The sequence below is a fragment of the Bos javanicus genome, chromosome 1 (assembly GCF_032452875.1).
Source record: "Bos javanicus breed banteng chromosome 1, ARS-OSU_banteng_1.0, whole genome shotgun sequence".
Classification (NCBI taxonomy): domain Eukaryota; kingdom Metazoa; phylum Chordata; class Mammalia; order Artiodactyla; family Bovidae; genus Bos; species Bos javanicus.
The window spans coordinates 120,754,683-120,898,861 of NC_083868.1; the positions used below are offsets into that span (position 1 = coordinate 120,754,683).

General features: G+C 42.7%; 2 protein-coding genes and 1 pseudogene across 5 annotated transcripts; 2 read left to right on the forward strand and 1 right to left on the reverse strand.

Moving 5' to 3' along the window:
- Positions 1-12,161: 12,161 nt before the first annotated feature.
- Positions 12,162-30,194, forward strand: LOC133252873 (large ribosomal subunit protein uL23-like; annotated as a pseudogene).
- An 876-nt stretch (positions 30,195-31,070) lies between these two features.
- On the forward strand, positions 31,071-66,372 carry ZIC4 (Zic family member 4). Of its 4 annotated transcripts, XM_061419197.1 has the most exons (6): positions 31,071-31,155; positions 33,845-33,958; positions 49,930-50,014; positions 55,987-56,604; positions 61,140-61,458; positions 63,575-66,372. In XM_061419197.1, coding segments are annotated over exons 3-6 (1,008 nt in total). In that variant the 5' UTR covers positions 31,071-31,155; positions 33,845-33,958; positions 49,930-49,944; the 3' UTR covers positions 63,576-66,372. The 4 variants fall into 4 exon arrangements, 3 of the variants coding, with proteins under 3 accessions (XP_061275181.1, XP_061275184.1, XP_061275190.1); XM_061419200.1 differs by lacking the exons at positions 31,071-31,155; positions 33,845-33,958 and adding an exon at positions 45,945-46,252; XM_061419206.1 differs by lacking the exons at positions 31,071-31,155; positions 33,845-33,958 and adding an exon at positions 48,397-48,748.
- Positions 38,771-43,323, reverse strand: ZIC1 (Zic family member 1). Its single transcript, XM_061419190.1, has 3 exons — positions 41,515-43,323; positions 39,891-40,054; positions 38,771-39,201 (listed from the first exon to the last, which is right to left on the reverse strand). The coding sequence occupies exons 1-3, from the start codon at positions 42,494-42,496 to the stop codon at positions 39,004-39,006; spliced, it is 1,344 nt and encodes a 447-aa protein (XP_061275174.1). The 5' UTR covers positions 42,497-43,323; the 3' UTR covers positions 38,771-39,003.
- Positions 66,373-144,179: the final 77,807 nt, after the last annotated feature.

A 144,179-nucleotide genomic window follows, 5' to 3' on the forward strand; every position in this document is an offset into this window, starting at 1 on the left:
CAAGATACTTAAAATACTAGCATAATAGAGCATATTGGAATAAAATCCAAAGCTCAATTTGTGAAAATTCTTTATATCTTAGGCAGGTGTTACGAATCCAAATTTGTGAGTAGGTAGCAAGTGATGCCACATTACCTTATATGGGATAAAGCTCATCCATAACAAATTGTTTTAATGAAATTTTCCTTTACTAAAATTGTATTACAAGTGTGGGACATATTGACCTAAATGTCTGATCTAAATCAATATCCTTAAGTATTATTTTTCTAACTATGTCCAAGAAGCCTTTTCAAATAAGAATCTACTCAGGTTCAAGACTGATAAAGAAAGTAGGAATAAACACTATTTTGGTACCAAGAAACTGAGAGGCATAACCCAAGTGGTTCCACATTTCCCAAAGGAGTTAACTATTACTACTAATGAATTTAAAGTCTCCTTGAGCTACCCCTAACCTTTCATTCCTATGTGACATGTATACATCCAGATCTTTCCTTGCAATTATTTTCATGTATTTCATATGAAGAAACAAATAACTGTGTCTGAGGCCTTTATACCATGCCAATCACATTATTCTGCAACTTATTTTCATCTGTCTGTGGTTAAAAATAGACAGCCTAGGGTCAAACCACAACTCGGCCAATTTATCACCTGTGTGACCTCAAACAAGCTACTTACTCTCCTTCCTGCTTCAGTGTTTCTATTTGAGAGTTGGGGATAATAAATATTACCTCCCTCCTAGGATTTTGTAAGGTTTAAATGTAAATCCTTTAGAGTAATGCTTGATACACAGCATAAACTCTATATGTGTTAGCTTATTGGTATTATCAGATGCTAGTCTCTCCCTTAAACTTCTTAATTTTTTAACATTATTCCAAATTCTGGAGATTGCCAGGAGAAATATCAATAACCTGAGATATGCAGATGACACCACCCTTATGGCAGAAAGTGAAGAGGAACTACAAAGCCTCTTGATGAAGGTGAAAGAGGAGAGTGAAAAAGTTGGATTAAAGCTCAACATTCAGAAAACGAAGATCATGGCATCTGGTCCCATCACTTCATGGGAAATAGATGGGGAAACAGTGGAAACAATGTCAGCCTTTATTTTTTGTGGCTCCAAAATCACTGCAGATGGTGACTGCAGCCATGAAATTAAAAGATGCTTACTCCTTGGAAGGAAAGTTATGACCAACCTAGATAGCATATTGAAAAGTAGAGATATTACTTTGCCAACAAAGGTCCATCTAGTCAAGGCTATGGTTTTTCCAGTGGTCATGTATGGATATGAGAGTTGGACTGTGAAGAAAGCTGAGTGCCGAAGAATTGATGGTTTTGAACTGTGGTGTTGGAGAAGACTCTTGAGAGTCCCTTGGACTGCAAGGAGATCCAACCAGTCCATCCTAAAGGAGATCAGTCCTGGGTATTCTTTGGAAAGACTGATGCTAAAGCTGAAACTCCAATACTTTGGCCACCTGATTCGAAGAGTTGACTCATTGGAAAAGACTCTGATGCTGGGAGGGATTGGGGACAGGAGGAGAAGGGGATTACAGAGGATAAGATGGCTGGATGGCATCACCTACTCGATGGACATGAGTTTGGATGAACTCCGGGAGTTGGTGATGGACAGGGAGGCCTGGTGTGCTGCAATTCATGGGGTCACAAAGACTCAGACACGACTGAGCGACTGAACTGAACTGAAGATACTAAAAGAAATCATGGTTTATGATAAATTCGTATTTGTTTTCATATAAAAAGATTTTTATGAAATACTCATGTAGAATCAAAGCTTATGCTATTTAAGGAAATACAAAGATAGGTGTACATTGCAATAATTTTAATAAATATAGGAAAAATTATAGTGCCATATGTTAAACAAGTCTAAACATCTTGATAATACGTGCTATTCAGTTCAGTTCAGTTCAGTCGTTCAGTCGTGTCCGACTCTTTGGGACCCCATGCATCCCAGCACGCCAGGCCTCCCTGTCCATCACCAACTCCCAGAGTTCACTCAGACTCACGTCCATCGAGTCAGTGATGCCATCCAGCCATCTCATCCTCTGTCGTCCCCTTCTCCTCCTTCCCCCAATCCCTCCCAGCATCAGAGACTTTTCCAATGAGTCAACTCTTCGAATCAGGTGGCCAAAGTATTAGAGTTTCAGCTTTAGCATCAGTCCTTCCAATGAACACCCAGGACTGATCTCCTTTAGGATGGACTGGTTGGATCTCCTTGCAGTCCAAGGGACTCTCAAGAGTCTTCTCCAACACCACAGTTCAAAACCATCAATTCTTCGGCACTCAGCTTTCTTCACAGTCCAACTCTCATATCCATACATGACCACTGGAAAAACCATAGCCTTGACTAGATGGACCTTTGTTGGCAAAGTAATATCTCTACTTTTCAATATGCTATCTAGGTTGGTCATAACTTTCCTTCCAAGGAGTAAGCATCTTTTAATTTCATGGCTGCAGTCACCATCTGCAGTGATTTTGGAGCCACAAAAAATAAAGGCTGACACTGTTTCCACTGTTTCCCCATCTATTTCCCATGAAGTGATGGGACCAGATGCCATGATCTTCGTTTTCTGAATGTTGAGCTTTAAGCCAACTTTTTCACTCTCCTCTTTCACCTTCATCAAGAGGCTTTGTAGTTCCTCTTCACTTTCTGCCATAAGGATGATGTCATCTGCATATCTCAGGTTATTGATATTTCTCCCGGCAATCTTGATTCTAGCTTGTGCTTCTTCCAGCCCAGCGTTTACATACTGCATGAGAATTGTTTAATGCCCACATTATATACTGTTTGTAAAGTATGTGTTTAATCTGCACACAGAACTAGAGTTTAATTTGTATTTTAAAATCAAAATCAATTATGTAAAAATTTTCTCTGGTAAAATCTATTATTTACCAGAAACCGTAACTATGTAATTCAATTAAAATATTCCTCATCTAGTGAATTTTAATGTGTATGTGCTGCATATACATTACCTTGTGGAGTAAAGTTTTCATTTAATCAGGGTTTAAGAAAGCATGTAAATATATTCATTCCCACACAAAATGTTTGAAAGAAGAGACATATGTATATCTCATTAAGAAGCAATGGCTATGGTGTCTGTGAGTTTCTGAAAGCTGAAGTATTTTGAGATACATTTTTCTGAAAGATAATAAAAAATTTTGAATGAAGTCAAGAAAATAATATTCATTGTTATGAAGTTACCAATCTTGTTGGGATACCAATAATGTGAATCAATTGCCTGAAATTTACAAACCTCAAAAGTATCAGCACCAATTTTCAGGAGCAAGCCATTTTAGCACAAAACACATGTAAGTGTGATCAAGTAATTCATCTTTAGGATTTCCAGGGTTTTTTTTTAATATTTGAAAAGAAGTAAAGTTTGCATATGATTTCAGTTCAGTCGCTCAGTCATGTCCAATTCTTTGCAGCCCCATGGACTGCAGCACTCCAGGCTTCCCTCTCCATCCCCAACTCCCAGAGCTTACCCAGACTCATGTCCATTCAGTTGGTGATACCATCCAACAATCTCACCCTCTGTTGTCCCCTTCTCCTCCCAACTTCAATCTTTCCCAGCATCAGGGTCTTTTCAAATGAGTCAGCTCTTCGCATCAGGTGGCTAAAGTATTGGAGTTTCAGCCTCAACATCAGTCCTTCCAATGAACACTCAGGACTGATCTCCTTTAGGATGGACTGGTTGGCTCTCCATGTTGTCCAAGGGACTCTCAAGAGCCTTCTCCAATACCACAGTTCAAAAGCATCAATTTTTCCATACTCAGCTTTCTTTATAGTCCAGTTCTAACATCCATACATGACTACTGGAAAAACCATAGCTTTGACTATTCATATGATTAGCTACTATTAATTACAGATTATTTTTATTTACCATCTCAAAATATTTTAGAAAATGGATGATAGCTATTCAGAACCTCCTTTATTTATCTAATTCCACTTTTTATGCTATCAATGTTCTCCTTATAAAATGCTATAATGAAATAAGTTCATATTAGAATATTAGGTGGCTTTATAAATAGCTACTTTCTCAGTTGTCAGTTTGGAGGACAAGCCAGGTACCAAATTAAATTTTTTATTATGCTTATTTTCTTATAAGACCCAAACTTACATTTCAGTGACTTTTCTTCAAACTTACTACTACTGAATCACAAAATGTTATCTTTGTCCTTAAGACCATGACAGAGAACTTTATCTGCATTCAGATTGCCTACTGGTTTGCGGTATTTCAATAATAAAACAGCAGGATTGAAGGCTCATGATGAGAAATCTGACTAATTACCTGTTAGATGATAGATGGTTGTAACTCGGCAGTGCCAGTCACTGAAAACAAAACACTTCAAGATATCAATCAGATTCCTGACAAATCCAATTTCCCTCACATTCAGTGGACAATAAATGAGAATTTTACCTCTACATCTACATAGCAAGGTCTTAACTTTAAAATATGCCAAAGATATTTTAATAAAGTACAGATTTTTAAAAGTAAATTAGTATTTATTTACCTGACATATTCATATTTCAATCTCACAGCTTTTAAATAGATAGATGGTGGAAATAATTAACATTGTAAATCTGTATTGTATTCCATTGAGAAGGGCAAAATGTACTTAATAGTAGTTTTCCTATTTTCTTTCTGCATTTACATTTAACTCAAATTATTCACAACAACTCTAATGACTGCGTTCACGCCCTTCATTTTTTTTTAATTTTGTGGTAAATGAGTTGGATGTACATTCTACCTGAGATTCAAAAAGCAGAATGTCCCAATTAACACTGCCACATACCAGCATGTGGGCAGAGTTAAAGCAAAGAGGGACTGAAGCACTGAAATTGAATCTAGGCCCAGAGAAACACCCCTTTCCTCCTTATGAGGAGTGACTGCACAGTCAACATCTGGAATTGATGCTTAATTCTAATAAGTTATAACCGTCAACATCTTCAGTTCAGTTCAGTCGCTCAGTCGTGTCCAACTCTTTGAGACCCCATGAATCACAGCACGCCAGGCCTCCCTGTCCATCACCAACTCCCGGAGTTCACTCAAACTCACGTCCATCGAGTTGATGATGCCATCCAGCCACCTCATCCTCTGTTGTCCCCTTCTCCTCCTGCCCCCCGTCCCTCCCAGCATCAGAGTCTTTTCCAATGAGTCAACTCTTCGAATCAGGTGGCCAAAGTACTGGAGTTTCAGCTTTAGCATCATTCCTTCCAAAGAACACCCAGGGCTGATCTCCTTTAGAATGGACTGGTTGGATCTCCTTGCAGTCCAAGGGACTCTCAGGAGTCTTCTCCAACACCACAGTTCAAAAGCATCAATTCTTTGGCACTCAGCTTTCTTCACAGTCCAACTCTCATATCCATACATGACCTTATTCCATGATTAAAAATAAGAAAATTAAAGGTGGCAGGAGAATGGAAAAAAGAAGAGAGAGTACTTCTGATTTATTGAAGAAAAATGAACCTGTAGGCAAAGTTGGAAAAGTTTGATAGTGAATAGTCTGAAATCAAGCATTTTCAAAGGTTGTTAGTGGGAAGATATGTTGACGCAACTTCACTGAAGGACAATTTGGCAATTACTATTAAAACTTAAATGTTAGACGTAGCTATCTACTTCAGGGATGTCTCCAGTAATTATCCCCATAAATCTCTATGAATACTCACTGCAGTATTTGGCTATTATCCTTAATAACCAAAAATAATTTTTTAACTGGAAATAAGTTCCCTCCATAGGGGATAGGTAATTGAACCAATAATCAATGTATGTACAAAACAATAGAACACTAGATAGCCAAACATGGTCTCTAGAAAGATGAGGCTGATCTATAGGTACTGTTTTCAAACAATATTCAAGACACATTTCAAGTGAAAATAAGCCAGATACATCTGAGCTTTCTAACAGAATCTAAATTAAAGGGCTAAATACAAATATGTGCTTGATTATAAACAGAAATTTTATGGAGGGACACATTAGAAAATGCCAAGTGTGACTGCCTTCAGGAAAGGAGTTTAGAGACTTTGAGACAGAGAGACTGCTTACTTTCCATCAGATACTCTTAAATTTGTTTGAAATTGTATCATACTCTTTTATCCTCTTTTTCAATAATAAATAAACAAATGAGAAAATAAACAAAAAGAAAAGAAGGGAGAGAAGGAGTATATACACATGAGTCATTTTGACTCCAAAGCCCATCCCTCTCTAGCTGTTGTTCCACAGTCAAAAACTTGGAGAAACAGGATTAAATTTTTCAAAGCAGTCTAAATCCTGCACTTTCCTAACAGAATTATGAGAACAAAAACAAGACATTAGCCCGGATTGGTACTAATGAGCTGAACTTGAACATGACCATCCCCTGAGGCTGATTGCTTGGCTGTGACCTAGTCTGTGACTAAGAATTGTGATTGAGTATTTGTGGATTGCAGTATCTGATTCAAGCCACCTGGGAGAATGAAAGCTCATTCTGGCAGCGTAGCTCTTCAATCTTACACTTTATCCACCCAGCTAGGCAAGTAACAGGATATGTAAGGACTAGAGTATTGATAAAAGTTTGAAAAGTATAATACTCCTCCCCAACTCATCCTACACAAGAATATTATGAAGATATTGAAGAAGGATACATTTTTCCAGGGCAATAAAACACAAGTTGGTTTATACACATGCACACACTCATGATGCCTCATGCACTCTTTGCAGGATAAGACTTAGATACCTGCAACAATCAGAAAAAAATCTAGAAATGACCAAATGTACTGTCAGAACTAACTTTATAGAAGAAGAGGTAAGTCTTCAAACAATACATGATTAAGGAGCATTTATATATTTGACTAGGCTTCTCTCATAGGTCAGCAATAAAGAATCCTCGTGCGAGGCAGGAGACTCAGGTTCAATTCCTGGGTCTGGAGGATACCCTGGAGAAGGAAATGACAGCCCACTCCAGTATCCTTGCCTGAAAAATCCCATGGATGGAGGAGCCTGATGGGCTACAGACAACAGGGTCACAAGTATTGGACATGACTTAGTGACTAAACCACCACATATTTGACTGAAAATCTCTACCACTAAAGATATTAGCACATTAAATACAAACTCAGGAGTCTAAAGTATAAAAGCTTTTGTCCCAATGTGATGAAAACCAGAGAGAGAGGTGTGACTTGTAGTGAAAACTCAGCTTGGAATGAAGAGGTGCAGGAAGCAGAGATGGACTCCAAGAGAAGAAAAAGCAAAACCTTTGCTTGTTTCCAAATCTTACCCAGGGCCAGTCTTGGCCAGAAAACTTGTAGGTACAGTAAGACAGTGGATACTTGTATCAGTAACTAGAAAATGCATAGCATTTTTACCTTTTAACAATTTTTTCAATTTAATATATGTACATATAATCAAAATATAAAGATTAACTATGAAGACCAAAAAGCATTGCAAAATTACATTAAATGAGAAAATAAAAATAACTATGTGTCACATTGGGACTTCCCCAGTGGCACTAGTGGTAAAGAACCCACTCGCCAGTACAAGTAGAGGTAAGAGAGGAGGTTCCAATCCCTGGATCGGGAAGATCCCCTGGAGAAGGGCATGGCAATCCACTGCAGTATTCTTGTCCAGAGAATCCCGTGAACAGAGGAGCCTGGGGGGGCTACAGTACACGGGGTCACAAAGAGTCAGACACGACTGAAGCAACTCAGCATGCATGCACGTGCCACGCGAGGATGTAGAGCAGCTCCATTTCTCACCAGGAATGGTATTCTATTTTTGCTGAGAAACTAAAATGGTATATTCTGTAAGTTATACAAATAAAACCTATATTTACCGTACCAACCAACAATTCCACTCTTTAATTATTTATTTAAAGAAAATAAAATCATATATCTGACAAAGATGTGTACCTTAATGTTCATAGCAGCTTTATTCATATTCCCAAACTGGAAACAACCCAAATGTCCATCAACAAGTATATGTAGAAATAAGTTGTTGTATATTCATACAATTGAATACTGAACAGCACTAAAAAGGAATTACTGATACAAGCAACAACATTATGCTGAGTAAATGAAGCCATATATAAAAAAATATATATCATATGTTTGCAATAGTATGAAACTCTAGAAAAAGCAAAGCTAATCTCCAGTGACACAAAGTATGTCAGGGTTTGCCTGGATCCAGGACCATAAAGAGATTGATTGGGATGGAGTGATGAAATGCTTTTTTGTATGCTGATTGTAGATAAGGCTACATAGGTATATAATTTTGTCAAAACTTTTTGAAACTTTTCCAAAATGTACACCAAAAATAGGTACATTTTATTATATGTGACTTATACTTTAATAAAGTTGATTTTTAAAACAAAGTATATGGCAACCCACTCCAGTATTCTTGCCTGGAGAATCCTATGGAGAGAAGAGCCTGGATGGCTACTGTCCATTGGGTCACACCGAGTCAGACACAACTGAAGCGACTTAGCATGCATGCATGCATTGGAGAAGGAAATGGCAACCCGCTCCAGTATTCTTGCCTGGAGAATCCCAGGGACAGAGGAGCCTGGTGGGCTGCCATCTATGGGGTTGCACAGAATCGGACACAACTAAAGCGACTTAGCAGCAGCAGCAGCATCCATGCTAATAATTATAGCTGTGTAACAATAATTTGTCCTCACATATATCTGGAGAAAACTTAAATTCAAAAAGATAAGTGCACTCCAATGTTCACAGCAGCACTATTTACAACAGCCAAGACATGGAAGCAACTTAAGTATCCATCTGTACATGAGGGAATAAAATTGTGCCATATATATATATACAATGGACCAGTACTCAGTTATCAAAAAGAATGAAATGAGCCATTTGCAACAACATGGATGGACCTAGAGATTATCATACTAAGTGAAGTAAATCAGACAGAGAAAGAGAAATATCATATGACATCACTCATGTGGAATCTAAAAAGTGATACAAATGAACTTATTTACAAAACAGAAACAGACTCACCTACATAGAAGATAAACTTGCAGTTATCAAAAGGGAAAGGAGGGGGAAGAGTAAATTAAGAGTTTGGGATTAGCAGATACAAACTACTTTGTATAAAAAAAGATAAACAACAAGGTCCTACTGTATAGCGCAGGAACTATATTCAATATCTTGTAATAAACTCTAATGGAAAAGAATCTGAAAAAAAAAATATATATCACTTTGTTATATACTAAAAACTAATGCAACATTGTAAATCAATTATCTTCAACTTTAAAAAATATTTCTTTTAAAAAAGCTATTTGCCCTTATAAATAAGTAGCAATTTGGAAAGAAAATAGATTAATGAAAGAAGTTTGATTTATTGAATAGTGGAGCTCTGGCTAAACCTTTTTTACGCTTTATTAAAATTCCATTAATTTTGCTAATATTCTAAATATTTATAGTGCATAAGACCATAACACTTACATATGTCTTTATTTATATTATGATCAGCTAGTATATGAAACAAAATATGATTTTTCCTATCTACATTTTAAGTCAACAGAGTCTACCATATTCCAACTTTATGTTGATTTACTGATACACATATAAAAGATTGAGATTCTGGTCTTCAGGCACTTTCAATGTAGTATGAAAGGTATATGGGCTTCCCAGGTGGCTCAGTAGTAAAGAATCCTCCTGCCAACGCAGGAAACACGAGAGACACGGGTTCAATCCTGGGTCAGCTTCCTGCAGAAGAGAATGGCTACCCACTCCAGTATTCTTGCCTAGAAAATTCCAGGGACAGAGGAGCCTGGTGGGCTATAGTCCATGGATTCACAAAGAGTCGGACATGACTGAGCAACTGAGCACACACATGAAGGTATATGCTCCTTAAAAATACATTTATGGAATTTTCTGGTGATCCAGTGGTTAGGATGCCATGCTTCCACTGCAGGGGCGCAGGTTTGATCCCTGGTTAGAAACTAAGATCCCCGTGCTGCATGGTGCAGCCAAAAAATTAAAAATAAAAATACATTTAATCATTTGGTTGAGTTTGAAATAAATAAAGTCTGAGTGACTCAGACAGTAAAGAATCTGCCTGCAATGTGGAAGACCTGGGTTCAATCCCTGGGTCAGGAAGATCCCCTGGAGGAGAGCATGACAACCCACTCCAGTATTCTTCCCAGGAGAATCCCATGGACAGAGGACCCTGGCAGGCTACAGTCCATGAGAGTCAGACACAACTGAGCAACTAAGCACAGCACAGCTCTCATTTTTAAATCATGCATAATATGTGCACTTTGAAAATATTGAAGTTGGATCTATGTGAAGATTAAAAAATGGGAAAGAATGCAGACAGGGATTACCAACATATGAAGAAAAGAATAAAACAATGTAACACTCAAAAAGAAAATCTGAATGTAAGTTATTGAAAAAAAAATCAAAGAAATGAAAAAAATTTAAAAAAGAAAAGCATAAAAATGTAATACTTTGTATTCTATTCAAGTTTCCCAGATAGAATGCAAACTAATAAAACTAACTTATTTGAGGAATCAATTACTTCTATAATCAAATTGTATATGCCTACCTGCTAAGTTGCTTCAGTCATGCCCAACTCTTTGCGACCCTATGGACTGTAGCCTACCTGGCTCCTCTGTCCATGAGATTCTCCAGGCAAGAATACTGGAGTGGGTTACCATGCCCTACTCCAGGGGATCCTCCTGACCCAGGTATTGAACCCATATCTCTTACATCTCCTGTGTGGGCAAGTGGGTTTTTTACCACTAGTGCCACCTGGGAAGCCCCCAAATTGTGTGTGTGTGTGTGTGTGTGTGTGTGTGTATACACATATATATATATATTATATGCTGTGCATTCATATGTATTAATCTAACAAATTTAAACTATGAAGAACATTCTAACACATAAAGTATCTTGAGTCCTTAATAAATTTATCAAAGTTTAACAGTCATGCCTCTTCTCTCTGATCATTGCTGCTGCTGCTAAGTTACTTCAGTCATGTCCGACTCTGTGCGACCCCATAGATGGCAGCCCATCAGGCTCCCCCGTCCCTGGGATTCTCCAGGCAAGAACACTGGAGTGGGTTGCCATTTCCTTCTCCAATGCATGAAAGTGAAAAGTGAAAGTGAAGTCGCTCAGTCATGTCCAACTCTTAGCGACCCCATGGACTGCAGCCTACCAGGCTCCTCTGTCCATGGGATTTTCCTGGAGTGGGTTGCCATTGCCTTCTCCGATCATTAGCAACTCACAAAGTTTTTCAAAGGACATAGTCACACATTTCCCACCAAAACATCAAATGAACCTTGAAATTAGACCCTAGGATTAGTCCACAATAGACAACAGAGGTCTTCAGAGAACTGCAATCTGGCAGGGCAAGGCAATGACATAAATCCACCAAAAATCATTCAAGGGGCAAACTAATGGGCAAATCAACATTTGAAAAGATGGATGCAATTAATGGACTAATTGCATTAAAAAAACAAAATTTAAAATATTATCTTTTACATTTAATAACAAATTTAATGATACTTTGTTTTTAGACACAAATAATGGATATCTCCCTCAGCAGTAAGAAGTATTCAACTCTTAACACTAGGATTCAGGAACAGAATGACAGACTTTGGCAGACAGAGGGGAAAGACAGAGGCTACAAAGAACTCAAGGTACTAGGGAAAATAAAAACAATTGAAACATAATGGGTTAAAATGTAAGTGTTCAGTGGTGAGTTGGTACTTATTTAATATTGACTCAAAAGACATAAAATTGTGGATAAAATAATATGGAATCTGAGATTTCCTTTGAAAGACTACATGGGGTAAGGAGTGGCTGCTGCTGCTGCTAAGTCACTTCAGTTGTGTCCGACTCTGTGTGACCCTATAGACGTCAGCCCACAAGGCTCCCCCGTCCCTGGGGTTCTCCAGGCAAGAGCACTGGAGTGGATTGCCATTTCCTTCTCCAGTGCAGGCAAGTGAAAAGTGAGAATGAAGTCGCTCAGTCATGTCCGACTCTTATCGACCCCATGGACTGAAGCCCACCAGGCTCCTCCATCCATGGGATTTTCCAGGCAAGAGTACTGGAGTGGGTTGCCATTGCCTTCTTCAGGGAGTGGCTAAGGATATAGAAAAAACATGTATGGATGTTAGCTGATAATTGCTGAAACTGGATGATGGCTACATAAAGGTTTAAGATGTTTATCAGTTTCTTAAATATTTCAAATGACCCATGATAGCTTTTTAAAAAAGAAATTTAAAAAATAAGTGACCTGTTTTCATGAAGATGGTACCAAATGCAAAGAAGTAAGCCCCAGGCCCTCCCTATATCATAGCCAAAGCAAAGACTTTGATGGCCAATAAAGCAGTGTTGAAAGGCATTTACAGCCACAAAAAAAAAAAAAAGGAAAGAAAGAAAAAAGGAAAGGAAAAAAAATCCAAAGGTCATCCACTTTCTGAAGGTCCAAAACACTGCAGCTTAGGAGGCAGCCCAAATATCCTTGGAAGAGCGCCCCCTAGGAGAAGCAAACTTGACCACTACGCCTTCATAAAGTTCCCCCTCACCATGAAGTCAGCCAGGAAGAAAATTGAAGACAGCAGCACACTGCTGCTCATTGTGAATGCCAAGGCCAACAAGCACCAAATTAAACAGGCTTTGAGGAAGTTCTCTGACATGGACAGGCTAGAGTCAACACTCTGCTCAGGCCTGATGGAGAGAAGAAGGCATATGTTCAACTGGCTCCTGACTATGATGCTTTAGATGTTGCCAGCAAAATTGGGATCATTAAAACTGAGTCCAGCTGGCTAATTCTAAACATAAGTCTTCACTATTATAAATAAATAAATAATAAAAGTAAGTTAAAAAGGGGTGGAGAGTAGGCATAAAAGAGACTCTTAATTAAAGTGTCTATATAATTTACTGTCCAAACTGGAACATGTCAGGAATGAAAGGAGACAATATTAATACATAATAACTGGTACATGCCTAAGCCAGTGCTAAGCTAGGAAGTCCTGGATGTATGGTCATTCTGCTTTTAACCAGCAGGTTTCAAATATCAGGCTACTGAGATTTAAGATTTGTTGCAAAAACAGGAAATATAGAGAACAACCTGTAGTTGAGAACATTTAGATCATTAGCAACCAGTTGTTTTTAAGTCTGAAAGAACCAGTCTCAAATCATTGCCATCACCACTGATCCATCTGGACCAGAAGTCACAAACTGATGGCCTGGCATCGGATCCAGCTTGCAGATGTGTTTGCATTGGCCTGCAATGTATTGGGTTACAGAGCACTTTTCTTAAAGTACTGAGTTTGTTGCCAACATTTCCAAGCTGAACGATGTCATGTTAAAATCCAGATTCCTAGCTTCTCTTCAAACACTTGAGTATTGAGAGCAGGCAGACATTCTCACATGGCAACTGACGAGCAGAGCTTTCTCTCCCTGCTCCACCCCAGTCCTCATCTCCTTCCAGTGATTTCTAATACCAGGCTGCTTTGCTTGGTTTCTTCTTGGGCTCCTACAGATACCTGACTTTTCAACCTTCATACTAGACCAAGCTCTCATCCTCAGAACAATGAAAAGTGAGGTTGGCTGCAGAAGTTGTCATTTTATAAACCATCAAAAATAGACATCAACCAACCCAGATACTAAATGGGAAATTATCTGAAGATTTGTAGGGGATGTACTATTACTACTCTTTAAATAGACCTAACAATAACAACAACCAACTAATTATATTCAGAAAATTCCTCTTTAATTTTTCTACAGTTCAGATCATTTCATATTTCCCAAGTCACATAGCCTGAATGGTGTAAGTAAAGCTTCCAGAAATTCCCTTACTAAAAAATACAATAGCCAATCTACAGCCCACTGGCAAAATGAACAACTGAAGGTCCACCCCAATGACTGTTATCCACCCTGCTTCTTTCCACAAGCCTGAAACATCATTGAGTGTGTGATTGTTAGCAGATCTTCATTAATTACAAGTTTCATAAACAGGTGTGCAGTGTGGGAGGTTGGGGAGAGACAGCTTCTGTCTTCATAAGAGTTTGGAACTAAAAGAGGTTTCTAGCTAGAAAGCATTCCAAAATAGGATGAATTATTTTGACAGTAGAGAGAATAGCATCAGAAGGCAAGGATGTTCGTCCTGGAGATTGGTACCCAAACAACACTGGTACTTAGAAGAAAGGAAATGGAGAACTATATAGTTGGTTTCGTAACCAAATTATGAGAACTTACATGTTCTGAAAACATTATATTATGGCAGAAGACTCTGTGGCCTGAAAGGGGTCTCTCAGGATTCAGAGAACTGTGTTTGCTTGTGTAGTGTTGGTCCTAGTCCAAGGAGAGTTGTCAAAGATGAGTTTAGGACTCTTTCTTTTCTACTGGTTTCCTTATGAAATTTCCACTGTAGCCAGGCTGCGGTCCACTGGTGTCTCCATATAGACTATTCAAAATGCTTTGGCCTTTCCTATGATTTTTGGATTTCCACTTAACATTTCATTTCATTTGTATTAGTGTTTGAGGGTAGGGATAACTGACATTCTTACTACTAAAACGGAAAACCATCTGTTTAGAGAACCATCTTAAACACTTTGTGGTCATTTATCTAACTGAAAACTATGGAATGATTAAGAGAAGTAAGATAAGCTATAAAGAATAGCATGGGGATTTCCCTCATGGTCCAGCAATTAAGAATCCACCTTGTAATGCAGGGGATGCAGGTTCAGTCTCTGGTTGGTGAACTAAAAGCCCACATGCGGTGAAGAAACTAAGCCCCGGTCCCGAAACTAGGGTCTATGCACCAAAACAGCAATACAGCAAAGACCCCACGTGCTACTACTAGGACCCAAGGCAACCAAATAAATAAATACATAAATAAATATATATCTAAAAAGAATAGTATGACTCCCTAGCACATATTGCTCTGAGAAAAATCTGCAGAAAACAATACCATTTTATTCATCTTATATACTCATCGTCTCCAGTTCTTTTCTTCCTTTGTCTCCTTCAAACCCACTGCAAAGATATGTTTATCTCTACCACCACAATCGCAACAGTTTACATCAAATAGCCTCTACTTCACTGAATCAGACAAACAATCACTTCATTTATCTGATGGCCTATAATCAATATTTTACACAGCCCATCATTCCTTCCTTCTTGAAAGACTTTCTTCCCTTCACCTGGCTTCCTGGACACCACCCTCTCTTGGGTGTCCTTTCTCATTGTTTCTTAGCCTCCTTTGCTAACTCTTGCATATCTCTAAGACTCCTAAATATTGGGGTGCCAAAGATGGGATTTGCATGTGTGCTAAGTCGCTTCAGTCATGTCCGACTCTGCAACACTATGGACTGTAGCCTGCTACACTCCTCTGTCCATGAGATTCTCCAGGCAAGAATACTGGAGTGGGTTGCCATGCCCTCCTCCAGGGAATATTCCCAACCCAGGGATCGAACCCGCATCTCTTTTGTCTCCTGCATTGGCAGGCAGGTTCTCTACCGCTAGCACCACCTGGAAAGCCCACAGGAAGACTTCTAAATATTGGGGTGCCAAAGATGGGCTTTAAAACTCTTCTTTTGTACCTTTATATTCATTTCTCTGTGGTCTCACTCAGTCTCAAGGCTGTAAATACTGTCACTATGCTGATCACTCAAATTCAACTGCCTGCTCAACCACTCCACCCAAATGTCTAAAGTGAAAGTGTTAGGTTCTCAGTCATGTCTGACTCTGCGACTCCATGGACTGCAGCCTGCCAGGCTCCTCTGTGAATCTTCAAGGCAAGAATACTGGCATGGGTAGCCATTCCCTTCTCCAGGGGATCTTCCTGACCCATGGATTGAACCCCAATTTCCCGCATTCTTTACCATGGCATCTTTAACATTCCCAAAACCACATTCCTGACTTCCCCCCCCCACACACACACACACACATACATACTAAAAACCTTCTCCTTCCACAGTCTTCTGTATCTCAGCTAATGAAAACTCCATTCCTGTTATTCAAGTTCAAGAACTTGTTGTCAACTCTGACTTCTCTCTCTCTCACGTGGACATCTAATCTATAAGAAACCTCTGTTGGCTCTATCTTCAGAACCAATCCACAATCTTGACTACTCACCACTTACCTGCTACATACTTCTTTGTCAAAGTCACTGTGAGCTCTTGCCTGGATCATAGCAACAGCTTCCTAACATCCAACCACTGCCAGTCTCCTTCAGTCTGGTCTCAACACAGAAATCATAATGATCCACATAAAATGTTTCAGATCAGGGATTCCCCTGGTGGTCCAGTGGCTAAGACTCTGTGCTCCCAATGCAGGGTGCCCGGCCTGGTCAGGGAACTAGATCCCACCTGCTGCAACTAAGAGCTCATGCTGCAGCAAAAATGTCCAGCATGCCACACTAAGACCTGGCACAGCCAAATAATTTTTTTTTATGTCAGATCAGGTTACTCTGCCCAAAACCTTATAGTGTCTTCTACTTCACAGAGAATAAAAGCCAAAGGCCTCTAACTTGTTGGTGATAACCTGAATGATCAGTCACCCACCTCCTTCCCCCAGCTCCCAGTATTTCTCAGTCACCCTGACCGCTCCCACTCTCTCCTCATTCAGTCTGCTTCAGACTCACAGAACCTCTTCGTGTTTTTTGAACATGCATGTCACTTGATGTTCCCTCTGCTTAGAATGTCCTTTCTCTAGATGACCTCTTACTAGTCTTGGCTCAAAGCTCACCTCAGTTGGAGTTCTTCTCTGACCACTGTAATTGTTCCCTACTTATCCTCAGGATTTATTTTTTGGGGACAGCAATTATGATCTTATCAAATATAACACTTATTTAGTTTTATCTCTGCATATCCTAGAAGGTAAACTCCATGCAGGCAAGAATTTTTTTATTCATTTTATTTTTTTATCCATTTCATTAAATGCTAAATCCCCAGTGCACAACTTGTGTGTATGTGTGTGCTCAATCACATCTGACTCCTTGCGACCCCATGGGCTGTGGTCCACCAGGCTCCTCTGTCCATGGAATTTTCCAGGCAGGAATAATGGAGTGAAGGGATTTGATCCCTTCCTAACCCAGGGATCAAATCCGCATCTCTTGAGTCCTCTGCATTGGCAGGTGGATTCTTCATCACTGTACCCCATAAGAAGCCCATGAGTATATGTGCATATCTCCAAACCTAGTTTAGCTCTAGGGAGAGCAGTGGTGGGGTAGGAGGGTTGGTAAATGGGCTCAGGATTGGTGTGGCTGGAAAGTCTATAAATATGGTACTTTATAAGGACTGTTTTAAGCTTTTAAGTCTGATACAGTCATTAATTCTTCTTATGTAATGGGAGATTGATTATTTCTTAATAATTACCTAATGTATCACAGGTACTACTATGTAGCCCCTATCTGCTGTTCCCATACTCCAGCTACATCTGACTGGATCAGTTGTTATTATTTAGTCGATAAGTCATATCTGACTCTTTTACAACCCCATGTACTGTAGCCTGCCAGGCTCCTCTGTCCATAGGGTTCTCCAGGCAAGAACACTGGAGTGGGTTGCCATGCCCTCCTCCAGGGGATCTTCAGGATAGAACCTGCATCTCCTGCATCGGCAGGCAGATTCTTTACCACTAAACCATTAGGGAAGCCGACTGGACTAGAGTATATATCTAATTAAAGGTGGGGAAAAAAATCAGATCATCTCTCCCAGGAATTTGGAATAGAGATGTGGAGAGATTAAGTCAGTCAGAGAACTGTGAAGACTGAAACTATAGACCATGTAGAGTCTGAGACTATTATCAACCAACACCATATGTAAAGTGAATTTTTAGACACACAAAAAAACCATAATTAAGGAAAGAAAGCTTATGAGAAGGAAGAACAGAATAGATGGTGCAGATATATAGAGACAGTGAGACATCTGGTCTTCCACTTTTCAGTGCCATCCACATATCTAAGCTCTGTTTCATTTACTCATGCTCTTTTCTAACAATAAAACCGTTTATCATGAGCTGCTTTAAACAGAATTGGATTCCTTACAATGTTAGACTCTTAACTTAAATATCCACTATATTTTCCATGGTACAAACTAAGACAATATTCCAACACTTGAAAAAATATATAAAATACACAAAAAGGTTCTCAATGCTGAATCCACTGCTTTTAATTTTAAAAAGTATAAGAAGGCGAAAACCAAGTCTGATTCTTGCCTTTGCAGGATTGCTCATATTCACATTAATTTGCATGCCCTCATTATTTAATTTTAAGTTTGATCACTATTAAAGCTATTATTTAACATTTATTCAGCAAAAGCTCCTTAATTCTGCCATACATTCCCATCCATTAAAACAGCTGTTTTGAGCCTAAATATCCCAAGCCCTTGGTGAGAAGAGTTGTATGTAATTTGCTACTACTAATAAAGTACATAAATTTACAAACTATTTCCCTTTTTTATAAACTCACACAGCTGGAGTTCCTTGCATTCCCACACGCATTCAACAGTGGAAGAAAAAGTGTTGGGTTGACTGGTAAATCACACATTATCTTCAGCCTGTATTACTAGGGCCCAGTCCGTCATTTGAAATATCCAAAGGGAGTAGGTGACACAAATGTGTACTTCACATTGCACCTTCTTAATATACAGGTCACCTACTCAGAAAGGCATTCTCTGGCTCCACCAAAGAAGTTTCTATCATGTTATTCTTTCTGAGTATTAATTCACTATCATCCGATACTTTTCTCGTTAGCTTTTGCTTTGTCTTTCCCACTGGAACATAGTTCTGTGAGAACTGGAACCCAACTTGTCTGTTTTGCTCGTCACCATTTCCCTAGTACTTCAGAGTATGTTGTACCTGGCACAAAATAGGCACTGAGCAAATACTTGTGGAGAGGATAAATGGATGGTATAATGAACACACCAAGACGTTCCTGCCCCGGGGCCTTTATACTTTCTTTCCTGAGCCAGAATCTCCCACCCCTTATTCTTCTCATGGCTAATTCCTGTACAGCATTTGGGTCTCAGTCACTGGCTCCTCAGAAAGGCCACTGATGACACTAGACTTTCTATCTCTCAGTGTCTTCTCTAACCTGTCACCTTATTTTGGTTTAACACAGCCCTTAAGTCTATCCAAAGTTCCTATTTATATGTGTTCTTTCCATGTTTATTATCATCACCTGTCTACTCACTGAAGTGTGTAATTTCCACAAGGAACTTTGACTGGTTCATCACCTGTCTCTAGAAACTAGAAGAGGGCCTGACTCTTAAGAGGCAGTCAATAAATATTTGTTAAGTGAGTGAATGAAAGGTTGAAAACTGCAGTTTTAAAATATATGCCCACACACACACTATTACTGTTCTTCAGTATTGGGATTCAAACAACAAACTAAATTGCTATAAGCACAAGTAATTTTTTAACAATTAAAATATCACATATGATATACATCAAAAGATTGCCAAATTATATTTCAGATGGATTTAAAATCCCAGTTGGGTACAAGTAGTACATGGTCAGTAGTTAGTTCAACTTTGACTAGCTGCACTTATAGTTTCCAAGAGAAAATCTTCCTTTCTTTCCTCATATGGACTGGAAACTAAAATTGCAAAGAAGGTGTTGCTACAATAAAACCACAACCAGTCAGACTTGCTACACGTATTTCACCATTCAATATATTTCTATAGGCAGACAGACAGAATTCCTAAAGAAAGAAAATTTTCTAATTCCAAAAAGCACCTTCCCATGCCTACTTCCCCAAACAAAATTAAGTTCCACTTCGTAACAGTCTCAGGTCTAAAAGGGGGGGTACAGTTTCCTCCCCAGAGCCAGAAAATCACAATTATAACCACCTCAAGTCATCAGTAACTGGGTTAGCCCATAGGAGGCAGACTAAAGCTGTCAATCGTGAAGACATTTACCCCTCTAAGACAATTTACCTTACAATCCCATAGCCTCCACCTATAACCATTTCCTACCAATCTATGGGCACCTGTGAGATCTCCCTTACACGCATCACCTTTTGGAAATCTTTTCTGATTAACTTCATTTAGTCAACCATAATGATAATCAGACAACAAATATTTATTGAACAAACATTATGGAGCTGACATAATCTGTGTAGTGAGAACACATCAGTAAAGAAAACAGAGAAAAATGTTCACCCCCATGGAGCTTATATTCTAACTACCTCACATCCACTTCAAAAGCAGAAAAATATAGATATGATAAATACCAGGCATTTGAGAAAGATGACCACTTAAATTCACGGATACATCAACAGATACAATGTTGGTACATAAACACAAGGTTACCCAGTATCATCCAGGGAACTCAGATTTGCATCACTAAAGAGAATATTTGGGGTATGAATCAGCTATGTTGCTTTCCAATCGTTTTCATGTAACATTATGTGTGCCTGTTATCCTCATTATAGACTTCCCTTGGGCAGAAAATATGTCCTTCATTTTCTTTGTACTATGTTCAGGGGGCAAGTTATACGGTGCCCCCAAATGACTATGAGTTCATTAACTGTTTGTTAAATAATACATTGCACTTATATAGTGTTTTAAACTTCATAAAAGGCACTTTCATGTGCATTATTATTACTAACATAGTGTACTTATTCTTACTCTAATACTAGATCAAGAAGAAGACAGTGAATTGCAGTAAGGGGACTGGTGGGAACACAAGTAGTATGTTTGAGACAACCACTTTTGCATGCCAAGAACCAGTTTTGTTTATGTTTTTCTACATTTCTACTAAAGTCAAGATACTAGCAAGTGCAGGAATCTGGCAAATTTAAAATCATAGCAATGGAAATCAGAGAAAGAAAAGAAAACCTGGGCTCAGAAAAAAACTCAAATCCAAGGGCAAAGTCTATGGCTTTAGTTAGTGATTTTTAAGCTTCATTTAATTAAAATGCGCTTTCCTGGGAATTCCCTGGCAGTCCAGTGGTTAAGACTTCATGATTTCACTGCCAAGGGTGTGGTTCAATCTCTAGTGGAGGAACTAAGATCTCACAAGCCGCATGGCACAGCCAAAGAAATAAAAAATTAAAAAAATTCACAGTCCTGATGAGCATCCTAACCCAGACATCCTGATTCATTAGACCTGGAGTAAAGGCAAGGAATGAGAATTTTTACAAACATCCTCCAAATGATTTTGATGCTAACCCTCTGGGAAATGGTGGCCCAGAGAGAGTTTAACTTGACTATAAAGGTTGGACCAGGGAAGGTTAGTCAGTTCAATGCATGGCATCCAAAGCTTAGCATGTTCAAATATGGTTTGGTACCAGAAGTCTGTCATAGCAGGCATAGCACAGTGATGAGAAAAGTCACCATTTTTGAGTGTGGTCAGAATAACCACTGCTACTGGAGATGACTGGAACAGGATCTAGCCCCGGAAAGGAAAGGGCTAGACTGCTTCCAATGTTGGTCTAGGGCTCAATCTCAGGTCTAGGGCTGTTTTGTACCCTAGGGGAGATTTGAGTTCAAGGCAGGAAAACCTGGCACAGCCAACACATGTAGAATCCCAATCTATGGGAAGATCAGTCAGGAGGGTAAACTTGCCCTTTGAAGGGCTTATTTGTCCTCGTCCCTAATATTCCAAACAAGGCTAGAAAATTAGGAAGGGCAACATAATCTAAAAATAGAGATATGTTATGAAAACCCAAGTCTGAAAATCATGATTCAGCTCCAAGTTCCACAATGAATTACAGTTGAGGATGCTATATTCTCTCTCCAGCAGGAATGGCCCAGAAAGTCTGAAGGGCAGATGTGGTATAAAGGAAGAAACAATGAGGCAGGGGTTAACCCTGAACTTCAAGAGTCTCCATCCCCCACCAGGGAAGTGGATGCCCCAGCATTATGCTCTACCAATAATCTCATTTTAAAATCTACAGCTATCATTGTTTTCCTCACATACTGAGAACGGTTCTATTGTAATCAGTGCACAAAACAAGCACAAACGGAAAGTAACAACTAGGTCTTTCCAGAGATCTCAGAACAACCAGACAGCAAACATTCAAGTAACTGCAAGTTTAAATTATTAAGCAACATTTTCACTAGCAAGGTGTTAGCAAAACAGAGCAGGACTCTATGGTCTTGCCACCCATGTACTCAGCCTGCCTTTTGTCTGTGGAAAAACTTTAGCCAAAGAGTAAGTTTAATCAGAGAAGTGAGAAGATGCAGAAACAAAGGAAAACAGTCAAAGGAGACCAAATAATACTTTAGTCATTAAGCATAGTCAAAGACCTTCAGTTCATTCTCAAGGGTCATAGATAATATTCTGATTCATACCCTGCAAGCTGTCTTACAGATAGTAAAACTCCAGGTGGGGAAGTTAACTACATGATGACCAGACTGTAGCCATGTCATAAGCTGTCACAGTTCTGAGAACTGACCTCAAAGAAATGGAAACAAACCAACCCTAGAACTGAAGATTAACTGTACCTAAAAACAATCAAGATGATGCAGGTCAGACTACAGCATGACCAATTTCAAGATGACTGTCAGAGGTGACTATACTATTTCGCCATGTAGCCCCCTTACTCTGTCTATAAAAGCTCTTGCCCCCTGATAGTCACCAGGGAGATTTGGCCTTTGGATAGGCATCCCCGCCCACCCCACCCCCCACCGCCCCGTCCAAGGTTGCCAACTTCCAAAATAAAGCAAAATTTCCTTTCCATCAACCTGGCTTCTTTATAGACTTTTGAGTGGCGAGCAGCCGGATCCTATTTCAGTCACATTAGGAATTTATATCTAACATATAGGGGTATATGGAAAAATACTGGGATTTATTTAAACCAGAGGGAGTATTTTATAGGTGTGAAAATGCAAATTGAAAGAGGTTCATTGGCTTTTTCAAGTATACACATAGGTAGTCCAAGATGAAGGAAATAAACCTCGACCTTTTTAATTTTAAATTCCAAACATTTTCATCCTAACTTTTGACTTCTCTGCTGACACTTTTAAAGTGATAGTTTAGTGGGATATTTTTTCCTGGCTTTTTTTTTTTTTACTATTAAGAAAAAAAATATTTATAGAAGTAGTGAGAATATCATCAAGTTCCGATCACCCAGCAATAAAAATCTTGATTCTTTTTTCACTCACTCACCACCCCTCCCCCAAGGTTATTGAAGCAAATTCTAGACATTGTATTACCTCATCCATAAACAGTTTGGCATAGAACTCTAAAGGATCAGTACTCTCTTTTTAAAAATTAACCATAACATATGGCTTCATACAATTTAATAAGATAAGAAAACGTTATACATAAATCACAGTGCATGAATTCATATTTATTATTGTATGAATAATTGGTGGGGGGTTGCCTTGGGTAGTATGAAGTTGAAATTCAAGACATATAGGTGATAGTTTTTTAAGCACAATGGTTTTTCCATATCACTATGTGTTCATCTTATTTTTTATAAAGGGAATTTATAGTCATCATATTTTTCCAAACTCAGAAACTTCTGAGTAAATTATTCTGATTCCACTGTGACTATTAGACTCTGGGAATTGTGAGATTTCCCACTTGAAGCTTCCATCTTCATTGATTATGAAGATAATCAACTGAATTATTCTTTTCCTCTTGAGAACTACAGAGCTCCTTGATTCCAGTGGCTAATAAAGGCTCTGTTATTAGAAGTAAAACTGTTAAAAGAATCAAGTACAGCAACCTAAAAGCTCAAACCAGGCAGTGTTTCAGAAAAACACACTAGTTGCTTTGAAAAAGCTACTCTGCTTTATAGCAAACATTAACTATATATAGTTAAATAATAAATATTTACATATTGAATAATGTAATGCCTAGAATGTGCTTCAAAATAATCCTGGGAGAGAATGGTGGATGGAAATATAGACAAAATTAAATTGGCTATGAGTTGATAAATGTTGATGTAGGGTAATGGAGATTTATTACTTGTATATGTTAGAAATCGTTCAGAATGAAAACTTTATTTTATAAAGAGGATAGGAATTACACAAAAATGATAAAGTTCTCAAACACACTTTGCAACCCCTCCTGCCTGAATCTACTCACCCAAACAGCCAGTAAGTACTAATCAGACTGGTCTGGGCTGTGCCACTTTCCAATCAACCCATAGAACAGCAACAAAGAAGAAGAAAAGAAGAATCTGAATAATATATAACCTGACCAGTTATTTCTACTTCTTTGGTTAGTTACAAGTTAGTCCTCCTTAGAGCTTCTAAAACACTTGAATGCAATCTATTTTGGAGAAAATTAATTATTCCTTGGTTTCATGGGATGACTATCAAATATTATAAGCAAGACACAAAATTTCCCAGGAAAATACTGCCAGAAAATCAAGTCAGCCTCGGGGAAAGGAAAAACATAGCTCAACAGCTTAACATCACAGAACAGATCAAAAATTTATGAAACAATTAGTATGCTAAACTTTTACAGCAAATAAATTTTAAATTGAATAGAAATGAACAAATGAACCATCATAAAAATAAGAAAAGGCTTATTTATTAGTGACAAGGAACCTGTATTTAGATCAAATAAATAACAGAGGAGAGAGAAATCCTGCACAGTTCTGCAAAGTGTAACGTCCTTGCAAGCAATCACTGTTCTCTTTTCAAGTATTTGCCTGGAGTTGTCAGAATTTGGTCTCTGTTTGGCCTGACCCACTTCAACCAGAAAAACGGACACTCTGGTACCTGAAAAGCTCTGACCCAGCTCTAAGGCCCCACATTCACAGAGCTTAAGCTCATCCATGGGAGCCCAGGCTAGCTGGCTATAGATGGGCACTCAGACAAAACTGCCCCCCAAAGACAAAGGCCTGGTGAGGACTCAAGCAACAAGCCCACAAACCCACTACCACCACCCTGAGAAAGGTCTTTTGCAAATGTCATATTGCCTTAGGTTCCAGAGTCAGGGAAAGGGGAAGAGAAAAGGGAGGAGAGCAAGGGAGGGAATGGAGAAAAGGAGAGTATGAAGGAGAGAGAAAGAAAAGTTTGTGATGCAGTATTTTGTTCTGATTTTGTAAATCAGCAAGTGATCAGAAAGTCAAACATTGCCCAACCATATTTTGTTCATGCCTCCCTTCTGACAAATATCATATTTTACCTTAAATTTTGTTTAATTCTATGTGTCTCTCCCGTTGTATTCCTAGAGGAAAGAAAGCATTTGGAATTTTTTTTTGAAATGCCACACTCTCAATAACAACTACCATACTTGACTTTAATGTTTGTTGGTTTAATTAATCAATCAATTAATTAATTGGCCTAGTCAAGTGTAGTCAGCTTATAGGTAAGTAACAAGCAACAGCTGCAAAACCTGTAGATTGAATAATATACTCAATATATTTAGCCCTTCACACTGATCCAGAAATGAGTGTGCAGAATTGTGTTTTATTATTTTTGTTATTTTACATAGTGGGATTTGTAAATTCAGTGAATTAATATGTACAGCAAACATATTTTACATACATTTGCATACAACCAGAACTTGAAGTTCACAATTCCCAAATGCATGCCCTTAAACTACTGAATTTAATAATGCTTCCATCTCCTAAGTACTCTCTGCCCCAGGTCCTTGTAATTCACATAAACAAAACATTAGGAATGTATGTTATTTCTTTTTCAAACTAAGAAAAAGAGAAAGATAGATTTCCTGTATCCCCCACCCCTTGTTTAATAGAATGCATATTTCTAAAACAGGACTCTCTCTCAAGTACACATACACAAAAGAAAAACCTTAACGATGAATTTTACAATAGGAATTGCTGATTACATTTATATCCAATCAGTTAAGTAAATTTTCCTGATTTAATTTTTTCACAAATAAAATTCTATCTTTAAAAGTTTTTAAAATGTCAATCTATAAGAGTAAGCAAGACCATTGCTTTAAGAACTATCTAAAAATTCAGTGAGCATCTTATCTAGGGCACTAATTTTACACTGAAAAAACTAAGAGTCAAGGATATCAACTGACTTTGCCCGGTCAGCAAGTGAAATCAGGACTGAGGCAACACCAAAAATCACATAAGGCCCATAGGATACTGTCCAAATTGCACAGATTACTTATGTGGAGATACACATACATACATAATGACCTTGAAATTTGGCACTTCAATTATTGCCTTAAATCTATAAATAATTGATTCAGGAACTATAGCAATATTAGCTGACTTTTTTAATCTAATGAATATCTTAAGGTTTTTCTCAGCCAGAGTGTAACACATATAGTCTGGAAAATATCTTAGACCCATAAATTTCAACCTGTTGCACCAAAAAAGAGCAGAACTCTCTGGGAATATTTATAGTATATAAAAGTAGTAGTAAGTAAAGTAGCATTGAAGTTGCTGGATGCCGAATAACTGTTGTCCTCAACTTCAAATATTTATTACAGTTAACACACATTTTTGGAATTTTAAATAAAAATCTAGGTACAAGCCATGAAAACAGATAATAATAATCAAAGAAAAAAAGGTTGGAACTTGGACCTTTGTTTTTATTTACCCTGAGGTTCTTTTTTTCCCTCTTTGTATGCAGATATCTCTTTTCAAATACTTCTAATACAATTCCTGGAAATTTTTATTGGTGTGTATTTCTGGAATTTTGTATTCAATACAGGTATTAATATGACCTTTTAAGCTTTTTAAAATTCTCCATAGAATTTCTATACTACAAATATATTTACTTGGTATTAAGCATGGGCTCCATTTTCCCTCATATTTTATGAACTAGGTCTCTTCTGAGAAATCAGTATATACTTGTTAAATGTTTATCATATAATTATTGGTTCAAAATAAATTACTGATTTCAGAATAAAATGGTCATCATCATAGATCTGAATCAAAAGCTGCCTACAGGGTTCTAAAGGTTTCAAAAGAAAAATTAAAGTTTAGTTCATTCTTTTTCAGTCAGTGAAACTAACAAATTACCTGCTATTTAAAGTACTTTTCAGGATATTTCTGCCTTCTATAGATATAACTAGAGAGGCCTTGTGTTCTGACTCTGGGTAGTATCAGATGCATTCTGTATTCACATGTATGAAGATAATTTTATATTTCTGAGAGCTGCTATTTACTGACGATATGCAGTGATATATGTGAGTTTTATTTTTATATTCAGGATCTTCCAAATGGCTAATTCAACTAGCCAGTTTCGAGGAAATTGTTTATGGCAAATAATATAATATTTAAGACATTTGAATTTGTGGATTATTGTTTCCATTTACATAAAAAATTTAATTTAGGTGGGGTTTTAGTTTAACTCTAAGTTCACTTTGTTCTTTTTTTTTTTTTTTTCCAGAAAATCACTTCACTATCACCTGTGGAATTTATCATATTGCACGATTTTTGTTCCCTCTGCAGAGAAGGGCCCAAGAGAGAATATGCCTCACAGTGACCCTGCTTATGTTTACTAGGCAGTGATCCTCGGAGAAAGGATTTTTGAAAATGTATTAGAGCTAGAACCAAGAATTGGTGTGATTTTGAAGAAGTTATTACCGCTTAAAATTCTATTTTGAGCTAGATATTGCATGCCTAATTCCTTTTAAAACAAAGGAAAAAAGGAAAGCTGCTTTTGACATTACCAGTGAAAGGTTTCGTTGCTAATACAGAATTTCATTTTTCATTTATCTTGACCCTGTCGATGTACGTGGGGTTTTCCCTCTTTTTACTCAACAACAGCCATAATAATATCAGATCTCTGGCCAAAGATCTAACCAAATAGAAAGGGTGATAACGAACATCCTAGATCCATCTTTAGGACGCAATGTCCACCCTATCTCACCTCCTTGGGTTCTGGAGATAATTAAACTCCTCAAACTTGAATCTACAGGGAAGTTGTCAATGAGAGTCCCGTAGGAACAAATACTAGCACTTCCACCGAAAATCTGCCAAACCAGCTACAAAGTGAGGAGCCCACACCTACGGAAGGGTGCACACAGGGGGCGGACCTGGACACTGGAGGGTGAGAAGTTACTATCTATGCTTTGAGAAACCGAATCACTGTTTCTCATTCCATTCCCCCCCTTCTTTTCTCGCTCCCCACACCATTATATATATATACATACACACATATATACATATATATATAATATACACACACACATATATACACACACATATATAACTCTCAAAATCAGCTGCCTCCTGAAAAACCTTGAGCTTCCCGTGTAACATTTACTGTCTGGTAATTAATGATGCCCGCGCCGCGCGCCTCCTGGCCGGGGCTGGAGTTCAGGTCACTGGGAGCCCCTGACGTCAGCGACCGCTCTGCCTTGTCAGGTCCAGGGCAGCCCCTGGGGTGGCCAGGCCTAGGGCTGTGGGGGGCTGCGGGGAGGGAGCCCGGGTGAGGGCCGGAGGAAACCCCCAAGCGGCGAAAGGGGCAGCCCTGGCGCCCGCCAGAAAGTCCTGCGGCAGTCAGAACCACAGCGTCCGTGGCTTCCGAGCACAAGCGGGCACCCAGACTCCGGACCGCGTGCAGAGGCTCCAGCGCTCCTGGAGACTCCCGGGGCTGGACGTGGGTGGGCGGTCTAGACAAGAGGGCCAAAGAAACTCCAGACTAGTCTGCAAGCTGCGGGGGCTTCCTTCCTTCCACTCTTTATAAAAGTCAACGTTAGATGGTTTCCACTGACTCCAGAAGTGGACCTTAAAATGAAACAGACCCACCGTTTTTCAACCTCAAACTTGACACAACTTGGCAGTTGGTGATCCGGAGAGTTTCTCCCCCAAGCACCGGTTGCTGATGCTCCAAACCTGGGACCCGCCACCAGGGAAAAATGAACTCGATCTTGAAGAGGACTGGCAGCAAACTCTGCTCTCTCCACTCCCAACCTTTCCTTCTTCCCCTACTCTCCTGTTCACCATTAGGCCAGCTTTTGTAACCCTCCCAAACCTTAGGGGTTCTCAAGATTGTGCAGAGGTGTGATTTTTCAAAAGGGGGTCAGAGCCTGAATCCAGAAAAGTGATCCGCCCGCTCAGTTGCCCTGATCCTAAAGGTGGGGGACACGCGAGCCTGTCAGCCTGTGCGTGGGACTGGGTCTACAGAGCTCTGTCTGGAATGAATCCCGTACCTCTCCTGGGTCCTGTCTGAATTTCTTCATCATAGGTCTGGGAGAATCACTTCTCTCCCCTAGCATCCTTGTTTTTAAACTGTCTCTTTCTTTTCATGATAGTTAATTTTCCATCTTTTTATCCACACTCAGAGGACAAGAGGGGATTGGAGGCAGACTTCCAGAACAAAGATTTGAGGCCAAAAATTGCTTTGCCTAATAAACTCTGGTCCCAGAAACCGCCCCTGTGCAGCCCCAGCAAAACCTGAGGCAGAATCCAACACTCAGGTGTAGAAAACTGCCACGGCTGCTGCGACCCTCCCCCAGGATAGTAGTTGAGGGAAATCGGCCTTTGCAGGGCTGCAGGACACAGATTCCTCCTCCCCTTTCCACCCTAAGAATGGCTGGGAACTTACGCAGGAGAGAATTTCTCCCCCCTCTCTCCAATTCAGACCATTTCGCAGGCTCTGCTTTTGGGAGGAGGAGAAAAACATTTTCTAGGGGTGCTTCTTTTTTTTTTTTTTTTTTTTTGAAGTTGGAGCTCTGTTGTCAACTTAAATAAAATCACACCTTTCCAAAGTCAGTAAATACCGCGGGAGCCGCTGCAGCCTCCAACTGGCTTCCTATTCCACTGTCACAGCCAAGTCCCCAACTTCAGTCTCATCCGTGAGGCTGGCGAGCTGCAGGTTCCGCCGCCGCGCCAGGCCCGGGATCCCCGTGTCCAGCCTGCCTTCCCTTGATGGGCTCCGAAGTCTGGACACGAGTCGAACCAAATTAAATCGAGACGCGTCAACTTTGAAACGGTTTTAAAATCTGTGACTTTCCCCTCCATATGTGCCCCACTGCCTGGCAGAAATGAACTGTCACATTCTAACATCTCCAGCGATTAATGAGAAAAAAAATTATATAAATGTATTACATATATATCATATACGTGTATATATTTCCATGCACACACACATTATATATCCATAACTGTGACACTGTCTTCACAGCTTGGCCTCGTGTTAGGAATTAATACAACAGAATTCACTAGAACGAGATGATTAGCCTTATTTATAAGCATCACTTAAAAGGAGTGACTTGGAGGATTTCGGAAATCTTTCAAAGATGATTTGGGGGGTTGATTTTGTTTGTTTTTTAAGGAGCAGTGAATGTGCCTTTTACATAGTGTCTTTCGCTGCCCTTTTCAGGAAGCAATCGGCCCTCCTGACACTTGGTTAAGCCTCAGGACTTAAAAAGATCATTTCCTCGTACACTAATTTGAGCGAAATCTGGATTCAGAGTGTGGGTTTACACGCCCAGCTCGAATGTCTAATGTATCAAATCCTCGTTAACTAACAGCCCGCTCCGTGGCCGTGTCAGCCAAAGGTCAGCCCCGTGCAACAGGGCTGCTCGGTTCAAAAGCACTCTTCCAGCGCCCTGCCTTCCCCTCCCCCCCCCAAAATCCATCCTTCACATTTCAGTAACAGAGCACGCGGAGTCCCAACGAGAAATGGCAAGGTTGTTTTTCTTTCTTCCCTTCTTCCCTCACATTAGGAACTTGTAAACGACGTGTCCTAAGGCAACTACTGAAAAATTAAGTTTATTTTTTTTCCAGTGGGAAGGGAGAGGAGTTAGTGGACAAGGTAATTGTCGAAATGCCCTCCAGAGGCACGTATATCTGAGAAGCTGTGACTCTCAGAAATCTTCACTTGAAATAGTAATGATAACAACTTCACAGCATTCGAATGGAGATCATGAGTAAACTTTGTTGGGGACCTCAGGAATTAGAAACTGCTTAGGGGAAGGAGCAATTCTCCTCCCCTGCTTCCCTCCCCCAACACACACACACACTTTAGAGACCAGCAGAAAGCTTATTCTTAAAAGATAGCTTTAGGGGGTGTCCACAGGGACAAAGAGGATCCAGAGGAGCGAGGCTGGACCACCCCCCTCCGCTCCCTCCTCACAGGGGAGCCCGCGACACCTCTGACTACTTCGGGTAGTGTGTTCACACACACCAGCCGCAGGGGCCCAAGTTCTCGGCGCGCGCCTCCAGCGGCTCGCGCGCACACGCAGCCGCCCGCGGAGTCCGCTAGAAAGGTGGCAGGGCGGGGTGAGAGGAGAACGCGACTTACCGGATCTGGGGTCTAGATTTCGGGCAAGGTTGGCAGCAGAGTAAGGCCGGGCAGACGGTCAGTCCTACCGGAGACAGGCAACTTGGGCAGGGGCTGGGACTGGGGCGGAGGGAGGGGGAGGGGAAGAAAGCGCCTGTCCGGTTGGGGTCCCCGATTCCTTGGCCCTGACCCGCGTCCCCCGCCGTCGCTTCCTCAGACTAAACTCGGCCTGGCTCGGGGAGGCCCCAGAGCCCGCCTCGCCGCCTCAAGTCAGAGCCTCCGGGCCGCCAGGTCTCTGGCGCCGACCCCGGGGGCGCTGGGGGCGCTAGGGGCGCCGGGGGCGGGGAAGGGGCGTCCCCAACTCTCTGGCCCGGAGAGGGCAACCGCGTCGCCCGCACGGACTCTGGCGGCCAAGCGGGGAAGCCGGGCCTGTCAGCCACGCAGGGCTGCCGGCTCGCGGAACCCGGCCCGCTCCCGTTCCCGCCCCTCCCTCCCCTCGAGCCCCAAGCCAAAAGAAAAAGGTTCTTTGGGCCTTGGCCTTTGGGGCAAGAACGCAGGAACCCACGCTGAGTTTGAGCCTTCTGCTTAGAAGGAGCCGACTCAGGTCTTCGTAATTAGCGTAGAGTTAAGAATTAAAATTGCACCTCCCTCCCAACATATTAAAACACAAAGGGACCCAAATCGGAGCGAGTTTCCTGTGGAGTGGCCCTTGTAACGGAGGTTCGGTGGATCGAGGGCCTCTTCTCCCCTAAACAGACGCGGGGTGCACTGTCCTCCCGGGACCTCGAACAAGAGAACTCTGATGCGCCAACCCCTTTCCACCGAGTCCTTGGGACCGAACCCAGGTTGGTTGACTTCTGCCAGGCCTCGCCAGGCCTCCCCAGGCCCAGGTCCCCCGGCAGCTCTAATCCAGCCACCCTTATGTTATTTAGCTCTGAGACTCGAGACTCGGAGGCCTCCGGGTAGGCCTTTTCCTAGCAGGAACGTTTCCACAACCCCTCTGCTGCACTTCCAGTTTCAAAGCTGAAGACTTGGCTAGTGATGGCTGCCAGGTGAAATGATGCTATGGCGCTGGGATCTCAGAACTGGCAGGAGTGAAGCTGGCTCTTGGTTAGCTGCACTGAGAACCGGGCAGTGACAAAAGGCCTCTCCTGTTGGCAGTGAGGGAAGCAAAAGGGGTGGGCCCCATGGAATGGGTCTGCCTCTACTTGAAAGTAAAATTCAGAGGAGGATTGGGACCTGTCTGGGAGCCATTTTCTGATGTTATGGAACCTAGGACTTTTGACAGAAACACTCAGAAGCCTAACTCCATGGACACTGGTGTGAGGATGGAGGAACCAGGGGCGCTCCACTACCCCTCCCCTGTGCTTACAAGTGTTAGTCACTCCACCAGACAATTTATGCACTCACTCTGGAATGTCAGCACATTGGCCACAAAATATCATGAAAAGGGCAGAACCCAAAGAACGTCACCTGGAAAGCAAAGCAATAGCCCAGCGCCTGAACTCTGGGCTTTTCTCCCCAAACCCTACACTTACCAGGTCTCCTGGACAGAGTAGTTCCTCCACCAGTGGCTACTTTTGAGCTTAATAGAACTACACCAGCTCTTACACGTGCGTGAGCGCACGTTTTATTTGGGAAGGGTCGAGTTAAAACCTTAGAGCAGTTGTTCAAACAAGGGGCTGATAGTCCACCAGATGAGTGGGTAGGGACTGGGGGACACAGTCAGAAACAGGACTGGGAACCCGGAGAGAAAAAGGAAAAGGAGGAGAAAGACAAAGACAGGCCTGAATCAGAGCAAAGAAAGAGGGTGGGTGATAGGAAAACCCTTAGTACCCTGCCCACCATCTCAGGCGTGGGGTCTGTGACTGGAGAGGGGCCAGGTGACTAGAACAGCCATGATGCCAGCTCCCTGGAAGGGGACAGGAGGAGGACCGCTTCTAAGCGGCATGGTTCGTGGTCCACCGGGGCGGTCTTTAAGGAAGGGGAAATTGCAGGGCCCACCCAATTGCTGGAGCCTACGCTGTCTGCCTGGCTTGCTGATCTCACTTAAACCCGCGAGGTTTCAAAACAAACACGTGCAGCTTCCTCGCCACACTATTTTGGCAGCCAGACCACAGGCTTTCGCAGGCCGAAGCCTCAGAGCTGTTTCCTCCGCGGCCCGCGTGGGCGGGGGACGCCTCATGCATATTCATCAGCACGTGGAATCGCGGGCCACGGGCCGCGCATGCGCACTACTCTCCCAGCCAGAGCCCCAGCCCGCGGCAGTGACTTGGAAAGCACCTCTCTGGGTTGCAGGGTGGCGTAGGGGGCCCGTCAAACGCTGACCGCTAGACCTTTGATGAAGGTGCTGTGAGGAAACCTTGGTGTTCCATCCCACCACCACAAACTCACCTCCAAAGCCTCTGTCTATATGTTTCCAAGAAATTCTCCAGGACAAAAATCTTCTTTGACTCACAGACTCACCCACCCCGATCCTTTTTCGTGGTTTTACCTTCCTCCACAACTTTCAGTTTTCTTTGCCAGAGGCTAGGATTTTCCCGGATAGACAGAAAAAAAAATTTAAAGGAGTTAGGATATGAGCTTCTCTCACCTTTTTCTCCTTGTTTTCTGTAGCTTGATGGGGATTTTTATACAAAAGTAGATGCAAAATAATCATACTTTTTTAAAGTTTGTTAAAGTCGCTAGCCTTTGAACGTCTTTTTTAAGATAGCATTCCCATCTGTTTATATCCACGCTTAATAATTGATTCTTGTGTATGTTGTAGGTAAAAATATCACTGTGTAAGATTCACAACCCATGAATTCTTACGCATAGACTTACAAAGTACACCCGCTATGTCAGAGACAGCCAAAATTTTGTGGACAACTGACAGACAATGGTGAGTCTCTAGTATTATTGCCAAACAATGTTGTTTTTTTTCCATACTAGATAGCTAAAGTCAGTTTCTTATTCTTGAAAAACCCACCTCCAGTATAGCATCAATTGGAAACTTCATACTGTTTCAGGTCCTTGCTCTAAAGTGGAAATAAACGTTAGGAACTAATGCCAGAATTCAGTTTGCATGGTAAAAATAGCCCCTGGTTTGTTTGGCCTGATCATGTTTCCTCTTGCTTGGTGAGATATTCTGGAGTGAACCAGCCTTGCATAGATAAATAGAGAACACTTCCCTTATTTTTTTAATATTATGCCATTATAGTTGCAAAAAATTTTGAGGGAAAGGCTCAAATGTGACATGCTATAGGAAGTTACTAACATTTTTTTCTTATTTCTAACCCCAAACTAGTGATTACCATTTGAAAAAAGAGATTGCTCTATAGTTACCCCCATAAATTCTTACATTCTGTATATATAACTAGTTTAAATGGATACATATTACTGATGTGAATGAGTTGGTAAAAAGTTGGAAAAAAAAAAAAACCTGAGTAATATGAACCTTTAGTGGTTTGCCTGGCATAGATGACATAAATCTTTCCATTGCCACTCTATTTTCAAGAATTCTAAAATCAGACAGTGATATCAACTGCAGCAAATTTTATGAAAACAACAAAGACTTTGTTTTCCTTATATGAACACATAGTTCTAAGAACTACATTTGATGCTAGAAACAAGGAGAACTCTATACCTAGACAGGAGAAGATAAATTTGTAATTAGTATTTTGAGTTGGAAAAAAGAAATGTGAGTTGGGAATCTGCTGACATCATACCTAGCTCACAAATAATTAAAGGCACAAGCTCAGTGCCTTCATTTTGATTTTGCCAAACCACATATGGTGAGTTCCTCCCCAACCCATCATAAATTGATGCTCTTTAAGGACGATGGCCTTCCCCAAGCTGCTTCCTGAAAAGCAGTAATGCTCAGGTACCAACTCCACCAGCACTTATTCACAAGGGTTCCAGGACACTGATCACAATTTGACCTCGAAAAGGGAACATCGGGAAGGTTTCAAGGCTGGGTAAGGTATTTGGGGAATTTAGTTCTGTTGCCAGCCTTTAAAAGTTCTGAGAAAACTTCCCCATCAACAAATAAAAACATCTAAATGCCAGGCCCATCAGCAAAGAAGGTTAGTGTTATTTTCATTGTCAGCTAAAGCAAAAAAAAGGAAAAAGAAAAAAAAATGATAAGCATATGGGGCAATTGAAAGGTTACATCTTTCTTTTGGAGGTGGTTTGCTTCTTAAAGGTTAACTTGAATGCTTGACTTTAAAAAATCAAAATCATCAGCTGCAAATGCTTAAAGCAGTTGGGGGTAGCTTTTGAAGACGAAAACAAAGGACCTGAAATGTTTGAAAATTAGCCCCCACATAAATGGTGCTTGTATATTTACATGCTTACTCTATAAATGTACACACACACGTACCACAACTCATTTCTCTTCATTTCTCAAATATGATTGCTTGTACTCAGGCATTTTTTGTTGACACAATATAACTTTTTAATAACTTGTTAGCTGTTCTTATCATTTGATAGTAACAGAATACAATGCAGTCAAAATATGAACCAGGACAACTTTCTGCCTAAATCAAAATCCACAACTACACACAGAAACCAGCCATTTGCAGCATCTTCAGCTCCTGCTAAATAGGGTCTAACAATATATTTCGCTGTTCACATTCATGTATTTCAAAACCTAATAGCCCATGAAGAAAAGTATGAAGAATACATCTCAACAAGCAGACATTAAAGGTACCAGCAAAATAATAGACTACATTTACGTATGAAGCATTATTTTAGGCAACCTACATCATTAATGACTTTTTCTTTGTGGTAAGTGTTAGAAAAGAGAATGCATAAGAGGAATTGACATAAATATTGGCTGCTACTAGAAAAATTCCTTTCTGGTGAGTGTGATTATTCACACACACAGTACTCCTCAAATGGCTTTGTGGTTTTTTTAAAAAAATTATTTGACCTTCAATGTCTAAAATTTTTTTTTACACTATGAAGTAGTTGTGAAGTAAATATCCCTAAAATTTATATTTAAAATATCCTATTTAACTCATATATCACAGTATGATATTTCATTATTATACTGTTATTAAAGTTTAAAAGAGTATCAGATATATAACAAATCATGAGACATTTATATTTGAAATTTTGAGGTAAACTGCTTTCAGGAATAGTCAAAAAATGCACTCATTGACTATCTTCCTAAATGTTAACATCCTAACAAAGTTACAAAGGTACTGTTATTATTATGAATATTATATCAGTCTCCCAGAAATTCTGATCTCTAAAGGAAAGTATTATTTTTTGAGGTGCTTACTTTTCCTTCCTAGAAAGTTGAGCTATTTTTATTCTTCTTTCTAGGTTTATTAATTATTGGGCCTAATGTCTGGAGTCACTTCAAATACTATGCTGTTAGTTTTATACCTCCAAAGCCATTGGGAGGCAGCTTCTACTCTCACAAAATTTCAGAACCAGCAGCAATTCCTGCTTAGGTGTTCCAACTTCCTTAAATCTCACCAAACCTTGCAAGGTGGCGCTCTTTTCATGAAAGGTTGATATCTACTCTTATAGATCACAATAACATTTTTTTTAAGTTAAACACCACCAGCTCTAGTTTTTTGATGTGCTGCAGAGAGTGTAGTAAATCCCCTCCTTACCCAATAAAATTTTGTTGACTAAAAGTGACAAATACAAAGAGCAAGCAACAAAAGGACAAGCCCCCCAAAATTTAAGAGAATTTAACATTTTGACTGTAATGGGTTGAAGGTATACTTTGGAACAGATGTATTTTAGGGGTTCTTATACTCTTGAGGGTTTTTCCCTCTTGCTTTCATTCTCAGAGTCAGTGTGGCCTGTGACTTCCTGAATACACACAGTATATTAAACATCCAAGTCTGGGTTCCTCCTGGCCTTCGGTGAGGTCAGTTTCTGCTTCCAGCTCTGACCCATCCACACCCTTGCAGCTACAGCCAAGACCCTGATTTGTGATCTCCGGCTACGCTGTCTGCTTAATGGGGCGATCATGCAAGCTACAACCAGAGACAAAGAAGCTTGCGTTCCTACCAGTGCAGCTAACTTCGAGGGAGCAACATAGCTTGCAAATCTATCAAACTAAACTGCAAGAAAGACAATCTGATTTAGAGAAAAGGCGTTCTGCTACAGTCATTAAGCACAAGTAATTTAGATTTTTTATATTGTCTCCTCATTTACAAATTTACTGTATCAACGCCAGCCAATGGAACGAATTTCTTAAGTAAATGAGAAATAAATAAAAGAGATAGAAAGATAATCAAATTACATAAAATAATTCTCTTCCCTAGATGTATTTTTGAGAGAACTAATAACAGTGGCAAAATTATAGGAATAATAACATATTATAGGAGGTAATTAATTTAAATTAGCATCACGTTTGAAGAAATATAAGTAAAACGCTTTATGGACGTTTACTTTTGTACAAAGAAGGCAGGCCTGGAAAAACATGCATCGACATCCTGAAAATTAGTTATGGCCATAAATGGTTTAATTGAAGATGGCAATTTAAAATATGATATTGTAAATCTGCAACTTGGTTTCAGCTGGGGGAATTTAATTTGGGGGACAGCGGAACCCTAGGCTGCAAGTTCATTTGCAAAGCTGCAGATCCAGCCCCTGAGCTTCTGACAATTCGCCTGCATTAATATTGATGTTGCCTGTGCAATCTATTTCTGTTATTTTTATGGTTGTTATTCTACGTCTGCAAAGGTCATTTAAATTATACTGCGGCCGAAAATTTGTTTCATAAATTTTGATATAAATACTAATTACACCCTCTCGGAGAGCCAGCAGGGTAGCTTTCATTTATCATGTTTATACGACCTGCAATGACAGAAAGGGAAGACTGGTGAGCTTTTCCGAGACCCAGTAAGGCTGGTAGAAGAGGCAGCAGGTTGCTGGGAGTGAAGAAGAAATTCCTACTACAATCACTGAGATTTCAGAATCTTTAATAAGGTACGAAAGGTTACCAAACAGTTCTGGAAACTAAAGTGTACATACGAGTTCTTCTAGCCATAAATATTGAATAGCTGTAACATGAATAAACCGGCCCTTTACATGCGGATAAATATGGAAACTAGGAATTATATACATTATGTGGTTGTATCTTTTGCCAAAAGCAACTGGACAGTTATAGTTTATATCTTTTTTTAATATCACTTTACATAAACAAATGGAACAGTTTGACACGCAGATCCAGGCTCGTACTATACGAATTCTTGACAGGACGTGAAACAACATTTTACTGCACTAAGGTACTTAGACTTTGGGACGAAATGTTTGCACTTTATACAAAAAAAGCACATTAATACCAATAATATTCTGTTAGGTCGACGTGGAGACTGTAATCGTACAAAGTAATTCACATTTTGGTACACATTTACTAGAACATTCTTGCCATTCAGTACAAACAGTTGGCTTTCGGCCTCCCAACCCCCCTTCCCCTCCCCCTCCCGCTCCCGCCCGGCCCCTCCCCCCTCCCCCAATGCAAAGACCACAACGCCACGATCCCACCCGCCCGTTCCAACCGAGATATAACTATATACAGAATCCAACAGTACAGTTTTAAGCTAATAATTCTGTATTTACAAGAATGCAAAGCAAAAAAAAAAAAAAAAAGGCCGAATCCCAGAGAGCTTGTTCCGATTCCCAAGAGAAACCGGCCCTCGGGGTTGGCGGCATTTGGTCAGGCGCCGCCTTCTCCTTGCCCACCCTCCCACCCGTTGGCTACCAAGCCTTTGCCAAAAAAAAGAAAAAAGAAAAAAAGTAAAGGTTTGGTGCTTTCTCTCACTCGGTCCTGGTTCTATCGGCAGGTTTAGAAAAAAACAGGATGGGGGTGGGGTGGGGATGCTGTTTTGATGCTCAGGGTTCTTTCAGTTATGTGTTGTATACGCGTGTGTGCTCAGTCTCTTAAATAGGGTTTTGTTCGGTGTTTTGTTTCTGATTTTAAACGTACCATTCGTTAAAATTGGAAGAGAGCGCGCTGTGGCCGGCTGTGTGGTGGACCGCGGAGGATGAGGGCGACAGGGAGCTGGTGGTCGGGTTGTCTGTGGAGGGAGACACGATGGTGGGCGGCGTGGAGGACTCGTAGCCCGAGCTGGCGGCAGGCGAAGGTTGCGAGCCCTGCGAGGAGGATTCATGGACCTGCGGGAATAAAGTCGCGTTTTTACGGAGATAAAGAGCCGCCACGGCGGCCGCTAAGGGAGCATGAAGGCTGAGCGCTGCCTGCAGTCCCCAACCCCCTACCCCGGAGCCCTGGATCCCCTTGAACTCCAGGGAGGCCCGACCCGTGGGACTTGGGCTTGGTTGACCCGGCTCCAGGAAAGGACAGTGCCCCCAGCTACCCCCGACTCACAAAAGAAAACAGATCTGGGAAGCAGGAGGCTGGATGTGAGGCCAGAGCCCGAGATGGTGTCCCCCCCCACACACACGCTCCCCAGCAGCCGCTGAAATTTGCTGGCTCAGGGGTAGGTGAGCCAGCACTCAGGCCCGCGCGCAAGACCCCAACTCCGTGCAGGCGCTGCCAGCCAAGCCGCCGAGGCCGCAGCTTCGGCAGCATCATCCAGCCGGGACTGTCCTGGCTCCCCCTCAGTCGCAGCCTCTGCTCGCTTCTTTTGACTTTCATTATTAAACAGTAAATTTAGAAGGGCCTTGGGTACCCACATCCCCTTTTCCAGCCCCCGCCCTTTCTGCGCAGTCTGCAAAGAGGAATCGTGGCCTTTCCGCCTCTGCCGGCTCCTGCCACAGCCCAGCTGCCACTCGCCGCCAGACCCCGGCCGAAGAGCTGCGAGGGCTCCTGGCTCCAAGGCGGGCGGCGAGAGCGCGGCGATTACCTTCATGTGTTTGCGCAGCGAGCTGGGGTGCGTGTAGGACTTGTCGCACATCTTGCAAAGATAGGGCTTGTCGCTTGTATGCACGTGCATGTGCTTCTTGCGATCGCTGCTATTGGCAAAGCGTCGGTCGCAGCCCTCGAACTCGCACTTGAAGGGCTTCTCCCCTGGTGCGAAAGGCGAGAAACAGAGAGGTCTGATTAGAACAAACCCCGCGGCTCTTAAAAAAAAAATAAACAAATATTAAAAGTAAAGACAAAAATGAAAAAAAGCAGCGGCTCAGGGTTAGGACTTTTCAAGCTCAAAACCCGGGTCGTTAATGAAATAATATATCTGCGTTGGAATTATAAACATCTGAACTATTTTAACTCAATCCAATTAGATCCAGATTTTACTATATTATTATTATTATTATTATTATTATTATTATTGGTGGTGGTGGTGGTGGTAGTTTTTTAGATCCCAGAGTAGCAGCAGGTCTGGCTGCAGGTTTTTAGGCCCGGGGCTATACAGACAACTCCGGGAAGCTTCTACCTAGCTCTCGGTTTCTAATTTTCATTTTCCGGGCGTATTCTCCTACTGTTTGGCTCTTCTCTCCTCCCCCTACCCCCTCCTCAACGCTCCGCACCCTCCTCGTCGCCGTCGCCGCCCCCACCCCACCCCACCTCCTATACACATTTTATAGGATAATCTGGGCCGAGAGCTCAGCACTGCAAGTTCCTCTCTGACTCAGGCGTTAAACGCCAAGTTCCAAACGCGATTCTCAGAAATCACCCGGGCCCACTAGAACCATGAAGCAGCATTCCCGGCTTTGTTGGCCCAAGAAGCCCAGAAGGGCCTGCCCGACCCAGATTGCAGCCCTAAACTCGCCGCGAACTTTTCTTTTAACGGCTCCCGACTGGTCTCTTTATTTTTAAAGGCCAACTCAAGGTATTCGGTGTTTTGAAAACGTCCTCATAGAATCTAATTGACAAAAAGGAATTCTCCGCCTTCTGCCGATTCTCCCGACTCCTCGAATCTACTTACAAACAAGTCGTTATTAAATTCGGGGCTCTTTAAATATGCATAAACCTCCAAAAGCCTCCACAGGCCCGACTGACTTGCTTTCACCACCGCCACCCCCTCTTTTCTGTCTCTGTTTTTGTTTCTATGCCCTTTCATCCGATCTCCTCCAGTTTCCTCAATTCCTCCCTTTGGCAAAGTCCTCACTAAGGTGCGTAGAGAGGGGATGTTGGCTGGAAGCAAACGTTTAGATTTGCCTGCAGCTGAAGCGGTTGGCGCCTCCGCCTCCGCCTCCACCGCCGCCGGGAGCCAGCCACCTCTCTCGGCTTCTCGCGCACCAAGGGCTCCCCAAAGCCGGTTTGTCTCTTAGCTCTCCCGGCCTTTTTTAGTTCTTATTTAAAAATCTATATGCCCAGATCCTTCTCCTCCAACCTTCTCTATACTTTATTAGACTTTCAAACCTCAAACTAAAACCCAGAGCACACTTTCGCTGTCTGTCTGCTGAAATCTTACTTCCAGACCCAACCGAGGCCGGGTTTGTGCACTCCCGCCGCTGACTTTTGAAATGTGGGTCCCAGGGTCGGGATAGGGAACCGAGGGCTGTCTAGGACAGCCGTTTCCGTACCTGTGTGCGTCCTTTTGTGGATCTTTAAGTTCTCAGAACGGGCGAAGACCTTGCCGCAGCCAGGGAAGGGGCAGGGGAAGGGCTTCTCTCCCGTGTGCACGCGGATGTGGTTGACCAGTTTGTATTTGGCTTTGAAGGGCTTGCCCTCGCGCGGACACTCCTCCCAGAAGCAGATGTGGTTACTCTGCTCCGGTCCGCCGACGTGCTCCACAGTGACGTGCGTGACCAGCTCGTGCATGGTGCTGAAAGTTTTGTTGCACGACTTTTTGGGGTTGGCCAGCTGCTCAGGCTCGATCCACTTGCAGATGAGCTCCTGTTTGATGGGCTGACGCATGTAGCGGAAGAAGGCGCCAGCGCCGTGGTGAGCGGCCATGTTCACGTTCATGGGCCCGTAGCCGTGCAGCTGCGGCGCGGCATAGTGCTCTGAACGCGGACTGGTCACCTGGCCGTACTGCTCGGGCCGCGGGTACATGTCCCCCGAGAAGCCAAGCCTCATCTGCCCGTTGACCACATTGGGCGATGCATGGCCCGCCGCCTGCTCGTGAAGGCCGGGGAAGAGGAGGTGGCCCGCGGCGTCCGTGTGGCCGTGTGGGCCCCCGAAGCTCCCGGCTGAAGCCGCGAACAGACTGTGTTGCGCGCTGGCTGCAGCCGCCGCGTCGCCAAAGCCCCGGTTGCGGAACAGAAAGTCCCGCGTGGAGTTGAAGGCTGCGCTCGAATAGGAGCCGACGTGGCCCGGGTGGTGGTGATGTCCCAGGGCCGCCGCAGCCGCGTAGCCGGGAGCCTGGGATGTGAAGGCTGTCTGGCCCGCGGAGGCCAGCTCGTGCGAGCTGGGGTTGAGCTTGAAGGCACCCATGCCGTCGGCGAACGGGTTGATGCCCAGGCCCACGTCTCTCTCGGCCACGTCGCCCGCCGAGTGGTGGCGGGACGCGCCAAAAGTGGTCACGCCGATCGCGGGGTACTGGGGGCCGGCGTCCAGGAGCATCGTGGCTGCTCGGGGCGAGCCCCGGCCTCCCCCGCCCCCCCCACCCTCGCCCGCCGAGGAGGGAAAATTAGGAGGAGGAGGAGGTGGTGGTGGAGGAGGAGGAACGGGAGGCGGAGGAAGAGGAGGAAGAAGAAGAGGAGGGAGGAGGAGTCGACCCACCTCGCGAAGTCCTAGCCCGCAGGCAGCGGCGCGGCGCGCCGGGGCGCCCGCCTGGCCAAGCGCAGGGAAGCCGGACGGCTGCGGGCCGCGAGCAAAGCGGGCTCCGGCGCCCGCCGAGCGGACCCCGCCGGCCCGGCTCTCACTTTCTCGTCGCTCAGTTTCTGCCGAGAGGACCCCGCGTCAAGGCTGCCCGGGGAAAGGCATGGAGCATCTCAGCCCCCCAAAAAAACTTCCTCCCGGATTTGTAGCATAGAGGAATGTGAGCGCCGGAGCCGCGACTGCTCGCTCTCTCTCCGCCTCGCTCCGTACGCCCCTCCTCACTTCTCCACTAGCCCCTCGCCCTTTCTTTTCTCTCTCTCTCCTTTCTCTCAGGCTCGCCTCCTCGCTCCTTCACTCTCCTTTTTCCCCCTCTGCTTTTTGCAAAAAAAAAGGGGGGGGGAGGGGGAGAAAAAAAGAAAGAAGGAAAAAGCCAAAGAAAAGGCGCAAATCATGCACAATATTGTCTTTTGCGGTTTATCTTCCTGGGGAGAAACTTTCACCTCCTCAGCCGGGCGGTGAGCGCGAGACTGATAGCAGCAATCATTCCTGCAGATAAATGAATTGAAAGGACGACACCGTCCCCCCCTTGATGAATGGGAGCAGGGGGAGGCGTCACGTGCTGCTGACGCGGGCGCCCATTGGTGTGCCGGCACTCCCCCCGCCCGCAGCCGCCGCGCCAACGGAGGGCGCGCCGAGGCGCCGCGCGCCGTTCATTGGCCCGCCCGCCTCATCAATCCCAGGTATTGTAAAGCGCTTGACATCCCCTTTTGACAAACAGGGCTGCCAGGAGTAGCAACTTTTTTTTTTTTTTAAGCCAAAATTTTCCCTCTTCTCATGGAAAAAAATTTTTGCCACAATTTCTTTTCCTTTTCGCAGTCATATACATTCTCTCTCTCTCTTTTTATTCGTACCCCTCTCCCTCTCCACCTCTCTGTCTTTCTCTTATCTTGTCCTTCTGCAAACCTGCTCTTAGCTGAGCGATTAGCGACTTCGGGCGTCTCCGAGAACAGGAGGCGGGGATGGGGCTGGTAAACACAGCTAAGGCACTTCCAGAATGTCCCGATTCAGCAACTTTCTTTTCTTTCTTTTCCCCTGTCCCCGCCTTGAAGGGAAGCAAAGGAGGCTTTTGTTATTTGGTCCTTTTGAAGTTTGCTTCCCTCTTGCTTCGTCCCCCTCCTGCTTATAATTTAAGATCGCGGGAGCACACAGACACTCCACTCTCTCTTCACAAGAAATGTTATTTCTCAGGATGAGCGGTTGCCTCGATTTTTCTCACTGTTATTAAATCAATCAGGCTTTTTGTGCCCTACCCACCCACCCCACCCACCCCCCCGAGAAAAACAAAAAGCACAGGTGGATCAGAGCTCTAACTTTCCTGGTTGAAGTTTGATTTGTTTTTGTTTTTGTTTTTTTAAAGCAAATTAAAAACATTATTGCCGATTTTTCTTTTTTCCTTTCCTGTGTTATTCTTTTCTTTTCTCCCTTTTCCCTAGTCTCCCTTGTCTGCCCCTCCCGCTAACCCCTCCCTATGCACTCGTGTTCCCAACCCGGGCCCCTTTCATTCAGGTAAAACTGTAAATTTCCCAACGCGCCATTGTTCTTCAGGATTGCCCAGAGCTCCCTAGAAATCCCCGAATACTTTTTTGGTATTTAAATCTCCGATAGATAGGACCAATGTAAATTTTGTGACATTCAAACCTTTTCTAGTTCACAAATCAGTCACCCTTGTCACAGTTATTGAAATTCCGCAACTCGCCACACCAGGACGGTGGAAAAAGCGGGCGCGGTCTTTGTTGCCGACCAGGCTTTTGATCGCCAGAGAAAATTTACTTACCTTCAGATGAGTGAGCAGAAAAAGAAATAACACTCCCTTTGATTTAGTTAGGAAAATGCAGACATTTGGATTCAGTGCAAACATACAACACTCGCTTGTTTTCGCGATGCAGCCCTCGATTAACCTGTCTTTGCCCAGCGCAAAGTCTATTCAACAACTGCGCGTAGTTGCTTTTTGTCCCGTCCACAAAGAGCCATTGACTATATATTAAAATGATTGTTGAAAGGTAGAGGAGTATGGCACTTAAAAGCAGGGGAAAAAATCCCTGTGACTCAATCAATTAAGGCGAGCAACATTTATGCATTTCAAAAAATGCATGCAGTTACGGGGGGTTGGGGGATGAAGGTTGCATTTCTCCGCAACTCTGTTTAAAACCCAGCAGCCCGGGCCGAGGGTTTAGCAGAAGCGTCTGCATATTCATTAGGTCTAATTATTTTCTAGTAAGGAAAACACAAAAAGCCAAGAGTCGGAATCCTTCAATTTGCCCTTTGTTTCTAACTTCATTTGGCTTCTTTGCAGCTGAATCAGAGCCCTAAACTCTTTTCTCAGACAAAGAGACCTCAACTCATCCTTTCACAGGCAGCCCGGTTAGGAAACTCACCAGTGCCTGGGCGAGAGGAAAATGAAAATGAATATTTTTGCCCAGCTGCCTGCTCAGGCTGCACTGGCTACAGGAAGGCAGGGTCAGAGTCGGCCTCTCCTCCTTTCTGGTTTTCTGGTCTTTTCACCAACTAGACTCCTGCTTGGGGTTGGTGAGCTCAGCTGCTCTTTTCCTTCGTTCTCCCTCCTCAAAACTGGACTTCTTTTAGTTGGGATGATTTCCTGGTGTCTGAGGGAACCTGGCTGAGCATTTGAGCTTGTTGTGCTGGGAAACAGAAATTTGAGAAAGAAAGAAAAAAAAAATCAAATGTTCAGTCCCCAGCAACAAGTCTGAGTGCAGCAGCCCCTGAATTCCCTGCCAACTTTGAGCAGAACTGGGATGGGGAATGGAGGCAAAGGGATTGAGGGTTTGTTTGTTTTAACTGCCATACACTTTGTTCAAAAAAGATATAGTGGAGCCACTCAGAGTCTTTTCTGTTTCCTGTAAGGGGAATTTGGATCCTGCCTCACGGTAGTCATAAAAATCTTATCTGCAAGGTGAAGTTTTCTCTAGAGGCTGTACTGCTTTCACCAGGGAGAACAAATATTGAACCCACCTCGCCTGCTTTTCAAAAAAAAGAAAAAACAAGGGAGGGGAACTGAGGAGAGAAGGGTAGCGGTTGGGAGGGGGGAAGAGGGAAAATAATTCTTCAAAAAAGAAAAATCAGTCCTCTTCTTTCCAGTCCGTGGAATATCCAAGGGGGACGTTGACAAGAGGGTATTTTTAGGAAACGCGTCCAAATATACAGAGTAAGAGTGAATGTGAGAGGAAAAAAAAAAAAGTTGTGGGTTGTAGAAGTTATCAAGTGGGATTTGCGGCGCTCTCTGCAGGAAACGCAAGCGGCTCCAGTTCAAAGCCACATGCACCAACGTGACATATAAGCCATTAAAATATCATCCTGACGGCTCATTTCTGCTTCATCATACATTCCCTAACTGCTCCCCGAAAGCTGGAAAAGGAGAAATGAAAGATGACTGCCTCGCTGGAACCACAAAAGAGAGGCTTGGAGGGTTCTGTGGTCCCCCCTCAGCCACCCCAAAGTGATGTGCAGAAATGAGGCGATCTCGGCAACAGGTGGAGCAGGGTAAGTGCGTGAGTCCGGGGGGCAAGCTGACCGGACCTGTACCCCCAGCCGCGGGGTAGAACGCACCCTTATCTCGGCCACTGGCACCCAAACCCCTCTGGGGTAAAAGGCCCAGCTAGATGTTTATCCCCATTTCCCCCTCCTTAGCCCCCCAACTGTGGGTATAGGCCCCACCCCACTGACACTGAGGGGAGGAGGGGGCCCTTCCGCGGAGAGAGGCTACGCTGGGGATGAGTCCATCCCTTCTACTCAGAGGGGGGTGGGCAAGGGGGATGAATGGGGCTCCCACTGGCACTCGGACCAAGAGCAGTTCGTTGCCTGTCCGCCTTCCCTCCCCTCTCTGTAAATCGCCTGGGTGCCCCACCGTTGGCACCAGAAGGGGAGTCATGGCCCTGAGCTTCCCTCGCCCCCAGGCCGGCGCAGGAGAGGCGGGGGGCCTGTAGGCAGCTTCTCCGTCCTGCGCCCCCCACCCTCACCCAGGACGGCTCCCCTCTCCGGGGTCAAAGGAGCCGAGTTAGGCCGGCTGGCTGCAAGATGATGAAGCCTCTCCGCCCCAACCTGCCGGGAGATGCCGGCTGGGTCAGCTGCGGGGCCCGCATCCTCGCCCTCGTGCGGTCTGGTCCTGCCTCGGGACGCTGACTGCTGGATCCACTCTCTGCGCGCGGCCTCCCGTGGAATGGGGACTTGGCTTTCTTTCTCCCGGATGCGAACTAGGGCTACGACTAGCTCCCAAGGGAGAAGGCCGCAGCTATCTGGGGTTCTTGGCACTACCCTAGACATCTAGAAGCCTTAGAAATTAGGGACCAGTGGGGCGGGAACAGAGTCAGACTGTGAAAGAAATCTAGCAGTATCCCAAAGGTTTAATAGGAAAGTTTGGAGTTGATGAATAGTCCGTGGGGACAGCTGGGAGCCAGCGAGGTCTTAGGAATGGAGAAGGGGCGTTGGAGGGGCCGTAACTTGGCCTGCACCGTCTGCAGGAAACTCCCTTTGGACTTCAAGGTCATATTTCTACCCCCTTTCCAACAGCAATGGCCTCAGAGCGACCCGCGAAGAGGCACCACGTACCCTTCCACTTTAGCCGCCGGCAGCTTGGAGGCAGGGAGCGATTCAAAGGGACGGTTCAATGTCCAGGCTGGTCCTTTAAGGGACCCACTAACGCAGATTCTATTCTGGACACACGGAGGTCGCCCCGACTTCAGCTCCAAGCTGGAGGAACCCTAGCTTCTCCCTCTAGGGAGCAGAAGAATGAGCCAAGGCCGTCGCACAACTCAGCCTCGAAGCCCAACTTCCTGGCGCCTGAGGGCCCAACGGAGGGGATCCCGGGAGGTGCCGGGTGCAGCTGGCGAGCGCAGACCGCGGGCAGAGGCCGGGAGCCTTTTTGCCTTTAGCAGGGACGCTCCTAAGCATCCTGCAGGCAACACCCCCCCGCCCCGCCCCCCGCTCTGCACCTGCCCCGCTGGCTGAGCTGTGGCCGAGAGGCGGGCATCCCTTTGCCGGCGCGCCCGCGGGGTAATAAGTGTGGAGCAGCGGGTAAGGCTCCGGGACTGAGATCGCTGGCTTGGGAAGCAGGCTGAAGACGACCTCTGACCTTGGGCAGGAAACTCCCTTTGGATTTCACGACCCCACAACGTGCAGCCTTGGTGTTCCCCCGCAAAGAAAAATGATGCCTTTTGCCTGTACCCACTGGCCCCACTTTCGTGGCTCTCCCCTAACACGATGAATTACCGATGCTCATTGGCACCCTTTCCTTGTCTCAAGGGAAGGAAGGCAGATTCTAATAAGTTTCCAGGTTGTGCTCCCGGCTGGAGATTCGGTGCCCAGGGCTGGAGTGAAGAGGAGACAAGTCAGGAGCAACCATTTGGGGGAAACCAAGCCGAGAATTTTCAGGGCTTTTAGATCCCTGGGTTGGCAATAATCTGAGGTCCAGGGACCCAGGGACAGCTCCTAGATTCTCTTACCCCTCCTTCAGTGAGATGACTGGCTTGCTAAGTGGGGTCAGAGTTTGAACCAAAGGAGAAGATATTTACCCAGGTTCCGTGCACAGGCCGGTGATGGAGCTGCTACAGGAGCAGCCTAAGGTCGGTCCCAGTTGCCTGCCTGAAGTCCAGCCTCTGAAACATTTGTTTGCATGCCTTTGGGTTTATAATGCACAAAGGACCGCCAGGACTGGGGGTAGAAGTGACCCAAGCCTCTCCAAGGGAGGGCTCGGGCAGCATTGTGGGTGGACAGAGGTCTCTAGGGAAACTCACACCCATTTCCCTCTGAAGCAAAAAAGTAAATTCTATTAGTTCCAACCAACCAGGACTTTTCCTGTGCCAGACATCCTGCCATGAGGAAATTTTAGAGCAAGGACTCCCAGCATGCCGCCCTTCTGTAGGAATGTGAAGTTGGGCTTCCTTTCTTTCCTGATCTGTGCGGGAAGGAGCTTATTACCTTTGGGGACAGATGCCTTTTGGTTAGAAAGAATTGAAAATAAATAAAACACTCTGGGAAAAGGTGAGTCTAACCCCCTACCCCCACCCCTCAGACTTGAACCTAGAAAAGAAGGGAGAGGGAAGGGTGAAAACACCTAAGCCAGTTCAAGCCTGGGTTGGGGATTGAAGGCTAGAGAAAGAGATCTTTGAGCACAGAGAACTGGAAAGCCTTTGAGATAGCAGAGCCCCACTTGGATTTGGCCTGTGGTTCAACAAGTTAAACAACTGCTTGTTCTGTGGGCTGGAGTGTCAAGACAGGCAGACGTCCTCATTGACAGAGAGCTTGCTGTGTTTGTCCAGCCTGAGAACTTTTCAATGACTGTTTGTCTTTCTAGTCCAAATTGAGGGTTGGGGCTGGGTGAATCGCCTGTTGGCTGCTCCACTGCTTTCAGCCTTGCCTGACAGATGCAGAGATTCCCCAGGATGGGTTTAAGTCTTTAAGATGGCCAAAGACTGGGTAGCTGTATCCACAAAGTAAATCTGATAAGGAATGCGAATATTTTGGGGGTGGAGTGGGTTCTTTCTGAGCTTCTTGAGCAAGAAATGTGGACAGACAGGACCAAATGATAGAAAAGATCTCCCCGCAATCTGATGAATTTTACATTAACTTTGAAAAACCAACAGCTACCGCTTCCAAATGGGTGAGGAGGTGCAAGCCATATGAGGTTTAGGGATTCCACATCACCTTGGGCATAACAGGAGCTACGAATCTGCAAAAAACTCCCTCTCCTATCAGTTTCAACACTTACAACTCAATTTTTAACCTGCTAACCTCCCCAAGGACACCCAGCCCGCCTTCTCGCTATACTTAATTAATTAATAAGTTTAAAGAAAATGATGGGGGCTTCTCAGATTTAAAAAATTTCAATTTCTGGCATGAAACATGTTCGAACATTGGCTGATGGAAAGGGTGCGTACCTCTATTTGCGAAGAGACCCACAAATAAGTTACAGATTAAAGTCTAGTTGGAAAATGATGTTTTTTAAATATTTTTCATCGCCCAGGATATATTATTTTGCTGTAAAGAGGGACAGTTCTCAGCAGAATTCTTTCCCTTCCAAATTTGAAAATAGTCAAAGAAACACTGAAAAGCTCTTCAGACCAGCACTTTCTTTTTCACTCATACATTCAGTCCACACAGTCTTGCCATACAAACATGTTAGGAAATCATTTAACTAGTGACTGTCTTTTCTTCCCAAACAGGCTTAAAGTCAGAAAATGAGATCCAAGACTTCTTTGGTGATGAGGAAACGAATACGGCTTTACCGAAACGCCCTGAAAGAGCCAAGTAAGTTAGTATCCTCATTTGAATACTGGTCTGCTGAAGTTATTTTTTAAGTCGGAAGTAAGTTACTTTTGTATGTTTTGTTGTTGTTGATTTTTGTTTCTGTTGGTTGGGAGTTTGGGGTGTTTCTTGAGTTTCAGTGAAACTTAAAACAACACCTTAGTGTTTGATGCATTTGCATACAAATCAACAACACAACTTCCCACCAGCAACCAGCTAATCCCCCTCAATGTCTACTCATCTGGACGTTCTAGAATTAATATTTGACGACTCTCTCATTGAAACAACAACCCCTGACCTTCTGCAGTTCCACTGTCACATTATTCTATGACATATTCATCTTGAATTCATTTCCGGACGATTTGATTGGAATGAGGTTTGACATGTATTGGCTTCCATGAAAGGAGCAGACTTTGATCTTGGTGATGGGGTTTACATGATATGCATCATCTTTACCAGGGACACCAGCCTTCTGCAATGTGGCAGCCACGATGTTCCCACAATGTGGTGTCTGAACGGGAAGTGACTGACAGCCGCTCTGTCAGGAATACCTTCATTGTGAAGAATTTAATTTAATATTCCATTTAGAATAAGCATATGATTTAGGGTTGAGAGTTTCCCCTTTCAGGCATCTAGTCTGCCTCATTTCAACTACACCACCAGCTGAGGTTGCCTCCAATACCAACAGCTGCCTTGTTGGTAGGAAAAGCAACCTTCTTAACAAAAGCTAAATGGACAACTTACGAAATGACTCTCTTCTATTATTTTGGGAAGATTTGATGGCAGAATTCTCTAGAGAAATGTGGTTATTATGTAAATTCCGTTGTTTTAATTCCTCAGTGCTGTTCTGGAAGATCCTTTAACCATGTTTACTAATCATTTGTCAAAAGACGGTTTGTTTGGAAATTAAATTTTATCCAAGCATGTTTTCTTTCATATGCACTTCCACTAATGATAATTAAACCCCAAACTTCCATAGCAGAGGGGAGGAGTATCTTCCTTTATCTTCAAAATGCTGATAGATCTCACCTCCTCTTATAATGTGGTCATGGACCCATAGAAGGCTTCAGGGGCTTAAGGTATATTTTCCCCCCTTAAGACTAGAGACAGCTTCTCACTCTAGGAATCTTCAATTCTGTCTGTGAATAACCTATGAAAGGATTTGCCCCCCTGCTTTGGGTGTAACCCTAGCTAGAAACAGAGAAGAAAAGATTAAAACAGTGACTCTGCAGACCAAAATGCAGAATATTCAGCCAACAAAGTTAGTGCTTTGGCCAGGCTCTGTGCAGTGGCCCTCAGTTTTTGGGATCCTGGCTCTCGGCATAACCTGCAAGAGATCATCACTTAGCATTGATGAAAAGATCAAAATAGAAAAAATAGCCCAGCTATTGACTGTACATCTCTCTCATTTTTTTTTTTCCTCTCCAAGGAAGAGAAATTAGACCTTTGCCCACTTAAGCCAGTGATGTGAGGAGCTATGGCAGATGGTAGGGTCACCAAATATGTTTCTATCCAGCAGGACTAGAAAATCACTTTAGTTTATGATGTTGCTTTATCATGGCTGGAGTAAACCATGCTTAGGGCATGATTCTGATGTCTGGAGGGATGTTTGGAGTCTGGTGGTGGAACTCGCTCCGAACAGGCTCCTATGAAAATCCCCAGTGCTTCTTGAAACTGCTGAAGATCTCTGAGCTGCAGAATGTATCTTTTTTCCTTCTGTATATTAAGCAGAAATGTGGACTCAACAATGCTATAACTCCCCAGCATGGTTAGTAGACTGCTCCAGTCAAGCATTTGGTATTTGGGGTAAGTGTGGTGAGATAACTTTCTGAAAGAAAAATTCTGAGCATTACTGAGGGACACCACTACTCAGCCTGCCCAATCAATAGTCAATGGAACCTGGAATCCTTGCTTCCTGGGTTCTGAAAGACTCAGAGGAAGAGACTTGAAAACTAAAATATGCCTCCGTGATTTCAGTGCCCCACCTGTCATCTGTGACTAGCTGGATACTGCTTTGGGATTTATTTCAGAGAATCACCTTGAAGACCCTTATATAATCACCCCAAACGTCCCTCTTCATAAATAATAGTGAGTAAATGGATTTTTTCCCTCCCTCTTTCTATCCCTGGGGAAATGTCTCTCTGGGAGAATGCATGGTCCCATTCTGTGTTTAGCCAACCAAAGTGTGAACCACGTGGCTCCAAGGCACTTGCAAAGATTAAGCAACCTTAGTGACCTTAGGTCAACTGACCCCTGACTTCTCAAGAAGCATCTACCCAGGATGCATCCAGATGTTTTCAGTACTTCAAGAGAAGGCTGCATCTGGGAAGGAGCTCCATGGGGCCGGGTTACTGTCCGTGAATTTGGCTGAATCAGATGCATCTGCCCTTTCATTGTTGGCACAAAAAGTCATACACATGTTCAAAGCTTTTCAAGGGTAAAATTATCAAGAGACACTGTGTGGTGTAGTAACAGTCTATGTATGTAAAACCTCTACTTCTTATCCCTGGTTTCTGTGGAAGTGCTTAGAATTCCAGGGGAAGAGGTGTCCACAAACTCAGATGGTCAAAAGGAAAAAAAAAAAAAAAAGCATCTTCGTTTTCACCACCTTCTAATGGAATGTTATATGCTATGAGTGTGGGCAACAAACACAGGATTATTAAAGTTCACTAGCTTCACCAGGTTTCCAAAAGAGTCCACAACCAAAGACCAACTTGAATACTCCTGTTCTGTGCTGTTATTCAAAGCTTTTGACACAGATGGGGTCACAGCGCCTATACTAAGTGGTTCCTCTTTGTGCAAGTCAGTTTTAATGGAAGCCAAAGTAGATGGTTAGTTTGACAAACAACCTGAACATTAGGTTGTAGATCACCTACTTTTGGATGGGAAAGTAAATACTTTAATTTAAATAAAATAATTTAATTGCTGGACTACTGCAGCAGTGCCCCTACACTTAGGCCTGAATGCTACAGGAAGATCTAAGTTCTATGCTGATAAATGGTTAGGAGAAAGAGCCTTTGGGCCAGAGGTCCCAAAAAGGAAAACACTGGGTTTGTTTTTGGACTATGTGTTTTCAGAACCCATCATGGGTTCATGGGTTTGCCTAGACCACTGTACCATTCAAAAGACACCTTCTCGGTGGGACGCCTTGAAACCAGCGCTTTGTGGAAGGGAAAATGGGGGGCAAGCATACGGAAAGGAGGCACCTGTGGGCAGAGGGGATAAAATCCAGCAAGGGCGAGTGTGGGAGAGGGTGAAAGCTCGGGAAAGGAGACAAATCCTCCAAGTCTAGCCTCAGCACTACTGGGTGGAAGCCCTTGGTTTCAGAGCAGAAGGGGTCCGGCTGTCAAACGCTCTCCTTCAGCTTCTTCTTCTTCTTCTTTTTTTTTTTTTTTGTAATGCTAACGCAGCATCTATTGGTAGCTTGCTTAAGCTCTTCCGGCCAGAGGAGCAGAAAGACCAGGACTTGTCAAAGCCGAGGGAAATCGCTGTGGAAGTTAATCCCTCACCAAATTGCGGCCCTGAGCAAGGAACAATGCATTAAATGAAGAAAGTCTCAAAGACTCTGCCAACCATTATTCATAAGTTAATTATTTTTAAAAAATTAAAAGAAATCCTTATTGACTGACCAGGAAATGTTTAAGAATAGTCCTTGGTGTTGGGGGTGGCTGAGGCAACTCAGTCAACTCCATCAGGGTACCCTGTAACATGTTCAAACTCCTCACCCCCTCCTAGGGGAGCCGGGTCTTTTACCCAATCCTTAAAACTTCTCTTAAGTCTTTCACTGCTTTGAGGGCGCTTTCTGTGGCCACCGGGAAGGCCCGAGAGAACTTAGGTTGGCATTTTCGGCTACTGAGTGCAAGGCCAGCTTGAAGGCAAGCAGCCCTTTAAATCGCCGGGTGCTCCAGCCGGCCCCAACCGGTCGGCACAAAGAAAGAACCGCTCTCCACCCCCCTTCCCCGCCCCCGTTGAGGCCACACTCGGCTAAGCCAGGAATGAAGACTGAAGGCTTCTTCCACCCGCCGACCTCCCACCCCAAGACAGAGGAACCCGCAGCCCAGGAGGGCGTCCGGAGAGAGGAGGCCGCGGCTGGCCGTGGCTCTCACAGCCTGGCCGGAAAACGTGCCCTTGGCTCTAGGCAAGCTAGTAGAGGACAGACTCCGGCCGCGGGCAACAAGTGGCCTGAGGGCGCTCAGAGTGGAAGTGATTTTCAAGTTTCCTTTCCCAGGGCTCCGTCTGACGGCTGGGTACCTAGTTCAGGACCGCAGACGGACCGAGGGAAGAGACCTGCGGTCGAGGACCCTCCCTCCTCGCTGCGCTCCCCTCGCCTTTGTCTCTGTGGCCCATCGACCCCCGGCTCGCTGTGATTTGCGGCGGGGAGGAAGGATCCTTAGGCCCTCTCCGGAGGGAGGCGTGGATTCGAAACCAGCCTCTCCTAGGTCATGACCGTCTCTGGGCCATTCCTGGGGCTCGGTTCCGGGCCCGATTCTAGAGTCCGCCCGTCTCTAAGCGTTCCAGGCACCCGGGAAGAGGGGCCGACAAGGCTAAACGGGAAAAATATGGAGTGGAGGGAAGAGAGAGGAGGAGCGGAGAAGAAAGGATCTAAGTAGGAAGGCGAAGTGTGGTCAGAGGCTCGTGGAATTGAGAGCGAGAAAGAGCGAGAGTGAGAAAGCTGAGCGACACGAGCAAATTCGGAGAAAGCGAGAAAACAAAATTAGGGGCAAGGGCTGCTAGCCCGGGAGCTCCCCTGCTCTCGGCCTCCTAATCTGCAGCCGCCTTTCCTCCTGGGATCCCCGGCCCTCGTCTCCTCCCGACACCTGGGACCAGCTGCCGAAGCAGGCCGCCGTCCCTGCGCGCCGGCGGTGGCAGAGTTGGGGGCTCCGGGCCTCCAGGAGGACATGACGCACATCGCAACGCCCCCTCCCCGAAATCTTGGTGGCTAGAGGCAAAACCCAGCCTCGCTCGCTTCCGAGAGCGCGGAGGCCGAGCAGATCTGCCTAGCTTTCGGGAGCGAAGGGGGAGGGGGCTCACGAATAGAGAAAAGAATCCATGCCCGGGTCAAAGCGCATGAGCAGTAAGGGCGCGAGATGGGGGGTGGGGAGGGGAGCGCGAGCAGTTGTGACTCTGTACGTGTGTGTATGTGTGTGTGTCCCCCGTGCGGAGAGACCTGTCATCGCTGACGTCGGACCGGGCCGCGAGCCAATGGGCGACCTAGGCGATTGTTCCTCTCGGCGGGCCCGGGCCACGGCCCCGAATCTCTATTCATTTCCTCACGCGCCCCGCTGCTGCCTCTGTAGTGTAAGGGATTTCAAGTAGACATTAAAGACCGAGAGAGAGAGGAAGAAAAAAAAAGTCACAACCCAAAACTCGGGGGGCGGGGGGAGAACTTTGCAGAAGTTGTTTGTGATTGTTCTCTCCCCTCCGCGCTTTTAGGTGACAGTGGCGTGAGTGCCCCGACCCAAGGAGCTCCAGGGAGCCCCGGCCGGGATGCAGCAAGCCTCCTTCTCTCAGCCGATCTGGGCGCTGAAATTCGTATATACGGCCGGGGCGCTTGGGCACCACCAGCACTTACAACATCGCCACTTCCCCCACCTCCACTCCCCCGGGGAGCTGGCCGCCAAAGCGCACTCGGAGCGGCCGGTCGGACCCCTTTGGAGCAGAGCCCGGGGACCCCCAGCAACCCACAGACTCAGCTTTGCGCACCCCACTACCCCTTCCATCTACCCCGCCGCCACAATCACTCTCCTGCTCATGAAGCGGCAGGGGGCTCTACGAAACAGCCGCCCAGCCGGACCGCGGTGGCGGCGCTTGCCCCGCGTTGTCCACCCGGGTCGCAACGGCTGCCATCTGACTCTCGGTCCCGGCGTTGACCGCGGAGGCCGTGGTGTGGCTGGGCTGGGCCTGCCCCCTGGGGCCCGGTAGAACGCTCAGCCCACGCCACACGTTCTCATTCGCACTATTTGTCTCAACAACAGGTAGCAGCTCCGGACACCATGGCCCCCAGCTCGCTGCCGCCTCCAGCCCCTCGGTGTTCCCGGGCCTTCACGAGCAGCCTCCCCAGGCCTCCCCTAGCGGCACTCTGAATGGACTCCTGCGTCTGGGGCTCCCCGGAGACATGTACGCGCGACCTGAACCCTTCCCGCCGGGACCTGTGTCCCGCAGCGACGCCCTGGCAGCTGCCGCAGCCCTGCATAGCTACGGGGGCATGAACCTGACCATGAACCTCGCCGCGCCCCACGGTCCCGGCGCCTTCTTCCGCTACATGCGCCAGCCCATCAAACAGGAGCTCATCTGCAAGTGGCTGGCGGCCGACGGCCCCGTGCCCCCGCGCCTTTGCTCCAAAACTTTCAGCACCATGCACGAGCTGGTCACGCATGTCACCGTGGAGCACGTCGGAGGCCCTGAGCAGGCCAACCACATCTGCTTCTGGGAGGAGTGTCCGCGCCAGGGCAAGCCCTTTAAAGCCAAATACAAACTTGTAAATCACATCCGCGTGCACACGGGCGAGAAGCCCTTCCCCTGTCCTTTCCCGGGGTGTGGGAAAGTCTTTGCTAGATCAGAAAATCTCAAAATACACAAAAGAACTCACACAGGTCAGTATTCGGCACTGTCTGTTTCGTGCGCACCCTCTGGGGGAAAAGGGGGGCCTCCTTGGGGCCTTCGAGCTGGATTTCCTCAAGTTCCACCTGGGGGGAGGAGGAATATTTTGGTGTTTCCATGAGCCAAGTTCATAAAATATTAATTATGCCCTTCTATTAGAATCTCAGAAGTTTCCTGAGGCTGTGTGTGGGAAGGATAGTGTGAGATTTCTGCTGGGGGGGCGGGGGGGGGGCGGGGAGGGTGCTTGAGTTTCTGTGTGTGCAAATGTGTGGTCCCTGCTTATCGAGTTTGATATTAAGGTATTCTAAAGGGCACTGTTCATCAGAGTTGTAAAGACATAGGAACAATTTGTTTTCCTGGTCCCTTTGGAATTGTGTGGGGAGTACTCTTCCAGTGGTCAGCCTGACAACCTGACTGCCACCTGGACTTAGAGCTCACCAGGGCCTTGGTGCCTTCTTTAGGATTTGGGAGTCTCATGGGCCAACTTTGCCTCTATTTTGAAAGCCTTGGCCACCCATACTCCGGATGTTTCACAGACCCTTTTGCTTTAGCAGAGACCCAAGGAGACTCATCTGCCTTAAATGTCATTTACTGAGCTGTTAAGTGAAATGGGGACATGTGTCAACAACATCTGTTAGTTCTAGTTAACAGAAAGAAAAGGAGCGAGCTCAAGAGCCTGAAAAGTTGAACTCCTCTGGCCAGAAGCATCTCTAATTAATGCAATTGCAAGGAGAAAGTTTTCACACTTCCCAGAACAGCCTGTGAAGTTATATTAATTAGTTTAGCAGCCAGTGTTTTTGCTCTCCTTAGCTAGGGTTTTCTTGCCTTGCTTCCTCAAAGTTTATGAAGTCAACATCTACCCTCCTCCATTTTGGGGGACGGAGAAGGGCACGTATGGGAGAGACAGAAAGGATGCAGTAAGTTTCAGCTTAGTGCCCCTTTCTACTCCCTGGCATTTTGAATTACCTCTATTCTTGGTGGAAACATCAGCAATTATCAAAGTATTCCCCCAGGCTGGCACTACCCAGGAAAAGAAGCTTGCTAAAATCCCACTTTCTCCCCCCAAACCCTGCAGCCTGGGGGAAGGTCTTCGTCAGGACACTGGCACACTCGGAGGCAAGAAAAGTCCACTGTTAGCCTCCTACTTTATTTCCGGAAACGTACGGTTTATCCGAGCCGTTTCCAGGATCCACCCCCCGCCACAATCTCGTGCAAGAGTTTGTTCCCCGCCCCCTCCGATTTTTATCCAAGGGAAGAAGGAGAGAAGTGAGACCCAGATCGCCGCCCTCAGGCTCGCTATTCATGGAGCTGGCGACCCGCACCGCGAAGGTAGACTCGAGTCCTGAGCCAGAGAAGGAACTCATTTTTAATGACAGGGGGTTTAAAACAAACAAACTTTTACTGCTCTTTGCCGGCCTACTGTTTGAAGTCCGTGAAGCAGAAAATGGTTAAATTCTCAGTGCAATCGACCTACAGCAGAGAAGCAAGTTCAGTGCGCCCGAGCTGGCTCAGGTTTGCGCCTATTCAGAACAGAATTCTAAGTGCATCCTTTCCCTTTCTACTGGCAGTCCTGATTCATTATCACGGAGTTAAAAAATTTTTCTTTACAGAGCTTCTGCCTTGGCGTTTCCCTCAAACCCTCCTCCTAAGTAATGAAAAGAGAGAAAAACAACAACAACAACAACAAAATGTTTCTGAAATGGCAATAGACCTCACTACAAATTATTCATGAAGACAGTTCTCGATTCAACAGGAAAATAATTGCCTTTTCAAATATTAATGGCGTTTCATTTCCTTGAGTCGCGGAAGCGGCAATCAGGAGCCGCTTTCTTGGGAGTTGAGATTTTCTCGGATCTGATTGCCGGGCCCGGCTTCCGAAGCAGCGGCTCCGAGCCCACTCTGAAAGCTTTCTCTTCGCGGTGGTCACAGCGATCTCGGAACAATGGTGCTGCCGCGAGGGAGACTCGGGCCGGCTGCCCGGCGCCCTTCCCCGGACCCCTGGGCGGGTGGCTCGCCCCACTTTCCCAGGCTGACGGTAGAGGGAGGCAGGGCTGGGATCCAAGGCAGAGGAGAAGAGACAGCGCCGGGGCTGATGCTCGGACAGCCCGGCCCAGCCACAAGTGCGAGAAAATGGCGCGAGCCGAACCGCCCCGCCGCTGCCCAACTTCGTCCGGCGGGCCTGGGCCGGGCCGGGGAAGGAGGCCTCTCTCGGCGGCTGAGCCTCTGGGAGGAGACTGCCGGCCTTTCAGGACTCAGCCTCAGGCCCAGGCTGCTCGGGGCGGGCTGCAGGACCCCGGCCCAACCCTGCTTCCCCACATCCATCCACCCACCCACCCAGGGCGCAGCGCCCAGATCTGGTGGGAGGGAGAGGGCGGGAGGCTGCGTGTTGGGTGTAGGGGCGGGGTAGGATGGGGTGTGCAGAGTTAGGCGAGGAGTCCGGGGCTCCTCCTGCTGCTGGGGAGAGGCCGGGAGGACGCCCGGGCGCGGCCTCACCTGGCCTCCCCTGGGCCTGCGAACTACCAGCCTGTCCGTATCACCTTCAGTGCCCTGCTTTTTTCGCCTCAGTACCTCGTCTGGGACGAAATCATTGTTTCTGTTTTACGTGAATGTTCAACAAGGCGCTCACAAGATGGGTTGGGGAGGGAAGCAATATTGGGGGTTGCAATCAACCTCAAATTCTATTTCTCCTCTGTTGTCTTAGCAAATCTTGCTTTCTTTTGCAGGCTCTGAATTACATGGTTCTTGTAAGTGATTTTAGAAAGAAAAGACGGAAGGAAGGGAGGAAGAAAAGTTTTAGTTTTGCAGATGCTAACAGGGAGCAGAAGGGAGAAAAAGAGAGGCATATCGGGACACTGGTTTATTCTGCATCGTTCTCCTACTTTTTTTTTTTTTTAATAAAATTATACAAGTGTGCCGAGAAACGGCAGATGCCAGCACTGTCCAGTGTTTGCACTGAACTAACAATACTCCTGCAGTGTGAACTCACAGCGGCCGCGAGGTGAGGGAGCCCTGGGCTTCTAACCCGCTGCCTGGCGGAGGCGAGGGTTGTACGCAAACCTCTGGTTCAGCCTAAGCCTCCACGGGACTCGGGAACAGGGGCTTTGTTTATTCAAACCTGACCCAAAGCACTCATCTCTCCTGGAAGCGGCAGGAGAAGGACCACAAAGGCAAACCGTCCTCCAGCCGTGCATCTCTTCTTCCTTAGCCAGACGCTTGGTAGCCTCTCCCTCAACCCAGGGCTCCCGACAGCCTCTATTTGTTTAAAGCGCCCGGACATTTCTTCCCCTCCTTCCCGCAGCATCTGCAGCTCCAGCAGAAACCTGGGCTTCCGGATTCTTGGGGTCCTTTCCTCCCCCAGACGCTAGCGAATCCAGCGGGCTGTGAGCTCCCAGACTGGGGCTCGGTCCGCGGCCAGTATTTCCACCCTAACGCGCGCTCGCGCCTTCCCGCGGCTCTACAGGGCATCGCACTGCGGAGCCGAGCCCTCCCGGGTCTACCCCGGCTGCCCGCTTGCCCTCCGGTCCACCAAGCCAGGCCTGGCCTGACCGCAGCAGCTGCGCTCATCCTGAAGCCGCCGCGACCAAGGTTGGGATTACTGGAGAGGCCATAGATCTCGCTTGGCCCGGGCAGAACCTGCTGGTTTCTTTGCTCAGACCCGGGAGACCGGACCGTGGGCCGTGGGTGGTCTGTGGAGGCCGCTCGACCTCTCACAGTCAGTTTGGACTGGGAGAGACGGCTGCCCGAGGCACAGTCTCCAGGAGGCCGCTGGAGCAGCGTAATAAAATATTATTGCCTGCGCGCGTATCTGGAGGGATCCGGGACAGTTTAGGCAAGATTTGAAGAATGCTGCTAAATGTTTGCCCTCGGGGGGTAAAGGGGAAGGGGGAGGGGGCTCCATTTCCCGTAAAAATCGCGTCTGAAGTGAATCATTTCTCAGAATACCTTTCCCTGCAACACGAGTCCACATTAGGCACACGCCGTGTGCATCAGCTGCGCATCCTGAAATTATTCCATCGCCTTGGCGTTTGCACAAAACCTACTTTAGGAAACAATGTGGGCCAGGACTGGATGTGTGCGGGGTGGACCACTGGGCGGGGAGCAGGGGGCAAGCAGAGACGCTTGGCTGGAACAGCAACTTTAAATTGAGCAGATGCGAGCTCCTCAGTCAACTCTATTCTCCGGGCAAAGGTGCTTCTGGCTCCGAGTGGAGAAAATTTGGAGGAAAACAACCGGAGTGGATCAGGATGTTCCAAGGAAGGCAACTCGACTAAGATGGAGTCTTTGTCGCTCCTCCTCCTCCCTCCCCTCCTCCCAGGCCCAGGCGGGAGAGGGGGAGGGCTGGAGGCTTGCAGGAGAGAGCTCCCGGGGCGCGCTCTGAGTAGGGGGAAGGGGGTGCCGGGCCTGCTGCGCCGGGGAAAGAGGTTTCTCAATTTTTTGGTGTGGTCCTCTTCCCCAAAATGGAACAGAAACTGGGAAAGGGTAACGATGTTACCCACGCGCACTAATGTCTCTGTGTTGTCTCCACCAGGGGAGAAGCCCTTCAGGTGCGAGTTCGAGGGCTGCGAACGGCGCTTCGCCAACAGCAGCGACCGCAAGAAGCACTCGCACGTGCACACGAGTGACAAGCCCTACACGTGCAAAGTGCGCGGCTGCGACAAGTGCTACACGCACCCCAGCTCGCTGCGCAAGCACATGAAAGTGCACGGGCGCTCGCCGCCTCCGTCCAGCTCTGGCTACGACTCGGCCACGCCGTCTGCCCTCGTGTCGCCCTCGTCGGACTTCGGTCGCGAGCCCCCGGTGGCCTCCTCGGCGGCGGTGGCGGCGCGGGGCGCCGACCTGAGCGAATGGTACGTGTGTCAGGGCGCGGGCCCCGCAGCGGCTGCCCCCGCGGCGCCCCCAAGCCCCGCGCCACCGCCTGGCCCTGCCGCTATCGCCGCCGCCGCCGCCTGTGTTAAGGTTGCTGCTGTGGGTGCTGCTTCCGCGTCCACTGACTGGCAGGTCTAGGCTGGGTTCCTGAGGCTTGAAGAGAGAGTGAGGAAGGAAGCGAGGGAAGAAGGAAGGGAGGAAGGTCACCACTAATAGGGGGTAGAGCTCACCGAATATGCTGATATAATGTACATTGTCTCAAAATATCAATATGGTACCCACATGGATTCTGCAGTCACATCCAGCCCCCTACGCACCCACCCAGATGCCCTCGACTGTGTTGCGTGAAGCCAGGGTTGGGGTAAAGTAAAAGAGGCAGAAGGTAAAAAAAAAAAAAAGAAGAAGAAGAAGAAAGAAAAGAAAACATCTTCGGAGAGTTTCTGCGCAATCTTGGCAACTGCAGGTGGCACAAGTAAGACCACAAAGCCCTGTGTGGTTCACAGAATAGGAAATGTTTTCCTCGAGGCCTGGGCCTCTCTAACTGCGACCCCTACTCCCTTCCCAGCTCCCAGTCGGAGCCTCCTCGGAATTCCTACGCGGGAAGATGGCAGAGGAAACTCATGAGCCATTATCTTCCTTCCTGTTTTCTTCCTCTTTTGCCTCCCTACAATTCCCCTCCCCCTGCTGTTCAAGTCCCAGATCGAAAAATTTCCAGCCACTTCTGTAAAGGACACGATAGGGAAGTGGGGGGTAGGGGTGGGGGAGGGGGAGGTTAAGCACCTTCCCTGCGGATTATATGCCCCTCCTCCATAGACTGGCCCAGGCACTCTGTCTGCGGACTTGTCTGCGGTTGCGGTATGCATTACATACCAGGGGCGAGAAGTCCCAACACAGGAAATACAAAAGAAAGTGTGCTAAAGGGGCTTTGGGATTCAATGCTCTGAGGACTCCACAGACCAGTCACGCTCTTCCCACGTCCCACCTTGGTCCAGGAGCTGCCTGTGGAATCTTGTGGGTGCTTGGGGGTTTGGGATGCAGAGTGGACCAATGACGTCACTAAGCCTAGGCCTCCGTAGCAAAGGGATCCCGCCTAGGCGACAGTGTCTGGGTGAATCGCGGCAATTCTGTGATGGTCTTTGTCAAAAATCACACAATGTTGGTTTTGTTTTAAAAGGGGGGAGGGGCGCATGGGACAAGAGACAAACTGCAAGAATAAATATTTTGAAGGCAAACACCCAATGGGTCTAGATTGAATGTGTATTTGATGTGCTGGGTTCCAAATCCCCTGAAAAAGAACCAAATGTTGGGGCAGGGAAAAGGAAAAGTCTGCAATTGTTGCCAAGGGGGAGGAAAGATCAGGGCCTGGTTCCCAGTCAGTTACCCTCTGAAGGGAAGGATGGTGCTGCCTCAAACTTCTTGCTAAGATTTGGGGGGAGGGGCGGATTAAAAAGACAGGGAAAAGTTTTGGTAGACCCATCCCAGTCCCTTAAGAATTTGGAGCTAAGTAGAAGTGTGATACTCCTACCTATGGGGAGCCCCCAAAGAGCTCAGTTAAAAAGCTGGACACAGCAAACCAGCCCAGATTCTGCCACTCTGTTGGCTTTTCTTACGTTCTTCCTCTTCAGACACTATTGGAAGATTGTCACTCTTGCCCCATCGCCATACACGTCCATCAGATAAATAACGTCCTAACTGGAGAGGGACTGTTTTCATTACCCCTAATAAAAACCAGAATCTTCCTTCCAAATACATCTCTAGTGAATACGCCCTTGTGGAAGGGGCTCTGCAATCCTCTTCCCGCCCTACCCCCACTACAATAGGTCCCAGAGGCCGTTTGGCCGAGGACTGGAGGTCGGCTGCAAACGGTTCTCTCCCATCCAGCAATTCCCGCCCCGCCGCCAAGGTGCAGGGGACATCTGGGGAACTTGCTTCTTCTGAAGATGTTAAAAAATGTCCCAGTCTCCACAGAGGACTCTTTCTTTCTCTTGCTTTTCTAGGCCCCATTTTTCCTTCCACCCCCATGCAAAATAATGAAATAAAATAAAAAATGCGTAGTCGATCACTAATCGCCTTTAATTTTTCATTTGCTTGTTACAGATGTCCACCGCGTTGCTCGCAAGGTAATCTCGCCCGGCGCAGCTGAGCGCCCGCATCTCGCGCCTGCGACATCAAAGGGGCCGCGCACAAAGCAATGTTTCTTCGCCACGGTGCATCTTCATGGTAAGTTAGGATTTCTATGGCAATGGGCAAGTCGCACTGAAATCCTGAAAGGCCGAGCCTGGAGCCCGTCCAGGCTTTTCATTAAGGACATAATATTTACGTCTAACAGGCCTTTTTTCTTGTGTATACAAGTATATATTTTTGTTTGACGCGGACTAAATCATTTTCATTTAATTTCCGGTAAACAAAACCCACGCGAATGGGCACTTGTTCCCGATCATAATAAAAATGGATAATAATGTGAGGGAAGAAAAGGGCCGCTTGAATCGCCGCTCAGCCCCCTTTGTTTCTGCTTTCTGCGGTGATCAGAGGGCGCATTTGGGTTTGATGGCGAGTTTCTAAAGGCGAGGAAATGGTTTGTAAGAGGGGAAAGAAAAGGAGAAAGGTCTAATCAAACTCGGGTTGTTCAAAGAGTCGGGTTTTGGGGTTGAAAGTGTGAGTTTGACGGTGCATCAGCATGCCGCGTTAGGCTCGCCATGGAAATACGCGCGGGGAGCGGCCGCTTCAAAGGCGGCACACTTCACTGCAGACACTCTATTAAGATACATTTGCGCTGACCTTTGCTTTCACGCCATTTAATACTGTCACTGTGCTCTCCAGTATATACTTCCTCCTTAGGACCTGCCTCGCCAGCGTTTAGGGGTTCACCTTGCACTCTGATGCGGGGGAGGGGCGCTTGACACCAGGGACGCTTTCAGGAAAGGGAGGAGCCGGACTCCGTGCACCTTGACTGCGCCCTGAAGAGGCTCCAGGGTCAGGAGTAAATAACTTTAGGGCAAGCTCGGAAGCTCAACAAATGAGCATCCCCAGCTCGGTTTTGTGCCAAGCAGCTCTCCGCCTCTGGGCCAGGTTGGAGGCCTGAATTTAAATGGGACTTGGGGGAAGGAGCAGGAACCGCCCTGGATGAGTCTGGGGAGTTCAGACTGTGCCTTTGGGACATTTCACTCTGGCCCCCAGCACAGCTCATTCGGCCCCTCTGTCCCAGAAGTTTCTCACACACCCCCAAACTTGTTTCTCCCCAGGGTGGAGTGTAGGGAACCCCTCAAGCCTGGCTGGCCTGGGCATAGATTCAAGAGCCCAAGGCCAAGGGGATAGGGAAGATGGAAGGAAAGTTAGAAGTCCATGTTCCCTTAATTGTCTTGTTGTTTATTTTATCCAAGTACCCCAGTGAATAGGGGAAAAATAAACATGGTGGAAAAAAAAAATCAAACAGTGGAGTCTTCTTTAGTGCCAGTCCTTGTGGTTGAATAAAAAGGATGGTCCGCTTTCTATTCAGCTGAGAAATCTTTGAAGTGGGAGTTATTATCTGAGACATTCCTCCTTGTCGTCCTAACAACGCTGATGAAACGTAAAAGGTTCTTTGTCAGCGATTTGTTCTCCTCTCTGTCAAACTCCCTCTGCCCCGTTAGTTTCAAACCGTTTCTAAAGAGATAAAATCTAACTTCTTTAAAAAAAATACATGCACACTACACTAACTGGTAACTTAGGGCTAAGTCCTGCCAAGGGGAAAACAAAAGCATTGCAGAGACATCAGGTCCAGAGCCTGTGGAGGTGTGCAGATGTTGAGGGGGCTCTTTGCCCAGGCTCTGGGACACGAAAGAAAGAATGCAGAGACAGTGCAGGCAGAGGGTAGATACCCTAAGCCCACACTGTGGGTCTGCTTCTCTCTTTGCTGCTCTGCACTCAATCAGTCCAAGTCAGGTCACCTGGGGACCCCTCAAGCTCCCACTATTCTTGTTCCCTATCCTTGGAACCTAAAGCTGCAGCAGAGCAATTGTTCATATTTCCTGCTCCTTCAAAGACAATCTCAGCTAAAAATAGACCCATTGTGTGTTTCTTCCCACTAGCAGCTATCAGCAAGCCCTTTCTGCCATTAATAGAAAGAAGAGGGGCTTGAGGGAGAGAGACATTTTTATAATTTCCTGTTTTCTTCAGCACCTTGGCAATCGGAGTTCAGAAGGTCGTCGACCCCAAAGTGCATGCAAACGTCCCGCTCCCCCATCCACATGTGCAGTCCTTCATTTCATATTGTGCCCAGGAAAAAGAGAGAGAAACTTTCACCCAGTCCAGCTTTCCCCAGACATTTTGATGTGGTTTTAAAGGTGTTTTACAAAAATGAGGATGTTCCAGCCTCGCTACCCCCGTGTGTGCTGACTAAATGATTTGTAAAGAAGTTTCCCCAAGCTGTAACCCATGCTGTTATTATAGTTGCTACAAAATGTCGTCTCTTATATTGATTTTTATTTGTTTACTGAAGGTCCCCACATGTTTGTTTATATTGCTAATTTATGGGAAAATGTAATGATTGTAATGAATGTGAATTATACAGACAGGCAAATGTTTTGTGATCATAATTTACTCACGCAAGAAAGCCTGGCTGAAATCTTAGACTATTTGGTACCCTCTCTACCCACACTGTTAGTGATTTATCATCTGTCCCCTTAGCATCCTTAAATTATGAACTAACTCGAAAGGAAAAAAGTTGTTATGTATTTCACTGAAAGTGATTGTTGAATGAAAATATAGTTGAAACCTGTGGTTTAATCTGCTGTAAATATGTAAAAATGAGTTAAACCCGTGATTCCTTTTCCCTCCAAAGATTTTTGTGTACATGGAGATACATTTCCCTATTTTCTTTGGAAATAAACAATGTGATGTTCCTCTTTCCCTTGAAATTCGAGTGTCCTGTTATTGCTTCGTCCTCTTGGGAGAGATTTGGGGCCCGCCCAGCAGCATCCCCTCCTTTTCCCTGCCATCCCTCACGACTTCCAGATACATCTCCAAAGTCTAGTCATTCAGAGCAGCAAAATACAGAAGGACCTACCAAAGCGGCCCTTTTCTTAAAGAAGACTTCTCTCGTCCCCAGTTTCACCCCAGTAACATTGGCACTCATTAACTGGTTTCCATCGCGGAAGGGGAAAAGATAGGCCGATGCTTTCAGTGTGTTCCTGGCAGGGGCTGTCTTGCAGTTTGTACCGCAACCTCTCACTGCTGCTGCTACTGCTGCTAAGTCACTTCAGTCGTGTCCGACTCTGTGTGACCCCATAGACGGCAGCCCACCAGGCTCTCCTGCCCCTGGGATTCTCCAGGCAAGAACACTGGAGTGGGTTGCCATTTCCTTCTTCAATGCATGAAAGTGAAAAAGTGAAAAAGTGAAAGTGAAGTCGCTCAGTCGTGTCCGACTCTTAGCGACCCCATGGACTGCAGCCTACCAGGCTCCTCCATCCATGGGATTTTCCAGGCAAGAGTACTGGAGTGGGGTGCCATTGCCTTCTCCCAACCTCTCACAAACCACCTCTAACTTTCTAGAGAGATGCCTGGTACCTGGCAGGAATAAAACAAAGAAAAAAAGAGAGGGCAGGCTGCCTCCAAGTCTTCCCTAAGCCCTGATGGGGCTTCCCTGATGGCTCAGACGGTAAAGAATCCTCCTGCAATGCGGGAGAAGTGGGTTCGATCCCTGGGTTGAGAAGATCCCCTGGAGGAGGGCATGGTAACGCAATCGAGTATTCTTGCTTGGGAAATCCCATGAACAAAGGAGCCTGGCGGGGTACAGTCCACGAGGGTCGCAAAGTCGGACACGACCGAGCGGCTAAGCAGCACAGCACAGAACATAAACCCTCGTGAGGGTTCTTCGAGTACAGTTGCCCGCAGGAGTCTTCCCAGAGGACGTCACTCCCCTCTGGGAGTAGCCGGTGCTCAGACCATTCACCTCCCCGAAGATTGTGTGGCTACAGCCCACAGGACTCTTCTCTGATCCCCGATTGGGAGGTTAGGATTCAGTGAGTTTTAGCATCTGATGGAGAAGCTCTTATCCCATCCGGCCACTGGAGAAATTATTTCAGATCTATCAGTACCACCTGAACCACCAGAGCCTTCTTCCTCCCTCCCCTGCGGTCACTGAACCTCTGGTCACCCGCGTGCCTTGCGCCTTCCCTCCTAATTCGCAGGCACAGCAACCGCCGGACCCCTTCCTAACGAAAGAGAAGTTGGGTTTCGAGGGCCTGGCTGGGGCTTGAGATGAACTGAGTGAGTGGGACAACAACGGCTTTTGGCGTCTGGATGCTAGGTTCCCTTCGAGAACACCTTGGGAGAACCAACTCGTTGGGCTAGGGTGGCAGGCCTGCAGAGAAGGTTGCGGAAGGGACCCGGGCGCGCAAAGGTGCCAGGGCGACGCGCGAGTGTGAAAAGACAGTCCCGAGGGGACGGCCCCTGGAACAGCCGCGACACGTCGCAGTCAGTGGGCGACGCGGGGGAAGAGGTTCCTGGACTTTAGTCCTGGGGTGAGCGCCCCCTCCCGTCCTTCTCGCGGAAAGGTCCCCCTCCTCCGGCTCTGGGCCGAGGTAGAGCCTCTCCAGATGTTTGGGTCTCTGCGCCCTGCCTCTGTGGGACAGGGCACTCAGTAAAGCCGGTTCACCGACGGAATCCTTGTTGGGGGAGCAAGTGAGTATGAGAAAGGCCCGGGGCACCCTGGGCCTGGTCCCCTGCCTGGAGTCCTCACGGCCGCCAGAGACCACGGACCCTCCAGCTACGCCTCCCTAATCCCTCCCGGGACCACGCTGTTCCGCGGGATCGCCGGGGGAGTCGTAGCCCAGCCTTCCCTGGGAGCCGAGAGGACATGTGCGGAGGGCAGCTGCCCTTGCCCCCATCTCTCCCACCCCGCCACGCGGGTCTCAGGCGGAAGACCCGAGGTTCGAGAGGGAAGGAGAGGACAAGGGCAAGTGTGCTGGGACACCTGCGTGCCGCTGCCCCTAAGAGTGCTCGGGTTTCCTTGGGAGACAAGTTATTTTTGGCAGAAAAGTTGAATGGTGTGACCTTTGGCAGAGGGGTGGTCACTGGTGCCCGAGTCCCCCTGGCTAGTTCACCCTAGAGAAAATCTTTAGGGAAGTTGCCCACCTCCTTTCCCACACTGGTAGCCTCGAGGGAAGATTGGGGACGCCTTAGCCTCTTCGCTACTTCCAATGCGAGCACCAACTGGAAAGTGTGGGTAAGAGGGGAAGACTGGCTAGGCCTGTCCACCCGTGGCCCTGTGCTTCGGTTTCCTTGTCTGCTGAAAGAGAATTTCCAAGAATTGTCTTCACAAGTTTGCTTGGAGCAGTTAATAGGATAATCCTTGAAACCATTTAGAGCTTAGGTGTCAAGTGCTTGTTGTTAACTTGTTGTTATTAGGACCACTTACAAGACTCCATCTTTCAGACACATCACTTAGCTCCTCCTTGAATCAGGTCTCCAGACCCTCCTAGAAAGCAAGGCACTTGCAAAGGTCTCAAGCTCCAGAGCAGGGTGTGTCTTTCCAGGCAGCACCTAGGCTAGCTGAGGGTCCTGAAACTGCATGAGTGTATGTACTTCTGAGAGTTCTAGATGCTGGTGCAGGGGGCGGAGGGAGGAGAGCCCGGAGGCAGAGATGCCATTTATTTTTAAAAGCTCAAGAAAAATGAGAGGGAATCGAGTTTATTTCTGTGCAAAACTAAGCAGGAGAAACCCGATCGTCTTAATGTCACTCCCATGACTTGTTAAGACACTAACACTGCAGCCGGCCCAGATGTTGATTTATTTTTTTTACCATAATTCTGCGGTTACTTTGAATCCAGATGGTGGCCTTTTCATGGCCCAGGTGTGCAGGGCGGGAATGTGCAAGTGGGGGGTAAAAGTGAGCAACCCAGGACAGAGCAGTTTGGGGCAAAAGTCACACAAAGGCACATTCTTTCCAGGAAGGCATCAGAACCTTTTTAAAAAAATAATCATAGTTGTTTAAAATGCTGAATCCTCATTTAAATGCTGAATCACTTTTCATGCTGAATTCTCATTCTTGTTCTGAGAAAATTAATAACATCTTTGTCATCAAGTGACTGAGAATCCCACAATAACATGTTCTACTTGTCACCAACTTCCTGTCTGGGCATCAGGACAGCATTGCCTTTTTAGCCAAATATCTTCAATGAGGAAAATGCCTGAGAGTTTTCTAGGAACATTACCAAGTCCGGACCCCAAAATCATTTAAGAAAAAGAGAACCTCATTAGACAACAAAGAGAGTTCTTGGCGTTTGCCTCTGAACCTTCCAGTAGTTTTACAAACATCCAAAACAGCTGTGTAAGAAAAGAAACGAGAGAGAGAAAGGAAGAAAAAAATTACTTCAGGATGTAAGTTGATAAAATATAAATAGGACCAGGGAGATGAACTTGAAACCTGTCTTGCATTTTTGGCTTCTTTAGATCCAATTTAGACTCTGTGTGAGCCAACATGCAGGGCAAAAATATTCATCAATTCAAAACAAGTCAAGCAGGCTCTGCATGCTTTTGAACCTCAATAATAAATGGGCAGGCTTGAGAAATGTCTGCAGAGAAAAGAAACCCAAATTGGGTAAATTTCTATAGTTTTGTCTGTGCCACGTGATTGTAGAATAATGGGAAGAAGAAAGGGGGAAACCCCAAACACAATATTATCAGATGACTCATACAGAAAATCAGAAGGATGACCAGTTTTCTCTTGTCTGCAACTGACGACTGGCCCATGAAAGATCAGATTAGCCAGATGAGGATAATGTTCTTTGCCAGAACTGGGGAGAACTGCAGACAGCTCACGGTCCTTGGCTTATGCCACAGCAAGGTCTTGCTCAGGGTTTAATGGAGGCATCTAGCTTTTGTGAACTCAAGGATGTATTCATTAAGCGTTATAAAAAAGTACACCCAGTATCTTAGTGAAAAGTGTTTTGCCTGAAATGTGCATATTCTAAGTCACAAAAACAAGCATATCACCCCAAAAGATTTGCTTATGTCCACTGAGAGAAGGGAGAACAATTGCCTGATGCACATATGCAATTCTCAATCACATTGCAGCCACTTTCACCTGTGAAAATGTGTTTCAAACCTGTGGGTACAAATTTCCTCTACATTTTCTGGCACTGCATTTAGTAAGCAAGAAATCCATAGTCAAATGCTTTGTATCATTCAAAGAACCTGCCAACTTTCTTACACACACACACACAAACTGTTATAGACAAACAGAACTTCCTTTAAATGTGAAATATCATTTCATTGTATAAAGTTAAAAAAAATAAAGGAGCGGTAATCCAACTTCCGGATACTGTTCTGAATTTTTTCACCAGACCCTTTTAAAAGGGGATTAGCAGGGCTTTGGGAGCAAAATCCTTCTGTTTTATTCAATCTCTGATTTTATGTTATAATTACATGTTGTAAAGGCTCTGGAATTAGTATGCAGGCCCCGTCAGGACACGATGCAGGTGCTATTCTAATGGTTCAGCTTTTTAATTAAGAAAAGAGGTAAGAGAATCGAATCATAAAAACACTTTTGTGAGAGCTGAGAACATTGCAGCGACTGCATGAATAAAGCCTTTATACCTTCCTCTGACAGGTCAGCTACCAAGGCGCTGACTTACGACCTTTTCAGGGCCAGACAATAGTTAACAGCTTTCTCACCTTGTCCCCACCAAACCTATTCTTCTAGCACAGATCTTAGAGAAATTGCCTTAAGTCTCTAGCCTTCTAAAAAAGATACTGCAATTAGAATAGATACATATCCATATCTCAGGGCCCAACCACTTATCTCTTGTTCTCCGCATTCCTTTTCATGAGTGGGGCACAAATATAGTAGTATATGAGGGTGGGGAGAGAATCTGCCCTAAAATATCCACACGGGGGAAGCAGGACCAAGGCCAAGGTGGACACCGCCCCCCTCCCCTCCATCTCTGGGAAAATAAAACAAGGAAAGTGCAGGAAAAGCAAGGTAGGGCCTCCAACCAGTTCTGGATGTCTTGGAAGTGGGCTCTCCTTTGAAGAAGCAATTTGGCCTGAACACTGTGGCCTTCCTCAATTCAGTTCAGTTCAGTTCAGTTCAGTCACTTGGCCTGGAGCAGTCCAAATTGGTTGAGTGTCTTAGTCCTTCCTAAGTTCCTTCAGCTCTCTAGTCACTTCCTAAGAATCCTCACCTTGGAGTAAGACTGTTCTTGCCCATGACACCCCTGGCAGTCCCACCAAAGTCACACTGGAGGCCCTTCAGCCTTAAGACACCTCACCATTGGGCCCGAAGCTGTCAATCCCCCCGCGATTCTTCCATCCCAGGTTTTGCCAAAATTGGGGGCCCAGATCTGGACTCCTAGGGACTTCCCCACTCTGTCTTCCACAGGCCCCTGTAAAACTTCTATCCATCGCCTTTTCTTCCAGAACCCAGACAGTATGATTGGGAGACCTGGTCCAAGGCCAGAAACTCAGGCTCTGCCCTTCCTGAGGAGGCCAGGGCGCGCCTGGGCCCAGCTGAGAACAATGCGAGTATTAGGATATCAGCCGCCCTCGCAATGATCACGCGTTCAACGATTTTGTTTTCACGGCTGAGGGGGCTTTTTTCCAATGTAAATCAAGCGCTTTAGTTATTAAGGCCGAACACTAATCTCCAACAACCTTGACATAATGTGGCCGGGCGCGACGGCCCACTTCGCACCTGCAGTCTGAATAGGGCGCCTTGTCAATGGGGGACACGCTTGTTGCCCCGGCTTGCAAAAGAGGGGAGTGAATAAGTCAAGCTTTGTGAATGCCCATGCGCGCTCACCCTCCCGCCTTTGATCACGGAAAATGTCTTCTAATTTGTCCTTTTGCATTGTAACAACGTTTTCAAGGCCCTTTCTATTTTTCCAAACCACATTTTTATAAAGAACATAAATCGCCCCCCGAAAACAAAAGGGGTGCGTCCGGGCCAACTGGCGCCATCACGCTTCAGTGTTTCGCGGTTCTAGAAAGTTTGTTGCGTCTAGAAGCTACCCTCACTGCAAACGATGCGCTGGAAGTTCCCAATCATCTACAGCTCCAGATCCGGGCTTCTGGAAGGACAGTGGTAAGGGGTTACGCGAAGGGAATGTAGAGGGGACTCCCTTTGAGGGAGAGGAGACGCACCGGCCAGCGGCAGGCGATCCCAAGGGCCAAGGAGCTAAGATTCAAACGGTCAGGACCCAGGGGTCAGTTGTGTCCTTTGAGGATGTTATGCCACTTCCTGGCCGCTCCTGAACTCAGCAGGCAATTCCCGGAAGTGGAAATGGGTGATCCACTTTTTCCTACGCAAAACCGATTCGCTCGCTCTCTCCTATCCCTTTTCTCCTATCCCTACTTCCGCAATCGGCAGTGGTCCTGCGTTCCCAACAGACCCTGGGAAGTTGGGGTGTGTCAGGAGAGACTTCCTGCCCGCAGACATTCCCCTAGATCTTCGGTTGTTATCCAGAGCATTTTAGGAAACCTCCTTCCCCATCAAAACCCTACAAGAAAACAGAAAAGTAGTGCTATCTTATCCCGGGCCATGAAGCAATCTCTTTGCTGAATGTGGCTTTTACTCGGGTTTGCAATTCACTAAATCTCTCTCCGGGAATACACAGGCATTAATGACGTTGATGTCTCATTTGATGGGATATTAATTATCAAGTTGCAAATCAATGAGCAATCTCCGCCCCTCCTCCCCCACCTCCACTCCCAACACTGATTTGGATTTCCAAATGTTTTGGGGGACCCTTTGCCAGAAACCCTTTTATCCTAGAGTTTTAACCTCCCCCTCTCCTAGAAGATCAAATAATTTTTCTAAGACAGAGGCAAGCCAAGACTTCTTTTTCCTCTAGTTAGCTATTACTTCAGCGCAGGCTTCGCGGAGTAAGAAAACTAACATCACCCACTAATACAGTTTAAAACACTTTGATGTCTTGCCAAGAAACACACTTCCTTCAAGAGAGAAGTCAACATTTGTTTTTCACATTAAATGGCATTTAGTCGCCAGTGGAAAAAAATAATTCTAAGGACCACTTTTTAATTCGATGGATAACAACCGCAGGGGTCTAAAAGAAAATAACGACGATAGCTATAGACACAAATAACTAAATTACCAAAACGTTAGTATATCTCCCGGCTTCATTAATATGTAACAGACTCCCCAGTTAATCTCCAAAAGCTAGTGTTCCCCCTGTAAAATGGCACTCTGGGACGAATTGTACATGAGATCAATCACTGCTAATGCAGGAAGGTTTACTGCAGGAAAGAAAAAAAGCTATTTACACCTTCAAATAGAAGCTTTTCAGATTTAAGAGTAAGAGCCATACATCACCCAGAATAAATGATTATGAATTGGTAAACGCGCCCTCCAGCGATTAGCTATTCGAAGCTATTTATCATTTCTTGGGTAGAGATGGTGGTGGAGTTCCCTCCCCACCCCGCTTCTTCTCCTTTGCCTTCTTTTTAAAATCATCTGACTGTTTGGAAAGAAAAGCTTGACAAGCCGAGTAGAAGGAAGGGGAAAAAATAACGCCACGGGAAAGTTTGTTTTTGCATATACTTGAAGTCATCAAAACATGGCGGTGCAGATAGAAACGGGGTCAAGGATGGAGCGCTTAACAGGAAACAATGCATCCCTTTCATTGTTTCATTTGTTATTAGAAGAGTGTTTGCCCGTTGCAGTTGACACATCAGCAGGTATTTTTTTCCCTCTGCCCCTTCTCTTTATTGATCCCCTCCCCGATTATATTTCCCTCCTTCATCCAGTCCCTGAATTCAGAGAGTTTATCATCAGTACAATTCATTCTTAGGAACTTTCTGTGTGTATGTGAGCACGCAGGAGCTGCCCGTCTGCTCTGGCTCGGATGTGTGTGGCAATGTGCTTGCTCAAGACCATCACCCGGAGGCCCACCGAGTCACAGTCGTCCAGGGAGACTGTGCTCGCGTCAAGGCATGGGCTTAGGGACTCCTGGGGACCCCGCTTGCTGTTTGCAACACGAAAGCATATGCAGCCCCTAAACATTTCAACAGAGACAAAGGCTGGAACCGAGGACTGACTTAACCCTGGTGAAAACTAACCCACAGCCCACCTCCTTGGCCCTGTCCAGCTCTGGAGCCAAAGAGGGGTACCGAGACCCGACTACGGCCAGGGACTAACAGATTTAGGCCTCAGCCTTGGCTGCACTTGGGATCGCTGGTGGGGGCGACTTCTGGCGTTAAAGTGAGAATTCTCTCCAAAGCCAGGTAGAAGGCGACCCAGGGCGCTGAGAGGGTAGGGTAGGGGGATAATTGCTGGCCTGTCCATCAGTGACGTCAACCTGTGGGATGTTTGGCGGAGGAGCGTCCCGACGTCCTCTTCTTTTCTTGAAGGTGGAAGGAACCTCAGGCACGTGCTCTGTATAGTAGGGGGAGGGGCAGAGCACAAGTTCGTCAGCAGAGAGTTCGCGAGTCCAGGTCACTAGACCGGGGCCTCACTTGCCCACTCCTCTCAAGTACTGTGCCACATTCGGCGACGGTCCACGTGTGGCAACTGGGCAGCACTCTGTGGGCCTCCTTCAAGAACCCTTGTACCTGTGCATCCACCTGAGTGTGTTGAGCCATCCAACAGGGAGGCGTGGTGGAAATTTTGGAGGCCGGTTACATTTCCCAATTGAAAAAGAGGGCTAGGCACAATTCTTATATGCTTTCAGTGCCCCGAATTCGGATTTGAGTTGTGTCAAGGTCTTTTTTTTTTTTTTTTCTTCAAGTTGAAGGTTTAATAGGACTGGGAGGGAAACTGTGGCTGTAAGTCCGTCATGGCAGGTAACACTGCCTAAGGGATCTTCCAAGCAAAACAAGCAAATATGCAACAGGCCTTGCAGAGAGTCTCAAGGTTGCAGAATAAACCCATGGCATTCCCCACACAGGTAGGTAAAGGACCTGTTTCAGGCTTGCTTTTATCATTGACTTTTAAAGCTAAAGCATTTGCAAAACATTTTACCTATAAAGACAAAAGGAAGGCAGATCCCACCTCCCCCGCCAAAGTTGATAAGAATAGTTGGAGGCTGACTCTTAAGTATCTAACTGTGCATTCCAGATTTAAAACATAATATGAAGTTATTATGAAATAAATTGATGTCTTGGAAATGGGAGCAGAAATTAAAATTTCCTGGTTAATTTCAATTTTTATTTCCTGTTCTAGTATGTAAACTTTCCTCCTCCTTTCCCCCATAGAATCTTCTCCCATTCTGATAACTCATGACAGGCTGGTATAGAAAATCTGCTTGAAGGATCAGCTCGGACAGTACTGACCTTCAGGGAATGGATTTGTCTTTAGTTTTCAAAGCTGGCACAGTCCTGTGCTTAGGAAAAGAGAAATGGAGTGAAGGAATGAGCTCAGAAGTTTGAAAGAGGAAACAGACCTTCCTCTTGTTTCTCTCTCCCCCCAAACCTTTAATACTTTGCACTTAACCTTGACTCCAGGAAGGAGAGGGGGGGAAAAAAAAAAAACAACTTGATAATAAACCCTGTGAAATAAGCACATTGTCATCATAAAGGTTTAATTTTTCAACTCCAGCAAAGAATATTATTCATTTACTTTCTATTGTTCTCTAAGCTTTTATTCTTAATTTAAAATTTTAATGCCATTATTTTCTTCTGTACAGCCCATTTTTGAAATAAAGGATATGTTTTCAATAGTGAAAGTCTCTGAAGGTCTATAATATTATTTATCTGAATTTTGTAGCTCTGAGGGCTGTATATGCAATGTAATTGCTTTAACATGTTTTCATAAATTACATTCAGAAATGTGTCATAGTAAATTACCTTTGTAATAAAATGTAAAAAATGCAAATGGCTGTTGTCTTTATTACGTTTTAAACCATTGGTTTATCTGCACTATTTCACTTGTCACTTGCACAATATGTTGGCTAAAGGGGCGGCACAGTTTGATAACAGAGAGCTGGGTCCTGTGTGTAATCTTGCAGGCACGTACAGTTTGGGTCATTTCCTCATCTCCCGCAGAAAAGACATTATCTGGCTCATATTTACATACTTTTCAATATTTGTCAAACAATCATAAATTATAAATTAATGAAATGTTCGACAGTCTTCAGAGATCAGACTAATGAAGACATTTACCTTTTTGGTGATTCTGAGTCTCATCTTTGTAAGTTTAATGACATTTCAATGCTCATGCTTTATTAGGCTTTATTAGATTTGTCTTTCACTCCCGCTGTCATTCAGATGTCTCTGCTGAAACATCACCTGCTTCAGGTAGAACAAATAGACTTCAACCAAGAAACCTCCAAAATGGGGACTCTGTCACCTTAGTTTTAAGTTGGGTCTAAAGACCCAAAATAGGGACTCTGTCACCTTAGTTTTAAGTTGGGTCTAAAGACCACTGGAAATTTTTACCCTTCTTAACTGTTTTAATGAGACTGATGTAACACTTATTCACTAGAAAGCAATAACATGGATACTCAGAAAGATGTAGGGCTGAGATAGACTGTAGTTTCAAAGTGATTTACAGCAGCAATATTAAGAATGAGGGAGATCAACTCTGATCCTGATTTCACAGGAATGGGGGGGGGGGGATGTTTTAAATTTTTCTTTGGATTCAAGATGGATGCATAGTTCCTAAACCATTTCTTGAGTCCAAAGGAAGGGGACTCATTTAGAACTCAGCCTAAATCTTGGCATCATCTCACTCAGCTTTGGTCTTAGGCAAGCAAAGAGCTCCTCTTTTCAAATGTCATCACCCATGGGAGCTGAATTAACCTTGTGTCCTCAGAGGGAACCCTAGGTGTGTGCCTGCTCAGTTCAGGACAGCTTGAAAGGGATGGTGTAAGTGCCATGTGTCTGTGAAGTTGACACATTTCCCTGGAAAACGTTGGCTCTCAATGCTCTCATTATGATTGATGGCCATGAGGCTTTTTAATAAAATTATAGGTGATGAATTTAGTTCAATCCAGAGAGGTCAAACGATCAGCCTTAAGATTCAAATAGTAAATCACAGGAAACAAATGCACATCGTCATCACCATCCCCAACCAGCAGGCCACCAGGATGGAAGTGAGCAGGGGCTTTGGCGCCATCTTACTCCAAACAAAGGGCAAGGAACCGAGGAAGTCAAAATGTCGATGTCTCTGTCATCAGATTGTGTAATTTTATTAGCCCTCTTGCAAATTTTATCAACCCGTGTTATACACACTTCCCCGCTGGGCCACCAGACGCCTTGCTTTTCTTAGGCTTACCCATGAGGACATACATCCTTCAGGACACAGAGGTGTTTGTGGAGCTGAGATGAGGCTCCTGAAAGGAGGGGGAGCTCATAGTCACTCTGAATCATCTTTAAGTAGAAAGAGATTGTGTGTGTGTGTGTGTGTGTGTGTGTGTGTGTGTGTGTGTGTGTGACAGAGAGAGAGAGAGAGAGAGAGAGAGAGCGGGGAATCTGAAAGAGAGTTTAAAGGACGCCGCCGGGCCTTTATAGGGATCCACAGCGTACCCGTCAGCCAACTCGGCTTGGAGCGAAGCGCGAGGCGTTCGCTGGGTGGAGAGCAGGAGGGGGACTCCAATTCTCTCTCGGAGCAGGGACTTAGGAGTTTAGCCTTTGCCCCTTTATAAAATATATATCAGGAATAAAACGGCAGCCCATTAAAGGCCACCATCAGTACCTATAAAAACGTTGGGAGCGGCTTCAAAATATTTCCAAACACTACTTTTTTAATACACAACGGAGAGTTATTAAGCGGCTCTTGGTGAAGCGAGCATGGCTTCCACAATCATCAAAAATTGATATGTACCGCTAGTAAAGTAATTATGCGCCATCCTGAGGATAAGGGAGCAGGCAATTGTTAATCCACTTGCACACCCGTTGACTTGCAGCATCAAGCTGCAAATAGCTTAATTAAGTCATACACGTGGACTATAACCATATTGTTCCGTTGCATTATGCACACTATATCTCAATTTATTGGGACAATTAATGCGAGAGCTCCACTTCGGGTGGGAAAGTCATCCACCCTGCGCCCAAGTTCCTTTCTATGTATACTTGCCCGACCCAGAAAGCCAAGAACAGGGAGAATTGAGAGAGAGGGGGAGAAAGAGAGAGAGAGACAGGAAAAAAGAAAGAGAGGGATATTTCGGGTAGGGAGTGGGGGTGAAATATGTCATGAGTAAACGTTGGCCCAGTGGCGTTGTCTGAATGGAGTGCCCTAAAAGCTGAGGTTAAGCGAGTGCCTTGGACAGATCATACAGTTCATCACGTCAGAGCTGGACAGGTTTATTTAATTGGGCTGAGTCTCTAGTAGTTTAATTATAATTGTAAAGCGCAAAGCAGAGGCTGTTCATCAATCATATGAAATCTTCAGCCCAGAGGTCAGAGGTATGCTAGGACAGTTATGTAAATCGGCTCCACCCCACCCCCACAAATGTCTATTGGCCACAGGCAGTTTGTTTTTCTGAGTGAAAACTACAGAAATCTTTAGAAGTAAGCCAATAGACTCCCCCCATTTCGGAGCAACCTAGGCACAGAAGTCAGTCCTGGAATCCCCCTCACTCACTTCTTGAGGGTGTAAATATTCGAGGTGATATGCGACCAGGAACACTGTCACCCGCCTGAGAAAGAACCTGGGCAGCAGCGAGGAGAGGAGAGGAGGGAGCGGACCCCGCCCTAAAATCAGGGATGCTTGACTCATCTTCCCCTGCAGGAGCGAGAATCCGAGGCCTCAGTTGGACTTTGTTGTACCCCCTTCTCTTGAGGTACCCCCTTCTCTTGAGGTACTTCCTTCTCTTTGGGTACCTCTTTCTCTTGAGGGCCCGTGGGAGTGCTCTAATTTAGGTCTGAAGTGCAAGATGCCCAAAGTAGGGAAAACATTGACGGAACTCTGGTTCTCATTGACTCTTTAGACCAGGTGGGGACCAGGAATCACCTTTCTCAACTTCCAGCACCACAAAGGAGTGGAGGACTCCAAGTGGAGGTAAAGGGGCTTGTCGTCTATGTGTCCCTTAAAGCTGGTTGATGTGAACCAGCCTCAGGTCTTGTGGATTTTTAGTTCGGTTTGTCCCACAAGATGGGGACATTGATTATGATAGTTATTTCAGAGATGAGGTCTGGATTCCGATCTGCTGCTTTCCTCCAGGGTCCTGGAGCAGTTGGGGGCTACAACTTTCATTCCCGAGGGCCCAGCCCCCTCCTCTCCACCCTCTTGCCCTCAGGTCTGCGGGGCCCACTGCAGAGGTTTCCTCCCTCTGCAAAAAAAAAAAAAAGAAAGAAAGAAAGAAAAAAAAAAAAAAAGGCATTCCCTGCAAAAAACATTTCCAAGGGAAGCTCCGAGGTGTTAACCTGGAGTGAGCGGGTGCGTGGCCTGAGCCTCTCAGCTGCCCCCACATCTTTCCACCAGTTCCCCTTTCCCATTTGTTTCCCTTCACTTCCAAAAGAAAAGCGAATGCCTCGTCTTTTTCAATCCATGCTGTAGGCTTTCTCTGGAGTCTGGGCACTGTTGAGAGACCAGGTTGGGGGACACTCCAGGTCTTCCCAGAGGCACGTGGGTTCCCTGGCTTTCCGCAGGGAAAGGAGGGGGAAAGCCAGGCAGCCACTAGGACTAGGTCGACCCGGGAGGGGACAGCCAGTCCAACCCCAGGATTGTCGAGGTTTCCGTCGGTTTCCAGGGACCTGATCCTGAATCTCCAGAGCCGGGAGAGGGAGAATGTGGGTCCGAAGACCCGCTTGTTGGGAGCCTATGCTTCAGGGTACTGTCCCCACAAAGCCTACCTCAGCATTTATAGCAAAAACAGCAGAAGTAACCCTGCAACAGGGCAGTAAATATTTACTGTGCTCCTTCTCTACGTGCTTTGCACTCTCAGTCCTATTTAAAACGAACGAACGAAAACCCGGGTTTGAAACAGAGTCTACTTTTATGCCCATTTTAGAGATGAGGAAACAGAAGTGAAAGTTGCTTAGCCCTGTCCGACTTTTTGCGACCCCATGGACTATACAGTCCATGAAATTCTCCAGGCCAGAATACTGGAGTGGGTAGCCTTTCCCTTCTTCAGGGTGTCTTCCCAAACCAGGGATCGAACCCAGGTCTGCCCCGTTGTAGGCCGATTCTTTACCAGCTGAGCCACAAGGAAACAGAGGACTGAGACTTTATTCAGGGACCCTTACGAAGTGGCACAGCAGGTACTAGGAGCGGGGGCGGCGGGGGTAGGGTGGGGGGCGGTCCCTGAAGGACCCAGGGTTCTACTTTCCTGGGCTGCATCTCCTCTTTGGTTTGGGTAGGTGGGGCACGTCACGGGGTTCCTCCCCTTTCTCTGCCCCCGCAGGATCTCCAGTGCTAGTCCAGTCGAATCTCCAGTTCTAATCCTTGTTCCTCTGGATCGTTGTGTCCACTTTTCCAGCCATGCCCCTAACCGTCTGCTATGTGTATGTGGGCGGGCGGGGGCGGGGGGGTAGTGTCTTCTGGGTTTAGCCTAGAAGAGGAGGCGCCCAATTCGCCAACTCCTTCTGAAGACCCGCCCCCTTCACACCCACCTCAGCCTGGAGAGTCTCAGTGATTCTAGGACAGAGTTCCGGAGGCCTTCCTGGAGGCGGTGGTCAAACCGGCAAACCAAATTAAATCCTGTGAAGGCCGGGTCTGAGGAATGGGATCCTGGGTGCTTTCCGATCCTGCCTTACATCTTGAGAGGAGGGGCACAGGTATTAAGTCCTGTCATCCGTTTTCACTGTCCCCTCCCCAAGTTCTCTGCTTAGCCAACATCAGACTTCAAGAACAAGGTTTAAATAGGATACATGTTAATTTCACAACTCCCCTTCCAAGTCGGAATGAAGACACAGTGGCCACTCCAGTCTGTTCCTCTTTGATATTATAGGAGCCCCTAAGGATATTATAGGAGTTCCTAAGGATATTATAGGAGACCCTTAAGAAATTTACATGGGACTCTAACGCTGTTCAGGCTGGGATTGTATGGGAGGGACCCATGAGGGTAAAAAACTGAGTAAGCCGAGCTCTTCTGATTTTCCGCGGTTGCGGATGGGGGAGGGGGCGCGGTCCGGCAGGGTGGGATGAACACATTTCTCCTTATATTCAAAGGCCTTAGCTGTCAAAGGCCGCAGCATTTGAACTAAGAACCTGACGATGGGTCACAAACAGCGGGCCTACCGCCTTCAGAGTTAGCTTCTCTCCAGGCTGCGTGCGCTGCAAAGTTTAACTCTATTATCAAAGGGGAAATTGCAAAGTGACTTCTGCAAATCCCTAGACGGGGTCTCGCCAGCAGCTCTGGGGTGGATAGTGGGGTGGGGGACCACAAGTGAGGTGAAAAAAAGAGCGGGGGAAATCAATTGAAAAAAAAAAAAATAAAGATACATGCGGGATTAAATAAACTAAGAAGCTCAGCCAGCGGAACTCCAGATCTTGGTTTTGAAACCGAGTCTATCTACCTTTGGCCATCTGGCTGTTTTAAGCTCTGCCCCATGCTGTATGATTTTAGCTGAAAATCTCTTCCGTTGCAGCTTCGCTTTTATTGAATTCATCAAAAGCAAACTTTCCCTGAGGTTTTTTTTTTTTTTTTTAAGAAGGCTAAAATAATACGCCGACCACTGTGACATTCTCCGCGCCCAGGCCATTTTTCATAACGCCGCGGATCGGCTTTTGTGCCTCTGAGGCGACTAAACAGATGAATAACGAGCAAAGTCTCCCGAAAGTAAGCTAGCAGCTTTTCTCAGCTCGAAAAAAGTTAACTGAAATGAGAGGTGCATGTAAAAACCCACACCCAAAGATGGGGGCCACACTTTTATTACTCTGAATGACAACGACGTCTTTTTAAAAGCACCTAACCCCCACACCCGCGCGGGCGCGCGCGCGCACACACACACACACACACTCACACACACACTAGCACATTTGCGCACACAAACCACACAAACTTTAAGCCTTGTGAAGCTGCCCAGGTGGTGTTTAGGAAATTTGGGTAAAGAAAGAATGAAGGAAGAAGTACTTGAGGCAGATCCTAACTGGCAAGATGTGAGAAGGGTAAAACTCGGTTTTATTTATTTATTTATTTATTTATTTATTTTTTACATTGTAGCTAGTTTGAAAGTTGGTTTCTGGCAAGAGGAAAGAAAAGGCTGCAACATTAAAAGAAGAATCAAAGTGTTAAAAGGACGCCCAAAATGTAGTATTGTGGCAGGTCGGGGTAAGTTACTTTTTTTTTTCCCTCTCCTATGTTCTCTTTGGTTTTGGATAGCAGTAAAAATGCACTTCGGGGAGAATTTTTCCTGTTGTTTCTAGGGAAAAGAAACTAACTCCAGGCTCTCTCCTGGGATGGCTGCCTCCTGCTACTTTGCTCTGTTTTTGCGGATGTTTTACAGGGAGGCGTTTTCTTCCCGAGCCCTGTCATCACGGTCCCAGAGGCCCCGGAGCCCAGAGTGTCAAGGGTTTGGAGAGCCGCTAGGGCCGCAGAGGCAACAAGTCCTGGCCTCTAGCCCCGGGCGAGCGCCGCGCCGCTCCGCAGCTGAGCCAGGGGCTCGCTTCGCAGAAATGAATTTTGCACGTGTAAACTATTTGCCTGTGGACGCGCACAGCTGAGACCCTCCGGTTTATCAGGGGAAAAAACTCTCCCCTTAAATGGAGGGTTTCGAAAAAGTCAGCCATTGGTTCTCGCCCAGATGATTATTGATGCAAAGTGAACCCTACGGGTTGGAGCGCGGGCGCGTTTCTTTAACCCTAAAAGTCTCCCACTTCCGAATTGCTTACGCTGACTTCCACTCGAAATCGCTTGTATCTTTTTTTTTTCCAGGGGTGAGAAAAATAACTAGGAGTGATCTGTGGGAGATGGTGTAGACATGTATTAGTGTGAGAGACACATCTCACTGGAAAGCGATACCCCATGTTCGCTGAATTGTAGAAAAGTGGCCCCAAAGAAACTGGAAAGGCGGCTCCCAGCGCGCGCACACACATTTCCACAGATATGTGTTGGAGATGCGTACTTATATGCACTTTACTGTCGCGAACCCGCGGCTCTGGGATTCGATTTTGTGGTTTGAATAATATTGTTGGTCTGCTGTGTATTTCATGACACGAATATTTAGGCATCCATGCTGAGTGGTCGTTCATTGACGCACTAAACAGTAACCCGCAAGCGTATTCCATGAGCCAGATTTTAATCAGTTTTAGTTCTCCCCTACTTAGCAGAGTGGAAGAACGCGAGCTGCCCCAAAGGTTGGGCAGAGCCGATCCAGTTGTTGGCAAACAAATCTTTGCCAGTTATTGCTGAGGAAGCCCAGAGAAACTGACTTAGGAAGCCGGAGAGAAGTTGACAAGAGAGCTGATCGCGGATCGGAGGCGATTTTGTTCATTAGCAGGCGCGACTCCTGCGCTTGGGTCTGGCGGGGCGAGCATATAAAATGCAACTTTTGCCCCATTGGTTCGCTAGGTGAATTAGCGCATACTGGGACTGAACAGTCCTTGACCTTTGCCTTTATGTTTGCGCAAATGTTTGCCTAAAACACAATCGGCCTTGACAAGGGAGCATGCTACCGTGTGACACTGCCTATTCACCAGATAGATGTTCCCTGCCACACACGACCCAGAGCAGCCTTTTAAATAGCTTAGGTATTTGTGCAAACCGTATAAATTAATGTCGGATGATTGCTAGTTGCTAGTTAAATAGAAGACAGTTCGGGTGTGGGATACACATCTCTCTGGTCTTTTTTTCCTACCCCCCCCCCTTCAAGTAGTCAACAAGATAATCAGAAAACAAAACTGGTAGTGTAGGAAAGTTTATATTTGAGGGAGTCAAGAAATTCTTGTTTGATTATACCCATGACACAAGACTGTAGTTCTCCTACAAATGACTTTTCCACAAAGATGGGGAGTGGATGAAGGAAGAGAGAGGAACAGTGGGGAGAATAATGCCTAGGACAATTGGTAATGGGGAGGTTTAGGAAACAAACCGGAAGATCCTGGAGGATTTATTGTTCCTGGAGGAGCCATGAGAGTGAAGATGCTCTCCGGGGCCCCAGGAACCCTGTGGGACTGGGGAAGTTCTCTCTCGACTTTTGAGCTTTATGGTTCTGAATACTTCCTCCAATAAAACTAAATACTTTAGCAGGTGGAGAAAACCATCTTGTGAAAATCTAAAATTGGTTCAAACCCTCTTTTTAACTAGTACTTTGTAGATCCGAAATGATTTAGAGGGCTGGGCTGCCTTTCCCTGAACTTTGACATAGGGGAAAAAAATGAACTTCCCTTGGCTTTGTTTCCTAGCTGGCTTCAGAATTTTCCACATTCCTTTCTTTGCCATCAAGATGGCAACACATCACAAATTTCCAGGGCTTAATTTCTGTGGCAGGTAGAACTGTAGTAACAGAGAGGACAAATTAAAAAGAACTGGGGTATTTGAAGTACTCCCTTTAGGGAGTGTCATTCCTTTGGGTGAGTGGAGTGTTTATTTTGTTCCAAAAGGATGGTGTTGACCAGAGAAGCACAAACTCAAGCCACAATCTGCAGATGCAGATTTAAATGTCCCAAGAGCCTCTATAGTTTCTCCAAACATTGGCCAGGTCTCTTTCAGGTTTCCTTTAACCTTATGCAGGTGGACAGGAGGGTGGGTCAGCAGTTCTCCTTGGAAGCCCTTCTCTAGTTCTATGGGCTGAATTTACTTTTTCACTCGTGGGGGTTATGGGTCAGAGCTGGGGGAAGTTTCTTTAACAAAACCTTTGTCCCCCAGATAATTTTGGTGTAGCACAAAAGCAGTAGAAAGGTAACAACAACAAGCCCAGAATGCAAAAGAAAAAGATAAATTTGAGAACAAGTAACTTGCAGAGAATTGGAATCAGGAGGGGCTCAAAAGAAGAATGAACCTAAGGGATATAGAAAAAAAATTAAGGACACAACCTCTATTTTTCAGTAATTCCTCCTTAAGAATTTCTTCATTTACATGTAAGATTCGTTAGTTTATCCTTGTTATTTAATTAATAATGTGGTAGGTATAAATAATTTCAAAACAGTCTGTAAGTTTCACAGAAAACAATGTGAATGATAGCCTGTGTATTTTGTCTTTAGGTTTAGGAATGTAGGAAATTGGATATACACAGAAATAAGACTTAAGTTCTCAGAGAATATTTTCTTATTTTCCTAAACTTATAATCATTTAAACTATTTTTAAAAATTGTTTCATTTAAAAGTAAAATGACTCTAGGTATTTCCTTTTCCCTCCTTGCCCCTTGTCACCATTCCCCAATCTTTTAGAGAATTTAGAAATTAAAGCGGTAGAATGCACATTTTAGGGCTCAGTCCTTTGAGATATTCTACAATGATACGGAGAAAGCAGGGCAATAATATGTTTCTAGCGTCTAGCAATATGTTTCCAGCTATCCTATAGTTGTGCTTGAGGTAGATGAAGTTTGTTCAGGCTTATGGGTGAATTGGGACCTAGAATTCACAACCCATGATGATGAATATAAAAGAGAGGTTCAGGTCTAGTTCTTGTAAAAATCAGTTTAGGAAACCAAGAAATTTTCAAATTTGCTTAGTTTTAAATAGATACATTTTAATAAACCACATCTAGTTAGAAAATATCTGTTATATAAAACATATTTCACATATATTCTAGGTATCAAAAATTATTTAGTCTCTGTGTTCATTTAGTTATTCTATTATAATAAAGCAAATTGAAGGGAGATGATCATTCAATCTTATTGCTGGAAGACATCTAGAAATTGTGCATATTTTTGGTCAAAGTTAAAATATCATCAAATATTTATATTGTGAAGTCTGTATGTGTTTTTTTCTGGCAGTGGTCAAGATGACATATAGTAATTTTATTGACACAAAATATTGATATATAATTGCCAAAACCATTCTTATTCAAATGAATAACACAACTTTAATGGAAAATAAAGGAGGAAAGATTTTTATCATTTCTGAAAATAATCAAGCTCTTATAGTAATGTTATTTTCCTTAGAGGAAAAAATAGATCTAAAATTAGTTTATAACTACAGTTGAGAAATGAAGGTAACTGATTTATTCTTATGAGTTGAGTAGTTCACAAAATCTTTGCTGAAAATTTATTTGCAAATGAAATTAATGTTCAGTTCATTAAAGGTAAAATGATTGCATTTGGCTGACACTAAAACTTTAATATCTTTTAGATTATTCTATAGTACACATTAACTTCTGTGTTAACAATATTCTTACTGACGACTATAAAATGACATCTGCCAGGATCTGTGATTTTTTTTTTAATCTTACTATGCAGTGAAATTATTAATAAAGTGAAAAAGTAAGGTTTCAGGTGCTGGAGGGAGCATCCTAGACCTTCCTACCATTTTATCCCTTCAAAGATAATTCTTATCCCCTAATTCATGCAGACAATGCTTATATTGTTTTAATAATCCTCAACAATTACTTGCTATTAAATTCCATTCTACCCAGCAAGTGAACACTTACGGATGGCTTGGAGGCATGCGAATTTTACTATTAACAAGGGAACTTGAGTTGAAATAGCCTAAATTTGCCACCCCTAGACATTGTGTTTGTGCAAGTGAATAGCCAGGCTGTGTTAAAGTTGGGGTTCAGAGACCAGCTATTCCCTGGTTGATGACAGATCTAGGTTTTGTTGGTACAGAAAAGGAGAGTCCTTCTCACTTCCTTCTTGATACACAATCTCTGACCAAATTGTGCTCCTATCTCCAACGCCCATTGCATCTGACATCAGGCCCTAATTACCTGTTCCTGGCCAAGAGAAGGGGGAGGCTGGGGTAATACTGAACTGGGCTTGGATGCCAAGGGGCATTTCCAAGGGTCATGCAGATCTTCACCCTGAGAAGTGAGATCTAAGACTTGGATAAGCAGAACTTGTTCCTATGGACAGTTGTGGAAAATCCACCCCCTCCATCTTAATCCTCTCTCTTTTTGGTAAAAGTTGTGAATTCAGAGTTAAGCAAGAGGGAGGGGTGAAAACATTAGGGAGGGGTGAAGGGCCCCAGGCGCCAGCCCGGTAAACAGCCCACACCGGAAAAGTCTGGGAACAGATTCTCAGCTGACATTTCAGGAGTTCCCTTAATTTGTCAATAGGGCTCAGCGCAGCACGTGTTAATCAGTTACTCTCAGAAGCAGATCTCCACACTGAGCAGAGCGAGGCGGGTACCCCGAGAGTGCGTGCGGAGGGGTGGGGGCTTATTCTCAGATTTATCAGAGCCGGCTGGTGGAGGAGTGAGGGGTCGGCGGTGAAGTTTTCCTGGCTTCCTACGCAGTTCCTCAGGCTTTTTGGACTCCTGTTTATTTGCAGGACCCCGTCTCCTGTAGCAGCCCTTGAGACTGACCCCTGTGGTCAGCTCCATCCTCCTTACTCCCTGTCTCCCACTTCTTCTGACACCTCATACTCTCATCCTTTCCCACTCTCAGTCCTTCACAACTCCTCTAGTCCTCACACTCCTTCCCAGTCCCTCCCAGCCCTTGACTTTTTTTCCTTCTCACCCTATCCCCCCGCCCCACACACACTTACTCCTCTCAGCCTCCTCATGTCCTTCACCACCCCACCCACACCTTTTCACACCTATACCCCATTAAACTCCTACACACCCTCTCACAGCCCCACAGCCTCCTCTTGCTCTCTGACACCTCTGCACCTCCCTAATCCTTTTATACCAGTCACTCCCCTCCCCTTCCTTCACGAGTCCTCATCCTTCACACTCCTCAAATGCCTCCTGGCATTGCCTCCACTTCTTACACCCACTTGATTCACATCTCCTCCACCACTCATAGGCGCCCCATATTTAGTCTCCTACTCTCAATCATGTACAGAGGCCAGCCCCTCAAACCGCCTTTGGCCTGGTGGTATTTGAGCTCTTCTCTGTTTTGGAGAAGCTAGCTTCCAGCCTCTTCCCCTCAAACCCTCCTCCCTCCACATTTCCCTCCACACCAGAGGTTAGTATCTCCCTTGCCCATTCGGGAGACAGACTTCTTTTTGGGGAAGGACATGTGGCTGCCTCCCCTCCACCTTCTTCATCCATAAGGAGCAGCTAGAAGCCAGTCCTCTGATTTGGCTTCTCTGCTGTCAGTTTTCAGCTTCAGAGTTGTCAGTCCAGCTTCCTGGACTCTACTCCCAGATTTGTCTTCTGAGTTCAGAGACAAATAAGTATAACATATCCATCAGCAGCGTGAGTGATAGGGTCCTTTAAACTGATGGTTTTTCAACTTGATCAAGCTTCAGAATCACCCAGAGTCTCTTAAACAAAACAACCAGTGATTGCTGGCCCCACCCCAGGACTTCTGATTCAGTAGACCTGAGGTAGAACCAGAGAGTTTGTGTTTCTAATGAGTTCTCAGGTGATTCTGAGGCTGCAGCTCTGGGAGCACCTTTTGAGAAAATGTAAACAACATCTCAGCAGTAGAGACAGAGAGAAGTCTGAAGAACATAGATGTTAAAGAGTAGAATGATGCTGGCTAGATGGGAAGAGTGCCCTCCCCAAATTTCCCAAGCCAGAAGATACTTCGGAAGTATGAATTCACTCTGACAAAGATTTAGTTCCTCCAGAAATGACCAAATCATCTTCATGGTGAGGGCTTCTTCCATGAGAGGATGGGGAAGAAGAAAGAAGACTTGTGTCCAGGACATGTCTTTTTTTAAATTTTTTTTATTTTTAAACTTTACATAATTGTATTAGTTTTGCCAAATATCAAAATGAATCCGCCACAGGTATACATGTGTTCCCCATCCTGAACCCTCTTCCTTCCTCCCTCCCCATACCATCCCTCTGGGTCGTCCCAGTGCACTAGCCCCAAGCATCCAGTATCGTGCATTGAACCTGGACATATCTTTTTATAAGCCCTTAGTGTCCATTTTTCAGGAAGCTATGGTGTTTAGAACTGGAGTGAATTGGGCTTTGGTCACTGAAAGTGCTAGTCACTCTGGGTAAGTGAAGTCTCTCAGTCATGTCCGACTCTTTGTGACCCCATGGACTGTAGGCTACTACCATGCTTCTCAATCCATGGAATTTTCCAGGCAAGAGTACTGGAGTGGGTTGCTATTTTCTTCTCCAGGGGATCTTCCCAACCCAGGGTTTGAACCTGGGTCTCCCACAATGTAGGCAGATGCTTTACCCTCTGAGCCACCAGGGAAGCCCAGTCACTCTGGGTAGGTTTACTCTTTGTGAGACTTGGTGTCTGTGTGTGTATGTATGTGTTAGAGGCTTTGCTGACTACTTTTGTGTTTAGGCTTCATTCTAAATGGACAGGAGAACTCAGGCCCTGCAGAATCACCTTCTTTAGCCTAGGTGGTGGTTGCCATGATTACTTCCTGGTCTCTCTCCATCTGCTTGTAAAGAAGCATCATAGACCCTTTGGTCCTTGAAGGCTGGAAGGTGAGCCAGAAACTTTTAGCAAATTTATGTTCTAGAGAATGGTTTTCTTAATTTATTGGAACTGCAAATGTATGTGTATAAAGGAGGAAAAACATAAAAAAGAGAAGAAAATCCCTCAAATTCAACTTTCTTTGTGTGGGTATATGTGTCTATGCGATATGCTTAACTGGTTAGAGAACACATACCACAAGCCTTCATGATCCTAGGCAATAGTTCGTTTTAGATTTGAGTTTACTTGACAATATAAAGCCCAAATCCTGATCACATGGATCAAGAACAGCCTTATGCATTTGCTCCCAGCTGATTTTGCCAATAGTTTTCAATCTTTTTTTCTCTAGGTTTAGTGACCAAGGAAGATATTTCTAGTCTGCCTTTGGAGACTGTGTCTAAGGAGATCTTGGTTAGAATTTGTACAAACCTTTCTATGTTCACAAATCCTTAGCAATATTTCAACACCCCCAAACTTTCCCTCCACATTACAAATAATTATTCTGTTCTAATATGCATTATGAAACATCTAACTGCACTGACATGTCCCTCTTATAATCCTGTTGTTAAAAATGACTGGAATTTTGTTAATGTATAGCTTCTTTCCTGGTTTGAAAAGAAATTAAATTGTCCCAAATGTCTACTTGTTGGCACATTTTCTTAGTTATATTCTAGCCCCAAACATTATAGAGATTGCTAAAATGTTCCAAGAGATTAGAAGCACACTAGCCCTTGCCTGGAGAATCCCAGGGACAGGGAAGCCTGGTGGGCTGCCATCTATGGGGTCGCACAGAGTCGGACAGGACTGAAGTGACTTAGCAGCAGCAGCAGCAGTTCCTTGAGAAATGCTAGGTTGGACATCACACTACCAAAACAATCATCCTCCAGATTTTCACAGATTTCAAGTTGGTCTTGCTTTCCTTTCTCCACTTTATGATTTTATAAGAGTGGAGCTTTACCTAATTTTATGTCAAATGGGAGCTTTTAAATACAGAAAGCCAGAGGTTGGTTGCCAAAGGAATTGGATACTTAAGTGTAAAAATTTTTAAGTCCTCTTTTCTTATTAACTTTGAATTGAGATGAATGTAATACACATCTATTTGTGTTTTCTTCTAAGTAAAACATTCATTGGACAAAAATCAATCTATAAACACGTCTGCATATAAGACACAGGTGTAACTGGCTCAATTAATATTGCTTATATTCAAGTCGTGAGTGATGAACATATTATTTAAAGAAATGCTTCAAGTGTCTTAAGGTTGAAGTTCTTACAATGGTCTTGGCTTGGGGAAAATGGCCCAAGTATGTTTTGGCTCAAAGGTGTCTCTCCAGAAATCTATTGTGGCAAGTGACATATGACGATTATAATAATATTGTTACTGTCACTTTGGTGGGGGGGCCCCACTGAATTTAGTGTGTGTTTACAGATGGTTTGGCATTTCCCCCAACCCTCTTATCATCCTTTATGGGAAAGGATGGCTGTTGATTGTTTCTTGACTTCTGCGTCTTAACCACTCCCTCCTGGCTGGGTAAACCCCTCTCCTGCCCCCTAGCGGACGGTTTGACAGTCTACCAGCAGCCAAGACAACCTGCGATTATTTATTGATCATCTGCTGTATGCCAAGTACTGTGGAGAAAGCTGAAGCGCGTCCAGGTCCGGGCAGAGCCCACTGCCATGCAGGGGCTTTGTAACATGATTTAGGATTGAGCAGATATTCTAGCTTTGGGTCCCTGTGTGGCTCCTCACCTGGGGGCCTCTTCAGAACCCTGATCTCACCCATGCTGCACTTGGAGCCCTACTGGGTGCATCTCTGGCCACCAGAAGCTCTTAGCTACAGCCAGTTTGAGATGGAGAGGCTGGCTGCCCCTTGCCCGGCCCGGTTATAATTTGCGTCCTCTTGTATAGAGCTGTCCAGTTTGACCTGTGGTTACAACCAATCCTGGATCAGCATTGTCAGTCCGCGGTTCCACCACACTGTTTGAAGAGCCCCATTTTGTGCAGTGGCAGACACAACAAAACCCAACTTTCCTCTGTGACTTTGTTCTTTTGATTTTTAATAGATCAAAGACGTGGAGGGAGGAAGGAAAAGCTGGGGAGGGGGAAAGAGAGGGTGTAGGGATTGTTGTCGTGTCAAGATGCAGCGCCCATTTGAGGCCACTAGCCCCATTAGAAGGGAAAAGTGCACGGAAAAGGGCGAGAAACCTGCACTTGGCGCGGCATTGTTCCGGGGATTCGAGCTGCGGTGGCGGCCGCCGCCGCCATACAGTACAGTCTCCATGGCAACGCAACCTGCTGCTGCCGCCGCTAAAGTTGAAGGCGCTTGAAAGGGCTTGAAGAGACCAGAATCACAACCCTATTTCGGTTCCCCGGGAACAACGGGGTGAAAATGAAGAGAAAGAAAGGAGGAGGAAAGGAAGAAGGAAAGAAAGAGAGGAGGGGAAGAGAGAGGGAAAAAGAGGGGGAGAGAGGATATGAATGAATGAGGGAGGGGAAGAGAAGAGAATATGAGAGAGGGGAAGGGGGGAGGCCAAGAGAAACCCCACCCCAGGCCAATGAATGCTGGCATTGTCTCTTCTTTTTTGGATCTGATTTACCATATCATAACCCCCAGGAAGAAGAAAACATCAATATCCCGAAGGAATGGAGATGTTTCTATGGAAAACCTAGGAATTTTAGTCCATAACAGATCTGGTGTAAAAAAAATCAAAGAGATCAAAGGCAGAGCTCCCAGGAGTATAGATGCGTCTGTGAATTAAAGATGGACGATGCAGACTACAAAGTACTTTTTTCTTCTTTATTCAGTCCTCTGTTTCCATTTCAAGGGAGGCGCTGGCCTCATCATATCTGAACTAGACCATCACTGTGAACAATGTCATGAAGGGGAATAAAAGGGGGACTGGGGCACCAGGAACTTGGCTTCCCCTGCCCAGGCTGGTTTCCAACCCTCTTCTCCAGTGGGTCTCAGGGAGGTGTCAGCCCTGCACTCAAGGAGCTCCTGGCAGAAACCTACCCTCACCCTCAGTCCTACAGGGGGACTTAGGAAAAATGAGATCTGCTGAAATTAAGAGAAGTTGTGTTAGGCTGGCTTCTCACATCACCCAATTAAACTCAGGACAGGCTGTCGTGGTGTGCAGTTCTGGGGGTGCAGAGGACACAGCAGTGTCTTTAGGCCAAGATGTGGACCCGGGGTGGGGCATAGGACATCCTGGGTCTGGGAGTTTTCTGGCACCCCAACAGTTGTCTTTGCAGATGTGGGTTACTGGCAGCTCTTCCAAGAGAGGGGCTGGCCAAAGGGGAAGACTTTGAGGGGGCAGTTCAGTGAGGTACCCCCACCTTGTGTGTGTGCGAAGTCACTTCAGTCCTGTTTGGCTTTGTGCCATCATATGGACCATAGCCCACCAGGCTCTTCTGTTGATGGGATTCTCCAGGCAAGAATACTGAAGTGGGCTGCAATGCTCTCTCCAGGGGCTCTTCCCAACCCAGGGATCGAACCTGGGTTTCTCAAGTCTCCTGCATTGGCAGGCGGGCTCTTTGCCACTAGTGCCACCCTGGGAAGCACCACCTCCCACCTCACATCCCGTCATTGCACATCTAAGAAACAAATTCTAAATGTTTTTGAGATACTGTTGGCAGGATAGACTAGCGGACTTTGCTTTTTAAGTCTAAGGCAAGTTGCAAAGTCAGGGATGGGGATTCCAGGGTGATTCGGTAGATGAGCATGGAAGGAATGGACCAGCCGCAGCCCTAGATGGATGTCTCGTCCGCATGCACAGAGAGAATCCTCTGGCCTAGCCTGCAGAGAGAGTGAGAGTGAGAGAGAGAGAGTGTGTGTATGTGAGTGTGTGTGTGGGCGCGCGCGCTGCACTCTGAGAAGGGCTGCTCCAGGCTTGTGGGCTTGCTGTCAGGTTCCTTCCGGACCTTGTGGCTGAGAAATTAAAACAGTAAATTTTCAAAAGCTGGAGACTCTCCGCCTCCTCCGGAAGGAGGCGAAGATAATCAGCCGGACGGCTTGGACGCGTGTGTGGGGAGCCAACCCTCCGGAGGCGGTGGGCCTTTGCCCTACGAGTCTCCCCTTCGATTTCTCCAAAGCCAACGCCGGTAGACGAATACTGGAGAAGTCAATGAAGCTGTTTGCAAACACGCGCGGGCCGGCGCGGACACGCCAGGGTCGGAGTGGCCGGAGGGGAGAAAGCCGGTTCCCAGGGCGGGATCAGCATCTGTACCCGCCGCTGGCGGCCCGGGGTCAAGCCCGACACTAAGTAAACAGAGCGGCGGCCAAGGGGCCCCTTTGTATCGGCCACCGTTGTCCAGCCGCGCATTGTCTGGCCGGGGCCGGAGACTCCTTTGCTGCTCCGGCGCCAACTCTGTGCACAAAAACACACCGGACCAGGCTGCACATACCACCTCCCACCTCCCCCGATGTCGCCAGGGCTTGTCTTAGGTCTCTTCTTAAGCAGCGCAGCCTCTCTGGACTTTTTTTCTTCTCCTTAAGTAATAGAGCACGGGTGCAAAAAATCCAGAACTTGGGGAGAGAATGGGACGGGGGAAGGGGAGAGAGTCGGGGAAAGACCCCCTCCCTTCCCGAAAATAGGAGTGAGAAGGACTTTATTACAGAACAAAAGAATAGGAGGTTGAAAATCACAATAAACACTAAAGCTAAAATGGTCTTGTTAAATAGGGGATCTTTGGTTTTCCTGGTGGCTTAGACGGTAAAGGACTTTCCTGCAGTGCAGGAGGCCGGGATTGGATCCCTGAGTCAAGAATATCCCCTGGAGAAGGGAACGGCAACCCACTATTCTTGATTGGGAAATCCCATGGACAGAGGAGCCTGGCGGGCTACAGTTGATGGGGTCGCAAAGAGTCGGACTCAGTCGTGTCTGAACGACTTTCTCTTGTTCATCCCGAGTTGTCTGCCTTGGAGAAGCTGGTATAGGGGCTGGAGGAAAGATGCAGGAGGCAGGAGAAGGAACCAGAGAAGCGCCTTTCCTGTGCTGTGGGATAGATGTGTTGATCTTGGACTCACTGAGGGGGCTGACAGAAATGCCCTGAGGGTTCAACCCCCTTGGGTGGCACTTTGTAGGCCTAAATTTCTCCAGAGGATGAAAATGAAAAATTTTACACTTTCTCCCCACAACACCTGCTCTTTCCCCCCTCAACAAGGGTTGGCAGGGCACTGGAAGAGCTCAGGAGGGGTAATAGGGCTTTAGACTGGTTTTGTCTGGTTCAGGTTCTCCCAGAACTACAGGGCAACTTCAGCCTGAGCTGCTGAGCCAAAGTTTACTAAGTAAACTTTACAAAGCTTACTAAGTAGTGTTAAATGACTTTTCCCTCCCCCCAGCCCAGAGCCTGGAGCAAGAGGGGTGCAGGCTGAGGGGAAATTCACAGCACCTGATGAAGTCAAGAGGTGGCTCCTGAGATGAGGCTTCTTACAGCTTCCAGACCCACCTCCACCGAGACAAGCTCTTCAGACTCTGTGCTTCCCCGTTCAGAGGTACCTGTGGGAAGCACTTCTTGAAATTAAGTTCTGATGGGTCAAGTCCAAGGCCTGTCAAATGTTTGGAACCTGCTTTTTGGGCCCTCACTGAATCCAAAGTCAACCAAGTGGTTCAGATTTTCAGAGAGACCAGCTTGAGTTACCTCAAATGAGAGTGGTGCCCAAAGTCCAGAGCTGTGGCTAATGACACTTGCCAAAGGGTCAGTCACTTGCCTTCTTGCTCTGGGGGAAAAAAAGAAAGAATTGGCTGCTCTTTTCTTGGTGCTTGGTGCTAACTCCCTCATGATCCCTTTTCTCTATCTTGAGAAAAAAATATTAAATTCCATTTTGAATAATGACCATCTCCCAGACATTAAAGAATAAGACTTCATCTGGCTTAGGTGGCTTCTCTCTTATTTCTTTTATTCAACCAACTCCTAAATTTAGGAAGCTGGAAGCAAAAATCATACCAAAAAATTTAAGCACTGTCAGGATGTTGCTGCTGAAATAAACTTTAGTGCCTGATGGACTGAAACCTTTGACTTTAGTTTCAAGGACTCAAGCTCCTTCTGTATCTCTATCAATGCTCAAGAATTTGGATTGTTTTTAGCCTTTTTTTTTTTGTCTTTTTAACAATCAAGAGACTGGCAGAGCTGAGGGCCAAAGTTCTGAGAAGCGTAAGCTGCAAAGTTTCTGACAGACAAGTGTGTGTGTATGTGTGGGTGGTTGGGGTGGGGGAACCTTGAGGTCCCAGCCCATCGAAGCTGAATTGTCAAAGTTTAATTAACACGAAGAATGGATGAGTTTTAAGCATTCTGACATCGGCTCTAATTGCTTTTGTGTGTGCTTTTATGTGTGTGAAAGATTTGCTGGTGTTGGGCTGGGGTGGGAGCTCAATCCAACCACCGGGTTCCAGGAAGTTTGTCTTCCTGTTTCCCTAACCAGGAAAACTGTGGGAATTAAATGGAAACTTTTGAATGAACGCGGGTGTCCTGGCCAGATGCAGCAAGAGCGTTTTTTCTCCTCAGTCAGTGCAGTGCCCGGTGGACAGATGACAAGGGGACTGCGAGCCTCCCAGTACGGTCAGGTGTGTAGAAGTTTTCCAGCAACCCTTTTTCCTGAACACTTATTTGCAACTTGCAGGATTGTGTGTGTGTGTGTTTGTATTTGTTTGGTGAGCCATTTGCCGAGGACAAATCCGATGGCAAATCGTTCCTCAGGCGGTGGTCCAAATTCTTCAAATAGCTGGCGCTCGGGGGCGCGCGTGGCAGAAGAGACTGGAAGCCCCGCCAGGCGACTCCAGCCTCAACTTTCCAAACACTGCGCTTGTTCTTGCGTTGGATGCGAGCCTGCCCTGCTCGCAGGACTCCCCTATGAATTGGAAAGGATGTGGGAAAATATTGGGTAACTCTGCCACATCCCCAACAAATAATCAGGGTAATTAAAATGACACAGACGCTGGTGTTGGACTTCGCGGTTTCTATGATCATTAAGACCAGAGACTTAAAAAAAAAAAACTTAATTAAGGCTAATGACGGCGCTCTTCTTCTCCTGAATAGTTAGCAGGTTAAGCCAATTAGACACATTCATCAAATTCTTTCCACCAAGTTTTGATAGACATTAGGATATATTCTCAATTATGCGCAGAAACTCGCACACTTCTAATCGCTTAGCGGCAGCGCAGCGGGGAGGCGTCCCGACCCACGTTAGGGAAGAGCGTTCCTTCCGTCCGGTCCCAGGAGGCCGTTTGCGCCGGGGGCGTGGGTTCAAGCATGGATTTTTCTAGAGTAGCACTAGTCCCTTTCCTACTCAACTTCTTTTAATAGTTTCTTAAAATTAACGAATTTTCCGTTCTCAAAGTCTCTACGAGTGGTCAAGATTCCGACTTGCGGGAGCGTTTGGCAAAATTGAACTCTTCTTGGCGCAGAATAGCGCCTAGAAAAGGCCAGAATTAAGAATCCGGAGAATGGAAATCGAATAATAGGAAACTCGGTATTAATTCTCTTTTTGTACTTGCCCCAGGATCTGCTGCAGAGGCCAGGAGAGAAGTGTCTCTAAGGGGCGCAGATTTTGGGAGGTGGGGGGGAGGAGCTGCAGGGGGAGGCGAGTCTGAAGCACGCTCCCGCCCAAGTATTGAACACCCCAACGACCTGGCCTGGCCAGGTCAGCCCGCCTGGGCATGATGTGATCGGCGTGATCCTCTCGGGTAGATTTAAGACTTCTTTACCTCAAGTTGAAAGTTGAATCCAGCCTAGCAGAGAGAGCTGTGAAAGTTGAACTTTTAGGCAGTGTTCCTGTGGCTTATGCTGGTCTGGCTTCCTCTGAAGTAGAAGTTCCCTGCGTTGGCTCAGACCCCATGCAGCCTGCTATTTGATCAAGGACTTCCCTTCCTTTGTCCCTGCAGTAATAGACATCTTGACGAGCTTGAGTTTGTGGGGAAGAAAGAGAAGATTCTACCTGCTAGGTTCCACCTCTGGTGTGTGTTAGTTGCTCAGTTGTGTCCCACTCTTCGACTCGGGAGAATGTAGCTCACTAGGCTCCTCTGTCCATGGAATCCAGGCAAGAATACTGAAGTGGGTAACTATTCCCTTCTCCATTCAACAGCAGAAAATGGGGCCTCAAAGCCGATCCTAGGGTCTAATACACGTCATCTAACATGTGCCCATAGGTGTAACATTTTTATGCATAAATATATATTTGCATTATATATGTATATTTCTATATTTATCTCACCTAATGCAAAACACCATCTTGATGTATATTAACATACTCTTTCACTTTCTTTTCATATATTACAAGAGTACATTAAATGAGGTGTATGTGTATTACATGGTGTGTGTTGCAATTAGGATTTATATGTATAGATGGTGATACATATTATAGTAGATGTGTATTGCCATTTGTATATTAAGAGATGATAAAATTGCACACAGGGACCGACATTATTAGGAAGCATATTATAAATTAGGTGATCTTTATATATACTAAGGGTGGAGACACATGCATTTGTTTTTAGAGTGTGTTTTACAATTTTGCATGATGCAGAGGATGTCTGAGCTCTAACCCTAGCTGGCGGAGATAATAAGCACCTTCTCTGTTGTGCCATTTCTAACTTCCCACATCTCTTCCACTATCTTGATATAAATAAGAAAATCATCAAAATAGGTAGATGAACTAAACACTCCAACTTTCTCTCCAGTTAGCCTTAGCTTAACTGGCCCCTTAGCCTTAAAGATAGTTTCCTTGGGTTTTGAGTTTGGTTCAAATGTTCCCTCTGCATGTCGAGTTTCGAGGACCAAATTCCGTGGCTCTGAGACCTGGGATAAGGCCAGTTGAGCAAAGGGCGTGACTCAACCTTACTCCTGACATCAGGAAATACGGTAGTTGATCAGGAGGAATAATATTTAAGGTGAGGGCCAGCATTTAGACTGTTGGGCATGAGAGCACAGTTCCTAGGTTGATATATATAAACATTCTTAAGCCAGCGGTTCTTGAATGTGAGTCTGTGACAGCAGCTTTCAAGTGAAGCCGGGAGCAGGGGAGTGGAAAGTTTGCAGAGCTTCGATTTGCAAGAGGAAAAACTTTTTGAACTCTCCACGCAGATGGTGCCAATTCGCCTGTAATCATTTTCTTTGCTCCCCCGGAAGCTGCTCTCCAAGCGAAGCCCCAAAGTAAATAAACACCCGCTTCCCGGCTCAAAGTCATGTCTTTAAAGGGAACACCGTCGGTCTAATTACGCTTGAATTATGCAAGGAGCTCGGCGAAGGATGGAACTTTTAGACAAATAATTGCGCCATTGTGTGCGGCCGGCCGGTCCGCGCGGCCTCCCTCTAGTTTTCATCGCTCCACGCTCCGAAGGCGGCGGTCTCGAAGCCACCTGAAAACCGCCGCCGGGGGCCGAGCCAGAAACTCCTGCCTAATTAACCTAGTTTTCCACCCAGAGGATGTCAAGATTTCAGAAAAAGGGTTGGCGGAGGAAAGAGAGGGACACCGGGGTTTCCCCTACCTCCTTCCCTGGAGTCGAAGCAAAGTTGCCTTGCCAAGTGTTGTGATTGCTTGAAAGTTTTTGCAATTCAGGCCAAAAAACAAACACAAAAAAACTTGAGATGTCCAGGGAATTGCTTGGAAAAGCTTCCCGGACTATTTGGGGAGCCTTGAGAAGACAGAACGTTTTGGAAAATGAAAACCTTGTCTCTGTTTAAGTAATGATTCAGTAAGTCATTGTGGTCAAACAAGTTCTCAAAATTGGGGGATAAATGGGGAAATGGAAAGACATCCCCCTTAGTAATCTCTAGAGGGTCAGTTAATTTTCCAAATAAGAATGCATTTAAATTCACTTTAGATATAATTTCCTGAATAAGTAAAGTTTTAACCTTTCGTAGGAGTTTGGTGAGGGTCACTCTTGTAATGGCCCAGCTACAGTTGTTTGTGATGGTATACTTAAATATCTGTGCCATGTCAAAACCCAGGAGTTCATCTCCATTTACTTTAATATGTCTAGGACTGCCACTGCTTTTTTTAAGGATAGGAAGTCATATATTTGTATCATGTTCTCAAAAAAAAAAAAAAAATCTGTCTGTAATTACCTCTAATCCTTATGAGTTCATATGGAAACTGTACTAAAATAATTGAATAACACACTGTTTGGCTTATTAAGTACTCTCTTCAATGTCTCCCTACATTAGCAACATTTACAATATACTAGTCCTCTATGAACATAATTTTGGAAGACAGTACATAGGGTTTGAAATTTACAGAAGAGGGGGACTGAATGAGCATTAGAACAGAAAACTGAGTCCTTGTAGACTGTTAGAAAAAGTTTCTTTAAAAAAATACAGATGCCTTGCTATTCAATTAGTTGATCCCCTCTAGCTTTAAAAACACCACAGGACTCTAGCTAAAGGTGTACACAAACATCTTCCCAGAGGACTTATGTATATTTATTTATTCATGGAGTCCAAGGCAACCAGTATTTTTTAAGCAGATATAGTAAAATGTCGAGGGACTGGTGGAGGGGAAATGCTTCTGAAGTGAATTCCTGAGGAGCCAGTTCCTGAATGGTATTCTTTCTTTAGGAAAGTTAGTTATCAGCCCACAAATATTTCAGTGAAAATAATAAAGATGCCTTGAATTAACGGGTTATAAATCTCAACAATTAACTACTCTGCATTTTTCATTGACCATTTTTCTATTCACATGCACAGAAATCAACCTCTGTACACACAGACATACAGGCAAAAAATACCCCTAGAAAGATAAGTCATTAATACAGACATGAAAACAGCGATGGCAGGGAGAGAATCAGATTAGGTAACAGAGAGGATGAGGGCTGCATGTATGTCAGCTGAGTCTGACTTTAGAAAGTGCTAATTTATGAAATCCCACTTGGCTGAAGATGCAGGCATCTTTGGGTAGCCCCTGACTAGGTGACTAGAAAGTGAGCAGGAAGCCCTATAATATGTGCTTCCTCGAGAGTAAGAATTAAAATAAGGAAAACTGTTCTAATCTCATGTTTAATATTTAGGATTCTAGGAGACTTGACAGGAGATGTTTATCTGTTTTGAGTCTATAAGGTAAAAGATTTGCATTCATTGCTTCTTTCTCCCCAAACTTCTCTGTATCTGTTTTCCTGTTTACTTCAAACTCCTTCAAATTTTTTAAGTTTCTGACAATCTACATAAACCCTGTATCCCATCCCATGATCATAACTTTAAAATTAAGATGTATTCATCTTGAATGAATGATCTAATTTCTGGATTATAGAACAATTTAAAACTTTTCTATTGCTTTCAGTTAAATACTTCTAAATTGCTCCCTCTGTAACTCTCCTTTAATAGAAGCCTAAAGTTTAGTTATTTCTGAATATATTTGTAGCATGGTTCTTTGATTAAAAGATACCTTTATTCTCAGTGTTAGTTGTGAATGAAATTTCCTGAACACAATAAATATCTGTGAAATTTCATGACGTTCTGGTTCATGGTTAGTCAGAGACTCAGGCTATTTTCATTATGATATTATTGTTATATATTTAAACAAGTGAGTAGAACCATTAGTACCTTAGTATAGATGATTAATAAAAAATTAATAAGAACTCTATTTTTCTATTTCTTTAAAAAAAACTTTGCTTATAATGGCTTAATATGCCTTTTCTTTTAGATCAGATATTCTCTTTCTCTTATGAAGATTTCAAGACAAAATTGTAACACAGCCATTGGAGAGAAGGATGATAGGCTAAGCAAAGTTTCCTTAATATGCATGAACTTTGATCTGTGTTTGGTCAGATTGTAAAAAAAAATGCACATAGTTGTGTAAGCTTATTGGTGGACTAATAGAATCCTTCAGGCGAATTCTATCATACTGGTATGCTTGGGGATCAGAATGGGGAGTTAATTACAATTTCTTTCCCAAAGGAAAAATTTCCCTGTAATATTTGTTATTTTCACTGTTAACAAACCTTATATTGGAAATATGGCTGTGTTGATATTAATCAACTAAGGTGGAGGAATAAAAAGTTCATATTATCATCTTGCATCATGAAGTATAAATGTGAATTAAATTATTACATATTAAAATAATTTAATTATATAGTCAATATGCTTTTAAACTTCTATGCTTTATATTGGTATGGATATCTATATACACACATACTCATTATACACACACATGCACAGACTAAAACAAATTTATAGGAGTTTAATCTTTTTTTACAGGTTTCCATTTTTACAAAAGTAAAGATATCTATAATGAGATAGTCTTTAAAAACTTGTTTTTTAGAGCAATAAATGAGAAAATCAGCTATGTGTTAAGGAATAAGATTGATATAATATGCCACCTTCTCTAATGGTAATTTGAGATTTCAATATTTTAGATATCCTACTATCTTAAGTAAGCCTCTCTAACAGGAGTTTTATTTAAGGTATTGGTTGAGCCACAGCTTTATTATGTTAGTATTTATTAGGAAGCATAAAATTACATTGCAGCTGACTGGGACTTGGTTTTCTATATGAGTGCTTTTGTAAATGTGGGAAATATTTATTCACAATTTATTCTTTATAGCAACAGCTTAACTATTTCCCTACCCTAATCAACTCAGTAGATCTTTAAAACAACATTTTTTTTTTTTTTGTATAACACAACTATGAAATGAAATAGAAACTACCAAAAACGGTTTATTCATATTGGCTACAGTGATACTTACCTCACACTGGACGCATCATATTTTGGAGGTGGAGTTGATAACTCAGAACATGTGCCAAACTATATTGAAATGTTCACCTGCAAAACTGAGAGTGTAGATAACTTAACTCTGTTCTTGAGGGCAGGGAGCCTTTTATCAGCTGCCTGTTTGTTTTTCGGGTGGAGAATTCACCAGGGTTTTCAATCATGATTAATCTGATGGGATAAACCCCATGTATGGCCCTCTGAAAGAGCACTCAGGCTCTTTTAGTTCTGAAAATGCAAATATCTTTTACATTTTCTATAGTATTGAGAGTTTTTTTAAAAACCCAAAGATTTCATGTATGGAATTATTCTGATCAGCTCTGTATATATGTGTGTGTGCGAGTTCTCAGTTGCTTTAGTCATGTCCAACTCCTTGCAACCCCATGGACTTTAGCTTGCTAGGCTCCTCTGTCCATGGAATTCTCCATGCAATAATATTGGAGTGGGTAGCCATTTCCTTCTCCAGGGGATCTTCCCAACCCAGGGATCTAACCTGCATCTCCTGCATTGTAGGCAGATTTTTTTCTGCTGAGCACACACATAGTCTTCTCAGGTGGCGCTAGTGGTAAAGCACCTGCCTGCCAATGCAGGAGATGTAAGAGATGCAGGTTTGATCCCTTTGTTGGGAAGATTTCCTGGAGGAGGGCATGTCAACCCACTTCAGTATTCTTGCCTGGAGAATCCTATGGACAGAGGGGCCTGGCAGGCTATAGTCCATGGGGTTGCAAGGAGTTGGATATGACTGAAGTGATTTAGCAGGAGGAGCACAAGGGGAAAGATAACATTAAAGCTGGTTGAAACAAAATATGAGCGCCTAAAGGATTTCTCATCATTTAGGCAATTTTGGGAATATAATATGGTACAAGGGAGGCTTATCTTTGGTGGAGGTCCAAATACCACTTACATTGGATCCTTTCTTTTATAGATAAAATGAAAATTATGGAAATGAGCTGATTTTAACCAACATAGCTAGTCCAGGGCCAGATCTAGGTCTCTAGGTCTCCACCCATCTTTTATTTGTGAGAAGAGACACATTGATGGCCATTGTAATCTCTGAAAGACAAATCTGTGCCTCTTACAAGTTTATTGTACCTACATGCGCCTCGGAACAAAAGGCTCTGAATGAAAATAGTGAAAATGAAGTCCTGAGTGTAGACTGCACTTCTTAAGAAGGCAAGACTGTTACTCACCAGAAAGCTAGTCTGTCCTAGAAACCCTGTGGCAACCCACTCCAGTACTCTTGCCTGGAAAATCCCATGGATGGAGGAGCTAGTAGGCTGCAGTTCATGGGGTTGCTAAGAGTCGGACACGACTGAGCGACTTCACTTTCACTTTTTCACTTTCATGCATTGGAGAAGGAAATGGCAACCCACTCCAGTGTTCTTGCCTGGAGAATCCCAGGGGCAGGAGAGCCTGGTGGGCTGCCGTCTATGGGGTCGCACAGAGTCAGACATGACTGAAGCGACTTAGCAGCAGCAGCAGCAGCAGGTATGATACGGGAGAATGCTATTTTTAGTGGACTTTTGTTTGGGAGGAAAGTTCTTGACCCATCAATGGTTATGATTCCAAGGCTGAAATAAGTCATGTGATGTATAGGCACATACATGAAAGAAGCTTTTAGAGGCCGTAAGAACCAAGATTAGTGCCAGAATATGTGTGTACGTAGGCAGTATACACAGTGGGTAGAACTCTGGAAGCACAATTTTGCACAGAAAAAAATTATCCAAATACGATATGCTTAATAGTACATAGCTTAAAAGATGTATACTCAGTATTGTTTCATTTTTCTGTATGTTTTGGGGAAACAGAATGCTCTTAGTGGCCTTGAAAAATAATGTTGATTGTCTTGTGTTTCATTTTAACTATTTTTTAAAATTGAAGTATTGTTGATTTACAATGTTGTCATTTAAACAATGATGTTGTAATGACTGACTGAATTGCTAAAATTTTGCCTTAAAAATAACACATTGTCCCTATTCCTACTCTTTAAACTGAAAAGGGTAAGGAACACCCAATTAAATCATTTCCCCAGGGAAGTTTTGGGGAAAATAATATTTGATCAACTAATGGTTACACAAGTCTTTACACAAGTCAGATTTTATTATCTGAAAAAATTAAATATTGATAATTTTGATGCTTTGGCAGTCTAATGTTTCTATGATTGACAACAAATATAGTTTGAGTTGGGAAAATGCTGTTTCTTCTTACCTACATTTCCCAATATGAGAATTAGTCTGTTCTTCTTAATACCCAAGCTAGAATGGGGATCTTTACAGCAATACCTATGTTGGGGGCTTACCTGATCTTTCAAAAACTAAGGAGTTTGCTTATCCTATTTGGGTGCTCCTAGGCCACTAGCTTACTTCATCCTTCTCTTTTTAAAAATATGATTCAATCTCATGGCAAAACACCTTTCAAATTGATGGTGGCATACTCGTGCACAAGTTAGATGTTATAGGAACCTGTTTTTCAAAGTATCTTCTTTTTTTGTTTGTTTGCTACTCAGAAAAGATATCCCTATTGCTGTGGGCATACTTTAATTGGGATTCTTTTTTCTTTTTGCTGAGAAATACAGAATTAAGTTTGAGTTACATAATCAGAGATAGTTACTAGTACTACAGGATACGGTCACAGAGAGGCAGTATTTGGAGTTGTCACTCAACAGAAAGATTGACTTTTTTAGATGTGGGGATAAAACATCAGAATACAGGAAGGGATTATCTCATTGTGTTTCTCATGACCAGTGACCCCGTTCAGAGAGTCTTACATTTTGGACAATATTTGGAAAATGTGGATAGATTATACAGTAAGTTGGACTGTAAGTTATTGAAACCATTGAAAAACCAAAGATTTTTATGCATGTGAAAAAGATGAACTAGTCTGCATTTGGCTCTATTACAAGTTAGAGGGAGCATAATTAAAAAATTAAATTTCATCCTTATAAAAGTATACAAATAGTTATGAAGATGGAAGAGTGATGATCTTAGTGTTACTATTCTGCTTGATATTATCATTGTTATCTTTTGATGACAGTAAAGGAAGTATCTAGTCTCTTCTTTAGAGAAAACAAAACACTCTATTTGTGAGAGCTTCAGGGGCAAGGTGGTGGTCAGACGGGGGCATTTTCTATGCCCTAGTGTTTCAGAGGAGAAGGCAATGGCAACCGACTCCAGTATTCTTGCCTGGAAAATCCCATGGGCGGAGGAGCCTGGTGGGCTGCCGTCTGTGGGGTCGCACAGAGTCGGACACAACTGAAGCGACTTAGCAGCAGGAGCAGCAGCAGCAGCAGAGCTTCAGAGGGAATGTTGCTGAAGCTCCTGTGTGTGTAACTGCACTTACTCCTGGAGCAGGTGTCTGATAGTGGGCCGATAGCAACAGAATGACAGGACAACTCCAAAATAAGGCCATTTCAGAAAAGACATAGTCATTTCTTACAAGTGTATTAAGGACTGAATTACTTCTTACCATTTGTGGTGGGTTTGATACACATTTGGTATGACTGGAGCTTCATGTGGCATGAAATAGAGAGCTGAAGGCAGAATGAACTCACACATTCAGATTAGATGGTTTGCTGAGTACTAGACTGGCTCTTTTTGGCTCAAGAGTAGTTCCCTGAATTTTTTTTTCTTTTTTTATGTGAACCATTTTAAAAGTCTTTATTGAGTTTGTTACAATATTGCTTCTGTTTTATTAATATGGTTTTAGTTTTTCTGCCCTGAAGCATGTGGGATCTTAGCTCCCTGAGCAGGGATTGAACCCAAACCCCTTGCGTTGGAGGGCGAAGTCTTAACCACTGTACCACCAGGGAAGTCCTGGTTCCTGAATCTGAAATATATTTTTAGTTCATCCACTCAGTATATATTCAATTCAACCAGGATTCCAGCTTCCCTTCACCTGTCTGGAGAGATGCTGTGGTTGTGACCATGAGGGGTAGAGTTGATTAGCCATGGATGACAGAGAGAAAGGGAACAAATAAATTTGTTCTTTGATGACCATCCTGATCCATCTATCTCCCATTTTCATGTTAAATAGATAGTAAATATCCTTAAGTTATTTTATTTGTGATTCCATTACTTGAGGCTCAATATACTTTGATATGAGGAAAGATGGTAAATTATATAATCAGTGGCAGTACTGTGTGATGTCTGCTAGAATAAGGGAAGTACAGGGTGCTTTGAGAGTCACTTAAGACCATCTGATCTAATCCTGTGTTTGGGTGTATGTGTACAGCGTAGAGATGATGGAGGGGAGCTCTCTCGAGCAAATAACATAAAATAGAAACTTGGACATTGGATTCATTTCTGTTCATATGTATTATTGTATTTGGAAAATAGTAAATTTTCTCTCTCCCAAGAACTTTTGTCCTCAGTAATTTACAAATGATTTGCAGTTTTGACGGGCAAATATTAGACCTAGTAGCCAAGCTCAAAAGGATGCGTATATTGCAAACTCACATGAAAGTTTTGTTTTAATTTGATTTATGTTCTCACTTTCAATAGTTGGTCTCCATTTTCTTCCAAGCTTGATGATACAAAGTGTTATAATGATAATTGGTTATTTGCTTCTGTTTTTCTTTTGTAAAATCTCCAGCTTTCTTTGGGTAATTTTTTTGTTGTTGAGCTGGAGTTAACAAAAAAAGGAAAACCTCTAAATTCATGAGTGATTTGTTAAAAAGATGAAACGTATTGAGCAATTCAGAATTTTACAAACGATGCCAACTGTAGGAAGACCACCTATTCCATGATCGTCAGTCCTCAGAGATGTTAAACACACTTACTCCCCAGCCTTAATTGCCTCAGGATGAGGCAATCCTGTGTGTCTGTTCAGAATCATTAATAACCTACTTTACCTGATTGCAGCAAAGTGTGTGTGTGTGTGTGTGTAAGATTTGTCAAATGGTAAGTGTAAGGACTTTCTGCTCTGATAAACAACAAAATTGACCAAATTTAGCAGTAGGTCTTAGCAAAAGGCAATTTTTTTCTTTCATCTTCTATATAATTGGATGGCTAATGGTTTTTTAAAATTTAAAGCTGGATGATTTCTCTGGCATGCTTGCTGGATTTTGATTAGAGCAAGTGAGGTCTGCTTCTGCTTTGTTTCTGGGGATTGTTCTCTGGGTGTCTTTTCTCCGGTGTTTGCATGATTCACTACAGATGGACAGATGGCCATCTCTTTGTATGAGGAAGATGGTGTCCCGCTCTTGTATTCCATTTCTTCGATTATTTCTAGTATCCACCATTTGATTTTTGTATCTTTCAGCAAGTCACTTAGCCTCTCTGTGCTTCAGATTTGATTGTATTTGTGAAATGATAATGAGGAAGCTAATGAGATCGTGGGGTATATTTTCTGAGCAAATTGTTTTACAAAATCATTAAGTCTGCAAAATATCTGGAATTAGTACACATAGAGCAATGCTAGTTTGCTTTCCAACCATTTCTAGAGGGTGGGGAGCTTGCTGCTGTGGCTCTCGCAGGCCCAGCCATTTTATGCAGGTGATTTTCATTTTAGAATAATGTTAAGAACAACTTTAAAGTGGAAAAGCAAGTACAGAATAATAACCTAAAGTGGCGTTTGTGTGGAAAAAAAAGGTCTGCTTTGTGATAATGGTGTGGGAGTGTGGAAATGAGATTTGTGAGCTGATGGAATGCACAGAAGTTCAAGAGTGATTCTTACATTGTACCTTGTTTTAGGGGCTTCCCAAGTGACCCAGTGGTAATGAATTCACCTACCAATGCAGGAGACACAAGAGTTGGGAGTTCGATCCCTCTGTCGGGAAGGTCTACTGGAGAAAGAAATGACAACTTGCTTCAGTATTCTTGCCTGGGAAATCCCATGGACAGAGGAGTTTATGGGCTACAGTCCAGGGGGTCGTAAAGAGTTGGCCCTCTGAGCGACTGAGCATACATACACACACCTTGTTTCAGAGACGCATAGCTACAGGTTCCTCCACTGCTGTGTACTTGGAGACTTAAGAATTGGGCCTCTGTTACCCATGGCAGACGGCAGGGTTTTAATACATATTTAGTTTAAACCATAGAATCATGAAGATAGGGTCTTCATAAATGAAAAAGAAGCAAAACAAATCCATGTGTTGTTAGGTGTCAAAATGAAAGCAAAAGCGCAGTTAGAATGCTTGGTCTAGTGACAGAGTGTTAATGTAGAAAAGTGGAAATGTGCCAAGAAAGAATAGGGTAGCCCATGAACTGTGATAATTCAGGAGAAAAGCAGAATTTAGATGTTGCAAAAAAGAATTTTAAGTGGTTTGTAAGAGACTCTAAGGCTAATACTGAAGGTACACTTTAAAGATATACTGAAGGTACACTTTAAAGATATACTGAAGACAGGAAAATTACTGGAAAATCACTTAGATTCTTTATTTCAGAAGCAAAATCATGTGTAGAAAAAGACCAAAGTTATCTAATTCAACATGACCTTTTACGGTTTGCAAGGCTCACTGTGATCTACTGCTGCTCTAACACTTGCTGATTTGTGACCTTTTGAAAATTATAAGCTCCTCCTTGTGCCTCAGCTTTTCCCATAAGTAAAATAGGGAAAATAATAGTATCTGTCTCCAAAAGTCTTTGTGAGGATGAGATGAAATTATACCTGAAGTGCACTTAAAAATGAGTGTAATAGTAAGCACTCATTTAAGGTGAGATGCTATTATTATTATTCTGATCACCACTACTATTACTATCACTGTCATTGAGAGATGTTCTGAAAGCATGAACTTTGGGACCAGGTTTCCTGACTTTAAATCTTGGCTTCATGACTTGCTACTTGTGGGTTTTTGGTCAAGTTAATTATATCTCCAGATTTCTGTTTCCTCATCTGTAAAATGGGAAGGATGGTACTTCCTTATAGAGGTAGTGTTGAGTATTAAATGAATGAATGTATATAAAGGATTTACACCTGCACTTGGCTCACAGAACATTGCCACTGTGATGACTACTATTTTTCTGCCCTCATCTTATCCCAGCCTACCCGTCAGCCACCCTGGCTTGTAGTCTGTTTCTCAAGCACTTATGCTTCAAGTACCTTGCCTTTGAGGTATATTGTTCCTCATGCTCAGGTATTCTTCAGGTCAGTTACTGTCTCAGTTTTGTCCTAACATTTTCTTTTTATTTTTATAGTATTAAAAAAAATTATTTCTTTATTTCTGGTTGCTCTTGGTCTTTGTTGCTGCATGTGGGCTTTCTCTAGTTGTGGCAAACAGGTGCTACTCTTTGTTGGGGTGCACTGGATTCTCACTGCAGTGGCTTCTCTTGTTGCAGAGCACAAACTCTAGGAACAAAGGCTTCAGTAGTTGCAGCACATGGGCTCAGTAGTTGTGGCTCATTGGATTTGTTGTTCCGTGGTGTGTGGAATCCTCCTATTCCAGAGGTTGAACCCGTGTTCCCCTGCACTGGCAGGTGGACTTTCATCCACTGTACCACCAGGGACGTCCCTAGCATTTTCTAAGTGACATCTTGTGTATGTCTTGCTTCCCTGTTTATTATCTGACTCTCCTCACTCTTAGGAAATACAAGCCTTATTTGTTTGCTACTATGTCCCAGGGCCCAGATCAATATCTGGCAGATAGTAGGCATTCAAAAATAGTTGTCAAATGAAAGGGTACAACTGTGAGCATGTCTAAAGTGGGCTGCAGATCAGTAAGGACCACTTTCCGTCCTTAAAGATAGTGTAAAATGAAAGCAAAGTTGAAAGTGTTAGTCGCTCAGTTGTGTTTAACTCTTTGCAACCCCATGGACTGGTGCCTACCAGGCTCCTCTGTCCATGGACTTCTCCAGGCAAGAATGTTAAGGTGGGTAGCCATTCCCTTCTCTAGGGTATCTTCCCAATCCCGGGATTGAACCCAGGTGTCCCACATTGCAGGCAGATTCTTTACTGTCTGAGCTACCAAGGAAAACCCAGACTAGGGGTAATCAAATGTAATACAGGTGGGTGACTTGATAATATTGGATCCAGTGTTGGTGACTCTGTTGAAACAAAGAAACTTTGAGAAACAAGGATTTCTGTTAGTAGTCATGTCAAGATAGCAAGCAGAAACTGGGGTCTTCCAGGATAAACCTTATTTGTGAACTAGCAGCATTAGAATTGCAAGTGGAGATGGATACATAAAATTCAGATTCCTGGGTCTCACCCCAGCTCCACAGCATCAGAACCTTTGGTAAAAGAGCCCCAGCATTTATATATTAGGAAGTACCCTGGGTGATTCTAACATTTGCTGAACATGCCAGAGGTGGGGAACCACTGGGGCTGAAGATTAGAACATCCTCCTTCGAGGGCTTTGTTGTCAACCCAGGAGGCTTCCCTAAAGGTGTTAAATACTTATTAACACTGTTGTGTGGGAGCTGGAGTGGCGGGCTTGCTGTGTGGGAGCCAAGCGCTCATTAGCACTTGTATGGGAACCTCTGGCCGGTCTTGAGAGTTAATTTCTTGGCAAACAATGCGAGTCTTCATGAAGCACTTCTGCAGAGTGAGGACAAATTTGGGGTAATGTAGTGCAAATTGTAGGAAGTGAGTACATTAGCACGAAAGAGGTTTAATAAGTCTGGAAAAGAGATTTAGTATGTCTGGCAAATGATGTAAATTTTGAGGGAAAAAAAAAAAGATGAATTATGATGGTAACATAAAGGCTAATCTCTTATAGTTGAACCTCTTTTTTTTAAAAAAATGCTTTTGAGAGAATGTACTGAAGTTTATAGATCAGATTAATGTCTGTAAAATATTAAGTGTTTCGTGGATTTTTGTCACAAGTATCTTTATGTTGGTGGTGTGCACAGTATTTTCTGATTCTAGGTAGTAGCAGTAAAGTAAACAAAGCCTTTACCATTTTTGACTTTTTAAGTTCTCGCTTCTGTCAAGAATTCTGCTTCTTGTCTATTTCGTCTCTCTACAGTGGGAGTGAAGCTTAATTGCCCTTTTGGGGTCTCCTCATGCCATCACCAATCTTATCTATTTTCTATCCTTTTCTAACCTCTTAAATTCATTTCTCTTTTGAGCATTCCTGATGCAGAGAGCTCATGTATCAATGTATACCTTCATCAACTTAAGTTTTTACAGACAAACATATAGGCTTGGTTTTTAACAGTCTCAGCAGCAAGTCTTCATTGAAACTGTTAAATAGCTCATTGATGCTTTAAACAAAAATCATTACACAATAGATGTCATTTTTTTTTGTGTGTAGAAATATATATCTACACACACACACATATATATGAAATGTTCTTTACATACCTAGGTTTATCCTTAGTTCCTATGAGGTAATGAAATGAAATAGATTAAAAAAGTGTTCTTCAGAGGTCTTCATTTGAAATACTATGAAAATTAAGAATTCATCTTTAGGCATGTTAAAACAAAGTCCGAAAAGTGTCTTCCTCTCATTGATTCCTTTCAGTTTGTACATTTTATTTCTCATTAAATAAACTGAACAATGGGATTTGGGAACCACTTCAAGGATCAGAATTTTAAAGATAGAGGTGAGAGGTTGTAGTCATGACTATTTCCAACGCCAGGAATAAGAATAGTGTGGATGGAGGTCATGAAAATGGTTCACATAAATATTTACATGTTAGGATAATAATAATGATGATGATGGTAACAGTAATAAAATTGGAAACTGGGTGTATGTGACTTTAAAAGTTTTGGCTTGTGGCCAGCCTTTCACCAGTAGGCTGACTACCTTGGGTAGTAATTGGCAACTTCTTTCCAGGTTTTTCTGTTGATGTAATTTCAGACAGCAGGGAGTGACTTCTCTGTATTCAGAACACCTAACAATCCCTGCTCAAAACATATTCTTGCCTCCTTAAGCTTACCTAGAAAGACCGTTTCTCTGAAATTTCCTCTAGAGACATGGAGCTATCTTAGTCGCTCCCAACATTAGCTAAGTATTTAAAATATTACATATTATAATATTTAACTAGCTGTGTTTCAGGGTTGTGTCTACCCCAGTAAATAAGCATCAGCATACAAAAACAGGGCTTCCCTGGTGGCTCAGACAGTAAAGAATCTGCCTGCATTGCAGGAAAACTGGGTTTGAGCCCTGGGTTGGGAAGATCCCCTGGAGGAGGGCGTGGCAAACTCACTCCAGTATTCTTGCCTGGAGAACCCCATGGACAGAGGAGCCTGGCGGGTTACAGTCCATGTGGTCACAAAGAGTCGTACATGACTGAGCAGCTAAGCACACGTACAAAGACAATCCATTATTGTATTTATCAAAAACAAACTAAGTTGAAAATAAACTTCTGTTTCTCAGAGAAACATTAGCTTCCCGAAGATGGGCATGTTTGCTCTGGGAATGAATACCTTCAGTCTAGTAATATCTTCAGTTTCTAGAGCCAAGCTCTTGTTGAGATGCTGGTTCTATTTAAGAAAAGTTGCTTTTAACCTGTAATATGGGTCTCTCGCCTTCTTTCCTCATCACCTTTCAATTTACTCCAGTCAACTGTGACCGTCTTTAGGTTTTAGTTTTGGAACTGTACTCTGGGTATGTTAAAAGTGTAACTTCTGCCATAATTCAAAGTGTACACATGAGGTTGCCAAAGGCCCCTGGAGCAGAAAAATACACATTTAGTAAAATCAAATTGAGCACCATCTTTCCTGGTAATCTTTGTGGCTGTAATTGAGGTCATTTCTTTGTATAGATTTTCCTCTTAGACACAACCTGGAGTTCAGTTTTTAGTATGACATTAAAATTATATATCAACTAGTAATTTTTCATTTATGATATAAATTCCCATGAACCCTTCAACAAAAAGAGGATGCTAATCTTTAGGATTTTGTCCCAGTTTCAGATTGATAATTACCAAACCACCTTGTACAAAATCCCTATTATTCAGAGGATGAGATGGTTGGATGACACCACTGACTCAATGGACATGAGTTTGAGCAAATTCTGGGAGATAGTGAAGGACAGGGAAGCCTGGTGTGCTGCAGTCCATGTGGTCATGAAGTCAGATACGACTTAGTGACTGAACAAACAAATGATTATAATTTCTCCCTTCAAGCCACTTTCTCTTCTATAAATGGGCAGAAATCACTTAAAAGTTTTATGGTTTGAATTTCAGTCATGTAAAAGTACAGTCTAATATTTTTATAGTTAAACATACAAAGAAAAGTGAAAAATTTCTTGATACATGTATTGATTTCGCTATTCAAATAGTATATCTAGACTGGGTTTAATTCATAAAATGTTTCTCATGTTCTTTCTGACTTAAACAGGACAAGGCCAAAATAAAAACCACAAAAAAATAACTTTCTGCATATCCCATCCCTGGGTGGCTATTTCTACTTTGAATGCAATGCAATAAAATAGAATTATAAAGAGAACAGGAATTAAAGGTTCACTTCAGAAGAGTTCTAAATTCTGCAAATTTTATGTTTAAAATATGATATTTCTCTATATAGAGAAATTTTCATTTTTGTATTTAAAAATATATTTGACATTTTTCTTAGAATTTAAAATCATATAGTGTTTGATATGCTTTATTTTCCACTAATGTGTGTACAGTTCCTATATTTCCACTGATTTGTCCTGGTCAATCAAAAAAGAATTTCAGAGTCATGTAGTATAGTAATCAAATTATTGAGACTTTCCTAAAAATAGTTTAAAAGCAATTTAGAAAATAATAGAGTGTATGCTGTTCACTCTGGGTAGAGTGCTAGAAATAATGAGTCTCAGAAAATAATATCAGCACATTAGATATTCAAGAGAATGGAGATGCAATGCTTGGAAAAAATATAATGCAAAAAACAAGCACCACAAAGATGTAAAGAATAATGAAGACCAATTTAGACAAAGGACATTAGCTATAATGTTTATTGTGACAAAAACAACATGACAAAGCTATGACTTTTGGCCTTCTGTTGGAAAAAAGTTAGCAGCAACTTAAATATTGGGAACATATGTAATTGAGAGAAATAAAAATTCCTTCATGTAAATTGGAAAAAGAGTACAGGGCTACAGGCATCAACTAAAAAGAGATAATAAGGATGACATGGGAGTGGAATGCAAATATAATGGATTTTAAAAAGATATTGCTGTTTATTTGTATTAATTTCTATCAGCTAGCTTTTTCAAAAATAGAAGGCTTTCTAAATAGAATCTAAAATAGAAGTCTTTCTATAACAGGAGAGAGATTTTATTTTATATTGTATTATGCTATAATTGGATAGGATTCAAACAGATTTTCCAATTAGCTAACTTCTGTTCAGGGTATACACTAAATCCTTCTTTATGTACATTTGAACTGGGAAGAAAAGCTAAACTCCTTTTCCTAGCTTTTAAAAAATAAAAATTCTGAAGCAAAAGTAGGTTAAAAGGATTTCAGAGAAGGAGAGAAAGACACATATTGAACTCTAATGGGCCACACAGCATCATGCAATTTTAGAATTTATGGTAGAAAACTAGATTTTGATTGAACAGGTGAGCGGGGAGGGAGATTGTCAGGTAGATGTGAAGTACAAGAGGAGAGAGATGCTCAGGGCTGAGAAAAACAAAAAGAGGCTGACAAAGAGAAAACTGAAGAAGAAGAAAAAAAGACAGGATGAAGATGGGGAAAAGAAAATGCTCAAAATAATTCAAGCTCAAACAAACAAACAAAACCCTATCTCAGTATTACATAAATTGTTTACTTAACTGGCATCAGCAAACGGACCCTGTTATGTCTGTATCTTCTGGCACATACCAGATCATCTGATGCTTCATAGAGAAGAAACTGAAAAAGCAAACTTTGTGATTTACTTGCAGTGGCTGAGAAGCGCTAAGGGTCCTGGCACGATTTGGTGCCTGTCACCCTTCCCCATCAGCCTGCAGCTGGGTCATGTTGTCTCTGCACATCTGTCCAGCGTCCAGTGTCTTGTTAGGTTCCAGCTGTATTTAGTTATTGGAGCATGACAAACTCCTATTAAGGCTCTTACACTTGTAATTAAAAATGGATTGTCTAGAGAACACTCTAAGGGCTCTGTGGAAAAACTCTTAACTCCATTTACTAAATATGAAATCAAACATGGCAATTAATTATAGACTGTGTCAGGGCAATCCTTTCTCTGACTACACTTTCCGTTCTTGCCTAGGGAGTGGGTGAATGTTTTCTGACGATGGCTAGGTCGTTGCCTTCTGCTCTCTCCATCAGCTGTTTTCATATCCTTTCTGTTCCTTTGGTCCCCATCTACCTGGCTAAGGTGTCTGAGGCTCGGTTTTGTAGCCTTGCACTCATTTAGATGAATGTTCAGTACGTGAGACTTTGTTACTCTCAGTAAAAGCTTTACAAGTAAGTCTGCCTGCCTCGCCTCTCCTTGGTTGGAAAATGGGTTCATTCCACTTTACAGAATTTCTCTCCTGCCCTTGTCGCTCTGGCATTTCCTGCCCTGCTGTTGTCCAGGCTGTTCCAGTTTCTCCTACCACCCTCTCACCTTGGGTTTCCCATGGAATTGGGCCAATCTTTCAGTGTTTATCTCTGTTTGGTGACCCATGGTAGGTACTCTCTCTTCACTTAGTATTTCCCCATAGTTAGGGAAGTGAGGCTTTTACATCATGGTAGTGGTGGGCGGTGAGGTCCAAGCTCTATGATCATTTCCCTTTAAAAAGGGTACATCTCAGGTCATCTGGCTGACCAGGAGGTTAGTTGCCCCTCACTTTGATTTTACTGGCCATTTCTGTCTGGGTTTCCCTCTTTCTTTCAGGGCAAAGTCTATTACCATTCCTTTGGAGGTGAAACTAAGAAGTTATATCTGTCTCTCTGGCCCATGAAGATAAATAAGTACTGTCTCAATGGTGCTTTTGCTTACTGAATGTATGACCTAGGGTAAGGTACTTAACTGCTCTGTGTTTCAAATGTATGGCGTATTTGTAATATAAGAGTAATGATTCAGTATTACATGGGTAATGATTCCATCTATTGCACAAAGTTAAAATGAGCCTTATAAGGAGGAGTGAGGATGAGTGTCTTATACTCTTCAGTTCAGTTCAGTCACTCAGTTGTGTCTGACTCTTTGTGACCCCATGAACTACAGCACGTCAGGCCTCCCTGTCCATCACCAACTTCCAGAATTCACCCAAACTCATGTCCATTGAGTCAGTGATGCCATCCAACCATCTCAACCTCTGTCATCCCCTTTTCCTCCTGCCCTCATTCCCTCCCAGCATCAGGGTCTTTTCAAATGTCAGCTCTTCGCATCAGGTGCCAAAATATTGGAGTTTCAGCTTCAAAATCGGTCCTTCCAAATGAATACCCAGGACTGATCTTTTTTTGGATGGACTGGTTGGATCTCCTTGCGGTCCAAGGGACTCTCAAGAGTCTTCTCCAACACCACAGTTCAAAAGCATCAATTCTTTGGTGCTCAGCTTTCTTTACGGTCCAACTCTCACATCTATACATGACTACTGGAAAAACCATAGCCTTGACTAGATGGACCTTTGTTGGCAAAGTAATGTCTTTGCTTTTTAATATGCTGTCTAGGTTGGTTATAATTTTCCTTCCAAGGAGTAAGCGTCTTTTAATTTCATGGCTGCAGTCACCATCTGCAGTGATTTTGGAGCCCAGAAATATAAAGTCAGCCACTGTTTCCACTGTTTCCCCATCTATTAGCCATGAAGTAATGGGACTGGATGCCATGATCTTAGTTTGCTGAATGTTGAGCTTTAAGCCAACTTTTTCACCCTCCTCTTTCACTTTCATCAAGAGGCTCTTTAGTTCTTCTTCACTTTCTGAGGTTATTGATATTTCTCCCAGCAATCTTGATTCCACCTTGTGCTTCTTCCAGCCCAGTGTTTCTCATGATATACTCTGTATATAAGTTATACTCTTAGCAAAGTATTTGGCACATAGCAAATTTCACAGCAAATTTTTGCTGGTCTAGGTTTCCCAGGAGCAGATTTATGAATACAAGGGGCATATATGCTTGTTGCATTGTAGGGCTAGAGGAAGACGGCTTAATCCCTTCATGATCATAACATGTATATTATATCCTAAAGTAATAAACTTAATATAGTTTCACCATATTTTATAATGATATCTTTAAGTTGTGAGATGTGTTTTATTTTACCCTGAAATAATGACTGAATTTTTGTGGCTTGAATTTATTCTTCATCTGGAATTGTAAAATCCATCTTTTTTTGAGGGAGAGGTGTACCACCATGATTATTATATTTGCATGGTGAACATTTCACAAAACAACCTGAATGAAACTTAGGATTCTTAACAGATAATTCCAGTTTCAAAAGTGTATCTTTTCAAAAGGGAATTACTGCTTGCAGTAGAATTGTAATCTTATGATTAACAAGTGAGAAACTTTTTCTCCGATTTATATGCTTGTACAATAAATATGAGAGAGAAATAGACATGTTCAAGGGCATTAATTAAAATTTTTGGTACTCCATAAGTGAAACTTCACTTTTAAAATTGGAAATATTTTGAAGAGCGTGACAGAGAAGTTTTGAGATTTACCCAAAGCATAGGTTTTGAAATTTATGAAAAGATTAACAGATTTCTTCCTAATGACCCAAATTGTGGGTGGTGGGGATGGTACAGGAGAAAGTGAAAGCCATACATGATTTGCTTTCTGTATAACACAGGTCTTCAGAGAACAATAATAATTTTTATTGTCAGATTATGAAACTGCTAGAGTCCTCTGTCTTACTTTTTGGAATACATGTGTTTATCTGTTTTTTAAAGCTTGGCATTCTCATATATATTTGTAACCTGTTAGCAAATAAAAGCCTATATTTTGTTGGTTGTAATTGATATGTAACATTTTGAGTTGTAAGTGGTGGTTACAGTTTTATATGTTAATGATATGTTTTATAGTTTTGTATATTTCCTTTTAGATATTTCAAAATTCTAAGATATTTCAGATGTTAGAGGAATATTAGATACATGCTCAATCTACATTTTTCTTCAAAATACCACATCTAGAATTTAAAATGCCTGGTTTGTTCATGTTTTGATAAATTTTTTAGAGAGAAATAGTAAATTGTAGGCATTTTTAAAGGCTTCACAGGATCAAAATGGCTTTATAACATGCAATTTATCCTACATATTTCCAATGAGAAGGCCAAGATTGTTTCTAAGTTGAAATGTATTATTGTCAGACACCAGGAGACATTGTTTTAGTAGTTTCTTTCTTCCCTTCCTTCTTTCCTTCTTACCATTTTTTTCTCCCATCTCCTCTGTTTTTTTGGAAATGATGGCAAAAATGTGTTGCATTTTTAAAAAGGTAACATAGTTTTAGTCTTTAAAAATTTTGAAATAATACAACTAGCATAAGTCTGTGTACCATATAGGCAACTTAAGAAATAGTTATATGACTAGTAACACAACAACTCTGGTAGAGTGAAACTTTTGGGATTTTTGTTATGGAAAAAAAAATGGTAATGAAATTTATTGCTATAAAGGTTTGTTAAGTCTCCTAAATAAATGTCTCTCTACTGGGATACACCACTGTAGGCAAACATTTTCAGAAATAAATTTTTTAGCTTTAGGGGACATGATTTCATCTTGATAATAAAGAGCTATAACACTTTATAGTTTTATCATGTTTCAAATATTATAGGATATAAAGGAATTCTACATGACACAGTTTAAAATTAAACCTGCTAGACTCTTAGTAATAAAACAATTTCTACAATATGAGACCAACAAGGTAATGTTGGTTTGACATTGCAAATGAATTAGAAAACTAATTACCAATTAATTATCTTATATTATTTGACTATTACCTAAATAATGCAGATAGAGTTTCCTGATGTAGGATTATAGTTATATTTTTACTGGATAAAATAAAAATGGATGCAGGTAGCTCAAAAGTGTCCATCTAATGCAACCAGAAAATTGCCTTCCAGGGCTACAGAGAGGCATTATTTCTTTGTCTTTTCTTCTTTTGAACAACACAGGAAAAGTCCAGATATGTGACCTGATTTAATTTGAACTGCAGAGAAGAATTAACCATTAATTTTTCTAAAGATGTGGAGAAGGATAGATGATCTTTATTCCGTAGTTTATATTTCCAAAATTTGAGATTAGGAGCATTTGACATTGGAAAACATTGTAAAGCTTTTAGAGAAAAGGTCAAGCTCTAATTATAATGGACAGTGCAGAACCAAAGATTCAGTAAATAGGAAAACATGTGTCCATCTTTTAAATATTTCTGAAAGTTATTGAGTATATTATAGTTAAATATAGCACATTTACTTCTAAATCTGCTATACTTATCTGAAAAGACTGGGACCTTATTATTATGTATTATTATTGCTATTACATAAGGAAAGTGTATTGTCCAAAGTAAAATTCATACAATAAATCTATTTTCCATTCTAAGTTTGGGTATTTATAACATCAGGTAAATTACAATTACGTTCACACACTTTTTTTTTTTTTTCTACATTTCAAAGTAAAACACATTTTTCATTTTCTTGGTTGCAAGCTTGTGATGTAGAGATGAGCAACATCAATATTACCTTGACCAATATTACCTTGGGTGTAGAAATTGTTTGCTATTAAACTGTGCTTCAGTTTGTGAAGGAAAACGTGTGCCACAGGACCACATCAAAGGCTGACCGGCTGTCAGTAAGAGACATCAAAGGGCAACCTCCCTGAAACCTTTAAGTTTTATGGCAGGTGCCTCATAGAGATGTCAGGTCATCTCAGGAAACCAGGAGAAGACTCCATCTAAACTCAATTGTCTTTGGTTCCTTTTATCTGTTTGGGAAGGTTAGGCGTCCTGGGTTAGAAAGAATTTTGCAGTGATTTGAATACTGGACATCAAGCCTCTCTTATTTCAGCTGCTCTCAGCATGGAGGCTGCAGTCATGGTCTCTTCTGATGGACACATCTGGGGAACAGAAAAATGATCCCAGTGATAATGTCATCAAGTGCCCATGAGGCATAGAGGCATAAACCTCTTTTTTTGGCCCCTCTCAGGACACAAACACACAATTTGGTTATACTTGGGCAATTCAGAATAACTTTGGAGATATAACATTTCCTTTCTCTCATCTGCTTGTCACAGTTTTGAGACGTGTTCTATATAGAACCACAGAATAATGGGATTTCTATTTAAAGTAACACAAAAATCCAGTTTCTTTTCCTTGTTAAGCCAACTCATATAATTATATCCGTAAGGAGATATAAAAATCTATATAGAGAATAATATCTTTACAATTGAATTAGGGGACAATGATGGTTAATTTTTAGCTGATTAGATAAATGAATGTATTGTACATGAAAACAGATACTTTTGGTCTTAGATTATTAGATGTTTGTTTTCTATCCACATCTATACCATCTTAAGATGCATCCCTTTAATTTTACATAACAAGTGAATCCTTTATATTGTCAAAAGCCTAAAGCATATCTTGGCTAGTTGTTTCTACTTTATTAGGACCGAACAAAATTTGCACAAGAACTAAAAAGTTATCATGAGCTCCAAAGGCTTATTCATTTTTGTCTAAAAATTAATATATTTAAAGAATACAGTTAAAACCATTTTGTACTGCTTTGATCATTCACTTACATGTCATTAAGTAGTCTAAGCATTTTATTATGAAGGGCTCTGTTTACAAATTAGATGAAAGAACACGGTTCCCACTGAAGATCAGCATATATATTGTATTTTACTTCAGATGCATATGACACAACCTTAATATTAGAGCCAGATGATTAAAAGAACATTACCTGAGCCACGAGAGTCACTGAATGAGCTATGCTAAATTGGTTGTTTTCTGTTTTGTGATTAATTGTGCTTCTAAACCATATTTTAGTGTGCTTTGTTTTTCTGTCCCCAGTCATCCCATATTATTAAAGAGAAATTCTGCATATCTCTCCTGGAGTCCAATTAAGGATTTGCATCATGACTAGATTTTTCACTTTAATTACTGTATATAAAGTAGGTTTTGACTTATTTCCATATTTATCAAACTATGCAGAAGAAGCAAAATTCATCAAATAAACAGATATCTGTGGCTATAATTGCAGCCTGCATCGAGCATGTAGGAAGAAAATATGAGGGTCCAAATTTCATTATGTAGAACATAATAAACATCTGAATAATTAAACTGTGTGTAAATCATAAGCTTGGCAGTAGTAAGAATAGGAGAGACACTTTCATTTGATCCAAAAAATATTTTAAATATATTTCTAAAAATACATCCTGAACATTAGACAAACAACAAATTGAAAAAACTCGCATCTCTTATCAGTGAAAAATAGCACGTTGGATAATTTGCATTCAAAAACTGTTTTTTAATTAATTATAATATATGATGAGCTTCCCATGTTTATGGATTTCCAAAGTTCTTTTTAAAAAATCAAATAAGAAATTAAAAACAAAAGGAAGTTAATATTAGCAAATTGTTTTGATGAATTTTCTTTACACTTATTAGTATAAGTAATTAACATCAGGGAAGTGACCTATCAATTTCTGGAACTAAGAAAACACTCTTGCCTTCTAAGTATATATAATTTAAAGCTCCAAATAACATTCCACTTACAAATGTTTAACCATACTTCTTATTATGTGTGCTTAATTGTATATTAAAGAATTTGTAGCTACATAAATATAGGAATCATTATTTTTACTGTATTAAAAATGTAATGATGGGAAGTATATTAATATCATGACCAAGATACTAATAATTTATCACAAGTGGAAAAAGCAGGACTTTTCATATTAAGCATGAGTCTTTAACTTTTAAGACATTCAGAAAAAGGATTTCATGTGATTTTTCCTTTGGTTATTTAATTGCAAAACTTAAATAGTCTCTAGTGTCACAAATGAATTGGGCTTATTAATTTCAAAACTTTCAAAAGGACATTTTTTTTAATTTAAATTTTTGCCATAGTTAAGCTCCTGACAAGGAAAGTTTAATTCTAGTTATTGTAAGGTTGCTAAGGGCTTTGAATTAATTTATCTTGTAGGCCCTGCTGTGAATGTAGCTGGTTACTTTTGAATTAGATATTAAGGGCAGATAAAGTGATGGACCTGCTTGGCTTCTACTGTGTGAAGATTCATCATATTTTGGTTTCCACTGGCTCCCAGAAGTGAGGGTGTCTAGAAAATAGGATCTGCTTAATGTTGTCTGAAATCATTCATTTCTCTTTCACAATTGATACAGAAATTTTCTTTTCACCTTTAAGTGTATTGCAAAAATGTGACAATATGGGATTTTAGAGGTAACTACAGCTGATCAGATCAAGGCCACTATGTTACAACCCATCTAAAAAGCTTGAATATGTTCCAGTGTGCAATGCATGGGGCCAGTGAATATACAAAAGTGGTTAAGGAGGTACAGTGTGTACTTTTTGATTTTGGGGTGAGATGAGAAAATAAGTTTGAATTCACTCAAATAGCTACTATGCATCTCTTTTATGTTAAGAATTCTGATAACTGTATGAATAGTTTTCTTGATCCATTTTGAGATTTCAGCTGACTTTTCTGTTCAGGCTCACTATTCTCTTATTGTTGAACAATAAAAACATAAAATCACAAGGGATTGGATGTGAACACATTAAAAATGATTAACAGAATTGAATTGAATCAGTAACTGGATGTCTAATGGCCTCTCATTAGAAACAACTAGTTGTTTGGCTTAAAACTGTTTTTCAAAATCCATTTCTATGGATAGTGTCATTTAGATGGTCATATAATAAAGAAATATCGTGTCATAAAACCAGGAGAAAAAGTTTCAGAATATTTGTCTACTAAGGGGTGGAAATACTGATCAAATGTTAAAGGGAGTAATTAAAAGATGGAACTCATAAATTTCAATGGTGCATGCTGTGGTTTGATTGTCTCAATAGAGAACATTTCAGTGCAACATTCCATAATCCAGACACTCACCTTGTGGTTGAAGACGATTTTCAATAGTATCAGTTTTCTAGAATGAAGACATCCATATTTCATGTATAATTCCAAAGTGACTTCTCATTTCCACACTGATTTTGACTACAATGGTGGTAATATATGAATAATTTAGAAAATAAGTATTTATGTGAATAAAAAGATTTTAGTTTTAATTTACTTTTTTTAAATTAAATAAATAGCCTAATACCCATGCAGAATTTATTTTCCCTCCTGAAAAAGAGAATGTAGTCCCTTTTATATTCTGATTTCTTAATGAACTCATATGTTGATATCGAAAACTGACTCAACAGTATATTTCATTTTGTTTACTTTTCTCTTCTTCCCTAATCAAACTTAAGGCTTCCACTGTAGAAAAAAAAGTTGTGTAAAAGAAATTTCTGGGCCTTACCCAAGATCTACTAATTTAATATGAGGGATTGAGGCCTGGGAATTTGCATCGTAAACAATTGTCTTAGGCAGTGCTATGTTGGCAAATATTTAATAACTTGGTCCATGAAAAAATGTATTTATATATATATATATATATATAGTTACTATACACTTTACTTAGGTAAAGAATATATAGTGTAAAATTTAAAAATAATGAAATATACCACATTCTTTATTGTAAATTCCATATAGCCAATTTATTCCCACAGAGTAATTTCTTTAATTTTTGCTAAACTCTTTTACCTGTAGCCAGGCTATGGTTGCTTCCCAGATGGCTCAGTGGTAAAGAATCCACCTGCTAATGCAGCAGACAAGATGCAAGAGACACAGTTTGATCCCTGGTTTGGGAAGGTCCCCTGGAGGAGGGCATGGCAACCCAATCCAGTATTCTTGCCTGAGAAATCACATGGGTAGAGGAGCCTGGTGGGCTACAGTCTATGGAGTCACAAAGAGTTGGCCATGACTGAGTGATTGAGCATGCATAGCACAAACTGTGGTGTAGCTGATGAATGTATATAGTTTCAATGTGAATGTTGGTTGATATTTTTGTTTATGGTAAGATGAAAAATGAACCAATAACAATATATATGAACTCATTTGTTAGTCAATGATGTCAATGACATTTTTGCTGAATAGTATAATAGTTTTCAAATTTTAGACAAATGCTTCAATTTTATGTTATGTATAACATAATGGATGTAGACAGATACAGTTTAGGTTTAATCTGTATTAGACTGAATAGGCAACAAAATCAACAAAATATAAGGCCTGTTTTGTGGCATTTTTTCAAATTTCTTGATGTAAGCACTCCCACCTTCAGGTTACCAATTTGCCAATTTCAAGTTACCAATCAGATCAGATCAGATCAGACCAGTCACTCAGTCGTGTCCGACTCTTTGAGACCCCATGAATCGCAGCACGCCAGGCCTCCCTGTCCATTACCAGCTCCCGGAGTTCACTCAGACTCACGTCCATCGAGTCAGTGATGCCATCCAGCCATCTCATCCTCTGTCGTCCCCTTTTCCTCTTGCCCCCAATCCCTCCCAGCATCAGAGTCTTTTCCAATGAGTCAACTCTTCACATGAGGTGGCCAAAGTACTGGAGTTTCAGCTTTAGCATCATTCCTTCCAAAGAAATCCCAGGGCTGATCTCCTTCAGAATGGACTGGTTGGATCTCCTTGCAGTCCAAGGGACTCTCAAGAGTCTTCTCCAACACCACAGTTCAAAAGCATCAATTCTTTGGCGCTCAGCCTTCTTCACAGTCCAACTCTCACATCCTACCAATATGATGTACTAAAGCAGAGTTGGGAAGGGTTGCCAGTATTGCACAGATGTGATGGATATAAATAACCTGAGGAGCAAGATAATAGCAAAATGTAGTAAATAATTAGGAAGTGATGAATTTTCAGTATTACCTTTGCTTTAAAGATCATTTATTTAGATAATTTGAATACATTTAAAATAATTTTACATTCCTAGGTGGTGCTAGTGGTAAAGAACCTGCCTGTCAATGCAGGAGACATAAGATATGTAGGTTCGATTTCCCAAGCACGGCAATCCACTCCAGTATTCTTGCCTGGAGAATCCCAGGGACATAGGAGCCTGGCAGGCTACAGTCCATTGAGTTGCAAAGAGTCAGACATGAATATAGTGACTTAGCACAGCACATATTTAAAAACAATTTATCATAGTGACTGTATTTAACAACTGACAATTTAAAAATTAATTAAAAATTATTATCAGAATATTAGACATTTCTCGACAGTAGATATATAGACAGATTACTTTTAAAATGAATTGAACATAGAGTACATACATGGGCCTGTGTAGGTTGCTGTGTATTTGTAATAACATCTAACTATAAAGAATAAAATATTTACCCAGAGCTCTGGAGGCACTTACCTTTGTTGTGAGAAATGCAGAAACTTAAGACATTGTTTTAAAAACTCAGATCATTATAATATATTTGATGAAGATGTTAATATAATAGAGTGATCAATGCAGTACGAAGTGTTAAAGTCTAGGGGCAGACTGGCAGCTCTGTGATGACTATAAATAATATGGAAAGTATCTTGGAAAGATGCAACTTAATTGGGAACCTAAAAAATGTTTAGTCAAACCTAGACATTGGTCTTATATCACAGAGTACAGGAGGAGCCTAGCAAGCAAAAAAAATTAACTGAACAAACAAAATTCAGAAGTTTCTACTAGTTCTTTTCTTCATATTTCAGTGGTATAATCCAATCTCTGCTTGGTTAGAGGGTGTTAGGATTTTGTGTCTGTTCACAGGATCCTTAATTCTAGTCTCTTGGGATGCATTTTCTCATTCTCCATCAGTCCTGTTTCCTCAAGCTCCTCCTCTTTTTGGTCCTTTAACCTCTTTGCTTTTCCTCGCCACGGCTCCACTTGCTTCTGTTAAAATTGGTCCACTTCTGCCTCTTTCGGTTGTGTTGGGGAACAAACAGTAAGTCATGTAGGGTCAACAGAGGGGTCATTGGTTTCTACACTGACGTATTTAATAACAAATTTTAAAAAATTATGTGCTGCAATCAAAGGTCAGAAGTGAAGCTAGAGGAAGGCTATACCTCCTCCTTAAGTGAGTGGACTTCTCCAGGGACACAGAGATATTCTCACAAAATGTAGATAAAGCAAGTTTGATGAAATGACCCATCACCCAAAATGTAATAGAGAGGTCGGGTAATTCTTGACTCCTAGGGAAGGAAGGTTAAGGGTCATGGTTTCTTAGCAGGCTGGGCAGCGTTTATCACACAGAGGAAGGTCTGTGCGTGTCAGGCATTGCACTGACAGCCACATAGTTTCATAAAGATGTGTCCTTGCTCATCTGCTCAGATGATACTCTTGATACTCATCTTTCAATTAATCAAAATTTTATGTTTCCCTTATTATTTTTACTTGTTCAATCACCAAGTCATGTCTGACTCTTTATGACCTCATGGATTGCAGCTTGCCAATTTTCCCTGTTCCTCACCACCTCCCGGAGTTTGCCCAAGTGTATGTCCATTGAACTGGTGATGCCACCAAGCCATCTAATCCTCTGTTGCCCTCGTCTCTTTCTGCTTTCAATCTTTCAATCAGGGTCTTTTCCAATGAGTCAGATGTTGTTTTTACTATGTAAATACTATTCACTCTTAAACCAAGTGATACCATATGATTGCATTTTAAAATTACATAACTTTCCCCCAAGAGTTAATATTATTTTACTTTTTTATTTGCTTAATTTCTTTGTACCTCCAGCCAAGTCTTCCAATGCTGTACAAAAGCTCTGAAACATGCTTCACTATAAGTAACTTCTCTATGTTTAGCGCTTAGGTTTTTGAATCTTTATTTACCTCAATATTGATTTATACCTCCATGTTAGAAGAACATATTCTCCATTAACTTCTTGAGAAAATGGCCAAAGAAATAATTATGTTTTGGAATGCATGTGTGAAAATGCTTTTATTTTATTCTCAGGCTTTACTGAGATTTAGGACTCTAGTTGGAAATATATTGATGCTGTATATATTTACATATAATTTGTGACTTTTATTTTTTAAGGAACGTATTATTAATTAGAATAATTACTGATATAAAAACTTCACAGTGTGCAACTTAATACTTTTAAATTTATTATAGAGTATAATGAAGGGCATCTCAAACTCAACATATTTCAAATAGAACTCATCCTTTTCCTCCCTGCTCCACTCCTGGTTTTCTTATTCTTAATAAATGGTACCACGATTTATCTAATCATACCTGTCAGAAACTTAACCTGTACATACAATTTATTATTAATCCTTATCAGTGCTACTTTTGTATTTTTTTTGGCTGTGCCACATGGCATGCAGGATCTTCTCCAACCAGAGATCCAATCCATGCCCCCTGCACTGGGAGCATGGCGTCTTAACTGCTGGACCACCAGGGGAGTCCGGTGCTATTTCTGATATGTTTCTCCAATGCATCCACTTTTCCTTGTTACCTCTAGCAAACTATTCCAAGGCACCAGTTCCTTTCACATCCCAGATTTCCTCACTGATCTTTTTATATTCACATTTGTTTTCTTTCATTTTATTCGCCTCACTACAGCTAAGTATGTCCTGCTGAAATGCATATATGATGACATCCAATTCTTAAAATTAGTCTTCAGTGGATTTCAGTTATCTAGTCTCCTTTAGCAACATAGTTCTGTGCCACATTTGCACTGTTTCACTTCCTTTTTTACTATCTTGAAACTAACCACAGGGCTTGCGTGTGTTCTTTTGTAGGGAACACTTCTTAACCTTCTTTTTCTTCCCTGCCCCCACCTAATCTTTAATTCTTATTTCTACTTTTACTTCTTTGGGACTTCTTACCTAACCTGTTCTAAATTTTTATAAAAATACTGTGTTTTTTTTTTTTATTTTTTACCAAAAACCATGATTGTACTTTTAGTGTCCTTTGTATTGTTACTTTATTAATATTTAGCTTTCTAATTAGATGAAAGGCTCCACAAGGATAAGACTCTTTTATCTATTTTCGTTCATCAGGGCATCCCTTGTATTTACATATGCCTGCACCCCACTCCAGTACTCTTGCCTAGAAAATCCCATGGACCGAGGAGCCTTACGGTAGGCTGCAGTCCATGGGGTCGCTAAGAGTCGGACACGACTGAGCGACTTCACTTTCACTTTTCACTTTCATGCATTGAAGAAGGAAATGGCAACCCGCTCCAGTGTTCTTGCCTGGAGAATCCCAGGGACGGGGGAGCCTGGTGGGCTGCCGTCTATGGGGTCTCGCAGAGTCGGACATGACTGAGACGACTTAAGAGCAGGAGCAGCAGCGTATAGTACACTATAATTAAGTGTTGTTGAACACATGAATTTTTTCCCCTTTGCCTTCTCTTTTTACTTCCCTTCTCTTCCATTCCATTTGTCTTTTTCTTTCATTCTTACTCTTTTTTGGGGAGGTAGCCATGAATGATAAATGACATAAATTTTATTTGGATTAATCAAGAGAACAAGCCAGATAAGATCAATAAAATAATTATTTAAAAATCTCTTTGATTTTTCAAGTTAAAAATACTTATAATTATACAGTGGGCATTTTAATAGCAGTATTTCATTTTGAAGTATATTTATTTGAAAGTCACTCAGTCATATCTGACTCTTTGTGACCCCATGGACTGTAGCACACCAGGCTCCTCTGTCCATGGGATTCACCAGGCAAGAATACTGGACTGGGTAGCCATTCCCTTCTCCAGGGGATCTTCCTGACCCAGGGATCCAACCTGGGTCTCCTGCATTGCAGGCAGATTCTTTACTGTGTGAGCCACCAGGGAAGCCTCTTCAAATTATATTAGTTTTACCAAAAAAAAAAAAAAAGAAACTAAGGGTGTTATGAAATTTAACTTGACAGCATTTTCCAAATATTCAAGATATTAGGTATTTTGCTTAAAGACAATGAACACATCCAGCAAAGAATGACCCATGCATTCCAGGAGATTATTTCTTACTTCCTATTTTTTGTTCAGTTTATTTTAGGAAACCATCTACATAACTCATGATTGAATAAACAATTTGTTTGTGGATGCATATAGGTATACCTTAGCTTTCTATTTGAGAACTATGGATAGCATAATGTAGTATGCCTAGAAATGAATTTTGTGTGCTTCCTTGTATGACCACACTTATAATCATCATGTAATTCTTTTCTACCCCCACCAACATTTTTATTTTTCACTATTTTATTTTTTCATCTTTCAAATCCTGATTCATCATCTACTGAATAATAGCTTTCTGAATCAGTTTATGGATTGTGCTTCATTCTCAAAAGGCAAATTTGTGAGTTTTAGATAAATGTCACGTATTTTTAAAAATTATTTCAAAACATATAATACGGTGGGAGTGAATGACAGCTGCATGAGGATGTATATATTCAATAATCCTCTTGCTGGTTTTTGGCAGAGCCTGCTGTAGTTCCAGTCTCTTTGTTTACCATGTGCAAAAGACTGGATCAACTTTCAAACACTTTATTATGGTTTAATGGGGGAATCATTAGTAGATGAGCTTAACAGACCCAAATGCTAGACACTCAGTGGTTTATTTTTCAAGATTAAAATAATGTCTGTTTCTAACCTTCCGTAGTTTAAAGCAAATTTGCATACAGCTGTATCCAGTTAAGTGCCTTTCAGACTTCTTGTTACATTAAGAATGTACAAGCATTAAGAGTGCTTGTAATACAATTGACTTTAGGCTGAATTTTACATTAATGGCCCCCTTTGTTATTTAGCTGGCATTAAAGGCTTAAGTACAAGAAAATCCATGTACGAAGCGTATCATTTTTATTTTAATTTAAACTCCCAAGAAATTTAGTGACTAAAACATCCGTTATGCCATTTGGAATAATTTTTTTCCCCTAAAGCTTTTTGCAGCAAGAGACAAATGTTAGCAGAATCCTGAAATGCACAGTTACCTCAGGATTGCTAGGCAAATTGATAAAGACTACAGTGATACAAATTGGAACCACAATGGCCAGGGGACACAAAGCTGATGGGGTTTGGGCCTCTCTTAGGATGCTGTTAGGAAAAGGGCTATTAACATTGGCAAATAAGCAAAAAAAAAGGCTGTGAGTAGGATGCTAACAGTACAACAAGGGAGATGATGCAGGCTGCCAGGATAGGAAGTGATTTCAACCCATCTCTAAGTGAAATCTTTTGGACAATTGTATCTTCCATGAATGCCTAGATTTTATGCTATTTGTATGACATCTACTTGCTTATTAATAGATTTAATAGGAATGGTCCAATGTTAATAAAATCTCTACTTCCCTAGAAATGTTGGGAGATCCTAGGTAAGAGAATCTTATGGTTCCTAGGTAAGATAATTTAAAGTTACGACCTTGTACAATATACTAGTCTGCATTTGCTTATTCATCAAAAATCAGGCCATTACTATGCACAAGGCACTAGGCCAGGAACTTTCCTTTCTTAGTATGTGAAAAATGCAGTGAATACAATTGCGCATTACTCTGATGACCTGGGATCTTATAGTGCCTCCTGTCACCTCAGTTCTGAAAATGTATTCTCATTGAAAATCAGTTTAGAAGGGGATGGAAAAGGTGAAAGAGACTGTACTGAACTCTGTGATTACCTCTGGAAATACATACCTTTGTTTTTGAAATTTTATTATCTTTTATTTGCTTTTCCTTGGAAGTAAAGTACTGAGAAAAATGTGATTAATTGAGGGAAGTGGATAGTTGAGTTCCAAATAACTGAGTGTTTGTCACAAACTCATCTTCTCTTTATGTCTTTGGTTATTCTTTTAAAAGAGTGTTTCTTGAAATAATCTATCTGCTACAATTTTAGAAGTGACTTTTCAATGTCTAATGGATGAAAGATGAAAAAAAACCCAGATGAGATAGAAGTTTGTGATTATACCTGTTGGCTGGGTATAATCATGAGTCACTACTGAACTATAAATCCCCTGGGATGCAAATGAGTATCTGCAGAGCATGACCAAAGAAAACATCTGGTAGAAGAAATAAATGTAGCCAGGATCTCCCAATAAATAGGTAGGTGGAGAATAAACAACTTGGGAAGCTGGCCATGCTTGCATATTCCTGTGCTAGAAAAGTGAAAGAATGACACTTATCTTGGAGAATATTCCAGAAGGACTGGATATCAAGATGTAACCACAAGATGTAATGATTTCTTATAATTAGAAACAAAATTAGGGCTAGATCTGAAGGATAAGGTAGAAACTTTAAGGTAGAAATATCTCGGCTTTCATAATTACAAAACTTCAGGGGATGAACAGAAAATGCCTGTGAGTGAATTTGGGTGATGGATTTGTGGCATATGAAGAGATGATGCCTTGTCTACCAGGTGAAGTGACTTTCTACTAACTTCATGTGGAAATGCAGATTCTTTGTGACCAGATCTTATAATTTTTAGAGATATCAGAAGTATAAAATCCTGAATTTTAAATATTATAATTAATGTACAGAAAAACAAAACAGTAGGAGTTTTAAAAACATTAATAGGCAGATTTGCAAGTCTTCTATATTTCTGCTGTATTCTTAGCATGACCTACAAGGCCCTTACTCTCCTCACCTCCCATTGTGCTACTCCTTCATCATTTCCCAGTAACAGCACTTGTCTTTCTTAAGTTCTTCAAATTATTTTGCTTCAAGAGTGCTCTTCAATCATCCTTTTTTGTTTGGTTATCTCTTCATCTCTGAGATCTCAGCAAAAATGTCACCTGTTGGGAAAGTTATTTCTGATAACCCACCACCCCCAATTCCCCAAGATTTTGTTAGGATTCTTTTCTTAGAACTTTGGACTTTTTTGTTTATTATACCTGTTCAATTTGTAATTGTGATTTTTTTTTTTTTTTGGTTGGGGATGGGAGGGCTTAGTGAGAGAGTTCAGTTATTTGTTTAATGTCTACTTCTCCTTTGAATTACAGCATCACAGTTTTGGGAACTTGTCTGTTTTGTTCAATGTTATTTCTCCAGAACTTAACATAATGCCTATTCAGGACTTTAGGACTTATTTACTGAATGAATCAGCAACCTATCCCCCTGGGACAGCAGAATACATTTTGTGAGGAAGGGAAATGTGAGATCTCTCCATGGTCCTGAAAACTTAGCAAAAAGACATGGTCACTTGATTGAAACATTTTACATAGGGGGCTGTATGATACCAGTAGCAACTAATAGCAACTGGCCAAGAAAGTGGAAAAGAGAAGAGAAGAAAAGTGAACTAATATACTGAAACTCTGTTACATTTGTGATTCTCTTTACACACATAATCATAATTAACCCTCATGACAACCTGGAAGCATAGATATTTTTAACCCTATTTTGTGGATGAGAAAACCAAGAATTAGAGAGATTAGGTAGTTTTCAGAAGTCCCAGTTCTCAGAGGTGACTGAGATGATATTCAAACAAAAGGTTGGACTCCAAGGTTTATTTCATTAATACAGGAGGTTGGGTCATGTGGGTTGATAGAACTTAAATGCTTTATGCCTAAAGGATTAGTTTTGTAAACTCATATAAGAGGTTAAGTCTGTATGTATGAGAGAAAAAGGCAGCAAAATTTGTGAATCAGCCTGGATATATAGAGTGTAGCAAACAATTGACAACACTTGCTTTTCCAGGATGAGTTTTGAAAGATAACAGCTTCTTTGCAATAAATAATGAACATATTGCAGTAACATTCATTATTGAAAGCAAAACATGTTGGTCTTTACTTTCAGACGTCACATTTTGGCAAAGTCTAATCTTGACAAAGTCCAATCTAATCTTTTCTTTCAACAAAGAAAAAGTAATAATCAACTTCATGATTGTAGGCTTTTCTTTGTGTTAAAAAGCCCCTAGAAATGTCTGAGAAGTGTATTCTGTACCCTAATGATCTTAATTATCTGAATGATTCTGAAACTGGTGATGTACTACTTGTAAGGGATAATCACAGTACCAAACATGAATTTGCACTTGCAGTGCTGGAAAGGAGTTAACTGTTTAACTGTGCACAAGGGACTCCTTTGGTATACTTATGAGTGAAGGCAGGGATTAGGCCTTATGATGAATGGATTCAGGTGCAAGGGTACTAAGTGAATATCAGAGGGGGAGAAGAAAGAGTAAAACATGATGATGATGATCTCAAGTTGAGCTAAAAGTGAAGCTGGAACTGACCAAGGACATAGGGGAACCCTACAGTCATACCTACAAATTCCAATCTTCCAAATGGAGATAGATGTTGATGCTTAATGCCCAGTGCATGCAGCATCACTATTCTGAGTTGTTCAGATTCTATAGGTAAACATCCTTACTAGTATATATAACATTCCCTTATATATTCTTTTCCGCCTTTGGAGACCTCCACCTCAGTACATCCTATTGCTTCTTCCTTTCATCTGCAATTTTATACACTGCATAAGAATAGAAACTATGACTTAGCTTGGACTTTGATTATTGCAGGAAATAGAGTAATCATAAGCAACATAAGAGTACCTGATAGTATCCAGACACAGTTAAAAATTTTAAAAAGATTCTACTAGTGAAGTATTAATAATAATAAGCTTCCCTCATTTAATACAGCACAAGGCTATTCAGGTTCAGTTTTGAGAATCTATTAAATTGTTCTTATTTCTCACTTATTTTAGAATACACACACAATTCAGCTTTCAAAGGACCAATTAAAACATGGACAGTTACTTCCCTGGGAATTCAGTGGTTAAGACTCTGCATATTCAGGGCAGGGGGGTGAGGGTTCAATCCCTGGTTGGGGAACTAAGACAAAACCTGTTCATATATCTAAGTTTTCCAGAAATGGCAGTTTCTTTGTGTCTCATTATGTACTCATTTAATTCTGCAGTTTTTGCTTAGTTTTTTTCCTATGAAAAATGATAAAGATGTAAATCTTATAGGCCTAAAATTATGGTTGGGTTTCATGATTCTAACAAATAGCTATTAATTTCATGGCATAGAAGGTGAGGAATATGAAACAATATCTCATGTTACTTTCTGCTTATTTTAATCTGTTCAAGGTAAGGAATATGGTATACTTTTAAAGCAGATTCCTTTTCAAGTAGATTTAACTATGGAAAATGAGATGTGATTTCCAAAGTTACCATTCTAAAACTGGCACATTCACGACCATTATCTAGAGTGAACATTAGGGTAAGGTAACTATGGGGCTTTAGAAGTAATGCATTAGAGGAACAAGCGATGTTAGCTTTACAAAATGAAATTTGTCATCCTTCTGTGATTTAGATCAGCTATAAATAGAAACTGTTTAAAAGGTGTTATTTAGTAGTTTCCATTATGCAGCTGTCTATTTAAATCATTTAATTTTGGCATCTAATCCAACTCCCAGTCTCCATCGGAGACAAATAAGAAACCATATGTGAAGGCATCTGTGGAAATCTTCCTTTTATTTATGACAACATTAAAGTAAGACTCTGATGTCAGTTACTTAACAATAATAGACGTTCCCTTGCACCTATAGTGCTGGGTTACTTGGGCATATCCCTCAGTGGTATCTTATACCTACTGCTGTTTTCTTCATTATATACAGATGCACAGCAGTGGAGACAGTAATAGTCTTTCTTAATTAAATAAAGCTAAATGTTAATTAGTTCAAAAAATTGATTTATTTTTAGAGCCTAAAACTTTTCATACTGAGCCTTTTGCTTTTTAAGAACAGGTTGTATTCTCATTTAGAACTTTACATTTTCCCCTTTATTTTGGGTTTGTATTTGGAGTCTTGTGGTGGGCTCTAATCGTCATAGAGAAATTATAGGTCTACAGATGTTTTCAAGATGTTCCTCTGTCAGTAGCAGATTATCCCCTGTAGCAAAATCTCATTAAAGTGCAATTTACAGAGCTCTGCTGATGTTGCCATCAACCAAAATTAAAGGCATTAATTTTTCAAAGTTCACAGAAGTCCTTACATAAATGATGTAGCAGTTTGCAAGAACAATTTACAGAAGTGTTATTTGCAGAATTAACCTACATTAACAGAACAAATGTTGTAAGGGTGGAAGAAAGGGCTGGGCAGTGAAATTGCAGCTGTTCCCGTTTTATATTAGGTGCTTGATGTAAAGAAGTGTTGAAATGTAACAATGACTGCTTGCTGGGTGAAAAGTTGAGAAGGGAAAACAGGAATTTGAACGACCTCACTAAAAGAGTTAAGATTACAATAGAGTGATCACCAGTTGGGGACACCCAGTGAGACCTTAAATTCTACTTTGAAACATCTGTAGTCAATATCTTTTAAAATATTCTCATTTAGAGAATGAGTTTATGTAGCTCATGTTGTGAGTATTTCTCTTCAATAAACTGCTAAATGTTTGAGAATTTATTATGTGTACCTCAATGATCCTAGCTAAGTTATATGCATAGTGGTGTTTGTGACCCAAGATATTAAGATGGGACTTTCTTCTCTCATTATTGTATATCTTTTCCCTATGCTTGATTTTCTCTAACAAAATATCGACTACTGAATTGAAAACCTCACAGTTGAAACTTCAAAAGAATTAGAAATTTCAAAGATTAAAAACAGAAAAAAAAAAGACTTTTCTTTTGAAGTGGGAACTGTTTGCTACCACATTTGTTTCAGAACAGAGGGTACAGTTCTTAAAACTCATTAATCTTTACTAGTCTTTTTCCTTTCATTACATTAGCTATTTCAGCCTGGATTGGAAGATCATTGTATAAACGAGAGGACTCATCAGTCATACCTGGTCTCAGCCACGCTTTCTCTGTAAAGCTCATGCTTTCCCAAGATCCTGGGATGGCTTTTCTTTATTTCAGGAAGTCTGGGTGACGCTTGGTGGTTAGAGTGAACTATTGGAATGATTATCTGTGCTGGTGAGAGGTTGGTCTTGACAGTTCATGTCAATGGCAAACATAAGGTGTTTCTGTTTAGTATTCAACCATTGAATGTGAAATCGTGGTTCCAGTGAACAGGTGTGCATGTCATGGAATCACCCCATAAATGCTCTTAGAGCCATATCAATTCTTGTGGTTTGACTTGTTTCATGCATGTCAGGGTCCATTTGCTTTGTCTGAAGTCTGTCTGGATGTACACCCGCTTTGATTACATAGCTGTTTTTCTTTTTCCCCTGTGAATCTCAATAAGTTCATGGACTTTTGTCAAGAAATTCACTTCTGCGTGAGTTAGTATGATAAATGTGTCCTTCCGAAATCTTAGAATAGATTCCACAGCACCCAAATACAAAATGTTAAAATATAATTGAAAAGTATAAAAAATTAGAACAGCTGGGGAAATATGGGAGGAACTCGATTGCTTTTGGTGGATATGATATTTAGGAACTTGTTAATAAACTCTGTTGTTTGGGAGTTTCCTATCTGGAAGGCACAGTTCCTCAAGGGACCAGGTAGAATATATGTTCATTGGCCTTTCTGTGAGATTTTTCAAAAAGGATATCAATTATGTTCCAGAATGATGAGGCCATCTGTTAACCAGGGGTTGATTTCAGATCATCAAATATTGGTAGGAACATTAAGCCTTGCTAATTTGCATAGTATCATTATCTCTAATACAAAAAATACATTTGGGAAAAAGTGCATATTCTCTGGTCCATTCAAGTATGAAGATATCCACTTGGGTATGATGCAAGCCCTGAAATATTTACAACAGAGAAAGCCTACAGAAATTACTCATATCTGCCTTGACACAGTGAAGGCAGCAATTGTTACTTTGTTATCTTTTGGACAATAAATGTGAGAAACACACACAGATGGACTATGAATTTGATTGACAGTCCTAAGTCCTACTCAAAAATATGCTTGAATTTAATTTTTCATTGATTATATGTCCCTTAATTTATTTCAATAATCTTCAAATACATTTATTTATTTATCTTCCAATACGTGGTAGATGATTTCGTTTTTGTAATATTAGTAAGATAATTTGCTCATATAAGGTTTTATACTTTGCTTATTGTGACTAGTCTATAGAAATATTGGTTGAGTAATTTATTTTCATTTGTATTTGGTAATAACTTTTCCTTAATGACACAAGATTTCTCATTTAGAGAAATAATTAACCAATAGAAATATTAAGAAATCTTACATAATAGGCATATTCATATTTATATTTATACATCTAGTGCATGATAATTACATAACATTAGACAAACTGAATTAAGATTTCAGATATTAGTAGTTTTATGAATAATTTGAGAAATATTACATATAACAGCAATAGCAATTCATGAAATAAATCTCTCTTAAAATTTCCAAATAACAAAGAAAACACTGACAAAGACACTTTTATTGGACATATTGAATGTTAATTTGTAATATTACTAAGTATTGATTCTAGCTTGTGTTGTTTTTCCCTCATAAGTGGAGAAAAATTGTTTTTTATACTTGATTGGTCAAAACTGAACTTCATGTAGATTCTAGAGGCTCTATATTTAACAAAAGGTCATTTGATCTCATCCTAGGCTTCACACAACTTCTTGTAATTAAATGATAATTTGGACGATTGTTAATCTTTGTAACTTGTACAGTGTAATCCTCAGACTCCCTCACATGGGCAGCTTGCAGAGGAACTCAGCAACCTTGCTGCTGTCTCACCTGGCAACACCCTACCCAGTTCCCTCTTACCCCGAGAGTTGGCCTTTAACCAACTTTTTTCCAGGGGCTCAGGTTCTTACTGTTATGTTTCTCTGTCCTTTCTTCTTGAATATTTTACCTTAAGACAATAAGAAACAGGGAACTCAATATGTGTTCCTTTTGCCAAATTTAGTCAGGATGAGCCCATGCCTGCCTTTGAAAATTATTGTGGGAGAAATGGACATACCTATGTTAAATGTTTCAATGAGGAGATGAAATAATATATTTATTTCAGTTCAGTCGCTCAGTTGTGTCCGACTCTTTGTGACCTCATGAATCGCAGCACACCAGGCCTCCCTGTCCATCACCAACTCCCAGAGTCTACTCAAACTCATGTCCATTTAGGCAACTATTATTTTTCATAATCTCTGGAAATGATGTGTTGACAGTGGAAGGCACCATAATGCAGTACCAGACAGACTTGAGTATGAATCCACTCTCTGCCCCAAAACTATCCACATGAATTTAAGGAGTGATTTAACCTCTGAATGTCTCAGTTTTCTCTTTGTAAAATGGAGAAGATGATAGTATTAAACCTCATGAGTTTGTTGGGAGGATTAAGTCAGAACAATGACTGGTATATAGCAGCCACTCAATGAATTCCAGCTAAAAAGACTGCCTCACAGGAATACTCCTTAGATTTAGGAAAGTAAAAACAAGTAGGCAAACTTTCCAGGTCATGGTTGACAAAGCCAGAGTGAAGAACTCAGAAGAATATATAAAAAATGTGAAGTTTCTCCTTTGGTTTCATACCTATGGTCTATGTTACTTTTTGATCTATCTATGTATGTTACATGATCTCTGTTACTTTTTGAAAATGTATCTAAGTGTGTGATTAGTTGCTCAGTTGTGTCCAACTCTTTGCTACCGGATGGACTGTAGACTGCCAGGCTCCTCTGTCCATGGAATTTTCCAGGCAAGAATACTAGAGTGGGTTGCCATTCCCTTCTCCAGGGGGTCTTCCTGACCCAGGGATCAAAGCTGGATCTTCTGCATTTCAGGTGGATTCTTTACTGTCTGAGCCACCAGGGAAGCCCGTGAAAATGTCTAGTTATTAATAATTTGCTTTCAAAAAGCTTTCATAATGTGCACTGTGGAGAATAAAACACTTTAAAAAACATGTTTATTCTCTGCTTTTGGAGCCCAGAAAAATAGATAAAACTTCTATTCTCCATTCAGTGAATTTCAGGAATAGCTTGTTTATAAACTTGACATTGGAATGAAGTTGGCACATTGCTTCTCTGTTTAGTTCAGTTAGAGAGTTCTTTAAAGCTTAATGATGGAAATCTAAATCCAAATCTTAACAATTAGAAAAGCTGTTTTATAATAATAAGACTTTCTCCAAACCCTCCCTGTCCTCCACCACAAGTATCAGTCTGTGGGCCTGAGAACTGTTTCTTTATCTAAATCAAGGCTCTCTTATACTGTATGCCAGTGCATTCAATCGATGTTTGTAGTAGTCATAGTGCTAAAGGTAGTGGTACCCAAAAGCCAATAAGGAGCCTCTCTTCAAGGGGAGGAGAAATTGACCTGGGCATAGGTCGAGTTCAAGCAAAATAAGGAGATTGTTTCAGAGAGGTGGAGAAAAGTACTTTGGGGTTACAGAGAGGGTTTTGCTCACTTCTGTGAATGGTGGCAAGTGAGGAGGGCCTAGCTGTGAGTAGTTTCATCAAGTAGAAGGTTAGGTGGTAGGACCCTAGGATAAAGAGACATAAAGACACGTGATGAGTTTTATAGGATTACAGATAATAGACTTTGAAATTAATTATTATAAAACCACAAATACATGTGTATAATATATTTTGAGGCATTTGACTAATACTGAAATGCTTTGTTCCTTCCCCAGATACTTTTATTTTGCCTGAGTATGTAAAACAATCATACATTCAAAAGGTTTATGTTGTAAAAAATAATGTTAATCAGATAGTGTTCCTCAGGCTTTATAATTTTTCTTGTTTCCTGTTATCTGTAAAAATTTTACAGATAAATAATATAAAACAATATATTGGTCATAATAAAATCCATCAGGTATTAATCTATATATATATATATCTTCTTCATATATTATCATGCAGATACACATGAGAAAGAAACAGAAAGCAATTATTTTCTTGGAAAAAGTGAAGCTACTTTGCTATATGTAGGGAAACATACAGGTTATGTTGTTTAAAGGTTAAATTGACTAATCTTTTTAAAGAGATTTGAAACATTTTTATTAATGAAATCAGTTATCTCCTACAAATTCATTACAAATTATTTAGCCTCTTAAATAGGGGCTTCCCTGATAGCTCAGTTGGTAAAGAATCTGCCTGCGATGCAGGAGACCCTGCTTTGATTCCTGGGTCAGGAAGATCCACTGGAGAAGGGATAGGCTACCCATTCCAGTATTCTCGGGCTTCCCTTGTGGCTCAGCTGGTAAAGAATCTGCCTGCAGTGTGGGAGACCTGGATTCCATCCCTGGGATGGGAAGATCTCCTGGAGAAGGGAAAGGCTACCCACTCCAGTATTCTGGCCTGGAGAATTCCATGGACTGTATAGTCTATGGGCTCACAAAGAGTCGGACATGACTGAGCCACTTTCAGTTTCATCCTCTTAAATATAGCAAAATTTGTATATTTTAAAATCTCCAAGGAAGAAATAATCTACTATAATAAAATTACATAATATATAAAATTGAGCATGCTGTCACCTTTAGAGTCTGTTTCAAAAACTAAATTGTATGGATGTAATATAACATTCATGAGTGATGAATACATCACTTTAGAAACTGTTAATATTAGGAATATTTCAGAAAAACTATTTCAGGAAAGATGTCTCAGATGTGAAAGCTTATTGATATACTTCATTGTATATGTAAGCTTTCAAGCAGTGTTTTCACAGAAAATGCTTAAAACTGACAACTAATGAAGTCACTCTGTATTACCTGCTAGTCACTGCAAGTTGAATAAGGTTTTTTCTTTCCTATGCAGTGCTGACTCATGTAGCTGATTCCTTCCTCGCTTTTTTCTGTAGGTGCTTTGAAATATAAATTTAGGGAGTTTTTGCTAATCATCATTTACAAAGGCAAATATTTCTCCATTTAATTTAACTTTTAGATACTGTGAAAAGCAAGACAGGCACTGATGTAGTGTTTCAAGGAATCATCAGTGGTTATAAGATGGTATGTGAATCAAGCAGCCATTTTGTTGCTTTTACCAGAAAACTAGAACAGAATGGTGGGAGGGGATATAAATGTTTTATGTACATATATATAACATAGATTATTGTAATACTTTGGGGTTCCAGTTTTAAAATTTTCTTTTAAGTTACTTTATCATTTAATGTAGACAAGAAACATTTATGAAATAAGGACAAATACAGGAGACTTGTTTATCTGAGACATTGTGAACGGACTGTAGTAAGAATGGTGCCTCCTAGGCTCTGATATTGTTCAGCTTTGTCCAAACCAGGGTCTGTTTTCACTCACTGTGTGAGCAGGCAAGGTACTTACTTTCTCCCAGTTTTCTCTTGTACAATGGGTATAGTGATAGATCTCACTTCACTGGGTTCTGTAATAATTAAAATAAGATAAAACATGTAAGATAAACATGTCCATTATGTTTAAACATGTCCATAAGATAAAACGTGTCCATCACTGACTCAGTGGACTAAACTCAGGGAGTTGGTGATGGACAGGGAGGCCTGGCGTGCTGCAGTCCATGGGGTCACAAAGAGTCAGACATGACTTAACTGACTGAACTGAAAACGTGTAAAGAACTTAGCACGTTGGTGTTTAGAAAACATCCAGAAATGTTTTAATTAATATTGATATTAATAACATAGTAAAGAAATAAAAATTGATGATAAGTAATAGGGATAAAGTGGTATGAAAAATAAAGCCAGTTTTAGAGTAGTCTATTTAGGTTAAATAGACTGGGTCACATTCCTGTTGTAGATATTACAATCTCTGAATATATTATCATTCAATAAACAGATAATTTAAATGAAATTTATCATAATATAGGGGGAAAAAACTTCAAGTTAAAAAATTCCATAACTAAACTCTGAAATCAAAAGCTTTTTTAGAGAATGTTTGACACTAATTGTATATATGTTATATTTGGTTACATACTTAAAACTCAACGTTCAGAAAACTAAGATCATAGCATCTGTTCCCATCACTTCATGGCAAATAGATGGGGAAACAGTAGAAACAGTGACAGACTTTATTTTTTGGGGCTCCAAAATCGCTGCAGTTGGTGACCGAAGTGATGAAGTTAAAAGATGCTTGCTCCTTGGAAGATAAATTATGACCAACATAGACAGCATATTAAAAAGCAGAGACATTACTTTGCCAACAAGGGTCCATCTAGTCAAGGCTATGGCTTCTCCAGTACTCATGTATGGATGTGAGAGTTGGACTATAAAGAAAGCTGAGTGCTAAAGAATTGATTCTTTTGAACTGTGGTGTTGGAGAAGACTCTTGAGAGTCCCTTGGACTGCAAGGAGATTCAGTCAATCCTAAAGGAAATAAGTCCTGAATATTCATTGGAAGGACTGATGTTGAAGCTGAAACTCCAATACTTTGGCCACCTGATGAGAAGAACTAACTCATTGGAAAAGACCTAGATGCTGGAAAAGACTGAAGGTGGAAGGAGAAGGGGATGACTGAGGATGAGACGGTTGGATGGCATCACCGACTCAATGGACTTGAGTTTGAGTAAACTCCGGGAATTGGTGATGGACAGGGAAGCTTGGCGTGCTGCAGTCCATGGGGTCACAATGAGTTGGACACGACTGAGCAACCGAACTGAACTGAACATATGTATATGTGTGTGTATATATGCTTAAATGTATTTTTAGTTGTGAGTAAAAAACTCATCCTTAAAAATAGACCAACTCTTGAAAAAAATGTATAGCATAATAAAAATGAAAATTTTATTAATACCTGGAATAAGATTGCCTTATCTGTAAGAATTCTTTGCTTCTTGGAGGATATTCTTGTTGAATTGGAATTGGCCTATAAATAATCAGTATGATGGGCTTTTCATTACTGTCAAGGTAGCATTTAGTCTTTAGATGTGTAGGTAATAGTACTGGCTACTGTGTGTACAGAAATTTAAAAAGCAGGCACATGCCATTTTTAAAGAACAATCTCCCTCTAGCTCTTTGTGTTTATAAAGATAGATTTTAAAGAATATCCAGATTGCTATATATGAAATATGTGGCTCTTAATATATATATATCTCTGTATATCTACATCTATTCTTTAAAATCTAGATCATTAGATATCTAGATCTCTTTATATGATCCAGAAATATATCTACATCTCTGTTTACATAGATAGATAGATGAAAGTGAAAATGTTAGTCACTCAGTCATATCCAACTCTTTGCAGCCCCATGGACTGTAGCCCACGAGGCTCCTCTGTCCATGCGATTTCCCAGGCAAGAATACTGGTGTGGGTTGCCATTCCCTTCTCTAGGGGATCTTCTTGATCCAGGGATCAGGTTTCCTGCATTGCAGGCAGATTCTTTACAATCTGAGCCACCAGGGAAGCCCTAGATAGATAGATATCCAGATATATATTCATACTTATCTATCATCTATTGATATAGAGACTATCAATCTGAATTATATGACTATGGATATCAATATCTATATATTCTTTAAATCCATATGGATAGACATCTATACACTTATAGAATCAGGTGGTATATGTGTGTGCACACACAGTCTTATTTCAGCCTTCCTTCGCCTTCTCTCCACTGTGTTGCTGACAGTAATTCTTCTACCTCAGGACCAACACATGACCTCTGTGAGATACGCCTTCCCTCAGTTGGGGAGAGTTGCCAGACAGAGCAGCAATGTCAACTCTCTTCAGGGATGCTTCGTGCTTCTTCCCCTTGGTGCTTTTCCCGCTTTCCCCTTTCCATGACCTCTCCGTTGCTCTCCTCCTATCCTTTCACTTTGACCCTATTTATGGGTGAGGGAGTGTTCAGTTCTGCATGTTTCCTGCCTCTAATCCTTTTCAACTGTTTTATTAGTAAGTCAGTGGTTAGGAGGTAGCACACACACACGGGTGTGACTCCTCCTGATCCACCTCTTCCACTCCCTTTCCAAGCTGTACAGGTTGAGAACTTGGTTAGTAGCAGTCAGGCCTGCCCTCTGTGTATTGTGACTGTTGGGTGGAACAATAGAACCTCATACAACTGCGTGGTCATCTCGGTAACATGCTGAACACTTTAGAACATTATCTCTATTTAGGTACCTAATTCTGTATGTAGGTATCATTTTCTTA

Excerpts from the sequence above, each read along its gene's own strand:
- ZIC1 (XM_061419190.1), bottom strand. The coding sequence starts at position 42,496 with ATGCTCCTGGACGCCGGCCCCCAGTACCCCGCGATCGGCGTGACCACT. Across the intron at positions 40,055-41,514 it reads CCACAAAAGGACGCACACAG|GGGAGAAGCCCTTCAAGTGC; the intron begins GTACGGAAACGG and ends CTTTCGCACCAG. Across the intron at positions 39,202-39,890 it reads CGCTGCGCAAACACATGAAG|GTCCATGAATCCTCCTCGCA; the intron begins GTAATCGCCGCG and ends TTATTCCCGCAG.
- ZIC4 (XM_061419197.1), top strand. The coding sequence starts at position 49,945 with ATGAGATCCAAGACTTCTTTGGTGATGAGGAAACGAATACGGCTTTAC. Across the intron at positions 50,015-55,986 it reads AAACGCCCTGAAAGAGCCAA|GTAGCAGCTCCGGACACCAT; the intron begins GTAAGTTAGTAT and ends TCTCAACAACAG. Across the intron at positions 56,605-61,139 it reads ACACAAAAGAACTCACACAG|GGGAGAAGCCCTTCAGGTGC; the intron begins GTCAGTATTCGG and ends TGTCTCCACCAG.